The 144,179-nt window shown below is 42.4% G+C and overlaps 1 long non-coding RNA gene and 1 other non-coding gene across 4 annotated transcripts; one reads left to right on the forward strand and one right to left on the reverse strand.

The window, feature by feature from the left end:
- Window positions 1-28,725: 28,725 nt before the first annotated feature.
- Window positions 28,726-112,861, forward strand: LOC139437796 (uncharacterized). Of its 3 annotated transcripts, XR_011647692.1 has the most exons (7): window positions 28,726-28,871; window positions 33,042-33,108; window positions 33,713-33,804; window positions 72,916-73,022; window positions 83,735-83,799; window positions 105,667-108,653; window positions 110,053-112,861. It is a non-coding gene; the product is annotated as an uncharacterized lncRNA (long non-coding RNA). The 3 variants fall into 3 exon arrangements; XR_011647694.1 differs by lacking the exon at window positions 83,735-83,799; XR_011647693.1 differs by lacking the exon at window positions 72,916-73,022.
- On the reverse strand, window positions 94,932-94,994 carry LOC111759018 (U7 small nuclear RNA). Its single transcript, XR_002793118.2, has one exon. It is a non-coding gene; the product is annotated as a U7 small nuclear RNA (small nuclear RNA).
- Window positions 112,862-144,179: the final 31,318 nt, after the last annotated feature.

The raw sequence follows: 144,179 nt of genomic DNA on the forward strand, positions 1-144,179 counted from the left end.
TTCATCCATGTTATCCAATGTGTTTGTACTCTATTCCTTCTTATAGCTGAGTAGTATTCCATTATATGCATATACCACATTTTGTTTATCCATTCTTCTGTTGATGGGCATTTGGATTGATTTCAAATTTTGGCAATAGTAAATAATGCTGCTATGGACATTGGTGTGCATATATCACTTTGTGTCCTTGTTTTCAGTTCTTCTTGGTACATATCCAGCAGTCAAATTCCTGGGTCATATGGCAAATCTATAGCTACTTTTTTGAGAAAATGCCAAACTGTCTTTCAGTATGGCTGCATCCTTCTGCATTTCTACCAGCAAAGGATAAGTGTGGCCATACCGCCACATCATCTGCAACACTTGTAGTAGTCAGTTTTTAAAATAGCCCCCAGTGTTATGGGAGTAAGATGATATCTCATTGTAGTTTGGATTTGCATTTCCCTAATAACTAATGATTTCAATTATCTTTTCATGTGATTTTTAGCCATTTGTCTTTCTTCTTTGGGGAAGCATCTGTTCAAATCTCTTGCCCATTTTTTTAAATGAACTGTTTTTCTTTTTATATTTGAAATATAGGATTTCTTTATATTTGCAGGATATCCACCTCCTATCAGATATATGTTTACCAAATATTTTCTCCCATTGGGTAGCCTATCCTTTCACTTTCTTGAAAAACTCCTTCAGGCGCAAAAGGCTTTAATTTTGAGAAGAAACCATTTATCTTCTTTTGCTGCTCGTGCTTTGGTTTGAACTCCATGAAGTCATTTCATATTAAAAGGTCTATAGATGCTTCCCTACATTGGTTCCCAAGGTCTTTATGGTCTTGGCTCCTATTTTTAGGTATTTGATCTATATTGAGTTGTTTTTTGTGTAAGGTGTGAGACAGTAATCCTCTCATTCTTTTGCATGTGGATATCCATGCATGGGGTTTGGCAGGTACATGTTTGAAACTACAATGTTGGGAATGCTCTTTTGGCAATATGGCAAATGAGGGTTACTGATTTAAGGTGTTGAATGTGTGAGACATTTGGGGAAGGGTGTGCTTTGGGCAAGCTTCCAGGGAGTGTGTGAGTGGTCCTCTTGCCATAGTGTGTTATATCTGTGGTTGGAGACCCAAATAATAGCAGCAGGTAATGGAATCCCATCTAGGGGAGGCCCACCATGTTCTCAAAGAGAAGGATCATCTCTCAAAAGCATGGGTGGTCCCTAATAAGTAAGGACAGACCAGTGTGTCAAGCCCTCAATATTGTTGCAAGTAACTCTGAATCCTGCAAAGAGTGAAGCCTGATGGTTATCAGGAGTTCTGAGGGGAAGGGAAGGGAAGGGAGATATAGAACAGATGAAACAGGGGGCATTTTGGGGCTGATGGAAGTTCTACATGATCTTGCTATGATGGATGCAGACCAGGTTAAATTACATAAAAATTTATAAAAATGTATGGTCCATCAGTGTGGCATATTCTATTCCTCTCTCCTCCTCCCCTCAAGGCCAACAGGGACAACAAAGCTTCACTGCATTGTTGCTGTGGGAGGAGTTGGGGGAGTGGGATATATGGGAATCTATTAAAAATTTTAATGTAACATTTTGCGTGATCTATGTATCTTTTTTAAAAGACAATAAAAACTTTGCTAAAAAAAAGTGTCAGGTCCAAAATGTAAACCAAAATGTAAATCACTGACTTCGGTTAGTAGCTATGTTTCAGTATTTGTACAGCAGTTGTAACAAACGTGTCATCCACATATAAAATATTATTAAGTGGGGAAGGAGGAAAAACAGGGAGGATGTTCGGCATAGGGGAATCTCCTGTATTTGGTACATGATTTTCTGTAACCTAAAACTTCTTTGAAGACAAAATAAAAAAAGTAAGACACTGGGGGAACAAAGAGAAGAAAATGTCACTGTACATATAGGACAACAGATGTTACGGTGATGAAAGACAAATTTCAAACATTTTAAAAATGTTTTTTCATTATTTTTATCACATTTTAAAATTTTTATTTAAAATTTTAAAAATAGTATTTCTTATTTTTGAAACTATCATTTCATTCTCATATCAATTAGATTTTACTCTTTTATTGCTTTTTGAAGAAGTTTTGGATTGCAGAAGAGTTATAACTGTGGCAGGGGAGGATCATTGGCTAGGGATATCAGCGATGGGGGATACATGGGGGGAAGCTCACCTGGATATACATATAAAGCATATAAATGTGTTCAAATGTTCATGGGGGCATTGTCATGGTGCATGAAGATTCATGAATAACTGGAGGAATGTCCATTTCCCTTCCCGGGGATCTCTGTTACATTCTCTAATGGAACAGCTAGAATCCCTTGAGTACAGGGGCAATGACTAATGAAGAAGGATGGTCCATTGATTGGCTTTTGATATTGATTACTGTATGTATGAAATTTTCCTCTTGAAATGGAAACTTAGCCTAGTATTATAGGTTGCCTAAGAATTGCTTCTTGGAAGCCCTTTTGTTGCTATTATGTGGCTCCTCTCTAAACTGAACTCAGCATATAAATATATCACCTTCCTCCCAGCATAGTAAATGACTCCTGTGAGTGAGCCTCCCTGGCATTGAGGGATTACTACCAAGCAACAACCAGCATCCAAATGGGAAAAGACCTTGACCAAAAAGTGGGAAAGGTAAAGACAAATGAGTTTATATGGCTAAGAGGCTTCAAGCTGAGTTGGGAGGTCATTCCAGAGGTTGTGCTAATGCATGCCTCAGCAGGATCTCATTGACTGGAACGTAGATATTACCACAAATAACTGGGCTCTTCTGGGTGCTGGAGATATCTCGACACTAAAAACAGTGTAGATAGCTCAGGAGCTTTGTGCCTTGTAAGTGTGCCCTATTTTGGGGTTTGTACTCCCCAGTGTGACACAGATGGACTCAGTTGTGTTTTCCCTACACATGGCTTTTCTGTCCTTCTATATAGTACTATAGAGTTAGTACTAGAGTTGTTAGGTATATGCCCAAGAGACTTAAATCTTTGGTCTGTCCATGTGCCAGCTTGGCTCTGAATCTCAACAGAGTTGAAACACCTACACTCTAGTCCATTGTTCTTACCCAGGAGAGCCAGCAAGTAGATGATGATGGACACCACCATACCAAGGAACTGAGAGAGTCTAAAATTGCAAACAAGTGAGCCCCATTCATAGGCCCTATGGGATCACAGCTCTGTCTCAATTAGAGGTGGATTAGGCATCACCATTCCAAAATCTTCAGGATTGTAGAATGTACTATGGACTAAAGTAGACATAGTGTTATTCTACTATAGACTTATTGGGATTCAACAGTAGAAGAAATTATATTACTGATGTGCAGGCCATGTCCACTAAAGGTTCTGAGGTCAGGGAAAGGGAAAAAGAGGTGACTACAGGGACATTTTGGGGACTTGGGAATTGTCCTGAATGACATTGCAATGACAGATATAAGCTATTTATATATCTTGCCATAACCTACAGAACTGGGTGGGAGAATATGTAAGGTACAATGTAAATTTTAATCCATGCTTAGTGGCAATGCTCCAAAATGTGTTCATCAATTACAATGAATGTACTACACTAATGAAGGATATTGTTAATGGAGGAAAGTGTGGACAGTGTGGGGAGTGGGGCATATGGAAATCCCCCATATTTTTAAAGTAATACTTATGTAATCTAAATATCTTCTAAAAATAAGTAGACTTAAAACAGAAATTAATAAAGGGAACAGCTAGTCAAAAATAGGAAATAAGAATGGTGAGGCAAAAGCTGATACAATAAAATGGAAGATAGTTCTTTGTTTAAAAAATGGGGTATCGGGTATATGGGGATCTCTTATGTTTTTTAATGTCACTTTTTTGTGATCTATATATCTTCAAAAAATACACTTAAAATAAATAAAATAAAATTTAAAAATCTGAATACAGTCGACTAATAAAAATGTAAATAAATGAGGACTGCTTATTGTTTGAAGAATTCACCAGAACCCCAAAATTGGAAGACAGTGAAGTCAGCTATGTTCTCAGAAAGGTTCCAAAATATAGCAGCAGTTTGCTCATTTCCCAAAGTCCTGCCTTGTTCAGTTTCTTCTTCTCAAGATGGATATAACCTCTATTTTTCAATACTCTTTTAAAACAGTCAATAAACCACAAAAGGACTATATTCAGGGAGTCACACCCTGATTACACAGACAAAACAATCAGTGCTTCATTCTCTGGTATACATCTTCATTAGATATATATACCAGATAATTTCAAATTATAACCCTCAGATAATGTTGAATGTGTAAAACTATTGTGAAGAGAAACTATGAAGATTCCTTCATTTTTCTTTTTACTGCATTCAAAATTTCTTTTTACTGCATTGTATGTAGTATGAAATATTCCAGGTCCTGGAGATTCTTTAGGGATCCTAACAACTGGTTCTCTATAGATAGAAGGCTGGAACTTTCTGAAATAAATGTGGAACTAAAAACAAATGGAAGATAAATATGAACATTTCAGCAAGTTTAACGATGTGATGAAAGTACAACAGGTTACTGGGATGAAGAATGAAATATGGGATTGGTAGGGTAGAAGCTATATAGTACTCTCTAGAGTGGGATAAAATGTTAATAATTATCTCTATAATTGTTTTGATATGGGGGAATTATATAATAATTATAATAAATATCACAGGCCAGGACATAATTTTATTTCATTTGCCATTGAATTGCTCAAATATTTGAGAGAAATTCAAGGGTTTACTTTATTTTGACATATTTATTTTATTTTTCTCTGAATATGTTATCATGTAGCATGAAAAAAATAGCCTGAGAAAATACAAGTTCATTTAAAATTTTTTGTAAATCACATGACTAAGGAAAGGAGCCAGATATTTACTTGTTCAAACTATTTCATTGTTAATATGTGTGATGGTTAGGCTAGTATGTCAACTCAGCCAAGTAATTACCCCCAGTTATTTGGTCAAGCAAGCACTGGGCTAATTGTAATAAAAGGGTATTTATGGACTTTAGTCACCACTGACTTTGTTGCAGTGGTAAATCATAGATAACTGAATACAATTACATCAGTCAGGGAGATTGCCATCAACAATGAGTGATGCTTTATCCAATCAGTTGAATACCCTAAAAGGGGAAGTGATTCCAGCATTCAGAGAGAATTTCCCAACTCATCTTTGGACAGCCAACATTTCCCAGAAAATCATCATGGACCTTCATTGGACTTTCAATGGAGCCCCTGGTTGCAGCCTGCCTGCAGAACCTGGATTTGTGCATCCCCATGGCCACATGGGAAACTCTGATAAAATCTCTTACTATTGACAGATATCTCTTATTGATTCTGTTTCCCTAAAGAGCCCTGATTAATACACTATTTCATTATTAATATGCCTTGAGGGAAGTAGGTCAAATAGATTTTGTAATAAACTTTAAATTTTAGAACAGTTTTAGATATACAGACTGTTTTGAAGATATTACACAGTTCCCATATATCACACATGCAATTTTACCTGTTAGCATCTTACATTAGAGTGGTACATTCATTATGATTAATGAACTAATATTGATATATTGTAATTTAATAAAATTTATTTTTAAAGAAAAAATAAAAATTAATACACTCAGCTGACACTCTACTCAATGAAGAAACCGTGAACGCTTTCCCACTAAGATCAGGAACAAGATAAGGATGACCACAGTCACCACTGTTATTCAATATTGTGCAAGAAGTTCTAGCAAGAGCTATTAGGTAAGGAAAAAAACCACTAGAATAGGAAAGGGAAAAAGAAAACTTTCACTATTTGAGGATGACATTATTGAAAACATGGAAAGCCCTGAAAAATCTACAACAAAACTTCTAGAGATTAAAAAAAAACAAGTTCAGTAAAGGGGCAGGTTATAAGATGAACACAGAAATCAGTAGCATTTCTGTATATTATTAATAATCTCAGGATGAGACAGCAAATAGATGGCTCAAATTTTCTGTCCTGCAAGTTCCACTAATTTTCTATGCATGCTTTGAAATTCTTTGTGCTCATCTAATATCTTCTTTTTTTATTTTTTATTTCTTTAAAAGATATTTAGATTACATAAATGTTACATAAAAAAAAATAGGGGATTCCCATATGACCTGCTCCCACACTGCCCACCCTTGCTCTCATTAACAACAACTTTCATTAGTGTGGTACCTTCATTGCAATTGATGAACACATTTTAATTATTGCCACTAAGCATTAATTATAGTTTACATTGTAATTTACACTCTCACACAATTCTGTAGGTTGAGGCAGGATATATAATGGCCTGTTTCTGTCATTGCAGTGTCATTCAGGACAATTCCCAAACCCCAGAAAAAGTTCCTGTGTTACACTTGTTTTCCATCTCCTTGTCCTCAAAACCTCCAGTGACCACTGCCTTCACATCAATAATATAATTTCTGCCATTGCTAGAATCTTAATAACTTTATAGTAGAATACCAGTAAGTCTTCTCTAGTCCATAGTCCATTCCCCAATCCTGAAGATTTGGGGATGATGATGCCCACTCCAACTCTAATTGAGATGGGGCTTCAGTTCCACATGGCTGATGGTTTGGACTCTCATGGTTGCAGTTGTAGGTTCTCTTCATTCCTTGGTATGGTGGTTTTCCATTATTACCTCCTTGTTAATTGTCAAGGGAGAGTCCAATGAACAGGAGAGTAGGTACTGTAAATCCTTTGAGGTTCAGGGCCCAGCGGGATGGCATTTGGAAAGTCAAAACACTAAAGTCTCCTTGATATACACCTACCAACACCAGCACTGACTATAGGTTCAAATAGAAAGGACTGAAGAGACGTGTAGGGCAACAACAACTCTTTCCAATTCTGTCACACAGGGGAGCACAAACCCTAAAGTAGGGCCCACTGTCAAGGCACCGAACTCACAAGCTGTCTACCCCAACCATATGCCTGGGTGTCTCCAGAGCCCCTAGGAGTCCCACTATTAGGGGTAGTGTGTAATTTGGAAATGAGATCTTGCTGGAACTTGTACAAGTGTAACCTCTGGAATGACCTCCCAACTCACCTTGGAGTTTTTTAGCAATATAAACTCATCTGTCTCTACTTTTTCCTCCTTTTAGTCAATGTCTTTTTCTAGTTGCACTTCTAATTGGTGCTTAGTAGTAATTCCTCAGTGCCAGGAAGACTCAACTTTAGGAGTCATGTCCCATGCTGAGGGGAAATTATTGCATTGATATGCTGAGTTTGGCTTAGAGAGAAGCCACATTTGAGCAGCAAGGAGGCCCTGGGGGTAATACTTAGGCATCCTACAATACAATGCTAAATTTAAATTTCAAGAGTAAAGGTTCATAAGACTATCATCTATATCAAGAGCCCATCAATGGACCATCCTCCTTCACTAACCCTTGCATCTGAACTTGAGGCTTCTTGCTGTTTCATCAGAATGTGGCAAAACTCTCCAGGATGGAATTTCAATACTCTTTTAGTTATTGTGTGAATATCCATCCACTGTGACTAACCTCCATTAACATTTTAACACATTTATATGCCTAATATATATGCCCATAAGAGCCTTCTCCCATTTATTCCCTTTAAGTGGCACCCCACATAACTATTCCTCCCCTGCCACCATTTAACCCTTCTGAGATCCAAAACTTCTTCAAAAATGAAGCCAATAAAACAACCAAATAAAAATTAGAAAATGGAATAATAATGATGGTTTAAAATAGGAAATAAAATATTTAAAAATTTAAAACATAAAAGTAAAACAATTCTGGGATAATAAAAAAATGAAGAATTATAAAATGTTTTGACACTTTGTCTTTCATAACTGTGAAATCTGCTGCCCTGTATGTAGAGTGACATTTTCTTCCATTTGTTCCTCCAATGTATTAATTTTTTCATTTTGTCTTCAAAGAAGTTTTAGGTCACAGCAATGTCATAAACAGAATATAGGGGACTCCCATATATCAAACAACCTTCCCCTTTTCTCTGTTGCCTATTTTATATGTATATGGTACATTTTTTACAACTGATGTACAAATGCTGAAGCATATCTAGTGACAATAAGTGGTTTACATCGTGGTTTATATTTTGGACTGTACACTTTTATAAGCTTTGATGAAACTTAATGTGACCTGTAGCCATCATTGCAAGATCATGTAGAACACTTTCATTGCCCTCAAAATGCTGCATGTTCCATCTATTTTATTGCTCCCTTCCCTTCCCCTCTGCACCCATAGCAACCAACAGGCTTCACTCTTTGCAGGACTAGATTCATAGTTACTTGCAACAACACTGAGGGCTTGACACACTGGTCTGTCCTCCCTTATTGGGCACCACTCATGCTCTCAAGAGACTCCCACCCCTCTGTTTGAGAATAAAGCAGACCTCCCTGGGTGGGACTCCAGCAACATCCTGCTCATTATGTCCATCTCCACCCACTAATATAACATGCTATATCAAGATGAACATTTGCACACTCCTTAGAAGTCTGTTCCTAGTGCGCTTTCTCCCAAATGCACCCCCCCACATCCAATACCCTAAGCCAGTCATCCTACCATGCCCTATTGCCAAAAGAGCATTCTCAACATTGTAGTTTCAATCACATACCCACCAATCCAGGTGTTCAACTGCTTCTTCCCCAATCCTAACCCCAGTTCAATGGACAGTTCAACTCCCCATCCACAAACTACCTCCTGAAGTATCTGAACTGCCTAACCCAATAGCATTACTGCACCACTGTCATATCTGCCCACTGCATAATTACACAATTCCACCTTATCATAGATTTTACCCATGTGGGCACTGGCCACAGCCGTCTTCTCCCTTTCTATTTCATAAAAATGAATCTTCCAGACTCTAGCTCTATGAGTCTACTCAATTTTCTCAATTCATATCAGTGAGGCCATGAAATCTTTGTCTTCAGTGCCTGGCTTGCCTCATTCAACATAAGATCTTCAGGATTCATCCAAGTTATCCTGTGTTCAAATGTAATGAATGTGTCACACTAATGAAAGAGGTTGTTGATGTGGGAGGCATGGGGGACTGGGGGGTAGAATATGTTGAACTTCTTATATTTTTGTTTAAAGATCTATTTATTTATTTATTTCTCTCCCTTCCCCCTGCCCCGCACCAGTTGTCTGTTCTCTGTGTCTATTTGCTGTGTCTTCTTTGTCCACTTCTGTTGTTGTCAGCAGCACAGGAATCTGTGTTTCTTTTTGTTGTGTCAGCTCTCCATGTGGGTGGTGCCATTCTTAGGCAGGCTGCACTTTCTTTTACACTGGGCAGCTCTCCTTACAAGGCACACTCCTTGCCCATGGGGCTCCCATATGCAGGGACACCCCTGCATGGCACGGCACTCCTTGCGTGCATCAGCACTGCGCATGGGCCAGCTCCACACAGGTCAAGGAGGCCCAGGGTTTGAACCATGGACCTCCCATGTGGTAGACAGATGCCCTAACCACTGGGCAGTCTGCTTCCCTATATTTTTTAATGTGACATTTTTTGTGATCTATGTATCTTTAAAAAAAGTCGAGTTAAGAAAAAAAATTTAAAAAATTAAAAGTACTGTATGTATATGCACAATTTGTATGCATATACCACAATTTGTTTATCCATTCTTCTGTTGAAGAGCATTTGGGCTGATTACAACTTTTGGCAATAGTAAATAATGCCACTATGAACATTGGTGTGCATGTGTCTGTTCATGGCCTTGCTTTCAATTCTTCTGGGTATAAACCCAGCAGTGGAATTACTGGATCATACTGCAGTTCTATAGTTAGTTTTCTGAGGAACAACCATTCTGACCTCCACAAAGTTTGCACCATTCTACATTCCCACCAGCTGTGCATGAGAGTTACCATTCCTCCATATCCTCTCTAACAGTTGTAGTCCTCTGCTTTTTTAATAGCTATGAGTCTAATGGGAATAAGATGTTATAACATTATAGGATGTTTTCTTTCCCTTTATACATCTTTAATTCCTTCCTCCAAGACATTCCTTCCTTGTACTCTGTCAGGCATCTACTGATATTATTTAATTTATGTTCAATAATTTATGCAAATTTAATTATAGAATATGTACTATTATTTAGTTTCTATCATCTGGCACAGGGGCAGGCTTCTAGGGAAAGTGTGAGTGTTCATCTTGTAATAGTGTGTTATATCATTGGGTGTAGACCTAGACAATGAGAGGGAAGGTGTACCCCATTGTGGGGAGGCTTAATGTTCTCAACCATAGGGAATTGTGTATCTCCAGGGAATTGGTGGCTCCCAATGAGGGAGGACAGTTTAATGTATCAAAGCCTTAGCATTGTTTCAATTATTTGTGAATCTGGGCCTTCAAGCAGTGAAGCTTGGTTGTCACTGTGGACCCTGAGGGGAGGGGAAGAGAGGAATAAAATAGATGGAAGCAGGGGTAACTGGAGGGCAATGGAATTGTTCCACAAGTTTGTGCAATGATAGATATAAGGCATGTTAAATTTCACCAAAAATGTATAAATGTGTATAGGTTAAAATGTAAACCATAATGCAAAACATAATGTAACTAAAAATTTAGAAATTGTGCAGTCTAAAATATAAATCACAATGTAAATCAAAATGGAACAATTGGGAAGTGGCTGTGGCTCAATCAGTTGGGCTCCCATCTGCAATATGGGAGGCCCTGGCTTTACATCCCAGGGACTCCTTGTGAAGGCAGGCTCTCTCACAAGCACTGCAGAGTGCTGCCAGCCCACAAGGGCTGCAGAGGGCCAACTCAGCAAGATGACACAACAAAAAGGGAGACAAGGAAAAATCACAGGAGAGCGTGCAGTGAATGGACACAGAGAGCAGAAAACAAGCAAGCTGCAAGGGGGGGATAAATAAAAATGAAATACTAACACAGAAGAACACACAGTAAATGGACACAGAGAGCAGACAGAAAGCAAAAAGCTACAGGTAGGGGGAAATGGAACCATGTTTGGTACCTGTGTTTTAATAGTATATCAAACTGCAGCAAATATAACATGAACATGTGAAAAGATCATTGCTGCTGAAGGAGGAAAAGGGTTTGATGGTGGATATATGGGAGCCCCCTATATTGAGTAGGTGAGTTTACTGTAATCTAAAACTTTTTTGAAGACAAAATTATTTTTTTAAAAAAAGGATATAGATGCTGAGGAAGAAATGAAAGAAATTACCTTTCCACTGTACATATAGGACAACACCTATTACAGTGATGAAAGGCAAAACATCAAAAACAAAGTCTTATGATAGTTTTCATTTTTAATACTCCAATTTACTTTTTACTTTATTTTAGTTTTTCTAAATTAGTATGTATTCTATTTCTAATCTTTAAAGCTATCATTACTGTTTCATTTTCCTACTAATTGAATTTGGCAATGTATTAGGCTTCATTTTTTAAGAAGTTTTGGATCACAGAGGGGTTCAACTATGGCAGGGAAGGAACACTGGTGTGGGGTGTTAGTGATGGGGGACACATGACTGGGAAGGAGTTCTCCATGACATGTATATGGGGTATATAAAAATGTCTGAATATTCTTTGGGTGTGTTCATAGGAGTTACACTTACAAATGACAACTGAGTGAGTGCTAAATTCCTAGCCAGAGGAGCTCTATCACATTCACCAAAGGGACAGCAACAATCTCACAAGTGCAAGGACAAAAACCAATGAAGAAGGGTGATCTAATGATGAGCCTTTTATAGCAATGACTATGCTTATGATCCTGAGCCTGAAATTTCAACAAGGCCTAGAGCTGCAGGGTGCCTAAGAGTTACCTCCTGAGAGCCTCCATGTTGCTCAAATGTGGCCACTTTCTAAGCCAAACTGAGAATATAAATGCACTACCTTCCCCCCAGCATGGGACATGACTCCTGGATATAAGCCTCCCTGGTGCTGAGGGATTACTACCAATCACTACTGGTGATGCAACTAGAAAAAGACCTTGAATAAAAGGGGGAATAATGGTAAAGACAAATGATTTTACATGGCTAAAAGTCTTTTAAAAAGAGTTGGAAGGTCTTCAGAGGGGTCGCACTTATGCATGCCTAAGAAAGATCCAAGAGACAGCCGAAGTAGATACTACCCCAGTTCCTGGTGCTCCTGAGGGTTATGGGGACCAACAGGTTCTGTGGTCATGACAGATGGTTCTGGATTTCACTGCCTTTTCAATGGGCCCTGCCTTGTAATTTGTATTCCTGAATGTGATGGAGCTGGACTCAGATGTGAAGTTTCTACATGTGATACTTCTATCATTTTTTCTGAACCTGTGGTTGACACTGGGGTTGGTGTATACTCAGGAGACTTGAATCTCTGTACTGGCCATGTGTGTGCTGAGCTCTGAGCCTCAGCAGAGTTGCAATTCCTACTCTCTGGTTCATTGGACTTACCCAAGTTAGCTAACAGGGAGGTGAAAATGGTCAATCACCACCCTAGGGAACTGAACTACAACTGCAAGCAAGAGAATCACATCCATCAACCATGTAGGATCTAAGCCCCCTCCCAATTTAGAGGTGGATTGGACATCACCATCCCAGTGTCCACAGGATGGAGGAATAAAATATGGATTAGAGTGGACTTACTGGTATTCTGCTATAGAACTATTATGACTCTAGTAATGAAAGAAACTGCATCACTGATGTACACACAGTAGCCATGGTAGTTGCTGAGGGCAGGGAGAGTGAAGAAGAGATGTGATGTAGGGGCATTTTTTGGGACTTGGAGTTGTCCTAAATGATATTGCAAGGTCAGATGCTGGATATTATATATCCTGCCATAACCCACTGAATGTCCTGGGGGAGAGTGTAAACTACAATGTAAAGTATAATCCATGCATTGCAGCAGTGCTCCAAAATGTATTCACCACATACAATGAACGAGCCACAATAATGAAAGAGGTTTTTGATGTGGGATGAATAGGGTGGGGTGTGGGGTATATGAGAACCTGTTATATTTTTTAATGTAATATTTTTTGTGATCTATGTATCTTTTAAAAATAGGCAATTACATTAAAAAAATTTTTAAAGAATAATGAAGCTTTTCAAATACATATATTTAAAAAAGTGTTCTGTTTAACAAAATAAAATAATATTGTCATTTAAAAATGCTATTTCATCTTTAAAATTTCTAAATTCTGTGTCCATTTTATAATGTACATAATATATTAGTACCACAGTATGAAAATATAGTCATGCATGAATTTTGGGTGATTGCTTCAAAAATTTTCCCTAACTGGTTTGTATAATCCAAATGGTCTGTGACAACAGCCTAGAGCTGTGTTGTCCAATATGGTGACCACTAGCTACATGAACCTATTGGGCATTTGTGTGGTTTGTGTTACTGAGGAACCCCATGTTTTATTTTATGTACTTTTAGTTAATTTAAATTTTACAAATTAAACAATGTGAAATATATATGAATATTTTTGTTAAGGAAGACATGTATGGTTTCAGTAAGACTACATTTCACTGTAGGTTTTGAAATTTTAGTACAGAAATTGAGATGTCCTGTAGGTTTAAAGTACACATCATATTTCACAGTATAAAAAATACAAAATGTCACATCAATAATTCTACATTGAGTCCATGGTGGAATGATAATATTTTGGATATTTTGGATTGAATAAAATACATTGTTAAAATGAAAGAGATTCCTAGAGGCTTTGCTGTACTGGGGAGTTCCCAAGCCCTGAGCAGGCTGTTTTAGGGGGCTTGCAGGGTGGGAGGTGTCTGGAAGTCGATTTGGTGAGACAGTGATGGAGGAGATTCTTGCGAGAGGTGGAATTTTGGGTTTCTGACTCAGAGGTCAGAGGTTCTGGGTGAAGCCCCTCCCCCTAGGGCTGGTTGCTGGGCCACAGTGATCCCTGGGATCTTTGTTGTGTGGGGAGCTCCCAAACCCTGAGTGGGCTGTTTTGGGGGCTTACAGGGCAGGAGGTGTCTGGATGTCAATTTGGTGAGACAGGGATAGAAGAGATTCTTGCAAGAGGTGGAACTTTTGGTTTCTGATGTGGAGGTCAGAAGGCCTAGGAGGAACCCTTCCACCTAGGGCTGGCAGCCCATCCACAGCAGTCCCTGAACTCATTGTAGTGCAGCAGCGCCCCTAGCAGGCTGTTTTGGGGGATTGGAGGGCAGGAGGTGTCTGGATGTCGATTTGGTGAGACAGTGACAGAAAAGATTCTTGTGAGAGGTGGAATTTTGGGTTTCTGAAATGGAGGTCAGAGTTTGTGGGTGGGACAGCTCACCCTAGGGGTGGCACCCAGTTGTGGGGATCCCTAAAGGCTGTGTTGTGCTGTGGTGCTCCCAGGCCCCCTGTTAACTGGATGCGTGGTTTCCCAGGTCTGTGTCCCCTAAAGCCTGGTGGTCCATGCTCCAGAGACTCACACACCTTGAGTCTGCAATATCACAGACTTCCCATCCCTGAAACTGCCATGCACTCAGGTCCATCTGAGGTCCTTGATTATCCTAGCCCTCAGCGTTTGTGAGGGTTTTGTTTTCTGTTTTTTGTTTTTTGTTTTTTGTCTTGGTTCCTAATATTGTATTATCTCCTGGTCTTTTCTCCCATTTTATCCCCCAAGATCATTTTTTGTTTATTTAGTTTTTTTCTCCTTTCCTTTTCTTACTTGTTTCCCTCCCTTTTCTTTGCCCATCCCCTTTTCTTTCTTCTCATTTTTTTCCTTTTCTCTCTTTTTCTTCTTATTTATTTTATTTTCTTTATATAATAAGTGCTACAGGGAGCGCTTCACATTTGCTGTGTTTCCTCATCATCCATTTCCTCTTTTCTGTGGGAATTGATTTTGGCCACCTACGCTATCCCCTTTCCCCCACATCTTGCTATCCTGCATCATCTACTGTCTCTCTTACATTCCACCTCCCTTTCTTTGGCCCGCAAATTGTCTGACTCTTTAATTTCTAATACCTTTGTTCTGTTTTCTGTCTTTTATCCACTCTTGATATTATTGTCTTTCTTTTCTCTTTCCCTCTCTCATGGAAATACTGGCTTTTTAATTCATACTATATTCCTCCCCATATTCAGTTGACTTTCTCATTATAAGTACTCTACTTACTGCTAAAACTCTAAACAACTTACATGAGTCTAATATCCATTCTCCCAGATCTCACATTGTTCTTCTGTTAACATATATTACCAAAACTACTTTACACATTTGCTTTTCTTATGCATTTTGCTTTCCCTGGCCCTAATATTTTCCTTCAAAGTGAACTTAGCCAGCAACAAGAAAATAGAGGAAGAAGAACAAAATGACAAAGAGAAGACATAACACTTATGCAAGAACAACAACTAATTAATCCCCAAGACTAGACAAAGAAGCTAAGGAACTGATTGAACACATCAAAATAAAATGATGACCAGACAGCAACAAAAACTAAAAACCAAACCAATAATCAGGACAACATGGCTGAATCCAATGAACAAACTAAAATCCATGAAGGGGAGCAGAACATCGGACAAGTAATTAAAGATCTCAAAACATATATTAGAGACCAACTTAATGAAGTAAAGGAAGAGATTAACAATATGAAGAAAACACTTGGAGAAGAAATTGCAGACATATGCAAAAAGGTAACAGATATGATGGTGATGAACATCACAGTTCAAGAAATCAAAAATACACTCTTAGCAAATAGCAGCAGATTAGAAGAGGCAGAGGAGAGAATTAGTGAAATGGAAGACAGTACATCTGAAATCAAACAGATAGTAGAACTGATCAATAAAAGATAGAAAAAATCCAGCTAGTACTTAGGGACCTGAATGACAATGCAAAATGCACAAACATACGTATTATAGGCATCTCAGAAGGAGAAGAGAAGGGAAAGGGGGCAGAAAGGGTGTTGGAGGAAATAATGGCTGAAAACTTCCCAAATCTACAAAAGAGATGGATGTACATGTCCAGGAAGCACAATGCACCCCAAACACCATAAATCCCAACAGGCCCACCACAACATATACTTGTCAATTTATCCAATGCTTAAGACAAAGAGAAAATTCTAAAAGTAGCAAGAGAAAAGAAAACCATCACATACAAGGGAGACTCCATAAGATTAAGTGCTGATTTCTCATCTGAAACCATGGAGGCAAGAAGGCAGTGGTATGATACAGTCAAGGTACTAAAAGAAAAAAATTTCCAACAAAAATACTCTACCCAGCTAAACTAGCATTCAAAAATGCCGGAGAGTTCAAAATATTCACAGATAAAAAGAAATTGAAAGAGTATGCCAACAAGAACCCTGCCCTTCAAGAAATACTAAAGGAAGTTCTACAGGAAGAAAGGAAAAAACAGGAGAGGCAGAGTTGGAGGAGAGTGTAAGAGCAATAAAAAAAGACAAAAAGAGAAGGAAAAAACAAACAAAATATGACAAACACAATTCCAAACAAAATATGGCTAACATAAATAATTCCTTGAAAGTAGTAACACTGAATGTCAATGGATTAAACTCACCTATCAAAAGATTCAGACTGGGAGATTAGATAAGGAAATATGACCCATCTATATGCTGTCTACAAGAAACACATCTTAGACACAGGGATTCATGGAGGTTGAAAGTGAATGGTTGGAAAACAATCTTACAAGCAAACAGTAATCAAAAGGCAGGAGTAGCTATATTAATATCAGACAAAATAGACTTTAAATGTGAAACATTTGTGAGAGACAAAGAAGGATACTAGATATTAGTGAAAGGGACAATCTCTCAAGAAGAATGAACAATCATAAATATTTATGTTCCTAACAAGGGCACCTCCAAATATGTGAGGCAAACACTAGAAAAACTAAGTGAAAGAATAAATGCCTCTACAATTATAGGGGGAGGCTTTAATACACCACTATCAACTTTGGACAGAAAATCTCAAAAGAGAATCAACAAAGAAACAAAAACTTTGAACAGTGTATTAAAGGAGCTGGATCTAATAGACATATACAGATCATTACACCCAAATACAGCAAAATATACATTTTTCTCAAGTGCACATGGGTCATTATCCAAGATAGGCCATACACTAGGCCACAAAGAAAGGCTCAATGAATTCAGAAATATCAAAATCATACAAAATAATATCTCTAAACACAGTGGAGTGAAACTGGAAATCTGTAAAGGCCATAGGGCCAGATTTCACACCAATATGGAAATTAAACAACACACTCTAAGATAAACAGTGGATCAAAGAAGAAATCTTAAAATAAATTAATAACTGCCTTGAAACTAATGAAAATGATAACACAACATACCAAAACTTGTGGGATGCAGCAAAAGCAGTACTGAGAAGGAAATTTAGAGCCATAAATTCATATATCAAAAAAGAAGAAAGAGCAAAAATTGAAGAACTAACTGCACATTTGGAGGAATTAGTAAAGAAACAACAAAGTAACCCCACAGGAAGAAGAAAGAAAGAATAAAGATAAGAGTAGAACTAAATGAAATAGAAAATAAGAAAGCACTTGATAAGATAAACAAAACCAAGAGCTAGTTCTTTGAGAAGATCAATAAAATTGACAAACCCTTAGCAAGACTAACAAAGAAAAAAAGAGAGAAGATGCAAATAAGCAAAATAAGTAATAAGAAAGAAGATATCACCACTGACCTCACAGAAATAAAGACTATCATAAGAGGGTACTTGGAAAAACTATATTCCAAAAATAAAGTCAATTCAGAGGAAATGGACAAATTCCTAGAAACTCATAAGTAGCCTATATTGATGAAAGAAGAAATTGATGATCTCAACAAACCAATCACAAGTAAAGAGATTGAATCAGTCTTTAAAAACCTCCCGGTTAAGAAGATCCCTGGACCAGATGGCTTCACAGGTGAATTCTACAAACCATCCAAGAAAGAACTAATGCTAATCCTGCTGAAACTCTTCCAAAAAATTGAAAGAGAAGGAACATTAACTAATGCATTCTATGATGCCAACATTACCCTAATACCGAAACCAAACCAAGAAACCACAAGAAAGGAAAATTATAGACCAATTTCTCTAATGAACCTAGATACAAATATCCTCAACAAAATATTTGCTAACCATATTCAAAAACACAGTAAATGATTTATACTGCATGACCAAGTGCGATTCATTCCAGGTATGCAAAGATGGTTCAACATAAGAAAATCAATCAGTGCAATACACCATATAAACAGATTGAAAGATAAAAATCACATGAGTGTATATATAGATACAGAAAAAGCATTTGACAAAATACAGCACCCTTTCCTGATAAAAAACACTGCAAAAGATTGGAATACAAGGAAATTTTCTGAACATGATAAAGAGTATATATGAAAAACCCACAGCCAACAGCATTTACAATGGTGAAATCCTAAAATCTTTCCCTCTGAGATCAGGAACAAGACAAGGATGCCCACTATCACCTCTTCTATTTAACATTGTCTTAGAAGTACTTGCTCGAGCACTGAGGCAAGAACCAGAAATAAAAGGCATTCAAATTGGAAAGGAAGAAGTCAAAATTTCATTATTTGCAGATGACATGATCCTATACATAGAAAACCCTGAGAAGTATTCAACAAAGCTTCTAGAAATCATAAATGAATTTAGTAAGTCGCAGGTTATAAGATCAATGTGCAAAATTCAGTACCATTTCTGTGCACCAATAATGAGCAAGCTCAGGAGGAAACTAAGAAACAAATACCATTTACAATAGTAAATGAAAAAATCAAATGCCTAGGAATAAATTTAACTAAAGATGTAAAAAACTAATACACAGAGAACTACACAAGTTTGTTTAAGGAAATCAAAGAAGACCTAAATAAATGGAAGAATATTCCCTGTTCATGGATAGGAAGACTAAATATTATTAAGATGTCTATCCTACCAAAACTGACCTACACATTCAATGCAATTCCAATAAATATGAACATAGCATTCTTTAAGGAACTAGAAAAACTTGCTATGAAATTTATTTGGAAAGGAATGACGTCTTGAATAGCCAAAGACATATTGAAAAAGAAAAACGAAATTGGAGGAATCACACTACCTGACTTCAGAACATACTACAAAGCTACAGTAGTGAAAACAGCATGGTACTGGCACAAGGAGAGACAGACCATTGGAACCGAATTGAGAGTTCAGATATAGATCCTGATATATATAGTCATTTAATATTCGATAAAGTCATGAGACCCTCTCAACTGGGAAGGAATGGCCTATTCAACAAATGGTACCTGGAGAACTGGATATCCATATGTAAAAGAATGAAAGAGGATTACCATCTCACACTTTATACAAAGATCAACTCAAGATAGATCAAAGACCTAAATATAAGCGCCAAGACCATAAAGACCTTGGAAAGCAGTGTAGGGAAACATCTACAAGACCTTGTAATAGGAAATGGCTTCATGAACATCACACCAAAAGCACGAGCAGCAAAAGAACAAATAGATAAATGGGACTTCCTCAAAATTAAAGCCTTCTGCACCTCAAAGGAGTTTGTCAAGAAAGTAAAAAGGGAACCCACACAATGGGAGAAAATATTTGGCAACCATATATCTGATAAGAGACTTATAACTTGCATATATAAAGAACTCCTATATCTTGAAAATGAAAAGATAAACAACTCATTTAAGAAATGGGAAAGAGATTTAAACAGGCACTTCTCCAAAGAAGAAATTCAAATGGCCAGAAAGCACATGAAAAAATGCTCCAAATCTCTAGCTATTAGGGAAATGTGAATCAAAACTACAATGAGACACCATCTTACTCCCATAAGATTGGAAGCTATGAAAAAAAGAAGACTACAAATGCTGGAGAGGATGTGGAGGAATGGGAATAATCATCCAGTGCTGGTGGGAATGCAGAGGGATCTGGCCTTTGTGGAGGACAGTTTGGTAGCTTCTCAAAAAACTAGCTATAGATTTGCCATATGACCCAGAAATGCCACAGCTGGGTGTTTACCCAGTAGAACTGAATGCAAGGACACAAACCGATATATGCACACCAATGTTGTGAGCAGCATTGTTCACTATTGCCAAAATTTGGAATCGACCCAAATGCCCATCAACAGATGAATGGATAAATAAAATGTGGTATATACATACAATGGAATACTACTCAATTTTAAGAACAAATACACTACAAATACACAAGATAACATGGATGAATCTCGAGAATCTTATGGTGAGTGAAGCAACCCAGGCATTGAAGGACAAATACTACATGACCTCAATGATATGAATTAAGTAAACCAAGCTGCCTCAGAGAGCTAGAGACTGGATGATAGGCTTAAAGAAAATTGGGGGGTAGAGCAAGGATGTAAGCTGTCACCTACATGGGTGAAAACTATGATAAGCTGGAGGTAAGTATTTGTACAAGGAAGGGATAAAATGGGGGAATAGGGTTACCTTTGGATGGGGCTTGAGGAGGACTAGGGATGGGAGGATGGGTAATTTTGGGGAGAGTGGGGGAACGTACAAACTTAGGAGATTGTCAGGTATTTGGTTGAGAGTATAATGCTGAGAAAACTTTCAAAAATATTATAAGAAAGGTTACCTGTTTAAGATGCTTAAAGGGGATAATCTGACACAGGACAGGCTTCTAGGGAGTATGTGAGTGCTCATTTTTCCATAGTGGGTTATATCATTGGATAGAGACCCATATAATGAGAGTGAAGGTATACCCACATCCTGGGGAGGGCTCATGTTCTCAAATACAGGGAATTGTATCTCTAGAGAGAAAGGGTGACTCCCAATGCATTAGGGCAGTTGAGCATGTCAAGCCCTCAACACCATTGCAAGTATTTCTGAACACGGCCCTTCAAGCAATGAAGATTGGCTGTCAGTGTGGGCTCTGAGGTGAGGGGGAAAGGGGTATTGAATAGATGGAATCTATGTAACTTTGTGGGCAATAGAAGTGTTCCACAAGAGTACACAAGGATGGATATAAGACATGTAAAATTACACCAAAAAGATATAGGGGCTGATAGGCTAAAATGTAAATCATAATATAAAACTTAAGATAACTTAAAATTTAGAAAATTGTATAATCCAAAATATAAACCACAATGTAAACACAAATGTTACCTTGTTTGAAAGCTATTGTCTCAATATCTGTACATTAGCTTCAGTAAATATAGTATGAATAGGTCAAAAGATTATTGCTGTGGAAGGGAAAAGGGTTTTTTGTTGGATATGTGGGAGTACTGTATAATGTATATACTAATTACTGTGATATAAAACTTTTTTGAAGACAAGCTTAATATTTAGGGGAAAAAAAAGAACAGACATAGACACTGAGGAAAAGACAGAAGTAGTTGCCTTGCCAATTTGCATACAAGACAACACTTATTGCAGTGATGGAAGGCAAAACATCAAAAACAAAGCTTTTGCATTTTTTAATGTTTTGATATTTATTTTTACCTTAGTTTTTCTAAATTAATATGTATTCTCTATCTAACCTTTAAACTCATCACTATATTCCATTTTACTATTAATGGAAACTGGCAATATATTGGGCTTCATTTTTGAAGACGTTCTGGATCACAGAGAGGTTCGACAATGGCAGGGGAGGAATACTGGTGTGGGATGTTATTGACAGGGGACACATGGTTGGCAGGGAGTTCTCCAGGGCATATATCCAGGGTACATAAAAATGTTTGGATATTTTCATAGTGGGTACAATTAAAAACAACAACTGAGGGAGCGCTATGCTCCTAGCCATTGGAGCTCTATCACATTCCCTAGAGGAACAGCAGCAATTCCCTAAGTGCAACATCAAAGACCAAAAAAGAAGAAAGGTCTAACAATGAGCCCTTGAACTAATGACTATGCCTGTAAGCCTGTGCACCTGAAATAAGAACAAGGCCTAGACCTGCAGGGTGCCTAGGAGTTACCTCCTGAGAACCTGTGTTGCTCAGATGTGGCCAGTCTCAAAGCCAAATTCAGCATGTAAATGCATTGCCTTCCCCCTGGCATGGGACATGACTCCCAGGGATAAGCCTACCTGACACCGAGGGATTACTTCCAAGTACCAGCTGATGATGGAACTGGAAAATGACCTTGAATAAAAGGGTCAACTCAGACCAGCAGAATATCTCAGTCTACATATAATACAAGGAGTTAAAAATGCTTTTTGACCTGAATAAAAGGGGGCAATGAAAAGGACAAGTGAGTTTATATGGCTATGAGTCTCCAAGAAGAGGAAGAAGATTATCAGACAGGTCGTCTTGTTGCACACCTCAGCGGAATCCCACAGACAGATGAAGTAGATACAACCTCAGGTTTTGGTTCTTCTGAGGGCCACAGAGACCCACAGTTTCTATGATCATGGCAGATGGAGTTCAGTGCCATGTCAATTGGTCCTACTTTGGAGTTTGTGTTTCTGTGTGATGGAGCTGGACTCAGATGTGTGATCTTTGTCCACAAGCCTCTCCTGTTACTTTTACCAGATCTGTAGTTGGCCCTGGGGTTTAGTGTATACCTAGGGGTCCTGATTCTCTGGACTGACCATGTGATAGCCAGGTCCTGGGACTCAACAGACTTGCAACTCCTACACTCTGGTTTATTGAACTTACCCCACTCAGCTAACAGGGAGGTGAAGAAGGTCAACCACCACACCAGGGAGCCAAGAGTACCTACAATTGAAAGCAGGAGAATTGCATCCAGCATCCATGTGGAATCTACGCCCCTTTTGATATAGATGTGGAGTGGACACAACCATTCTACAAGGATGGAGGAATATAGATTAGAGTGGACTTACTGATATTCTATTCATGAACTATTGTGATTAGTAATCGAAGAAAATGTGGCATTGGTGTGGAGAAAGTGACCATGGTGGCTGCTGGGGGTAGGGAGTGGGAGGAAGAAATGTGATGTGGAGGCTATTAAGGAAATGCAAATCAGAACCACAATCTGATACCATTTCACACCCACTAAAATGACAACTATTAGAAAAAATGGACAGTTACAAGGTTTGGAGAGGATATGGATAAACAGGAACATTCACTCATTTTTGGTAGTAATAAAAAGTAGTGGCAGTTGCTGTGGACGGCTGACAGTTGCTCAGAAAGTTAAGTATGGAATTACCATATGAACCAGTAATCCCACCAGGATGGAACCAGATTCTGAAAACAGTTCCCACTCTAAGCCTTAGGCTTCTTTGCATTTGCTCCACAGCTTTGAAGAACTGTCCACGGTGCTGCCCTTCTCTGGTTGAAGTTCCTTTAGATTCACATGCTGAGAGTCTGAGTCACCATTTTAACTTTTTTTTGTTAGAAAAATAAAATATTTTATTTAAACCTCCTTACTTCAACACTGATGCTCTAACTTTCTTTCAGAAGATGAAATTTTCTGATCTATAACTTTTTCCTTTTCCCTGACAAATTTTGAAGGTTTCTTTTAGGACATGGCTGTTAGCAATAGGCTTCTACATTTTTTTTTTTAACTAGAAAAGTATTTATTCTTAAGATTTAATGCATAATTTCTTTAAATACAAAGAATTTGAATATATAGTGTTGAAATTTTTAAACATATTATATTACAAGTAACCCTTTTCTTACTTGCATGACTTTTCAGGATTTTTTTCTATCATTGTTTTTATATAGGTAATCTTTTTATTTATTTAACTTTCTTTCAATTCTTTCAAAACTAATACAGGTTGAACATAATTTGCCTAGATAATTTTTTAAAAAGATTTATTTATTTATTTATTTCTCTTCTCTTCCCTCCCACCCCAGTTTTCTGTTCTCTGTGTCTATTTGCTGCGTCTTTGTTGTCCGCTTCTGTTGTTGTCAGCGGCACGGGAATCTGTGTTTCTTTTCATTGCATCATCTTCTTGTGTCAGTTCTCCATGTGTGTGGCACCATTCCTGGGCAGGCTGCACTTTCTTTCATGCTGGGCGGCTCTCCTTATGGGGCGCACTCCTTGAGTGTGGGGCTCCCCTATGCGGGGAACACCCCTGCATGGCACGGCACTCCTTGCGCGCATCAGCACTGCACATGGGCTAGCTCCACACAGGTCAAGGAGGCCTGGGGTTTGAACCATGGACCTCCCATGTGGTAGACGGACGCCCTAACCACTGGGCCAAGTCTGCTGCCCCCTAGGTAATTTTTTAAAATATATTTTTTACTTCCTTTTAAGAGATACATAGATCACACGAAATGTTACATTAAAAATATAGGAGGTTCCCAAATGTCCCACTCCCCATGTCTCCCACTTTTCCCACATCAAGAACTTCTTTCATTAGTGTGGTACATGCATTGCATTTGACAAATACATTTTAAATGTTAGACAGCATGGGCTGTTATTTACAGTGTAGTTTACACTCTCTTCCTGTACATTCAGTGGGTTATGGCAGGATATATAATGTCCTGCATCTGTCCCTGCAATATCATTGAGGACATCTCCAAGTTCTGAAAATGCCTCCATATCACACTTCCTTTTCCCTCTCCCTGCCTTCAGCAACTACAGAGGCCACTGTGTCCACATCTATGATATAATTACTTTCATTGCTAGAGTCACAGTAATTCTATAGTAGAATACCAGTTAAACACACTCTAGTCCATATTTTATTCCTCTTATTGTGAGGACCCTGGGATGGCAGTGCCTACACCTTCACTTAATTGAGTAGGGACGTCTTTCCCACATGGCTGGTGGATGTGACTCTCAGACCCACAGATGTAGACTCTCTCAGTTCCTTTGTGTGGTGGTTATCCTTTCTCACCTCACTATCATCTGACCTGGGTAAGCCCAATGAACTGCAGTGTAGGTGCTGCAACACCACTGAGGCTCAGGGCCCAGCTGGTACATGGATGGCCCAGAGATCCAAGTCTTCTGGGCATAGAGGAATCCCAGCCCCAACCACAGGTTCAATAAAGGGACAGAAGTGGCATGTGATGAAAGTCATTTCTGAGTTAAACTCCATCACACATAGGAGGACTAATTCCAAGTTAAGGCTCACCATTAAGGCACTGAACTCTGGAGCTATCTGCCATGACCATAGGACCAGGGTGTCTCCATAGCCCTCAGGAGCACCGCTACCTGGGGTTGTCTTGTATCATCTTTGGCAGTCTATGAGATCCTGTTGAGATGTGCATAAGCACAACCCCTCTTATGACCCCCTGATTCATTTTGAAGTCTCTTAGCCACATAAACTCATTTGTCTCTACCATTTCCCCCTTTTATTCTAGGTCTTTTTCCAGTTTCATCACCAGCAGTGCTTGGTTGTGATCCCTCGGTGCCAGGGAGCCTCATCCTCGGGAGTTATGTCCTATGCTGGGGGGAAGGTAATGAAATTATATGCTCTTTGGTCAGAGAGTGGCCATATTGGAGCATCATGGAGGCATTCCAGAGGTAACTCTTAGGCACCCTGCAACAATAGGCCAAGTTGAAATTTCAAGCACAACAGGCTCATAAGCATAGTCATCAGTATCAAGGTCCCATCACTGGACCATCCTTCTACACTGGTCTTAGCCCTTGCACTTGGGGGATTCTTGGTGTTCCATTGGGGAATGTGGCAGAGCTCCCCAGATGAGAACCCAGCCTTCCGACCCTTGTTGTGTGAGACTTTACCCACTATAGCTATACCCCATGTACCCTATATGCATGCCAAGGTGAACTCCCTCCCATACATCTCCCATCAATGACACCCTACACCAATGTTCCTCCTCTCCCATAGTTGCATCCTCTGTGATCCAAAACTTCTTTAAAAATGAAGCCTAATATATTGACAAATTCAATTACAAGAAAAATGAAATAGTAATGATTAGTTTGAACATTAGAAAGAAAATACGTATTAATTTAAAAAACTAAGAAAAGTTAAAAAATTGGGGTATTAAAAAGTTAAAAATACTACAAAAACTTTTTTTGATGTTTTGCCTTTCATCACTATAATAGATAGGTGCTGTCCTGTATGTACAGTGGCAAGGCCATCTCTTCCATTTCTTCCTCAGTGTCTTACCACATTTTTATATTTTTTGTCATTATGTCTTCAAAGAAGTTTTAGGTCACAGTAAAGTCACATACAGAATACAAGGGACTCCCATATACTCAACGTCCTCCCCAATTTCCCCCTTCCCCACCAATGATCTTTTTACATGTGGATGTTACATTTACCACAACTGATGTGTAAATATTGAAACATAGCTACTAACCAAGGTCAGTAGTTTACATTATGATTTACGTTTTGGACCATACACTTTTTATAAGTTTTTAGTGAAATTTAACATGATCTGTATCCATCATTGCAGGATTATGCAGAACACTTCCATTGTCCCTCAATTGCCCCTCTTCCATCTATTCTATTCATCTCTGCCCCTCCCCTTGGGGCCCATAGTGAAAACCAAGCTTCACTGCTTGAAGGACAAGATTCATAGATACTTGCAACAATGCTAAGAATGCTTTGACATACTGGACTGTCCTCCCCCTTTAGGAGCCACCCATGCTCTTGAGAGGCACCGTCCCCTCTGTTTGAGAACATTAGGCATCCCCAAGATGGGGGTACAACACCTTCCCAGGCATTGTATGGCTCTGATATAACACACTATGACAAGATGAGCACTCACACGCTCCCTAGAAGCCAGCTCCAGGTGCATCCTGTGCCAGATGCTCTCCATCCAACCCCCTGAACCAGTAACCCTTCCTTGTTGTGTTGCCAAAAGGGTTTTCTCAACATTGTAGTTTCAACCACATACCTGCCAATTCCCTGTGTTCACCTGGTCGCTCCCCCAACATTTTCCCCTTCCTCCTTCTGATCCATCTGCCCCAACATAGATCCTGTCAAGCTTGCACTGTCCAACCCAGTAGTATCCCTACACCCCTGTCATATCCCTTCACTGCACCACTCAATTCCACTTTATCATAGATTTTGTCTGTATAGATATTTGCTCACAACCTTCTTCTCCCTTTATATTTTCTGTAAGCCTTTCTTCCAGACTTTAGCTCTCTGAGTTGGCTCGATTTGTTTAATTCATATCAGAGAGGTCATGTAATATTTATCCTTTAATACCTGGCTTGCTTCACTCAACATAAGGTTCTCGAGATTCATCCATGTTATCCCATGTGTTAATACTGCATTCCTTCTTACAACTGTACTCATTCCATCGTAAGCATTCCATTGTACGTGTATACCACATTTTGTTTATCCATTCATTTGTTGAAGGGCATTTGGGTTGATTCCAACTCTTGGCAATAGTGAATAATGCCACTACGAACATTGGTGTGCATGTATCGGTCATGTCCTTGTTTTCAGTTCTTCTGGGTATATACCCGGCAGTGAACTGCTGGGTCATGTGGCAGATCTGTAGTTAGTTTTTTGAGGAATGGCCAATCTGTCTTCCACAATGCCTGACCATTCTACATTCCCACCAGCAGTGGATGAGGGTTCCCATTCCTCCACATCCTCTCCACCACTTGTGGTTCTTTGTTTTTTAATAGCTGCCAGTCTATTGGGTGTAAGATGGTATCTCATTGTAGTTTTGATTTTCATTTCTCTAATAGTGACGTTGAGTGTCTTTTCATGTACTATTTAGCCATTTGTACTTCTTTGGAGAAGTGTCTGTTCAAATCTCTTGCCCATTTTTTAAATGAGTTGTTTGTCTCTTTGTTTTTCAGGTAAAGGATTTCTTTACATATGCTGGATATTAGGCTCCTATCAGATATATGGTTACCAAATGTTTTCTTTCATTGGGTAGGCTGTCTTTTCACTTTCTTCACAGACTCCTTTGAGGTGCAAAAGGTTTTAATTCTGTGGAGGTCCCTTTCAACTATTTTTTATTTTTCTTCTCCTATTTTGAATGTGAAGCTCATGAAGCCATTTCCTATCACAGTGTCCTGTATATGCTTCCTTACCTTATCTTCCAAGGTCTTTATGGCCTTGGCTTTTATATTTAGATCTTTGATCCATCTTGAGTTGATTTTTGAGTAAAGTTTGAATTGGTGTTCCTCTCTCATTCTTTTGCATATGGATGTCCAGTTTTCCAACCTCCATTTGTTGAAGTGGCCATTCTCTCTCAGTTGAGAGGGCTTGGTGGCCTTGTCGAACATCAGGGACTGTATATGTGAGGATCTGTATCAGAACTCTCAATTCAGGTCCATTGGTCAGTATGCCTTTGCGACAACACATGCAGTTTTGACCACTGTAACTTTGTAGTATGTTTTAAAGTCAGGTAGCATGATTCCTCTGATTTTATTTTCCTTTTTCAATATGTCTTTGTTCAGGGCCCCTTGCTCGTCCAAATAAATTTCATAGGTACTTTTTTCAATTCACTAAAAAATGCTGTGTTGATTTTCATTGGGATTGCATCAAATCTGTAGATTAGTTTGGGTAGGATGGACATCTTAATGATATTTATTCTTCCTATCCATAAGCAGGGACTATTCTTCCATTTATTTACATCTTCTTTGATTTCCTTAAACAGTGTTGTATAGTTTTCTGTGCATGTCATTTACATCATTAGTTAAATTCATTCCTAGCTATGAGATTTTTTAAGTTACTAGTATAAATGATATATTTTTTTATTGATTTCCTCCTCAGATTGATGGTTATTGGTATGTATAACTGTTCGATTTTTGCACAGGTGGCGTCCTGCAAGCAAGTCGGACAGTATGTGATTGGGTGCCTGGCGCTGTCCGTCAAGGGTAGGGCCACGCCCTCTTAGGGGCGTGGAGACCCGGAGCGGGGCGGGACCTCATTGGCCCAGGCGCAGGCGCAGAAGCTCCGGCCCTCAAGTCCCACCCAGTTTACGGCGTGGCGGCTCCTTTAAGAGCCCGTGGTGTTTAGGGAACGCTCTAGGACCTGCTGGCGTGTCCTGGGGGTGCAGCCCGGGACCCCGAGAGCAGGAGGGACATGTCGTCGGCCGGTGTAGGGGGCTCCGGGGAGCGCTCGGCTCCGCACCCCGGGACCCCGTCCGTGTCCCCGGCCCGCGGTAGCAGTAAGTTTGGGGACCCGACTTGGCGTCGGGGCGGGGCGCAGCTTCCGGGGGCGGGGCGGGGGGCGCAGGGTACAGTCCGGGGTCCCGGCCCAGCCCGGCTGGCCTGCGGCGCGGGCCCGTGTCAGAATAAGGGTCCCGCGGCCCACGGGAAGGGCGGCCCACCCTCCCCCACGCTCCTTCCTGCTCCCCACCATGGTCCCTCCTTCCCACCTAGCTCCTTTAAGCCCCCCACGGCCCCTCCTGCCGCCCCCCCCCCACGGTCCTCCTGTCTTCTCCAGGACCCTTCCTCCCCCCTCATTGTCCCTCCCACCCCCCGAAAGTCCCTCCCCCACGGTTCCTCCAACCCCATGGCCCCTCCTTCACACAGTCCCTCCCTCTCCCTCCACAGTCCCACCCCTGCAAGATCCCTGCCCCCGCACTTCCCGCCTTGCTCCCTCGCCCCCACTGTTTCGCCAGCCCCAGCATGATCCCTCTCCCAGTTCTAACGTACCTCCCCGCATATGGTCCCTCTTAGGCCCCCATGGTCCCCTCTGCTCCCCAAAGTTCCTCCTCTCTGCCTACTGTCCCTCACCCACATGATCACCCCCGCCCACTGTCCCCACCAGTGGTTCTCCTATCCACAGGCCGTCCTGCTCCCCTCTCCATCCCTGCCCTCCAAAGTCCCTCCTCGCCCCCTACATTCCCCCTCATGATCCCACACCCCCACAATCTTTTCTGCCCCCCCATGGCCCCTCCTGCCCCCCCTACTGCCCCTCCTGCTCCCCAAGATTCCTGCCCCCTCAAGGTTCCTTCTATCCTCCAGGGTCCCTCCTCACCCCACATCCCTCCCCCCATGGACCCTCTTCACCCCCAAGGTTCCTCTTATTCCCTCCAAGGCTCCCCTGTTCCTGGATGGTCCCTCCTGCTCTGCCATTCTTCCTCCACCCCCACAGTTCTTCCCACCTCCCCAGGATCCCTCCTCACCTTGAGATCCCTTGTGCGCCCCCAAAGTCCCTCTTCCACCCCCACAGTCCCTCACTCCCCACTGTCCCTTCTTCCCCCCACAGTCTCTCCTGCCCTCTCAGCCCCTCCACCCACAGTCCTCCTCCCCATGGTCCCTGCTGTCCCCCCACAGTTCCTCCTCCCTGCCCTGGTCCCTCCTGCCACCCATGCTCATTCCACCCTCAAGGTCACTCCTACTTCCCAAAGGTCCCTCCCCACTAAGGTCTCCTCACCCTCAAGGACTCTCCTGCCCCTACAAAGTCCGTCCTGACCGTCCTTGGTCCCTCCTCCCCACCATGGTCCCTTCCCCCCACTGTCCCCCTCTGCCTCCTCGCAGACCCTCCTGCCCCCCCCCATGGTCCCTCCTGCTTCCCCACAGCCCCTCCTCCTCTTCATAGTTCTTCCTCTCCCCTACAGTCCCTCCTCCCTCGAAGGTTCCTCCTGTTCTCTCCAACATCCCCTTTGTCCGCCACAGTCCCTTCTATTCCCTTTAAGGTCCTTCCTGTTCTGCTATGCTTCTTGTACCCCCACAGTTCCTCCTGCCTTCCCAGGGTCTCTCCTTCCCTCAAAGTCCCTCCTCCACCCCCATAGTCCCTCCTAGGGTTTCCACTCTCCCCCCACAGTACCTTCTCCCCACCAGGGTTCCTCCTCTTCCCTCCAAGGACCCTCCTGTTCCCCCTATGATACCTCCTGCTCTGCCATTCTCCCTCCACTCCCACAGTTCCTCCTGCCTCCCCAGGGTTCTGCCCCCCATGGTCCCTCCTTGCCCCCCCATGCTCCCTCTTCCACCCACCCCACAGTCCCTCCTGTCCCCCCCATCCCGACCTTCCCCCCCATGGTCCCTCTTCACCCCTGTGGTCCCTCATCCCCCCCCCAGGTCCCTCATATGCTCACCATGGTCCTTCATTCCCCCAGTTTCTCCTGTCCTCCATGATCGCTTCCTGTTCACTCCTGCCTCCCCACAGTCCCTTCCCCCCCATAGTTCCTCATCCCCCTCATGGTCCCTCCTGCCTTTCCAAAGTCCCTCCTCCTCTCCCAGGGTCCCTCCCCACCATGACCCCCCTGCCCATGGTCTCCTCCCCAAAGTTCATCCTCTGTGGTCCCTCCTTTCCATGATCCTCCATCCCCATGTTCCCTCCTGCCCCCTACAGTCCCTCCTGGACTCCCACAGTTCCTCCTCCACCCAAAGGTCCCCCCCCCCACTGTCCCTCCTGTCATCCCACAGTCCCTCCTCACTCCCATGGTCCCTCCTGTCCCCCCTTGCCTCCTCCTGTTCCCCATGTCCCCTCCTGCCCACCACCATCCTTCCTACCCCCCCATGCTCTCTCTACTCTCACTTTCACTCCTGCCTCCCCATGGTCCCTCCCTGCCAGAGATTCTTCTCACCCCCATGGTCCCTCCTGCTCCCCCAAAGTACCTCCTCCACCCCTATGGACCCTCTCCCATATGGTCCCTTCTCCATCCCATAGTCCCTGCCCCCCATGGTCCCTCTTGCACCCCTATATGGTCTTTCCTCCCCCCACAGTCCGTCCTGCCCCCCCCATTCCTTCCTGCCTCCTCTCTTTCTGCCCCCACAGCCCTTCCAACCCATGACCCCTCCTCCACCATTGCAGTCCCTCCACCCCCTCCATGGTCCCTTCTCCCCCTCCACAGTCCCCCCTCCCTCCTTGCATTCTCCTCTCCATCCCCCCTTCCCCCATTCCCCACCATGGTCCACCCCTTTGCCCCACTCTCTGCCTCCTGATCCTCTGAGGTCCCTGCGGTGCTTCCCCTTTCCGCACCCCCTTCCCAGGCCGTGCACTTCAAATTTGCCTCTGGAGCCAGGTGGAGGCTGCTTGGCTTTCTCCTCCCACCTGGAAAAGTCAGGCTCAGGGACTGGCCTGCAGCAGTGGCTCTTAAAGGGGTCACTGCTGAGGGGAATTGATCACTCCCAGGGAACGGGCTCCTGGGAAGGCCCAGGAGAGCATGACTGACACCCGGTGTGTGCCTGCAGGGAGCACAGTGAATGGGGACCCCTCCCGGGAGTGGCCTACAGGTGCAGATTTGTGTCCAGCCTGGGCATTTTACAGGGATCACAACAGTTGCAACTAAAAGTGTGTATCAGACCCCAGAAGTCTGCAGGTGTGGGCTCTTCCTCTTCTTAGGTGTTTGCATTCTTTGGGTCAAAGCCCTGGCGAGTCCCTTGAGTCTTTTGTTTTCTGTCTTCCTCTCCTGTTTTACTGCATTCTGCTTTCTGGGAGTACACAGGTCATGTGAGCTCTGGGTTCTAGAGACCCACTCCCATCCTGTCCCCTCCTGGCTGTGGCTGCACTGGAGGCCCAGGACAGCTTCAGCCTTGGCTTCCCTCAGAGCTCCCCATGGTCCCAGGGACACTCTTTTCCTTTTGGTAGTGGTTACATACCATATGATCTCTCCGAAGTGTATAATCAGGGCTTATCGTATAATCACAACATTGTGCATTCATCACAACAAAAATTTGAAGACATCTTCAGTACTCTAAAGAGAAAAAACCCACGCCCCTTAGCTATCCTTCCCCAGCCGTGCATAACCACTGATCCAACTTCATCTTTATAAACTGATTTACATTTTATATAAATTAAATCATACAGTATGTAGTACTTTGTGTCAGGTTTCTTTTACTTAACATAAGTGACATTATGATATTAATATTTTGTAGCATTAACATACATTTGTTTAATTTCAAAGAAAAGAGTCATATGCAGTTTTATCCATACTCATTTCACACATGACTTTTTATTTTAAATAATTTTTATTGGCTTTTTTAAAGATTAATAGATCACACAAAACGTTACATTCAGAAACATAAGAGGTTCCCATATATTGCACTCCACCCCCGTACCCCTGCTCCTCCCACATTCTCATCCCCTTTCATCAGTAAGAAACATTCATTGCATTTGGTGAATAACCCAATGAATGCCCCACATCACACCTCTTCCTCCCTCTCCCTGCCCTCAGCAACTCCCGTGGCCATCGTCTCTCTGTCAATGATATATTTTCTTCCACTTCTAGAGTCACAACAGTTACATAGAAGGACACCAGCAAGTCCTCTCCAATTCTTAATTTATTCCTCCATTCTGTGGACCCTGGGATGGCAATGTCCACTCCACATCTAAATTGAGAGGGGGTTAGATCCCACATGACTGATGGATGCTATTCTTCTGTTTGCAGTTTTAGATACTCTTGGTTCCCTGGTGTGGTTGTTGACCATTCTCAACTTCCCCGTCAGCTGACCTGGGTAAGTGCAAGGAACCGGAGAGTAGGTGTTGCAACTCTGATGAGGCTCAGGGCCCAGCTGGTACGTGGACAGTGCAGAGGTTCAAGTCTCCGAAGCATACACCAACCCCAGCACCAACCACAGGTTCAGTCAAAGTGACAGAGGAGGCATGTGTAGAGAGGCCACATCTGAGTCCAACTCCATCACACTCGGGAGCACAAATTCCAAAGTAAGGCCTTCTGTCAAGACACTGAACTCCAGAGCCAGCTGTCATAACCATAGAACCTATGTGTCTCCGTAGCCCTCAGGAGCACCAGGACCTAGGGTTGTATCTACTTTGGCTATCTCTGAGATTCTGCTGAGACATGAGTAAGTGCGAACCCTCTGATGAACTCCCGACTCATTTGAAGTCTCTTAGCCATGTGAACTCATTTGTCTTTACCATTTCTCCCTTTTATTCAAGGTTTTTTCCTAGTTTAGTCAGCAGCTGGTAGTGATAGTAATACCTCGGCGCCAGGGAGGGTCAGGGTGCCTAAAATTAGATAAAGGTGCAGATCCATTTGTGGATGTACCACGTTTTGTTATCCATGCAGCAGCTAATAGACATTCGTATTTTTTTTTCCAGTTTTGACTGCTATGCACTTGCCCTAGGAATCGACAGACAAAATTTCATTTGTCTTGGATAAATTTCTTGGAGTGGAATTAGCAAGAATTATGGTAAGCTTATAGTTTTAAGAAATTGACAAAATTTTTCCCAAAGTGGCAGCACTATTTTGCATTCTCACCAGAAATGTACAAGGGCTCCAGTTTTTCCACATCTTCCCTAACAGTTTGTATTATGTCTCTTGATTTTAACCATTCTAGTATGTGTAGCAGATTTTAACCTGTATTTTCCTAGCGATGAAAAGAATCAAATGCTGCTTCTTTGGTAAATGTTTATTCACATATTTTCCCATTTTTAAGTGCCGCTTGCCTTTTTTTGTTTTTTTTTTTTCAAAAGCATACAATTTATCCACAGTGGTCGATCAGTGGTATTCAGCACAATCACATAGTTGTGCATTGATCACCTCATTCATCATTAGAACATTTTCATTATTTCAGTAATAATAATAAGAAATTAAAAACAAGTAAGAATTCATCACCTCTCGATCTCTCCATGCTTCCCCTGCCATCAACAGATCCCATTTCTGGCTTATTTTACACAAATACTTTTTTTTCTCTATAAATTAATATATTTTTGTATTTTATGTAAATGGAATCATACATTATCTTACACAATACATTTAGATCATAGTAATGCAGGCTTCCTGCATTTGTCCAGTTGTGTCTCGCTTGCTTCACTGACCATACTGTTCTCCAGGTTAATCCATGTTGTCACATGGTTTATGACTTCATTTCTTCTTACCACTGCATAATATTGTCTCATTTGTTTATCCATTTTTTGTTTCTCCATTCATTAGCTGATAGACACCTGGGTTGTTTCCAGCTTTTGGCAATTGTGAATAATGCCACTATGAATGTAGGTGTGCAGATGTCTATTCATGTCACTGCTCTCAGTTCTTCTGGGGTATATACCCAGTAGTAGTGTTGCAGGGTCATGTGGCAAATCTATATTCAATTTCTTTTTTTTTTAAATTAAAATTATTTTCTATTGTCACAAAAAATGTTACATTAAAAATTATAAGAGTTTCCCACATACCCCACACCCCACCCACCCACTCCTCCCACATCAACAACCTCTTTCATCCTTATAGCACATTCATTGCATTTTGTGAATACTTTTTGGGACACTGCTGCACCTCATGGATTATAGATTACATTGTAGTTTACACTCTCCCCAGTACATTCACAGAGTTATGGCAGGATCTGTAATGTCCTACATCTGTCCCTCCCATATCATTTAGGACAACTCCAAGTCCCCAAAATGCTCCCACATCATATCTCTTCTTCCCTTTACCTGCCTTCAGCAACTTCTGTGGCCACTGTCTCCACATCAATGGTAAAATTTCTTCCATTGCTAGAGTCACTGTATTTCTATAGTAGAATACAGGTGAGTTCACTCTAATCCATATTTTATTGCTCCATCCTATGGACCCTGGGTTGGTGATGTCCACTCCACCTCTATATCGAGAGGAGGCTTAGATCCCATATGAGTGATGGATGTGATTCTCCTGCTTGGAGTTGTAGGCACTCTCAGTTCCCTAGTGTGGTGGTTGACCATCTTTACTTCCCTGTTATTCCGCTTCTTTAGGAACTGAAAAACAGTCCTCTACAGTGGCTGTACCATTCTGTGTTCTTATCAACAGTGAATAAGTGTTCCTCTCTCTTCACATCCTCTCCAACACTTGTAGTTCTCTGACTTTTTACTAGTGGCCATTGTGATAGCTCTGAAATTCTATCTCGTTGTTTCCATATGCATTTCCCTAATCATTAATGAGGTCGAATATTTTTTCATGTGTTTTTTTCCATTTGTATTTCTTCTTCGGACAAATGTCTATTCATGTCTTTGCCCATTTTTTAATTGGGTAATTTGTCTTTTTATTGTTGAATTGTAGCATATCTCTGCATATTCTGAATATTGAACCCTTATGAAACATGTAGATTTCTAAATATTTTCTCCCATTGAGTCAGCTGGCTTTTTACCCTTTTCACAAAGTCCTGGGAGGTGCAAAAGTTTCAAATTTTCAGGAGGTCCCATTTATGTAATTTTTCTTTTGTTGTTTGTACTTTGGGTGTGAGGTCCAAGAAACTACCATGTACCACAAAGTCTTTAGATGTTTCCCTGCTTTTTCTTCTAGTAGTTTTATGGTATTTGCTTTTATATTTAGGTCTTTGATCCATTTTGAGTTTTTATTTTATTTTTTTTTAAGATTTATTTTATTTATTTCTCTCCCCTTCTCCCACCAGTTGTCTGTTCTCTGTGTCCATTTGCTGCATGTTCTTTTTGTCCGCCTCTGTTGTTGTCAGTGGCATGGGAATCTGTGTTTCTTTTTGTTGCCTCATCTTGCTGCATCAGCTCTCTGTGTGCGTGGTGCCATTCCTGGGCAGGCTGCACTTTCTTTCGTGCTGGGTGGCTCTCCTTATGGGATGCACTCCTTGCGCATGGGGCTCCCCTATGCGGGGGACATCCCTGAATGGCATGGCACTCCTTACGCGCAGCATGTGTGAGGGCCAACTCCATATGGGTCAAGGAGGCCCGCGGTTTGAACCATGGACCTCCCATGTGGTAGACGGATGCCCTATCCATTGGGCCAAGTCCGCTTCCCAAGTTTGTTCTTGTACAGAGAGTGAGATAGGGGTCCTCTTTAATTCTTTTGGTTCTAGATAACCAGTTCTCCCAGCAGCATTTGCTGAAGAGTCTGTTTTTCTCCCAGTAACACAGACTTGGTAAGCTTGTCAAAAAACTAGCTGACCATAGAGATAGATGAGGGTTTATTTCTCTAATGAATTCAATTCCACTGATCATTGTGTCTCTTTATGGTATTTTCATGCTGATTTGTCCACTGTAGCTTTGTAATATGTTTCACATCAGGCAGTGAAATTCCTCCTATGTCACTCTTCTTTTTTAGAATACTTTTGTATATTCACATGCCCTTTCCCTTTGAAATGGTTTGGTAATTGTCTTTTCTATTTCTGTAAAGTAGACTCTTGGAATTTTGATTCGTATTACCGTGAATCTATAAATCAGTTTTGGTAGGATTCACACCTTCGTGACATTTAGTTTTCCAGTCCATGTACATGGAATGTCTTTCCAATTGTTTCGGTCTTTTAAAATTTCTTTTAGCATAGTTTTGTAATTTTCTCCATGATAGTCAAGTACTTCTTTTGTTAAATTGACTCCTAGAAATTTGTCTTATTGGAAATGGAATTTCCCCTGATTTCCTTCTCAAATTGTGCAATACTAATGTATAAAAACAAAAACATTACTCATTTCTCTGTGTCAGTCTTGCTGCCTGTCACTGTGCTGAACTCATTTATTAGTTCCAGTAGCTTTGGATGTAGACCTTTCAAAATTTTCTAAATATAAGATCTTGTCATCCTCTTTTCTTATTTGGATGCCTTTAATTTTTTTTCTCCTTTTATTGTTCTACATAGCAGTTCTGTTACAATGTTGAATAACAGTGGTGCTAATGGGCATTCTTGTCTTGTTCCCAGTCTTAGAGGGAAAGCTTTCCCCACTGGTTATGATATTAGATGTGGGTTTTTCATGTGTGCATTTCATCATTTTAAGGAACTTTCCTTCTATTCATCTCTTTTGAAATATTTTTATAAGAAAGGATGCTGGGTTTTCTCAAATGCTTTTTCTAGCTGAATTGAGATGTGGGTTTTTCTCCTTCAGTTCGTTCATGTGGTGTATTACATTAATTGATTTTCTTATGTTGAACCAGCCTTGCCTACCAGGAATAAATCGCACTTGGTTGTGATGTATAAGTCCTTTGATATGCTGCTGGATTCGATTTATAAATATTTTGTTGAGAATTTTTGCATCAATATTCGTTAGAGAGAATGGTCTGTAATTTTCTTTTCCTTACAGTGTCTTTATTTGGTTCTGGTATTATGTTGATGTTAGTTTCATAAACATTGTTGGGTTATTTTCCCACCTCTTCAACTTTGTGGAAGAGTTTAAACAGTATTGGTGTTAGTTCTTTTTGAAATATTTGGTAGAATTTATCTGTGAAGCCACATGGTCCTGGAGTTTCTTTGTTGGGAGATTTTGAAGATAGATTCAGTGACTTTAAATGTGATTGGTTCAAGTTCTTTTATTTCCTGTAGTATGATGTTGGTTGTGCATTTCTAGGAAGTTGCCCATTTCATCTAGGTTGTCTAATTTGTTGGCATACACTTTCGCAGAATATCCTCTTATGATCCTTTTTAGTACTGTGGCGTCGGTCATAACTTCTCCCCTTTCATTCCCAATTGTATTTTGTTGCTGCCTCCCTTCACCCCTCCTCCTAGCCTTTGTTATCTCCCTTTTCCAGCCGTTGCTATCCTTCCCGCCAGTCCTGTCCACTTAGCTAACTCATAATCTGCCCCCTTTCTTAATCACCGCCTACTTCATAGCTGCCTGCACAGTTCCGCCTATCCACTACCGCCCCGTAGTTTACCCGCCCCAATTCCTACCCCTCCCTTGACCCGACCTTATATAATCAAGTGTATTTCCACAATAAATTGGACTAGCTCATTCTCACAGGCTGTCTCCGTGGTTTTTACCGCGCGTCCCCCACGCCTGGAGAACCTAGGCCTATGCGTTGGCCTAAGGGCTCACCACCGAGCCGTGGAAGCCCGCCCGGTCCTCGTAGGTTGCTAACTTAGAGTAGCAGCCCACAGCAGGGGTTGCTAACTTGGAATAGCAGCTCACAGCTGGGGGCCCGCCCGGGATCCTTTCCTTCCACCACCCTCCGGCCCCTCTCTGCTGCTGCTGCTGCTGTCTACTGGCGAACATTTCAGCTCTCCAGGTAGGGACCCCATCACCATCTTTTCTTCTCCCACTATGGGCACCTCTCTCTCCTCACACCATACCCCTCAGGTTCGGCTTTTAGCCGCCCTGCTTGATACCAATGGAGTCCGCGTTTCCCTAAAACAGCTCCAAAAATATTGGGACCTGCTACTCCCTCTTAATCCATGGCTCGCCACCTGCCAGCTCTGGAGCCCAGACACATACTCTCGACTCATAGATCGAGTCACCTCCGCTATAGAGCATGAAAAGCGGTCTTTTCCGCACGGCCTGCTGCCTGCTCTAGTAGCCATACGCGCCTGCCTCCTTGGTGCACCGTCAGAAGCCATCCGAGACAAATCAGTTAAGCAACCCAATGACTATGAGCCCGATGATCCTGGCGACCCAAATTCTCTGTCTGACCAGCTCGCCGCCGCTCTCGAGCGCGAACCTCCCCGCCCGCGCTCCCCACGGCCCGCAGAAGCCGCTTCAGTAGCTCCTCAAAATAGCGGACTTTCTCCTTCTTCCACCTCTGCCCAAAATGGTGCACTTCCGGCTTCTTCTTCACCTATGTCTGAGCCCGCCGGCGGGAACAAAGACGCTTCCTCTCACCTTTACCCGCCCCTCCCTGTCTCGTCATCTTCCGGCCCTGCCCCGGACATAATGTCGCCGCCATCTTGGCCGGCCCCCGGAAATGACGTGACTTCGCCGCCATCTTGGCCGGCCCCCGGAAATGACGTGACTTCGCCGCCATCTTGGCCGGCCCCCGGAAATGACGTGACTTCGTCGCCATTTTGGCCAGTGCCCAAAAATGACGTAACTACATCGCCATCTTGGCAGGCGCCTAAAAGTGACGTCGCCGCTCCGCCATCTTGTCCAGCGCCCAAAAATATCCCGCCGCCAGTTTGTTGCCGCCTTGATGCTGCTAAGCCGTCATTCTCTCATCTGTTTCCCACTACCGTTCATCCCTCGCCACCACCGTATGGCAGCAGCTCCCCACCTGCTTCTAGCGAAGCACATTCTCCCGCCCCCCAGCTATACCCGCTCAACCCGCTGCCCACACAGCAACGCCCTCAAACTTGGCTTCCCTTCACAGCAGAAGAAGTTAAAACTCTTCGCAAAGCCGTTAAAGAAGATGGCATTGATAGCCCATATGCTCAACTACTAATAGAAGAGTTAGGGGTTCAGCTTGTTCTTCCTTATGATTGGATTTCTCTAGCCCGTTCCATCCTTCAGCCAGGCCAGTTCCTTGAATGGCGCGCTCACTATCAAGTAGCTGTTGATCAACAAGTAGTGGAAAATGTTCGAGCGGGTGTCCAAGATCCAGCTGATGCCTACACAGGAGTTAACAACTATGCTGACCCTCGTTCCTATGTAAACATGGACCCAGGGTTTTGGCACCGAGTGAAAGTTCTCGTTCAGCGGTCATTCTCTTTAATTTCCACCAAACAATCCACCAAGTTCGCGCAAATGCTTCAAGACTCGCAAGAAACCTTTCCGGCATTTGTCGCCCGCGTTATCGAAGCATGCCAACGTAAAATTACTAACGAAGATGCTCAGTTTGCGTTAGCAAAAGAACTCATTCTCGATGGGTGCCTCACACCCTTCCGAGCTGTCATCCTTCCTATCCGCGACAAGCCAATGCACGAATGGGTCCTAGCTTGTCGAGACATTGACCCACAGACTAAAGCACTTACTGCTGCCTTCGCTTCCGCCATGGCTGTCTCATCTGCCTCCACTTCTGCCTGCTTCCGATGCGGTCAGCCCGGTCATTTTGTTCACGAGTGCCCTCAACCGGCAGCTTCCCGCCCTGCCGTAGCACTGCACAGACCAAGAGGCCCCCCCACACCATGCCCGCGCTGTGGCAAGGGGTATCACTGGGCCCGCGATTGCCGCTCATCGCAACGTATCTCCCAGCCTTTAAACTTCCAGCGGGGCAGGCCTCAGCCCCTCCCCCAAGAGGCCCTCCAGAGAGCTCCAAAACCTTAATGTGGACAATGCCTATCAAACGTCACCAAAAACCTTCCTTAGAGCTTAAAATAAACGGACAATGGCTTGAAGGGCTCTTAGACTCTGGTGCTGAAATCTCTTGTATTCCCTTTGAAATTGCCGCCTTCAATCATTGGCCCCTCGAAACCGGCCCTCAAGTCATCGGCGCCACGGGAGCTGCTACCTCCTGGAAAACCTCCCAACCTCTGCATTGGAGTGACCGAGAAGGTCACGAAGGCCAGATTCGTCCACTCGTCCTTTCTTCAGTCCAAACCATCCTGTGGGGAAGAGATGTACTCAGCCAGCTAAAAGCTCGAATCACCACAGAAGCCTTCTTAGCTGCGCCGCCCCCCCCCTTATAGGGGCCACTGCTCCCATCTCAAGACCTGACCCTATCCCTCTGGAATGGGACACAGAGGAGCCCATCTGGGTCGAGCAGTGGCCCTTGCCAACTCATAAACTGCAAGCTCTCTCTGCCCTCATCGAAGAACAGCTACAAGCAGGGCATATTGAGCTGTCTACCAGTCCCTATAATTCGCCAGTCTTCATCATCAATAAAAAGAACACGAGCAAGTTCCGCCTCCTTCATGACCTTCGAGAAATTAACAAACATATTAAGCCAATGGGATCACCTCAGCCTGGTTGCCCGCATCCCACTGCAGTCCCTCAGCATTTTCATGCAGCCACCATCGATATCAAAGACTGCTTTTTCTCTATCCCTCTTCACCCGCAAGACTGTCCACGATTTGCGTTTACAGTCCCACGCACCAACAATCAGGGCACAGTGCTTCGATTCCAATGGCGAGTACTACCACAAGGCATGCGGAACAGTCCAACTATATGTCAGCTCTATGTCAATCATGCCATTGAGCCGCTACGCTCTAAGTTCCATCCAGAGCACACATACATCATCCACTATATGGATGACCTTCTTTTAGCAGCAAGTTCTAAAACACTTCTCAATGATCTACTCTCTGCAGTTACGACAAACCTCTCAAGTCTTGGATTAATAGTGCAACCTGACAAAGTCAACCCCCAGCCACCTTTCCAGTTCTTAGGCTTTCATTTTCATCAATATATTCGGCCCACCAGCCCGCAAATCCATGTTTCTGATCACATGACGCTGACTGAGCTCCAACGGCTTTGCGGACAAATCAATTGGCTTCGATCAGCACTCCCCATCACAACAGCGCAAATGCAACCCCTTTTCGAGCTCCTGCAGACTAAGTGCAGTCCATCCGCTGCAGTCGTTCGCCCCATCACCATCACCCCAGCTGCCAAAGAAGCCATCCAACAAGTAAATGCTGCACTCCATCAATGCCGCCTAGAGCGATTCTCTCCCGATCTCCCAATCCTTGCCTTAGTTTTGCCAACACCAGTCACCCCAACGGGTCTCCTATGGCAAGATGGTCCTCTTCTTTTTCTACACACGTCAAAAAGTAAACTCCCAAAAATCTGCCCATTTACAAGGGCTTGGATCACATTAGCCACTGACTTAGTACTTCTCTCCATACAAACGTACGGCGTCCCGCCACACACCATCGTTTGGCCCTTTGATGCAAAAGAAGTTACCTCTCTCATCATGAATAATGCCCAAATGCAAAGCCTAATAGAATTCTTTCGTGGCTCTTTTGACAATCACTATCCGCATCATCCACTACTACAAGGGGTATCTCAATTAGCATTTTCCAACCCGTTCCATCCGCTGCCCGCAAGAAAGCCAATTCCTTTTGCCATCACTGCTTTCACCGATGCTTCAAAAAAGGCATTCGCTGCTGTCATATATACGCCAAGAGAACCTAAGCCACGACAATTGGTGTTTGCTAATGACTTTTCTGTCCAAACAGGTGAACTTTTAGCTGTCGCCACAGTCCTCAATCTCTACCCGGACCAGCCTCTTAACATCTTCACAGACAGCTTATACACTTTACAAGTGTGTCGCAGCCTCCCGCTTGCTACTTTCCTACCCAGTGACTTAACTGTTGACCAAGCACTCGCTTTTGTACAGCGACTGCTTGAAGAAAGGCAACAACCCTGGTTCATTGCTCATATCAGAAGTCACTCTAGCCTGCCAGGACCGCTAGCTCAAGGAAATGCCCTTGCCGACGCTTTAGCATCCGGCCGCCATGTATGCCCAGTTGCCATTCAAGAAAACCTCACTGACAAAACAAGACTGGGAGACTTTGTCAACCAAGCTAAGCTCCTACACTCTCAATTCCACTTCTCAGCGCGATCCATTCAAAAGCTCTTCCCAGACCTCCCCATTGAAACATGTAAACATCTTGTGCGCTCCTGCCAAACATGTGCACCTTTGCTGCCTCTTGGACCCTTGCAGCCTCGCGGAGCTAATCCCCGCGGCCTACGGCCTAACTCCCACTGGCAACTTGACATCACACACGTTAGCGCCTTTGGACGCCTTAAGTATCTTCATGTTGCAGTTGATACTTTCTCGCACCTGTGCTACGCCGTGCCCCTCACAGGAGAGAGCGCTAAACATTGCATCAAAGCACTCCGACAAGCCATTCTATTCATGGGAATTCCCTGGGATCTCAAAACCGACAATGGACCAGCCTATCGCAGTGCCACCTTTGCCAGCTTCGTACAAATGTACCACATCACACACCATTTTGGCATCCCCTACAATCCACAAGGGCAAGGAATTGTTGAGCGTACTCACCAACAGCTCAAGCTACTCATTCAAAAAGAAAGAGCTTCCTCCCCCCATAAAGCCCCTGCCGACATCATCACTGCCTGCCTTATTCATCACAATCTCCTGACCTTCGATGACAAGGGACTTTCCCCAACCCACAAACATTGGGGACCCATGTGGCAACCCTCGCAAGTCCCTCTTGTTCACTGGAAAGACCCTGCCACAAATCTTTCGCAGGACCCGGCTCCCTTGCTAGCACAGGGGAGAGGTTTTGCTTGTATCTTCCCAGACTCTGAGCCGCAACCACTCTGGGTTCCTGGGCGCTATATCAGGCCTGCCACCGACCCCAAGGCTCCCCTTAATGATAAGTACCCTATGCCCTCCGTGAGAGACAACATTGACAGCGGAGGCCCAGATGTCGCCCCATTCGCTCAAATTCGGCACCAACCAGCCCCTCCCTGAAATGCTTATATTTAAATAAGTGCTCTCTCCGAGTTTCTTTCTGCTGATTGCCCCTCCTCTATGAGGGCTCTCTTCTCCTTCTTTTGTCATTACAGATCTCTCAAAAGACCCAACTCTGCATACTCCACAAGAAAAGCCTTTGCTACCTCCGCAACCCGCGGTTGAAAAGTGCCTGACCTTCACCAAAACGTGCTTTATAGTTCATCAGAAAAGAACTCTCAGTGCAGATGCTCCTCAAGCTCCCCTCGCACCCACTCTTACTCTGCTTCTTTCTTGTAATTTTCATTTTCTTAACAATCTTCTCAGCTGTTTGCCTCGCAGCTACAGCCCCAACAGATTGGAACCTCCGTCAACGCCTCCTCCTTGTTGTCGCCTTTCTACTTTTAATTGGCATTTTCACCTCTCTCGTCATCCTTCTCCCATGACCACTATACGCCCCCAGGTAAATTCACCCGAGTCTACCTCTCCGACACCGTCGTCCATGGGAACCACACCAGCTCTTTCTCGCCGCGAACGTCGACAACGTTTCTTTGCCCGCCGCCTAAGCCGTCTTTCCCTTGAAGATGATGAGCCCATCGAACGCCAAGTTCTCCAACTCCTCCGATGAGCCCGCTCTGTTCATACCCCCGCCTCTTGTTCCCCTACCCTCCCCTACCTCATCCATCTCCTCATTCTCATGTTGTCTCTAGCCTCCTCTGCCCAAAGCTCCTCCTCCCATCAGCCATTCAACTGGACCCTGCAGACATTTCCAGAAAAACGTGTTCTCGCTTATAATGTTACTAGTGTCGCTCCCTCCTTTTTCACGCACGTCTGCCCTCTTGCTGGAATTTCCTTCCGTCCCGAATGCCAAGTGAGTAACATCAAAAAAGCAAAAGTAGGCTTCCACCATTCCTCATCCTGTCGAGGCGGGAATACAGCATGCCTGCTTTCTCGAAACAATCGTCTCCTTGGCCCTCAATTTAACCCTGTGTCTGGTTTTTACATCTGTCCTGCTAGTGCTCGAGGTTGTCATGACCCATCACACTTCTACTGTCCCTCTTGGGGATGTGTGACCATGGCCCATGGATGGTCCGGCGCCCCCAACAGAGACCCGTATCTCTCTCTCCAAGTAGCCAACAATTCCCATTGGGACTTCATTTCGCTGACAGTAAAAAACCCAAACGACGATACATGGCTGGCCGCTCGCCCCTATGGACTCCGGTTGTATATGAGCAACTATGATCGTGGCGCTTTGTTTGAAATCCAAAAGCGTGTTGTCTCCGCCCCACCCTCTGCTATTGGTCCCAACCACATCCTTAACCCTCCTCCCTCACCCACTGTTCACCTTCTTCCGTCCTCATCTACTCCCCTCAAAATCTCTTCCACCTCGGCCGCCGTCGTCCCTTCTACAAGCCCCACTTCCCCCCCCCCCCCACTTCAGGTATACAACCACATCCTCTCATCCCCTCTAGTCCCTACTTCAAACTCCTAAATGCCTCCTATTCCTCTCTCAACGCCTCCCACCCCAACCTCACTCGCTCTTGCTGGTTGTGTCTTTCCCCCAGCCTCCCCCTCTATGATCCACTTGCTATCCCTTCACCACTCTTTACTTCCTCCACCGACGATTCCCCCTCTTCCTGCAATTGGAATCAATCTACTCATGTCCCACTCACTTTTACGCACATCTCTTCCAAAGGTTTATGCATTCACCCCCGTTCTTCCCACACTCCTAGCCTTACTGCCTGTGCCAACTATGCCTCCCCAAACATCTCTGCCAAATACTTAGTTCCTCTAAACACCACCCAATGGCTCTGCTCTTCCACCGGACTTACCCCATGCTTATCTGTTGCCACACTTAACAAGACCAAAGAAACGTGTGCTCTCATCCTCCTCACGCCTCGAGTCGTCTATCACACTCCTCTACATTTCTTTGAAGCCTTTGATCACACTCAAGAAGCTATTTACCTCCACAAACGCAAACCTATTACTGCTGTACTCACTGTCACTTCCCTCCTAGCTACAGCTGGAGCTGCCACTGGTGTTGCAGCCCTAGCCACACAAGCCTCCGCCCTCCAAAACCTCAGACAAGCAGTAGACTCTGATATCATCTACCTCCGAGATGCAGTCAAATATCTTAGAGACTCCCTCAATTCCCTTTCAGAAGTTGTCCTGCAAAACCGCCGAGGCCTTGACCTCCTCCTCCTCAAAGAAGGTGGCCTATGTGCAGCTCTGGGAGAAGAATGCTGCGTCTATGCCAACTATACCGGTTTAGTAGACTCCAGCTTAAAAGAACTTGAAAAAGGTCTCAACCAATGCCGACTTGAACGAGCCCAAACTGCTGGTTCCTGGGGCTTCCTGCAGCCCCTCCTCCCCTATCTCCTCCCGTTACTAACCCCAGTTCTGCTCATCATCCTAGGTCTCACCGTTGGTCCTTGGGCCAGTCGACGAATCATCCGCCTTGCCAAAGATCATGCTGACAGTGTATTTTCCTCATTTGTTCAAATCCATTACCAACGTCTTGCTACCTCTGATTCCATTCCTCAATCTCGACCATGTCCTCACCCCCCTTCCCACTGTACATCCCGCCTGTGAAGCTGCTTGCTGTGAAGCTCTCTGACTTTAGCCGTCGGTACGGGTTCGCTTCCCTCGGCGTAAAGGGCTTGGGTGCACCCTCCGCCCCCCTTTATTGCTATACGTCTGAGAATTCTTCGCAGTTAAGCTAGCCACAGCGCTATCCACCCCAAAAAAGCGTGCGCAACATCATGTTAGATATTTCGTCTAGCACCGGCACGCACCAACCCTAAGGGCTATGCATACATTCTGGCCAAATGATATGTCATTTGCCCATCGCCAGTCGATCCTACCCCCTTTTTTCTCTCACCCTCCACAGCCCATCCCTTTACTCTCTCACGCCTTTTTTTTTTATAAAACAAAAGGAGCAATTGTTGCTGCCTCCCTTCACCCCTCCTCCTAGCCTTTGTTGTCTCCCTTTTCCAGCCGTTGCTATCCTTCCCGCCAGTCCCGTCCACTTAGCCAACTCATAATCTGCCCCCTTTTCTTAATCACCGCCTACTTCATAGCTGCCTGCACAGTTCCGCCTATCCACTACCGCCCCGTAGTTTACCCGCCCCAATTCCTACCCCTCCCTTGACCCGACCTTATATAATCAAGTGTATTTCCGCAATAAATTGGACTAGCTCATTCTCACAGGCTGTCTCCGTGGTTTTTACCGCGCGTCCCCCACGCCTGGAGAACCTAGGCCTACGCGCTGGCCTAGGGGCTCACCGCCGAGCCGTGGAAGCCCGCCCGGTCCTCGTAGGTTGCTAACTTAGAGTAGCAGCCCACAGCAGGGGTTGCTAACTTGGAATAGCAACTCACAGCAGTATTTGTTTGTTTCCTTTTTTTTTTCTTTGTTAATCTTGTTAGGGATTTGTGAATTTTACTGATCTCAAAGAACCAGTTTTTTATTTTGATTTTCTCTAGTTTTTTCTTTCTTCTCAATTTAATTTATTTCTCCACTAATTTTAATTATTTTTTCTGCTTGCTTTGAGGATTGGTTTGCTGTTCTTCTTCTAGTTTCTCTTGTTGTTCAGTTAATTCTTTGAGTTTAGCTCTTTCTTCTTTTTTACTATAGGCTTTTTGGTCTATAAATTTCCTTCTCAAGACTGCCTTTGCTGTATACCATTAGTTTTGAAAAGTTGTGATCTTGTTTTCATTTTTCTGAATACATTTACTGATTTCACTTCAAATTTCTTCTTTGACCCACTGGTTATTTAGGAGTGTGTTGTTTAACCTCCACACACATTTGCGAATTCACCTTTATTCTGACTGTTACTGATTTTCAGTTTCATTCCCTTATGAGCATCTGAGAATGTGCTTTGTATAATTTCAATCGTTTTATATTTATTGAGAGCTGTGTTGTGCCCTAACATGTAGTCTATCCTGGGGAAGGATCCATGGGCATGTACAAAGAATGTATAACCCACTGAGTTTGAATGCTGCATTTTCTGTATGTCTGTTAAGTCTAACTCATCATATTGTTTAAGTTCTCTATTTCCTTGTTGATCTTCTGTCTAATTCTATCTAATGATGTGAGAGGTGTGTTGAAGTCTCCAGTGATTATAGTAGAGGTGCCTATTTCTCCCTTCACTTTTCCCAGAGTTTGTTTCCTATATTTTGGGGCACCTTGGTTAGGTGCATAGATACTTAATGCTGTTATATCTTCCTGTTTGGTTGTCCCTTTTATTAAAATTCAATGTCCTTCTGTATCTCTTATAACTTTTTTGCATTATAGTCTGTTTTGTCCAATATTAGTATAGCTACCCCTGCTCTTTTTTGGTTACTATTTGCATGGAGTATCTTTTTTGAACCTTTCACTTTCAGGCAGTTTGTATCCCTGGGTCTAAGGTGTGTCTCTGATAAGGAGCTTATAGATGGCTATGCTTTTTCTTTAATACATCCTGTCAGCGTACATCTTTTGATTAGTGAGTTTAATCCATTCACATTCAATGATATTACTATAAATGCATTGCTTATTTCCACCATTTTCTTCTTTGGTTATCTTATGCCACATCAGATTTTGGTCTGTCTTTTTACTTTCTTGGTTATCCTTTCTACTATTCTTTCTTCTATTCTCTCTCCCAAGCCTCTCTCTCCTGTCATTTTCTTTGAGGTTCTAGGCTTCCTCTAATATATCCTTCAAGATGGATTCTTTATTATGAGCTGTCTTAGTTTCTCCTTGCTGGTGAATATTTTATACCCACCTTCATATGTGAAGGGCAGTTTTGCTGGATGCAGGATTCTTGGCTGGCAGTTTTTCTCTTTCAGTATCCCAGTTGTATCATACTGCTGTCTCCTTGCCTCCATGGTTTCTCATGAGGCAGCTGTACTAAGTCTTACTGGGTGTTCCTTGTAAGTGATGGTACCCTTCTCCCTTACTGCTGTCAGAATTTTCTCTTTATCTCTGACATTTGACCTTCTGAGTAGTATGTGTCTTGGAATAGGTCTACTTGCATTTATTCTGATTGGGATATGGTGGGCTTCTTAGAAATGTAGGTTCATTTCTTTCATGAGAGTTGGTAAATTTTCAGCTATTGTTTCCTCAAATACTCTTTATTCCCCTTTTTCCCTTCTCTTCTCCTGGAACTCTTATAACATGAATGTTGTTGCTTTTTGCATTGTCACTCAACTCCTTGAAGCCCTTGCTCATTTTTTTGCATTCTTTTCTCCCTTCAGTTTTAGCTGTTCTGTCTTTGGTATCACTTATTCTTTCTTCTCTCATTTCAGATTTGCTATTTTATGCCTTTAATGAGTTTTTTTACCTCACTTATTGTGTCTTTCATTCCCATTAGCTCTGTTACTTTTTAATGTCAGAATTGACATTTTTCTTTGTGCTTGTTCAGTATCTTCTTGATGTCATTCATTTCTTTAGCCATATATTTTTTTCATGTCATTAATTTCATTTCAGAATTTGCACACATTTTGTTAATTAGTTCTCTCAAGTTCTGTGTGTCTTTTGGTGCTTTGACGTATTCCTTTTCCTGGGCCATGTTTTCTATTTTCTTAGTCTGGCTTGTAAATTTTTGCTCACGTTAGGCATCTGATTAGGATGCAGGTTACTCAGATGCTCAATTTCTTTCCCTTTTCATGGGATTTGGTGGCTGGAGTCTGTGTGTTACCACTGCTCTTTGATTCTTGTTTCAACCTGGATCATTAGGCTTGTCCCTGTTAGTTGCTCAAAACTGGGCTCTGGACCCAGTGTCTTAATCAGCCACAGAAGTGCTGAGGCAAAATAGCAGAAATCTGCTGGCCTTTGTAAAGAGTATTTATTTGGTTTAGAAGCTTATTTACCAGGTGATAAAGTATAAATTACTTCCCTCATCAATGTCTTTTACCATGTATTAGAGGCAGGTGGCTGCTGATGTCTGCAAAGGTTCAGGCTTCTTAGGTTCCTCTCCTGTTGTGGTTCATTTCCAGGATCAGCTCCTCTGTTTTCACCACAAGGTCATCTCTAGGCTGTGAGGCTCTCTAAGCTCTGCCTCTCTTCACAAGGTCAGCCATAGAATATCAGGCAAACAGCTCTGTCCTCTCCTCATGGCTTCTTCTGTGTCTAAGCAGCTGTCTCTATTCCTCTGGTGGTGTTTTCCTGCTCTCCCAGTGCCTCAAAGATCTTTTCCCAGTCCATTTGAACCTGTCCTCCAGCTACTTTTCTGGAGAATGAGAGAGTGCCTTGTTTTTCTACTCTGCCATCTTCTTGGAAGTCCTTGCTGGTGTCTTCTTTACATCGCCAATGAATTCAGCCTCAATGAATCTGAATAAACTGACTCTGCATTAACCAAATATACTACAGGAATTTCTACTTGATTAAATGCAAGGTTTTTTTGGTGGAATCAATTCAGTTGCAGGCAATGCATTCTATTACATCTACTCACTCATCTTTGTGGTAAAAATAATAATTATAGATATGAAAATATTGATATCTTACCATTTAAAAATGATCACTTAGTAACAGTGTATTTTTCCATCAGTCTTCCTTTTCTCCACCAGGTGTGTTTATTCACTGACTTACTGACTCTCCATCTTCAGCCTTTAACAGTGCGACAGTCAGATGTTGACATTTTTAAAGCCCTCTTGTGTCAGGGATCTGTTCATAGGATTCTCCTTTTCAGTTCTTCCTTCCACAAAACAGCAGCTTGTGTCTGTAGGTACAACATGTAGCAAGATCTGTACTCAATGTGAAAAGGAATGTGAGAAAGAAACATTTCTGTCTTAGACAAAAACAGGTGGCCTTACCTCAGCATTAGAGGCAGTCTCCTCATCTCGCTGTCACTAGGAGGCCCCTCCATCAGGTCTTTGATGGGAGCTTGAGGGAAACAGTAGCTGTCAGTGCACTGATTGCAGTTCATACATTACCTGGGGAACTTTAACTAGGACAAGGGCCTATAGTGATCAGGGCTGTTTGATTATAAAGCATACATGTGATGTTACTCAGACTTCCTCTATGTGAGAAAGACTAGTGAAAACAGGAAAATTATTAGAAGTAGAGTCCTTGGCTTTGTAGCTAAAGGCAATCTAAATTAATGTGAAATAGTTCATGTAATAATGGTTCTAAATTACACACTGACTCACACAGAGCCCATACCCTTCTGCCCATTTTGAAGCCCAACTAAATTTCCTGTATCTCCTTGACATTAAGTTCATTATGGATTTGCCTGTCGCATGTATTTTATAAGGTTTTGTTAAATTTTATAAGTTGACATGTCTGTAAAGAAAATTCACATTTTAGCCATTTTTATTGGTACAATTAACTCATTAGCATCAATTATGTTAACAATCTTTAACATCACCTTTAATCTCCAAAATTTCTTCATTACCTGAAACGGACACTCTTATCTATAGGTATTACTCTCATTGCCCTTTCCCCTTAATTCCTATTAATAATCCTTAATCTCCTTTCTTCTCTGTTTTCTTTTCCTAGATGTTGTTACATATGCAGAATCATACACTCTTTGTCTTTTGTATCATCTAATTTGACTCAGTATAATCATATTGAATCATCCATGTAGTAGGACATCTCAGAACTTCTATTACTTTCTATGGCTGAATTCCCTTATATGGATATAGCACTTTTTCTTTTGGTGTTCATTCATCTGTTGGTGGACACTTGCATAGTTTTGACCATTGGCTATTGTGAATAATGCTGCTGTAAACATTGGTTTGCAAGTATCTTAGTCGATTTTTCAATACATAGTTATTTTATATATCTATGTGTATATATGTCTGTATATAGATTTGTTAGATTGCTGGTCATATGGTTACTCTATATTTCATTTTTTGAGGGACTGCTTCACTGTTTTCCACAATATGAGACAATATACCTTGGTCAGAGCCTGCAGAGCTTTTCTTTCTTTTTTTTTTTTTAAAGATTTATTTATTTAATTATCCCCCCCTCCCCCAGTTGTCTGTTCTCTGTGTCTGTTTGCTGCGTCTTGTTTCTTTGTCCGCTTCTGTTGTCATCAGCAGCACGGGAAGTGTGGACGGCGCCATTCCTGGGCAGGCTGCACCTTCTTTCATGCTGGGCGGCTCTCCTTACAGGGTGCACTCCTTGCGCGTGGGGCTCCCCTACGCGGGGGACACCCCTGCGTGGTGCGGCACTCCTTGTGCACATCAGCACTGCGCATGGGCCAGCTCCACACGGGTCAAGGAGGCCTGGGGTTTGAACCGCGGACCTCCCATGTGGTAGACGGACGCCCTAACCACTGGGCAAAGTCCGTTTCCCTGCAGAGCTTTTCAACAGATATTGAGCCTTCATAGGGATGTATTGAAATCGGCACTGTAATTGTACAAACTAAACAACTAATGCAGTATGCTGAGCAAGGAGGGGAAAGATGGGAGGGGAAGATGTAGGAACTTTAGAACTATCTAAAGTATTCATTTTCATGTGAATCTAAAACTTCTCTGAATAAAGTGTTAATTTTTTCAAAATATGGACGCATTATTTCAGGGGTATTAGCCAAAGTGGTGCTGATGCAAAATATCAGGTATCTGTTGCTTTTATAAAGGGTATTTATTTGGGGTAGAAGCATATAGTCAGAAGGCCCTAAAGTATCCCTCTCAAGGTACTATAAGAGGTACTTTGTTACCCAAAGTCATTTGCCACATGTTGAAACAAGATGGTGGGCATGTCTACAAGGGTCCAGTCTTCCTTCTTCCCTTAAGGCTCCATCATCCCAGCTTCCTCACTTCCCAGCTGTAGGTTGGCATGAGGCTGAGCTCTCAGGGCTTCTCAGCTGCTCTCTTCTCTTTAGCTCCAAACTATCAGGCTTATCTCTATTCTTCTCTGCATCTTTTTCTATCTTCTCCCTGAACGAACATCTGCCTAATCTTGATTTAATAAAGTAAAAGTGAAACCTTCTAATTTAATATAATCAGAGGGGTATCATGCCCACTAGAACAGACCAGTTTACAACCATGATCAATATCTCATTTTGGAATTCATAAATAATATCAGGCTGCCACGAGAGGAGTGTATTTCATCTAATGTTCAGAAATAGACTAATGTCCACACTTTGGGTTGAAACACTGTCCACTATTAGATGTGAACCAGTCTTGAGTTGTAAATGCATCCTTATTTCTGTGATTGTGGCACTTCTGATTTAATTAGTAAATTAAAATGTTCACATGTAAAAGAAGAATATGACTTAGGCATTTTATGGATTTTCCCTCCATATGGGACTGAATAAACTGCAGTCATTATTCTTGAATCGACATGATTGCATTTCCATATTACCAACTGTAGGGCAGTTCCTCGGTGATATCTTCCCATGCTCCCTCTTCTTGGGCAGATAGTGATTTTCATGCTACTGATGGACTGGTGTCATGGGTAGTAGCTTTTTGACTAAGAAACAATTTTTCACTCTTTATCCTTAAGACAAAGACCTGGGAAAATCATTCACAATTGAAAGAGCTGTTGGTGACTTACAGTCAAAGACAGGAACATTATTAATACTTTATTTACAGTTTAAATTTTTGATCCCCTTATTCATAAGTTGCCTAGTGGACACATGTGAATTAAAGTTGGGTTTCAAGAAAATCTTGTCATTTTATGTTTACATAAAACACCTATCAGATTGAAATCAAGGCATGTGGAAGTTGCAATAAGTGGTTTGACTATTTAGCTTACCTTACAATGTTGGGCTGTATTTGGAAACTCTAGGCTTGGGAAATTTCAACAGTATGCACAGATGCTAGATCTCCCTTGTTCAGTATCTAATATTCCCATTTCACAGTTTAAGGGTAGTCTCATTGTATCAACACTGAGGTTACTTGATGGGGTACATGTTAGGCCTCTTCGACATGAGATTGGAAACATTTGTCTCCATGCCTGGGATCGTCCATCTCAGTTGTGTGTGTAATAAACAAACCCACTACATATGACTGTGATAATGACTGAATGAGTTCTATATGTAAACTTGGCAGTGGTAAGATTATATTCTTGACATAGTTGACAGTGGCAATTGTCCTGTGTGAATAAGACCTATGTTTAGGATAAATACATAGTAGCACACATACACACACAAACATGCACAATCCCATGACATAGATTTACACCTTGACAAAGCGCAACTCCAATTTATGGTAAGCTAGACCCCCCAAAGGGAACCCAGCTGATTCCAGGAACTGTAGTAACGTGATCAAAGATCTTTTCCTGAAAATCAGTTTCTCTCGCCACATCCATAATCCTCACTCCCACATGGGAAATGTTATCAATGCACTATCCTCGCTAAAGCCAACAAGGAAACCCCATCACAGTCATTTAGATTTCCTTCCTCAGCCAGAGAGATTCCTCAGCCAAGAGATTCCTCTTGTACTTGAGGCCACCCATTGTGAAGGAAAAAAAATCACTGTGAGTATTGTATCATGGTGGGTATTGTTCGCATGGATTTTTTGCTCTCTTTGTTGCTCCAGAAAACCAGATGGAAAACAGTGGTTGTGTCATAGAGCACAAAAGCAAGATTAGAAGAAGCCTGAGTATTGAGGAATTTTATTTCAAGTCCATTCCGGTTGACAATTACAACATTTCTAATTGAAAGAGGAAAATTGTTACCAATTAAAAGTCCTTCTGCCATACACTTTCCAATCTGGTACTACCAACATTGAATGCCCTTAGAACCAGAAATCAGCTAATAAGAGATTCCACTCACACACACATATGCACATACTACACACACAAGAGGATGGTACCTAAATTCTATGATCTACATGATGTTTTCAAATCTTGACTGAAAACACAAAAACAAGAAAGCAACGTAAGTATTTCAAGCAAAGAAAGGAAATCTTACCTAAGGATTGCGTGGGTTTTCCTCTTTTGCCTGGCATTAGGAAGCTTCTCCAGTGTGTCCCTAGGAGGGACTGAGAGGACACAACTGTCAGTACATTGGTGGTTGTGCTCATGAATTACTCAGGGAAACTTTCTTGTTGAGGAAAGGGCCTCTGTTTATCACTGTTATTTAACAAGTATGAATTGAGCATTTTATCTTCAAAGAAGCTTTAGGTTACCAGAGAAGTCATGTACAGAATAGACTATTCCCATATACCCAACATTCTCCCCCTCTCCCCCTTTCCCCTCTTAATAACATTTTATGGTACATTTTTTACAACTGATGTACAAATATTGAAACATTCTTACTAAACATTGTCATTGATTTACATTTTTATGGTTTACATTTTAGACCATACACTTACATAAATTTGATGAATTTTAAACATGCCTGTATCCATCATTGCAAGATCATATAGAGAAAATTAATAAAAGAACAAAAAAATAAAAAGAAGAAAAAAGATCATGTAGAATACTTCCATTGCCTGCAAAATGCCCCATGTTCCAGCTACTCTGTTCCTCCTTCCCCCACCCCTAGGGACCCATGGCAACCCCAAGCTTCACTCCTTACAGAGCAAGATTCATAGTTACTTGCACCAACATTGAGAGCTTGACATACTCGCCTGTCCTTCACTGCCTATGCTCTCAAGAGACACCCACCCCTCTATTTGAGAACATAGTACTCCTCAGGATGGGAGTCCAACATTTTCCCGCTCATTAGGTCCCACCCACTGATACAACACACTATGACAAGGTGAACACTCATACACTCCCTAGAAGCCTGCCCCAGGTGTGCATTCTCCCGAATGCTCCCCAGAACCAACACCCTAAACCAGTAACACTCTCCTACCTTATTGCCAAAAGAACATTCTGAACTTTGTAGTTTCAAGAAGGTACCTTCAAATATCCAGATGGTGCTTGGTCCCACCCCTAATACTCCCCATTCCATGGATAGTCCAACCATCCCTCCTCACACAGACCAACCCTGTAGTATCACTTACCACTGTCATGCCCATCCACCGCACAACTACATACTTCCACCTTATCAAGGATTTTGCCCATATGGGCATTTGCTCACAACCTTCCTCTCCCTGTCTCTTGTAAACCTATCTTCCAGCTTCTAGCTCTGTGAGTCTGTTCAATTTTAGTTCACTGAACTAAAATTTATTTAGTTCACTTATTACACTGAGGTAATGTAATATTTGCCCTTCAGTGCCTGGCTTGCTTCACGCAACATAAGGTCTTCAAAATTCATCCATGTTATCCCATGTGTTCTTACTGCATTCCTTCTTACAGCTGAGTAATATTCTATCGTATGTGTATACCACAGTTTGTTTATCCATTCATCAGTTGATGGACGTTTGGGTTGTTTCCAACTTTTGGCAATAGTGAATGATGCCACTCTCAACATTGGTGTGCATATATCTGTTTGTGTCATTGCTGTCAGTTCTTATGTGTATATACCTAGCGGTGAGATTTTTGGATCATATGGTCATTCTACAGTTAGGTTCCCATGGCTGCACCATTCTACATACCCACCAGCAGTGGATAATTGTTTCCATTCCTCCATGTCCTCTCCAACATTTGTAATCCACTGTTTTTCTAATCACTGCCAGTGTAATGGGTGTAAGATGATATCTCATTATAGTTTTGATTTGCATGTCCCAAATAGCTAGTGATGTTGAACACCTTTTCTTGTGCTTTTTAGCCATTTGTATTTCTTCTTTGGAGAAGTGTCTATTCAAATCACTTGCCCATTTTTAAAATGAGTTGTTTATCTTTTTATTTTCAAGGTGTAGGATTCCTTTATATATGCTTGATACTAGGCCCCTATTGGATATATGGTTACCAAATATTTTCTCACATTGTGTAGGCTGCCTTTTCACTTTCTTGACAAACTCCTCTGAGGTAGAAAAGTTTTTAATTTTGAGAAGGTCCCATCTATATAGTTTTTCTTTTGCTTCTCGTGCTTTAGATGTAAAGTTCATGAAACCATTTCCTAATACAAGATCCTGTATCAGCTTCCTTACGTTATCTTCCAAGATCATTATAATCTTGGCTCTTCTATTTAGATCTTTGACTCATCTTGAGTAAATTTTTGTATAAGGTATGATATGGTGTTCCTCTCTCATTATTTTGGATATGGTTATCCAGTTCTACAAGTACCATTTGTTGAAGAGGGTGTTTTCTCCCAGTTGAATTCGCTTGGTGGCCTTCTTGAATACCAGTTGACTGTGTATGCAAGGATCCACATTAGAACTCTCAACTTGGGTCTGCTGATCAGTATGTCTGTCCTTGTGCCAATACCATACAGTTTTGAGTGTCCTTTAGTCAGGTAGTGTGATTCCTCTGATTTCATTTTTCTTTTTCAATACATCTTTGACTATTCAGGACCTCTTGTCCTTCCAAATAAATTTCATAATTAGTTTTTCCAATTCAGTAAAAAATGGTGTGGTAATTTTTAATGGGATTGCAATAAATCGGTAAATCACTTTGTATAGAATGGACATCTTAATGATGTTTAGTATTCCTATCTATGAATAGTGAATATTCTTCCTTTTATTTAAGTCTTCTTTGATTTCCTTTAACAGTGTTGTGTAGTTTTCTGTGCATAAGTCATTTACATCTTGGTCTGTTTAGTTCATCTTCTTTCATCAATGTAGGCTGCCTGTGTGTTTCTAGGAATTTGTCCATTTCCTCTAAATTATCTTTTTTGTTGGCATAAAATTTTTCAAAGTATCCTCTTATAATACACTTTATTTCTGTGCGGTCAGTGGTGATATGCCCTTCTTCATTTCTTATGTTATGTATTTGCATCTTTTTTTTTCCCTAAGATTTTGTCAATTTTATTAATCTTCTCAGAGAACCAGCTTTTGGTTTTATTTTTTCTAGTTCTTTTTTATTTTCAATTTCATTTAGTTCTGCACTAATCTTTGTTATTTCCTTCTTTCTCCTTCCTGTCAAGTTAGTTTGTTGTTCTTTTCCAGTTCCTCTGGGTGTGCATTTAGATCTTTGATTTTAGCACTCTCTTCTTTTTTAATATAGACATTTAAGGCTGTGAATTTCCTTCTCAGTACAGCTTTTGCTGTATCCCATAGGGTATGATACGTTGTGTTGTCATTTTCATTTGTTTCAAGGTAGTTTCTGATTTCTTTTGGAATTTCCTCCTTTACCTACTGATTGTCTAAGAGTGTGTTGTTTAATTTCCATATCTTTGTGCCTAATCTGTTTCTGTGCCCCTTACTGATTTCCAGTTTCATTCCGTTGTGGTCAGATAAATTATTTTGTATAATTTCAGTCTTTCTGAATTCATTGACAGTTGTTCTGTGGCCTACCATGTGGTCTATCCTAGAGAGTGGTCCATGAGCACTTGGAAAGAATGTACGTTCCAGTGTATTTGGGTGTAATGTTCTGTATATGTTTATCAGGTTCAGATCCTCTAATGTATTATTCAAGGTCTTTGTTTATTTATTGATTCTCTGTTGAGATGTTCTGTCTAATGGTGATAATGGTGTATTAAAGTCCCCCACAATAATTGTACAGTCATCTCTTTCTCCACTTTGTTTTTCCAGTGTTCACCTTGTGTATTTCAAGGCCCCTGGTTAAGTGCATAAATGTTTATGATTTTTCTTTCTCCTTGAGAAATTTCTCCCTTTATTAATATATCATGTCCTTTTTTTGTCCCTTAAATAGTTTTGAATTTAAAGTATATTTTATGTGATATTAGTATGGCTACTCTTCGCCCCTTTCTGATTGTTTGCTTGTAAAATTGTTTTCTAACTATTCACTTTGAGTCTCCTTGTGTCCCTGGGTCTAAGGTGAGATTCTTGTAGGCAGCATATAGATGGGTCATATTTCCTTATCCATTCTGCCAATCTGTATCTCTTGATTGGAGAATTTAAGCCTTTAACATCCACTGTTCTTACTGCCAAGGAATTACTTATATTAGCCAAATTTTCTACAGGTTTATATATGCCATATGATTTTAGGAATCAAGTTTTTTGTTGTTGTTGTTGTTGTTTTTGGAGGCATCGATGATTTAACCCAGGACCTCATACATGGGAAGCAGGCACTCAACCACTGACCTGCATCTACTCGCCTATACCATATGTTTTAATTTCTCTTTTTATCTTTTCAGTTATTCTTATGTTCTCCTCCATGTCTTTCTCTCCTGTTTTTTTCCTTTCATCCTGCAGAACTCTCTTTACTATTTCTTCATGGGCAGGTTTACTATGGATGAACTCTCTTAATTTGTGTATATTTGTTAATATATTGAATTCTTTCTCATTTTTGAATACCAGCTTTGCTGGATAGAGATCTTGGCTGGAAGTTTTTTTCTTTTAGCACCTTAACCATGTCATTCTACTTCCTTCTTGCCTCCATGGCTTCAGATGAGAAATCAGCACCTAATCTTATTGAGCTTCACTTGTTTGTGATGGATCTCTTTTCTCTTGCTGCTTTTAGTATTCTCTCTTTGTCTTGAATATTGGACAGTTTGACAAGTACATGTTTTGTGGTAGCCCTGCTAGGATTTATACTGTTTGGGTGTGCTGCACTTCCTGGACATGTGCATCCATATCCCTCAATAGAGTTGGGAGATTTTCAGCCATTATTTCCTCCAACCCTCCTTCTGTCCCCTCTCCCTTCTCTTCTCCTTCTGAGATGCCTGTAATGCATAAGTTCGCGGATTTCGTGTTGTCACTCAAATCCTTAAGTCCCTCCTGGAGTTTTTATATCTTTTTATGTATCTGTTCTACTATCTGATTTCAGATCCACAACAGGGATTCTTTTCTCTGCCTTTTCAAATCTGCTATTATGTGCTAGTGGTGTATTTTTGATTTCCGGCATTGTGCCATTTATCACCCTTATATCTGGTATCTTTTTAGGTGTGTTTACAATTTCTTTAGTATGTTCCCTCAGTGTTTTCTTGATATGCTTAATCTCTTCCTTCACTTCATTAAGTCGATTCATGGTATTTCTTTGATTATCCATGTTCTCTATCTCCTCCTATCTTTTAGTTTGTCATTAGACCAGGCCATGTCTTGTTTCTTAGTATGGCTTGCAGTTTTTTGTTGGTGTCTAGGCGTCTTTTTATTTTGATGTGTTAATTCAGTTGGTTAACTTCTCTTTCTAGGGTTATATTTTGTTCTTTTTGTCTTGTAAGGTTTCCTTTTGACTCTTTGTTCCTTTTATTCTATTTCCTTTATGTTGTCTATGTTCCCTTGAAAAAACATAAGACCAGAGAAAAACAAAGATATAATAATAGAGAAAGAAAAATAGTAGTAGTACTGCTACTAATAAAAGGTAGAAGGGGTGCTGTAAAAGACCCAGCAAAATAATTTATATGAGAAAAGATCATAAATAGTAAAGAAAAATAAGATGTAAAAAGAGGAATAGAAAAAGTGAAATGAGAAACAAAATAGAGAAAAATATATAGAATGTATTAAAAGCCTGGAACGATAAAAAGAGAGGAAAAGAAAATAGAATAGAAGAAAAAAGAAAGTAAAAAAATAAGGAAAGGAAACAGAAAAAAGAGAGAAATAAAAATTAAAAAATATTGAAACCCAAACAAAAAGAGTTGTGATGAATGAAAACAACAGAAAACAAGAGATAGAGAAAGGAAGGAAAGAAAAGAAATAACGTAGGTAGAAAATATCAGTAAAAGTAAAAAAAGGAGGAGGGATGACAAAGAAAGGGGTGTCACAACAAACAAGAAAGAAAGCAGCAGCAACAGCAACAAAACAGTGGAGAAAACACAGCCTTCCCTTTGAGCCCCTAAGGAGCTTCTCGAGCTGCTGCTGTTCATCATTCACCCTGTAGCCTGCCCTCTGAGGGTGATGTACTGGGTTTTTACAATTACAATTTAAAAAGTTAAAATTAAAGAAGTTTTGTTTTGTTTTGTTTTAAAGAAATAACAGAACCAAGAAAGCCTGAAACAAAAAGAATATTATTTTCCTTGTCATAAAGTACAAGCTGGATGATACCTGACAACCAGGTGGCTCATGCTCTTGATTGACCTGGGAATCAAACCAGGGGCCTCCTATAGTCAAATCAGGAATTCTTCAACTGAGCTAAATTGTCTTCTTAGGTTAATGGCTCTTTAGATAGCTAGCTGCCACCTTTCCCCAAGGTGTTTTTAGACTTCTGTAGCTTGCTAGAGTCCTACTGATGAGGTGCCTGTGCTCAAACCCTCTCTGGTATAATTGCTTTCTCTCCCCAGGTGGGCGGCCAGTCAGGTCAGGGTCCTTCTGAGATTCACAGGGGCCACAGCTAGACAAAGTCACCACTAAAAAACCACCTGGCTGTGCCAGACCCCTTTCCTCCCAGGGAACTCCTCCTCCCAGACCCTTGGCAGCAGCAAGCCAGGGGCCATGCTGTTACTTGCTGTGATTGTGGGGTATATGTGCTGTTTCCAACCACTGGGGTAAGCAACTCAGTTTTCTTTATCTAGTACCTTTCTAGATGACTCAGGGTACCTTCCTGTTCTCTATATATCCAAAGCAGCTCCTTTAGACAGGTCCCTGCCCTCTCCTCTTTTTTTCTTAGAGGGTGTGTCTCTACCTACCTACTCAACCATCATTTTCCCAGAAATCCTCTAGGTTATTTTTTGATACTTGGTCCCTTTTATTCAATATCCTTGCAGTTGTCTCTGTTCCCTTGTTAAAAAAAAAAAAAAAAAGGATCAGAGAAAAGAGAAGAATAATGGTAATAATAATACAAAAAAGTTAGACGAGGAAGTGTACAAGAGCTAGGAAACTAAATGATATGAGTAAAAAATTCATTAAAAATACAAGGGAATAAGAATAAAAAGTGTTGGAATAGAAAAACCTTTAAACAAGAAACAACATAGAGAACCAACAAGATGGTTGTGGAGTAAGGAGTTCCTAGAGGCAGCTCATGCTACAGGCAGTTAGCAAACACCCAGAGCTCTCTGAAGCTAGCTGGAGCACCTGTTTGGAGGCTCCAGGAGGCCAGAAGAGCATCCTGCAACATCCTTGGGGGAGTGGAAGGAGGAGACTGCCCATCTGCAGAGAAGACTCCTAAGCAGAGCTCTCCATGCCCTGGAGGCCAGTGCCCATCCTCCATTGGAAGCACAAGCCAACTTGGGAGCTGTTCTGTGGCTGGAATTGAAAGCTCCACTTTCCAAGAACAAGGGAGGAAGAGATGGTTGGGCACAAATTTCATCTACTGATGAGTAAATTCAGTGGGCTACAGTATGATCTGGAGAACAGCTAAAGTTTGAGCCTGTCCAAATCAAAGAGGCTGGGAGCTGCCATCATAACTCTGCGCCTGGCACAAGAGGAAACAGGGCAGATTGAAAATCCCAGTGCTGGTGGGGACTGGCTTCTTTCCATCCAGATCATATTGCAGCTCTAACCTAGGCCCCAGTGCCACCTAGAGCAGGGAGGAAGCTGTGGGGACTGCACCAGCCTTTCCAGGAAATTACTGGCCAAGCTACGGAGGCCGGTGATTATCCTACTCTAGTGGCACAAGCCACCCCAGGAGCTGCTCTGTGGCTGGAATTGGAAACTCCATTTCCCAGAAACAGGAGAGGAGGAGACAGTTGGCTGCCAATTTTGGCTACTGATTGGTAGTCTTGGATGGCTAAGGGGATAACCCTAGGAACAGCTGAGGTGTGAAGCAGCCCAAGTTGGAAAGAGACTGGTAGCTGCCACTTTTATTCCACCGCAGTCGAGGGGAAGCTGAACTGACTGAAACTCTGTGTCAGCAGTAATCAGTTTCTATCACACAGATCAGCCTGCAGCCTTAGCCTAGGCTTCAGCCCTGCCTCTGGCAGGGAGGAGGCTGAGGAACCCTGCACCAGCATATACAGGTAACTGCAGGTAACTTTGGCTGGCATAGACTAAAAATCAGAAGTCTACCAGGGCAACTGCAGTCATCTTGGATCTGCACTACATAAATTGCTGCCCACACCTGCTGCTCCATCCCCACCCCAGGTGGGGGAGAAAAGGATGTGAAGCTTCATCAGTCTCTCTGGGCAGCACAGTTTAGGCCTGAACTTGGATTATTCCACATAGCTGTGACTCTGTCCCTACCCTTGGCAAAGGAGAAAGTTGGAAGAAGCTTCATTGGTCCCTGGTGCAATGAGAGCAGCTTGAGCCTCCACAGCTTACAGCACCATCTAAATGCTTGGCTCCTACTGCACATACAGCAAGGGAGAAAGAACAGGAAGCCCTAAACTAAAGAGAAAAATTGCACCCAGAAAAATACTCTAGTAAGCCAGACGTGAAGACACCAACAAAAAATTACAATCCACACCAAGAAACAGGAAGCTATGGCCCAATTAAAGGAACAAGATAAGCCTCCAGGTGACATAAAGAGTTAAGACAACTAATTATGAATGTTTAAACCAATCTCCTTAGTAAGTTCAATGAGATGGCTAAAGAGATTAAGAATATTAAGACACTGGATGATCACAAAGAATTTGAAAGCATACATAGAAAAATAGCAGATCTTTTGGGAATGAAAGGTACAATAAATGAAATTTAAAAAACATTGGAATCATATAATAGCAGATTTGAGGAGGCAGAAGAAATGGCCTCTGAAAGTGAACATACAAAAGAACAGATGAAGAAAAGAATGGAAAAAATTGAACAAGGTCTCAGGGAACTAAATGACAGCAAAAGTCATGCAAACATACATGTCATGGGTGTACCAGAAGGAGAAGAGAAGGGAAAAGGGGCAGAAGCAATATCTGAAGAAATAATGGTAGAAAATTTCCCAACCCTATTGAAGGACATAGATATCCCTGTCCAAGAAGGACAATGTACTCCCATCTGAAAAAATCTGAATAGACCAATTCCAAGACACATACTCATCAGAGTGTCAAAGGCCAAAGACAAAGAATTCTGAGAACAGCCAGAGAAAAGCAGTGCATAACATATAAGGTTTATCCAATAAGATTAAATGCTGATTTCTCACCGGAAACCATGAAGGCAAGAAGACAGTGCTCTGATTTATTTAAGATACTACAAGAGAAAAACTTCTAGCCAAGAATCTTATATCCAGTAAGACTGTCTTTCAAAAATGAGGGCAAAATTAGAATATTCACAGATAAACAGAAACTGAGAGAATTTCTAAGCAAGAGGCCAGATTTTCAGGAAATACTCAAGGGTGTGTTAGAGCCTGAAAAGAAAAGACAGAAAAGAGGGGCCTGGAAGAGAGTCTAGAAATGAAGATTATATTAATAAAAGTAACTGAAAGAGTGGTGAAAATAAAATAGATAAAACTCAAATAGTCAGAAATAAACTTAACCAATGATGTAAAGCACTTGTATTCAGAAAACTGCAACTCAATGTTAAAACAAATTTTAAAAGCCTTAAATAACTGGAAGAACATTCCATGCTCATGGATCGGAAGACTGAATATTAAGATGTCAATTCTACTCAAATTGATATGCAGATTTAATGAAATCCTGATAAAAATTCTACCTGCATTAAAGAAAAAATTGAAAACATGATCATTAAATTTATTTGGAAGGGTTAGGAGTCCGGAATAGCCAGAAACATCATAAAAAGAAAAAGTAAACCCTCATCTCCAGATTTTAAATCATAATACTTACCTATAGTGGTAAAAAACAGCATGTTACTGGCCTAAAACAGACACAGTAGAGCAACGGAACCAAATTTAGGGTTCAGAAACAGTCCCTCACACGTATGGTCAAGTGATTTTTGACTAGACTGTGAAACTCACACTGCTCGTGCAGAACAATCAATTCAACAAAAGATGCTGAAGAATTGGCTATCCATAGCTCAAAGAAGGAAAGAGGACCCCTAACTCACACTTTATCCAAAAATTAACTCAAAATGGATGAAAAAACTAAAAAACAAGAACCATAAAACTTCTCGATGAAATTATTGGAAAATATCTTGAAGACCTGGTGGTAGGTGGTGGATTCTTAAAGGAGATAAGAGAAGGACTGAGTGCACTACTGATGTTTAATGTATGTAGAAGTTTTAATTAGCTTTACTGTAAAAATGTGGAAATTTTTAGGATGGATGGTAACACACAGTGAGTAACAGCTAGTTTATAAATGGGAATGTGACTGAAATGGTAGTGTAGTTATGTAAATGCCAATTCACAGAATGCTAGAGAATAATCTAGGAACTGAATAGCACAGTAAACCAAGAGGTGGATGGGAATTGTGGTTGATGGAACAGATGCAAGAGTGTCCTTTGTTAGCTAGAACAAATGTATATCACTACTGCAGTGTGTTGAGAATGTGGAGAAGCATGGAAAAATATAGCTGGAGTGACCTGTGGACTGTGGTTTGTAGTAATATTCTTGCATCTATGCAAAAGATGTACTGTGTTGATACTGAGGCAGTATGGAAAATGTGAGCCAAATGTACACTATGGACATGGTAACAATCAGATGATATTATTTTATCTGTAGCAAATCACACACCACATTGTGGTATGTTGATGGGGTGTTTGGGAATTCTGCACATGTGCATGATTGTTTTATAAGTTTACAACTTCTGTCAAGAAATATATTTAAAAAACAATAGGGTGGGTTGGGGTAAAACACCAAATGTAAGATAAGGACTATGATTAGTAGTAAGGTTTTGACAATATTCTTTCATAATTTGTAACAAACATCTCATGACAATGCAAGGTGTTGGTGGAGAGTTGATGGGTGAGACCCCTGTGTGATATTATGCATGTTTGCTTTAAGTTCACAACTTTTACTATACACTTAATTGTTTACGTATGTTCATATATAAATGATACGAAGATGATAATCGGATTGGTTAGGGGAAAATAATAGTAATATTTTGACAATGCTCTTTAATCATTAGTTCAAAAGGTTTAAAAACAGTGCAAGTTATTGGTGGTAGGGTAAGATGTTATATATGTATGTTTTGTAAGTTCACAACTATTATACACTTATTTATGTATGTTTATGTATGAGTGATATATTTCAATAAATTTTTAAAAAAAGAAACAAACAACAAATTAAAAGTCTGGACAGATGCGTAGGAAAAAATAAAGGAACAAAATAGAAAAGAAGTAGAGTGAGTTAAAAGGCTGAAGAGATGAGAAGAGAATAGAAGGAAAATAAAGAGAGAAAGAAAAAGAAAAAAATGAAGGCCAAACAAGAAGTCGTGGAATGGAAGAAAAGCTACAGAAGTCAGAAGATGGAAAAATGAAGGAAAGAAGAGAAATAAAGTAACTTGGAAAAATAAGTAAAAGAAAAAAATTCAAACAAAGGGAAAAGAATAAACAAGAAACAGCACAGTAACAAACAATCTAGGGAGAGCAGCCTTCACTCTTAGGCCCCTGGAGGCCTTCTCAGGCTGCTGGTGCTCATCAGTCACCTGGCAACCTGCCCTCTGCAGGTGATGTATCCAGTTTTAGTGAGTAAAATAAAGGAAAAAGGAAAAAAATATATCCAGTATACCACAGAAGAAAACAATAGAAACTCAGTCAGTAAGTTCCCTATCTTAAGGTGCTGGCTGTGTGCCTTATCTCTCCCTGGATCCCTTAGGAGGTACCAGGGCTCAAACTAGGGATCTTCAAGCAAAGCAGGAATTCCCCTACTGAGCTACAGCAGGTCTATAGGCTAAATAGGCCCCTGAAAGCTTATCTGGCTCTTCCTGCCCCCATTTCCCTTAGGCAGTTGGACTTCTAAAACAGTTCTCAGGGGTCAGGCTAGTAGTTAGGAGCCTGTCTCCACCCCTCCTTGACCAAGTTCCTCTCTCCCAGTGCAGCTGGGTGTGGCAGCCTGCCTGATCAGAGTCCCTCTCCCCTCGCCCCAGGGCCACCTCAGTGTGGCTGGTATCTACCCCAAGATTGAAAGGGGGCTCAGGTGCCCAAACCCACAGAAAGGAAACCACTCCCCACACTTAGCCAAACCCCCCTTCCTCTAGGGAATTTTTCCCTCCCACTCAGCTGGCCTTTGTGAGCCAGGGGTTCCACAGAGGTTATTTGCCTTGAGGGTAGGATTTACCCAGGCTTTTCTAGCCACAGGGATCATCTACTTGGTTTTAGGTTGGGCTCTTTATCTCTCTGTGCAAGTGCCTGCTGAATGATGCCTGCAGGCCTGCAGCCTCCTGCTGTGTGGATTCCAAGACAGCTCACTCAGATGAGGCCCCTGCCCCCTCGCTGCCATTTTTTGCAGAAGAACTGAGCAGTGCCCATCTACATCAGTGCCATTTTCCTAGACTAGTATCTAAATTACCAATTTTTAATCTGCTCAATGAGTAAAAGGAAAACATGAGAATGATGTCTCACGAAATAGAGACTATCAGTAAAGAGCTAGAAAGTATAAAATCAACAGGAATAGAAATTCTGGGTTGAAAAGTACAATCAGTGATATGAGAACTTCTCTGGAGGTGATCAACAACAGTTGTCTCCCTGAGTAAAGACCCGAACAACTCTCTCAGCAGCCTGGAGAGTGAACCTTGCTATTTAAGTCTTTCCTCACCTAGATCGTGTCCATTCCAAAAGATGTAGCAGTGAGACTGTGAGAGGTTTGCAATAATTAACAAGCTGTATCTCAGTTTCCCCTGATATGCACTGGGAAAAGGCAAACCCCCTCTCCTGTGTCTGAGGGCATGGCAGGCACTTTCCCACAGGTTAAACAAGAAACCTCATAGGGTCAGGAATAGAGGGAAATGGAGATCTTTACTACCTGTACCTGCATATCAGAGGAAAACTGAGATGGAAACCTTCGCTATTTACATATCCTTTAATCCCTACACATGAAAAGAAACATTTCCTGCAGCATCCCAAGAAGCCATAAACTCCCTCAACCCCATCCCAGTAATTCACTCAGACCCTCAACTCCCTCCCACTAACTCATTTCCCTGCTTAGGAAAGTTCAGTATAAATTCAAGTCCCCACCCTCCTTCCAGGAGTTGGCTGAAGTCTCTCTTCAGACCCGGACCATGCTGGTGGGGGGACTGAAGCCTGTTCTTCAGACCCCCTCCATTGGGAGAGCTTCTCAATAAATACATATTCTGCCTGTGGTCTGTTAGTCTCCGTGTCCTAGCCGGTTTTTCTCCAACAGAGAATTTCTAGTTTTCTTATGAATTTTACTGGTCACTAGTGATGTTGATTGAAGTGTCATACCCTTGCTTATGTTTAACTCACTGCAGATCCTATGATTTAGGGTATACAAGGGAGGGAAGATGGTCAACTATTTGTTTTTTCAGAAACCTCTACTTCCTTCTGAGAACCCAAGGCTGCACCCAGCCTGAATGAAAATTCCCCAAAAGAGAAAAATGGCACTGCTGTCAGAGATATTCCACATCCTTGCCTCTGAGTCCCCAGGAGACTTCCAGAAAATAGTGACCCTCTATTAACAGGGAGAATTACAACCCAAATTTCTGTGAACCCCAATATCCCTGAGGATCCCAGAAATTCCTACCTAAGCCTCATCTCAGTGAAAGCCCTTCTATTATAAATTAATCTTTCCCAGTCTCACAAAGGAGAAAGGTGATTGTTTTGTCAATTCAAGTCCCTTACTGATGCCATTTAAATTTGAGAATTGGTTTTTCCATTTTTGTAAAAAAAATGGCTGCTGGGAGTTTTGTTTTTTTTTAAGACTGATTTATTCCCCTGGCATTGTTTGCTCATCTATCTTTTTTTAGGAACCAAACCTGGGCCTACCACATAGTAGGCAGGTGCCTAATCACTTGAGCCACCTCTGCACCCTGCTGTGATTTTTATAACTATTTTGAGTCTGTAGTTCCTTGTGGGTAGTACTGATAGTAGAACAATGCAGTCTTATCATCCTTGAATAATGGATGTCTTGCTATATGTTTAGGTCTTCTTCAGTTTCATCAAGAGTGTTTGCTAGTGTTTCAGTGTTTCTGTCCTTTTATTACATTCATTCTTAGGTATTTTATTTGTTAGCCTGCTTATTGAATGGACTTTGAAAAAAAGTCCATTTCAGATTTTTTTTTTGCTGTACTATATAAACAAAATGACTTTTTTTGTGTGTATCTCATACAATCCAAGTTTGCTTAAAGTCTATATTGCATTAGTTATGTTGAATCTTTTGAAATTATGTATTTAAAAGCTTATGTCGGCAGTGTGTAAGGAAAGCTTTGCTTCTTCCATTCCAATTTGAATGACTTTATTTCTTTTTCTTACCCATTTGCTTGGCAAGAACTTCAGGTCCAGTGTTAAAAAGCAGTGATGAAAGTGAGCTAACTTACCTTGTTTGTGACCTGATGGGAGAGTTTTTCAGTATTTCACTATTGAGTATGATGTTAGCTGTGGGTTTTTTAGATGCAGCTGTGAACACAGTAGAATGACTTCCACAAATGAATTAGTCAGCAGCAGAAAGTCCCCACATTGTTGGCATCCTGCAAGTGCATTTCTGAAATCCTGGAATGTGAGTTAATTGTAGGATACCTCCATTTTTATGGTTTTGAAGAACTTAATTCTTACTAATATCCATATGTTCAAGTTTTAGTAATAAGATAATGGTAGACAATACCTGAAATATTTTGATGTGTTCTTAAATTTTAAAAATTCAGTGAAACCAATTAAATGAATTTTTCTTTTAGAGGTTATTTATAAAATAGTACTTTTAATGGAGCAAGGGCACATATTAAGCACAATCCTTGGGGATCATGGGAACTATAAAGATTACTTTGGGGGGTGCTGGTATGTGTGCCTGATGATACGTATTATGCCATATGGTGGTAATATTGTAGTCCAAATATAAATGACTCTGAACCTCTGTGATTGTGAATCAAAAGCAATAGAAATTTTAAAGAATTTGCTGAATATGAACTATGATTACTAACACCAAATCTGTATAAAAATAGATTGATATAAAACATAGAAAGTTGATAACTCTTTAGTCATTATAAAATAAGAGAAACTAAAATCTAATGATTGTAGGGATACAATAAATATAAATATAAAAAATTAAGGTAATTCACAAATACAGCATAAGTTATTCAAATAACATAGATAATTGATTTTTAAAATATATAGACATTTATGGATAACTGGTTTTGAGAATATATAGACATTTATAGGGAATGATTAGATTTTGGCAATGTGGTAATTTTTCTCTTCAGTAGAGGAGTACAGGAATATTTGGTAGCCAGATGGAAGAAGAAAATAGGGAACAAAAGGTTCAATAGAAGTAATGAGAGTGAAGACCCGGTTTTAAGAGTGGTAGAAGTACAGAATCCAGAAATGTCAGCAAGAAAGATTTCTTACTTGAAAACATTTCATGAAAAATGTAGAGAGAGAAACAGATCAATATTGTTGGGAAAGCTGTTTTCAATTTCATTTCTGTCTATATACTTTTTTAAACTATATGAATACTAACAAAAAAATCCACATTATTTTATTTTCAAGTACCAAGGTAATAATAGGGAGAAAAGGAGTGAGGGCAGAGAAATTCACAACAAATGGTGATCTACATTATGTGCTGAAATGTACTTTCTGAAAATTAGATAAAAGGCATTAAGAAAATACCCAATATATGACAAGATATAAATTTTATAAAAAATGCAGAAAATGAATGAGAAGAAATAAGAAAATAAAATTCAAAAAATACTTCAACCTGAAATGTAATCTCTAAGAAATAGGGTGACAAGATAATGCTTAAGTAGAAAGAGAAGGTGAAATGCCAAAAGAGCTGATAACACATTAAGTGGAGAATGTTAAGGAGTTGGGAAAAAAAACTAAAAATGTGAGGAATGGTACAGATGGTCCAGTGTCTGCACCCTGGAGTGCCTGAACCAGGAGGTGGGCGGGGCCAACCCAGTCCCTAGGCCCTGGCTGGGCCCTGTGGTGGGGTGGGCCTGCATGTGGGTGGGCCTGAAAGCTGTCCCCCTTCCCAGGATGCTCAGCTCTAGGCTGCAGGCCTTGGCGGTTGGTGGGTGGCCCTGGAAGCTGCCCTGCCTCCTCCCATGATGCTCAGCTCCAGGCTGCAGGCCTTGGCAGTTGGTGGGTGGCCCTGGAAGCTGCCCTGCCTCCTCCCATGATGCTCAGCTCCAGGCTGCAGGCCTTGGCAGTTGGTGGGTGGCCCTGGAAGCTGCCCTGCCTCCTCCCATGATGCTCAGCTCCAGGCTGCAGGCCTTGGCAGTTGGTGGTGGCCCTGGAAGCTGCCCTGCCTCCTCCCATGATGCTCAGCTCCAGGCTGCAGGCCTTGGCAGTTGGTGGGTGGCCCTGGAAGCCACCCCCCCTCCCATGATGCTCAGCTCCAGGCTGCAGACCTTGGCAGTTGGTGGGTGGCCCTGGAAGCTGCCCTGCCTCCTCCCATGATGCTCAACTGCAGGCTGCAGGCCTTGGCAGTTGGCGTCCAGGCTTCGGCAGCCAGGCCTTTGGTGATGGCTGTGGCTCCTCAGGTGCCAGGCCACCTTGAGCTCTGCAGCCTGGGGATGTTTGTGGTAGGTGTTAGTCCTGTGCACTGGGGAGGGAACTGACCCTTCTTTATTAACATAGTGTGTTCCCATTTGTCCAGGGCAGTCCTGTTTTATGTCTGTTGTCCTACCTTTTCATGCCCCACCCCCTCACTAAGAGTATCCTGATGTGACTTTATATCATATGGTCACACTATTAGGTCTGTTATGGAAATTTCTTTAAGAAAGGTTGACTTAATGACCGAATAACTTAAAAATTTAAGTTAAAAAAAAATCGTGTAAAAAATAGGCTGTAAAATCAGACACAGGCACTTATTTTTGTGCCCGGTGGGCCTGTCCAGCAAGGAGGTGAGAGAAATTGGTAGGTGGGTGTCTGGGAGGGGGAAGAGCTGAGGGAGTAGGGGCTAGATGAGAGGCAGGCTTACCTCTCATTGTGTAGCTTTATCAACAGTTGATTTTTCTTAAAATGGGTGTGTGTTTTTCCCACAAAATATACAATAATAATAAAGATTCTGAAGGGGTCAAGACAGGCATTTGAATATGTCCTGTTACATGAATTTTCCTTCCAGGAGTCCCCTAAACAGTGACAAAGTTTTGGTTTTATATTCATGAGAAATATTGGTATGTGTTTTCCATTCCTTTAATATCTTTATCTGGTTTTGCCATTAGGCTAATGTTGTCCTCATAGAGTGAGTTAGGAAATGTCACCTCTGCTTTGTTTTCTGAAAGAGATTGTGGAGAATTGGTTTCATTTTTCCTTAAATGTTTGGTAGAATTTGCCAGTGTCTGAACCTGGTCCTTTCTTTTTTGGAATGTTATTAATTATTGATTCAAATTTTTAATGGCTCTAGGACTATTCTGATTATATATCTGTTCTTGTGTGAGTTTTGATAGTTTGCATCTCTCAAGGAATTTTGAGCCATTACATCTAAGTTATAAACTTATTGGACGTAGGGATGTTCATAGTCTTGTTTGAGTTATCCTTTTAACATCTCTCAAACCAGTAATAGTGATCCCTCTTCCATTCCTGGTATTGGTAATTTGTATCTTCTTTATTTTATGTTTGGTTAGCCTAGAGGTTTATCTGTTTGATTAAATCTTTTAAAAAGAAAAAACTGATGTTTTAGTTTCGGCATAAGTTTTCATTTCTATGTGATTAATGTGCAGAAGTGCACTTGCTGGGCTGTATGATAAGTATATATTTAGTTTTATAAGAAACTGCTAACCAGTTTGGCTTTTTTTTACCCCCTCCCCCACTTTGTGGCATTTTGCTTGCTGTCTGCTCTCTGTGTCCATTCGCTGTACGTTCTTCTGTGTCTGTATTTATTTTTATTTTATTTCCCTCCCCCCCCTTGTGGCTTGCTTCTTGTCTATTCTGTGTCCATTCACTGCATGCACTTCTGTGTTTTTGCTTGTCTCCCTTTTATTTTGTTGTGTCACCTTGCTGAGTTGGCACTCAGCTGCGCTTGCGGGCTCGGTGGCACTCCGCAATGCCTGGACTGGAGGCTCTCCACAGCATGTGGGCAAGCCTGCCTTCACAAGGAGGCCCCGGGATGCAAACCCAGGGCCTCCCATATGGTAGATGGGAGCCCAACTGACTGAGCCACAGCCGCTTCCAGGCTAACTAGTTTCAGAGTGACTGTACCATTTTACATTCCCTTAAGCAATGTATGAGAGATTCAGTTTCTCTGTAATTTCACCAGCATTTGGTGTTGTCACTTTTTATTTTAGTTGCTTTAATAGTGTGTAGTTATGTGTGATAATGGTGTAGGTTACATGTCTCTAATAGCTAATTATATCAAGCATCTCTTCATGTACTTATTTCCCATCCATATATCTACTGTGGTGAAAAGTTTATTCATAAGTATTGCCCATTTTCTAACAGAATTGTTTTCTCATTGTTGAATTTTGAGAAATTTGAAATTCTTTTAATTTATTCTAGATATCTATATTGTTTTTTGTGTGTATATGGTACTAGGGCAAGGGATTGAACCCAGGACCTTGTAAGTGGGAAGCTAGTACTCTACCACTAAGCCATGTTTTTTCCTTTGTTTGCTTGTTTTTGTTTATTTTAGCAGGTATTTGGAACTGAACCCAGAACCTCCCTTGTGAGAAACAGGCACTCAACTGCTTCAGCCACATCCAGTCCCAATATTCTAGATACCTGTTCCAGATATTCTAGGTATCTGTTCTTTCTTTGTCATAGTTAAATTTCCAAATATTATTCTGTTGGTAGTTTGCCTTTATAGTTCTTTTGCGGATCAGTGGTTTAAAGTTTGGTGAAGACCAATGTATCAGTTTTTTTTTTTACGGTCTCAGTCAGTGTACTGTCCCTTTGGAATCTTTCCATGTGTTCAATTATGAACTAGTTCTGATGATGCCCCAGTCTTTCTCTTGCCTAGCATGACTCCATTGATACTTCTGCTTCAGTGTCATAATTTGAAGCAAAAAAATTTTTTTCTCTATTTTTAAAGGAGCTTTAGATGACATTGATGTTCCATCAAAATATGGGGAATTCCCATATATCCTACTCCTTCCCTTTAACACCCTTTTCCCATGAATATCTTTCATTAGTGTGGTCCATTTGTTTCACGTGATGACCACATATTGAAGCATTGCTACTAAGTATGGTCTGTAGTTTACATTATGTTTTACACTTTGCACAGCACATTTTTATAAGTTTTGAAAAAATGTATGAGTTGTATCTGTTATTGCAGTATCATGCCAAATTATTCCAGTGTTTCAAAAATGCCCCATGTTAACTCCTCTTCTTCCCTCTCCCTCCCCTCAGAACCTCTTGTGTCCACTGTCTATCAATGTTACAAGTTCTTCCATTATTAGAATAATAACAGTCTAATTTAGTCCATAGTTGCATTCCTCCTGTTTGTTCATTCCTCTATCATTTGGATTTTGGGATTTTGTCATTTTCTTACCCCACATCAATCCAGCATCAACACTTCAAATATGTGCAAAACCTGACCACCTGGTTTCCCTAACTGTTGCTGTTCTGTCTCATCCACCATATCGCTCACCTGGACTACTGTGATAGCTGCATAACTGATCTGCCTTTGACCTGCTTGCCACTGTGGTCGATTTTTATCTAGCAACCTGAATGATCCTGTTCAAACCTAAGGCAGGTCTCAGTCCCTTGTCACTCTTTAGTGAAATCCCCATGCATTCCCAACTTACAGTAAAATGCAGAGTTATTATACTGTACTACAAGGACCTCCACAATGTGTGCCTGAGTCTTTAAAGCAGTTTTATTGAGATACAGTCACATGCCATAAATCTATCCAAAGTGTGCCAACAGTGACTTAAGTATAATCACAGAGTTGTGCATTCATCACCACAATCAAGTTTAGAACAATTTCATCATTCCAAGAAGAAAAACCCCATACCCTTAGCAGTCACCTCTCAATCCCTCTACCATACCCAGCCCTACATAACCTGTAATCTAATTCCATCTCTATAAATTTATCTTTACATTTTGTATTAATGAAATCATAGAATATGTGGTATTGTGTGCCTAGATTCTTTCACTTAGCATAATGCTTTCTTAATTATTGTAATTTTTTAAAATTAGGGAAGTTTTATGTTTACAGAAAATTCATGTAAAAACTGTGTTCCCATGTATCCTTCTTGTTGACTCTGCATTAGTGTGCTACCTTGGTTATGATTGATGAAAGAATATTAAGATATTACTGGTAAGTATAGTCCATTTACATTAGGTATATTTTTCCATATACTTTCCTATTATTAACAACATGTAGTAGTGTCATAGGTTATAATTCATGAAATAACAACCTCATATTTGTACTATTAACTGCAGTGCATCATCCACAACAGTGTTCACGTAGTTAAACAATCCCATGTTTGGGGTTCTAACTTTCCTTCTAGTAACGTATATAACCTAAAACTACTTTCCTCAACCACATTCACAAACATGCTCCATAGTAAGGTCCTTCCATCACCAATATCCATTCCCAAAGATTTACAGTCAACCTAAATAGAAATTATGCACAATTTAAGCATCAGCTTTCCATTCTCTACCACTGTTCTATCCCTTGGTAACTTATATTCTAGATTGTAAATCTATGAGTTTGATTATTATAATTAGTTTATGCCAGTGAGATCATATAATATTTGTCCTTTTGTGTTTGGCTTATTTCACTGAACATAATGTCTTCATGATTCATCCATGTTGTCACATGCATCAGAGTTTCATTGTTTCTTACAGTTGAATCATGTTCCATTGTATATATTTACCACATTTTGTTTATCCATTCATCTGCTGGTGGTTATTTGACTTCTGCCTTTTGTCTGTTGTGCTCTGAAGATTGGCATACAAATACCTGTCTGAATCTCTGCTTTCATTTCTTTTGGATATATGTCCAGAAGTGGGATTGCCAGGTCATATGGTAATTCTAAGTTTAACTTTTTGAGAAACTGCAAAACTGTTTTCCACAGCCAATGCATTATTTTACATTCCAACCAACAGTGTATAAGGTTTCCTGTTTATCTGCATCGATACCAGCACTTGCTAGTTTACAGTTTAAAAAATAATTTCCATTTGAATGGTGTGGAGTGATAACCCATCATGCTTTTGATGTGCCTTTCCCTAATGGCTAATGGACTTGAGCATGTTTTCATATGATTATTTCCCATTTGTGTATCTTTTTTAAAGAAATGTCTATCTAAATACTGTACCCTTTTTAATGGGTTTGTTTGCTATGCCCACCTACCTTGGAGGTTACCCAGTGACTCATGCTCTGTCTTCCTTCTCTACTTGTCACTGACTGTTTCCTTGATGTGGAAATAGCCTCCCACACCTTGGCTGCTTCCTTCTCCTCCTTTGATCCCAAGCTCCAGTCTCGTCTCTTCTGACTTAGGTAAAAAAATTTTTTTGTCTAGTGTTACCAGGTCTGGGCGTTGAACCTGGGACCTTGTATGTGGGAAGCTGGCCCCGAACCACTGAGCCACATAGGCTCCTTTGAGTTGGTTTATTCATTTGTATGCTTTTTTGCTTTTAGGAGGCACCAGGAACTAAACCTGGGACATCCCATGTGGGCAGCAGGTGCTCAACTGCTTGAACCACATCCACTCCAACATTTTTCTTACCTGCTCTGTTACCCTAACACTGACCCTTTAAGTTGTATTTGCTGATTCTTTATCTCTTGCTGGATTGTCAATCACTTCCATAAAGTTTCATTCATCCCTCCCTGCCCTGGGCCTAACACAGGGGCACATATACAGTCATCACTCACTCACCATTTAATAGAGTGTAAAGAGTGGAGGACAGTGCCTGGTGCTCAGCTGTTTCCACCATGTATACAGTGATTCTCCTGGCAGGGCAGGCACTTTCAGACTCACATTTGTGGCACTTGGATGTAGTTGAGACTTGTCATTGACTTTGAGGTCAGGCCAACTTGGGTGGAATTTTGACTTCTGAAGTCATATTCACAGTGGTTTAGCCTGAAGACAGACTGCTTCCCTATACTTAGATCCTGACATGCACTTGGTGGTCATTTCAGGGAAAGTATTTGAGGTCTTTTTGCCTATTCCTCATCTGTAAAATGGTGATAAGAAAACATCCTTAATTTTTAGACTTTGTTTTATAATTAAAATCTAATTTTAACTTGTCTGCCTCCCCAAATAGCCTCCTTCCATCCCTATTCCTCTGAAAGGAGAGTGATGGACTCAGTGGATCCTATGCTTATTTTAAGATAAAATCTCTAGGAATATGTCATATCTTAGACATATGCATTTCAGTGTTTACAGAGCAGAGGTGACTTTTCATCCCTTGTTCACTCTGGTCCTGTGGCCTGGATGCCAAGCTCACACTCTCTAGGTGATCTGTGATTTGTCTAAACTTAATTAAAAGTAAAAATAACCACCAGCTTCAAAACCCTTAATATATCCCATGTGTTTTATTGTGTGTAGTAGTGATGACTCAGCGTATTCCACAGTCCGAGTCCCCTGCCCTGGGCCCACTGTCTTGGGCCTCCACCTATCTCTCCCCCTCTCCAGGGCCCTCTTCACCCCAGGTTCCCCACCTACCAATCCATTTACCCAGACCACTTTTACCCTGGGCACCCCATCTTTCCTTTCCCTGGATCCACTATAGCATGAGCTCCCATCCCTTAAAGTCTAAACACATTTTTAATGTTTATATAGGTCAGGTTTCTACTCAGATTTCCTCTGTTGTGCTACTTTCCCCACCCCCTTAGCTGAGATATCAGAAACTTGAAAGAGTTAATCCTTCCTTCATCTGTCTCCAATTCTACAAGTCAATGGCTTCTCTATACTTGATTTACAGAGGATAGAAAAATTATGTGAAAGAACCAGGTTTCATTTATAAAAGATCTGGAAGACTGACAAGGAAAATGGGAAAGGCAGGAGGTACCCATGGGCAGCAGTGGGTTCTGCCAGCTCCACATCTGGAGGGGGCGGGCCGAGGGCTCCTCTCCTGTCCGAGTAATCTGACTGCTGGGATCCTACCAGATGACAGCACAAACCCCCAACTTGAGAAGCAAAACTGCAGGAAACACAGAGGAAATGGAAACCTTTGTCTCTGGGGCTCCAGCTGGCTCTAGGAGTGAAGAGAAAAGGGTCTATTTATGTAACATTTTTAAACTGAACAACACCAGATCCAGCCTGCAGAAAAGTGGACAAGGCTGCTTCTTGAGGTTCTGCTGCCTCAGGCCAACATTTGCCTCTTAGACCCTGAGATGGTGGAAGCCCACCCGGAGAGGAGTGGATGGGCTGAGGGCCCACCAGTTCTGTCTCCTGCAAAGCCCTGACTCATTATGAGAGAACCCTGAAGGCCAAGCTGCTCTTGGTGGGTTTGGTGGGAATAAAGGTTGGGATGGACGTTCATGTAAACGCAACAGGGCTCTGAGAGGTTCTGGACCCTCCACGGGAGGTAAGGGGGCCCTGCCAGGGCAGGCCCCTGGGTATTGGGCAGCATGTAGGGGCATCAGTGCCTCCAAACACAGGGATACTCTTAGGGGTGCTGGTCCCTATGTTGGCCACAGGGTGCTCTGGCTCCAGGTTCCCACGGCTTCAGGTTCTCACGGCTTTAGGCCTCAGCTTACCTCACAGTGATTCGTGGTGTGGGGGGGGGGCCCACTCCTTTCTGCTCTTACACTGAGTGCTTCAATTTTGGAGCTCCTATCTGTGACCTTCACTTGGTTCCCAAAACTCTTCTGTGCTCCTAAAGCCCCCAACCTGGAGACGACTGGGGTGGTGCTGCCTAATGTTGAGCATCGCTGCTTCATGTTGGGCTTGAATTGGTCACACAGCAACAGGGCATGGTGGTGGCTGCAAAGCCAGAGGCACTGACTGTGTCAGAGGAGAGAACAGTGGGGGTGGACCCAAAGACCAGCTGGAGCCTGGCATGGCTGCCCAAGGTGGAACTTGGGTGTATCATTCCCCCAAAGTGCCACACAGTTGTGTGGTGCTGCCCGGGGTTGGCTAGCCATGAGGAGAGGTTGAATTGGGAGCTGTGAGGTTTGCAAACTGGAAAGAATGGTTAGAGCTGATGGCTCCATGAGGCTGCCCACCAGGAACTCCAAATAGAGATGGTGGGTGGCTCTAGGGGTAAAGGGGAGTTTACATTTCAGGGTAGGGCTGCAGAACCCAAGTGTGTGCAGGCTGAGGCAGTGATGCCACTGGGTATGTCTGAAGTGTCTGGTCAGATGGGAAGGTAGTCACACTGCAGTCAGCAGGAGGCCCACAGAGCAGTGGGGTGAAGGGATGTGGTATTCCTCAGAGTCCCCCCCATGTTTGGAAGGTGGGAAGCCAAGGCTGCAGGTGTGCTGGTTGAGGGGCTAGAAGTGGCTGCAGAAGCAACCTCTGTAAGGCCCATGGAGTGATGGTCCCCAGGCCCAGTGGTGGAAGGGGTGTCCATGAGAAGGAGTGAGGAGAGTTCACACACACCAGGATCACTGACCTCATTCTGAATATGAAGGGATACCTGGGGAGGGAGGAGGTGCTGGGAGCTGTGGGGAAGGCAGAACCGGCATCAGCTGCAGCTGTCACAGAGACTCAGGGATGCAGAGGGACTCCTCTCTCCCCATTCAGGGGTCTCCCCGAAATGGGTTTTACCATGAAGGAGGAGGACCCTCAGTAGCAGCTGCAGGAGCAGGCTTTGGGCTTCTTTCACAGTTCCCACCTCCTGTGGGGCCGGGTGCGGTCACCCCTCAGGCTGAAGTGTGGTTTGCTGGCCTGGCGGGGGAGCAGCTGCGGCAGGCCAAGCCGCTGCCCCCATAATAGGGTGGCTGGTCGGACTCACCGCCACCCCTGAAGGAAGCTCGGCATGGGCGCAGAGTGCCCTCGGGTCTCCCCTTCTTGGCAGCCATGCTTCCGCGGCTTCCCCTCCTCCTGGATGGCGCCACACGATGCCTGTGGGGCGGCACCCTTCTTCTTCTTTCTCCCTGCGCAGGTGCAGGGTGGAAAAATCCAGTCTGCCCTTTTCCCTCCCCCCCCCCCCCCGACAGCAGCAACAGCCAGGCGTGGGCAGGAAACTCAAGTCTGCCCTCCACCCCAGCAACAGCAGCCACCAGTCCCTAAACCCTGCCCCTTCCCCCAGCAACAGCAGCCACCAATCACTAAACCCTGCCACTTCCCCCAGCAACAGCAACAGCCAATCCCTAACCACCACCCCTCCCCCATCCAGTACCGCCCACTGACCTTTCTCCGGCAATCAATCAGAACAGGGCGTGGCTTCGACCAATCAGCTTTCCCCAGCCCCTATAAAACTGTTGCCTCTCCCTCAATAAAGTGGACTTGCGTGTTTACCTTGTCTCCGCGGTAGTTCTTCTGCCGTGCGCCCTCCAGTCCTGAGAGCCCCCGACAAGGGCCTGGCCTCCCTTGTCCCCAGTTCGTCGCCTGCTTCTCCGGGCGACCCCTTCGTCGCCGGCTTCCCCGGGCGACCCTGTCAGCCGAACCGCGCAACCTCTGTGAGACCGATCCCTCGTCTGCTGCCGGACCGACCCCTCGTCCCAAGTGGGACCGACCCCTCGTCCCAAGCGGGACCGACCCCTTGTCCCAAGTGGGACCGACCCCTCGTCCGCAGCCAGACCCCACCTCTACCGACCGAGCAAACCGTCGCAGCCGGGATCCAGGGCAGAAGAGGGCCTAGCACACAGCCCAGCCTGGTTGGTATCTGACGATGGGGTGGCAGCAGGGCTCAGCAAGGTGAAAGAGGCTGAGGGGAGAGGGTGTGCCAGCATGTCAGGTGGGGCTGGGACAGTGAGGAAAGGATGGGTCTGCTGAGCAGCATTTCTTCTGAGGCAAAGGACCCACCTAGGTGGCCACTGCAGTGGATCCCAGGCTGAGCCCTGGGCCTGGGGAGTCCTTCCCATATCCTTAGCTGTGAATTATTGTGGGAAGCTGCAGGGGCAGTTGGTGGAGGAGCAGTCCAGGAGCAGGCCAGGGAAAGTACAGGAAGGTTGTGAGGTGCTGCATGCAGGGATGCTTCAGTCTTTCCACCCGGGGAACTGTTGAATCATCCAGAGCACTGCTTCCTTTTCCTGGGTCTAGATCCTCAGCAGTGACTCAGTACCCTAGCTGGGGTGTGCTTGCGCACACACGCATGATGGCAGCCTCAGGTGGGCCCCTCACCTGTGTGACAGCAGAGGAATATTATGTTAAATGTTAATGGTGCCTGGAACTGTCAGATGTGGGTGAGCCATCCCTTAACTTTTTTCTGCTCTGTGGTGACTGGAGGCCTGATTGATCTGGATCTTTCTTGGGGTTTTCATGGAGGCTGAGGAGATAGGAAGATGCCCATCCTCACTCACATTCTTTGTGTACCTGTGGAGCAGCTGGGAGACAGACAGGGCTGGACCTCTCTCCTTCTCAGGGGCAGTAAACCTGGAATGGAGTCTGAGCTCCTGACAGCATTTTCTATGGTGCATGGTTCAGAGAGATCCCGGAGTTCTGGGTGGAGCTGCTTTCTGTGCTTTGTTAGGGAGTTTTCTCTTAAGGCCTGGGTCTGGACAGGAGGGAGGCCAGGCCTCCCCTGACCCTCAGAGGCCTGAATGCAGATTCTGTATTCCCAAGCCATCAGAGCCCTTCTTTCATTGTCCTGATAGGTCTTTGGCCCTTGGGAGGAGCAAAGCTTGCCCAGCGACTATAGCCCTAGGATTAGGAATGCCTGAGAATTCAAGTAGGGGGCCATGAAATGGAAAGTCATAGGTAGGTTCTTCCAAGAAACCGGGACACCAGTGACAACCCCAACCAAAAACTCTTGAAGTTGTTTCTAGTTCAGGGACATCACTTGTTTTCGCATTGGTTAGAATTCCTCTTGGGCACTAGAATTAGGACATTGTCAGTATAGGTATTTATGTTCTCTTTTTTTTTTTTATAAACTTTAACCTTTGAGTACTTACTGTCTGATTTAGAAATAAAGTTCTGTGACTGTACAAAAAAAAAACCCTAGAAAACAAAACCAATGGCATGCTCTAGCCAAGAGAAATGAATATTTTTGTTCACATAAAAACCCTCTGTGCCACTCTTTTAGCTGCTTAATCGTATCTCCTAGATAAAGGCTGATCTGGTTCTCCAGTTTTTTACTTTGTTTGGAATTGTTTTCAGTGGGTGCTCTGGGTATAAGTTCTCACATACTAATCAGTTAATGCTTTAACAATTCAAGTAAAACATAGATGCCTCACAGTTATATAGGGTATTTAAACCCTACTCTTGGTTATAATTGTCATATGCATTTCCTGTACCTGCAGTATGGCCATCTACCCCCAAAATCATCCGATTTCTGCTCATTATTCATTTGTATATTGAATTTGTGTTCCTGAGTGTGATGGCATTGGATTCAGATGTGAACTTTCTACATAAGCCTCTTCTGTCACTTTTACTGAACCTGTGGTTAGTGCTGGGGTTGGTGTAGACCCTGGAGACTTCAATCTCTGGACTGGCCATGTTCCACTCAGGCCCTGAGCAGAGTTGCAGCTCCTACTCTCCAGTTTGTTGGACTTGCACAGGTTGTTGGACTTGCACAGGTTGGCTGACAGGACGGTGAAGATGGTCAAGCAACACACAAGGGAACCAAGAGTGCCTACAACTCCAAACAAGAGAATCGCATCCATCAACCATGTGGAATCTAAGCCCCCTCTCAATACAGTGGTGGAGTGGACATCACCAACCCAGGGTCCAACAAGAGGGAGGATTAAATATGGATTAGAGTGGACTTATTGGTATTCTACTATAGAACTATTGTGACTAGTAATGGAAGAAACCATAGCATTGATCTGGAGAAAGTGGCCACGGTACTTGATGAGAACAGGGAGAGGAAAGAAGTGATGTGATGTGGGGGCATTTTGGGGACTTGGAGTTATCCTAAATGATATTGCTGGGACAGATGCTGGACATTATATACCCTGCATAACTCACTGAATGTACTGAGGAAGAGTGTAAACTTCAATGTGAACTATAATCCATGCAGTACAGCAGTGCTCCAAAATGTATTCACCCAATGCAATGAATGTGCCCCAATGATGAAAGAGGTTATTGATGTGGGAGGAGTTGGGAGGGTGGGTTGTGGGGTGTGTGGGAACCTCTTATATTTTTTAATGTAACATTTCTTGTCATCTATGTATCTTTAAGAAAAACTATTTAATAAAAAAAATTAACAATTGTGAAATAGGTTGTCATATATACCCAGATACTCACCATCTCTGGTCATGAAGTTCAAAGTTTTCCTCTTACAATTATTTCTCTTCTATCTGAAGATGTTGCTTTCACATCTTTACAGAGCAACTTGTCAAGTGATGAATTTAGATTTCTCTGTCCTCTTCATCTGTCTTCTTTTTTGTCTTCAATCCTTGAACAGATTTTGCTGTATGTAGTATTCTGGGTTGGTATTTTTTTATTTCAGCACTTTAAAGATCCTGTTTTACCCTCTTCTGGCCTCTTACTGGATCTGAGGAAAAATGACAGGCCTTCAAATTGTTATTCTCCTATAATGTGTCATTTTTCTTAGGTTCCTTTCAGAATTTTTCATCTTTGATTATCAGCTGTTTTTTTTTAATGATGTGTCAGGGTGTGATTTTCTTAGCTTCTCGGATCTGTGTGCCACAAGGTTGGGTAGTGTTCAGTCTGTTTTAGCCCATATTTATTGTGAACCATTCTTTCTTCTCCCATCAGCATTTAGCTTGAATGTTAACTGTCCTACAGCTTTCTGACGTTCTGTTAACTTTATTTATTTTAAGATTAATGTTGTATTTCTCCCTCTCCCTTTCCCCTCCCCCCAGTTGTCTGCTCTCTGTGTCCATTCACTGTGTTCTTCTGTGACTGCTTCTATCCTTATCAGTGGCACCAGGAATCTGTGTTTTGTTGTTTTCTCTTTTTTTTGTCTTTCTTTTTTTAATGTTATATTAAAAAATATGAGGTCCCCTTATACCCCCCACCCCCTCACTCCACTCCTCCTCCCATAACAACCTCTTCCATCATCATGAGACATTCACTGCACTTGGTGAACACATCTCTGAGTACCGCTGCACCTCATGGTGAACGGTCCACACCATAGCCCACACTCTCTCACAGTCCACCCAGTGAGCCATGGGAGGACATACAGTGTCCGGTAACTGTCTCCGCAGCACCACCCAGGACAACTCCAAGTCCCGAAAATGCCCCCACATCACATCTCTTCCTCCCACTCCCTACCCCCAGCAGCCACCATTGCTACTTTCTCCACACCAATGCCACATTTTCTTCGATTACTAATCACAATAGTTTATGTATAGAATATCATTAAGACCATGCTAATCCATACTCTATTCCTCCATTATGTGTACCTTGGAATGGTTGTGTCCACATCTGTATCAAGAGGGGGCATAGATTCCACATGGTTGCTGAATGCAATTCTCCTGCTTTCAGTTGTAGGCACTCTTGGCTCCCTGGTGTGGTGGATGACCTTCTTCACCTCCCTGTTAGCTGAGTGGGTAAGTCCAATAAACCAGAGTGTAGCAGTTGCAAGTCTGTTGAGGCTTAGGACCTGGCTATCACATGGTCTGTCCAGAGATTCAGGTCCCCTGGGTATACACTAAACCCCAGTGCCAACTACAGGTCTGGTAAAAGTAACAGGAGAGGCTTGTGGACAAAGATCACATCTGAGTCCAGCTCCATCACACAGAAACACAAACTCCAAAGTAGGGCCAACTGACATGGCACTGAACTCCATCTGCCATGACCATAGAACCTGTGGATCTCTGTAGCCCTCAGAAGAACCAGTACCTGGGGTTGTATCTACTTTGTGGGACTCCGCTGAGGTGTGCATAAGGGCGACTCCTCTGATAACCTCCCAGCTTATGGAGACTCAGCCATATAAACACATTTGTCCTTTCCATTTCCCCCTTTTATTCAGGTCAAAAAGCATTTTTAACTCCTGGTATTATATGTAGACTGAGATATTCTGCTGGTCTGAGTTGACCCTTTTATTCAAGGTCATTTTCTAGTTACATCATCAGCTGGTACTTGATAGTAATCCCTTGGCACCAGGGAGGCTCATCCCCAGGAGTCATGGCCCACGCTGGGGGGAAGGCAATGCATTTACATGCTGAGTTTGGCTTCGGGACTGGCCACATTTGAGCAACATGGAGGTTCTCAAGAGGTAACTCTTAGGTACCCTGCAGCTCTAGGCCTTGTTCTTATTTCAGGTGCACAGGCTGACAAACATAGTCATTAGTATCAAGGGCTCATTGTTGGACCTTCCTTCTTTTTTGGTCTTTGCTGTTGCACTTGGGGGATTGTTGCTGTTCCTTTAGGGAATGTGATAGAGCTCCCCTGGCTAAGAACATAGCACTCCCTCACTTGTTTTTAATTATAACCACTATGAAAATATCCAAATATTTTTATGTACCGTGGATATGTACCTCAGAGAACTCCCTGCCAACCATGTGTCCCCTGTCAATAACATCCCACACCAGTATTCCTCCCCTGCCATGTTGAAACTCTCTGTGATCCAAAACTTATTCAAAAATGAAGTCCAATATATTGCCAGGTTCCATTAATAGTAAAATGGAATATTGTGATGGGTTTAAAGGTTAGATATAGAATACATATTAATTTAGAAAAATTAAGGTAAAAATTAATTGGGGTATCAAAAAATTTAAAAATGCAAAAGCTTTGTTTTTGATGTTTTGCCTTCCATCACTGCAATAAGTGTTGCCCTGTATGCAAATTGACAAGGCAACTTCTTCCGTCTTTTCCTCAGTGTCTATGTCCATTCTTTTTTTTTCCTAATTATTAAGCTTGTTTTCACAAAAGTTTTAGATCACAGTAATTTGTATATACAATATACGGTACTCCCACATATCCAACATAAAACCCTTTTCTCTTCCACAGCAATAATCTTTTTACATATTTATAATATATTTACTGAAACTGATGTACAGTAATTGAGACAATAGCTTTCAAACAAGGTAACATTTGTGTTTACATTGTGGTTTATATTTTAGACTATACAATTTTCTAAAATTTTAGTTATCTTATGTTTTACCTTATGATTTACATTTTAGCCTATCGGCCCCTATACATTTTTGGTGTCATTTAACATGTCTTTGGGTGTGAAGTTCATGAAGCCATTTCCTAATACAAGATCCTGTAGATGGTTTCCAACATTGCTTTCCAAAGTCTTTATGGGCTTAGCTCTTATTTTTAGGTCTTTGATCCATCTCGAGTTGATTTTTGTATAAGGTGTGAGTTGGTAATCCTCTTTCATTCTTTTACAAATGGATATCCAGTTCCCCAGGCACCTTTTTTTTTTTTTTCCTTTTGTTTGTTTGTTTGTTTCTCTCCTTTTCCCACCCTCCACCCCAGTTGTCTGTTCTCTGTGTCTATTTGCTGCGTCTTTTTCGTCTGCTTCTGTTGTCACCTACAGGGGAATCTGTGTTTCTCATTGTTGAGTCATCTTGTGTGTCAGCTCTCTGTGTGTGTGGTGCCATTCGTGGGGAGGCTGCACTTTCTTTCGTGCTGGGTGGCTCTCCTTACGGAGCACACTCCTTGCGCGTGGGTTCCCCTACACAGGGGGCACCCCTGCGTGGCACGGCACTCCTTGTGCACATCAGCACTGCACATGGGCCAGCATGGGCCACCTCCACATGGTCAAGGAAGCCCGGGGTTTGAACCGTGGACCTCCCTTGGGTTAGATGGACACCCTAACCACGAGGCCAAGTCTGCCACTGAGGCACCACTTGTTGAGGAGGCCATTCTCTCCCAGTTGAGAGGGTTTGGTGGCCTTATCGAATATTGTTTGACTGTATATAGGAGGATTTATATCAGAACTCTCAATTTGGTTCCATTTGTCAGTGTATCTATCCTTGTGCCAGTGCCATACTGTTTTCACTACTGTAGCTTCATAGTATGTTTTGAAGTCAGTAGTATGTTTCCTCCACTTTCATTTTTCTTTTTCAGTATGTCTTTGGCTATTCGGGGCCTCTTTCCTTTACAAATAAATTTCATAGCTAGTTTTTCTAGTTCATTAAAGAATGCTGTGTTGATTTTTATTGTGATTGTGTTGAATGTGTAGATCAGTTTTGGTAGGAGAGACATCTTAATAATATTTAGTCTTCCTATCCATGAACAGGGAATATTCTTCCATTTATTTAGGTCTTCTTTGATTTCCTTGAACAATGTTGTGTAGTTCTCTGTGTGTACGTATTTTACATCTTCAGTAAATTTATTCCTAGGTATTTGATTTTTTATTTACTATTGTAAATGCTATTTGTTTCTTGATTTCCTCCTGAGCTTGCTCATTATTGGTGTACAGAAATGCTACTGATTTTTGTGCTTTGATCGTATAACCTGCAACTTTACTAAACTCATTTATGAGTTCTGGAAGCTTTGTTGTAGACCTCTCAGCGTTTTCTATGTATAGAATCATGTCATCTGCAAATAATGAAATTTTGACCTCTTCCTTTCCAATTTGAATGCCTTTTATATCTAGTTCTTGCCTCAGTGCTCGAGCAGGTACTTCTAAGACAATGTTAAATAGAAGAGGTGAGAGTGGGCATCCTTGTCTTGTTCCTGATCTTAGAGGGAAAGATTTTAGGATTTCACCATTGTAAATGATGTTGGCTGTAGGTTTTTCATATATGCTCTTTATCATGTTCAGAGAATTTCCTTGTATTCCGATCTTTTGCAGTTTTTTTTTTTTTTAATGAGGAAAGGGTGTGTATTTTGTCAAATGCTTTTTATGCATCTATAGATATAATCACGTGATTTTTTTCCTTCACTCTGTTTATATGGTGTATTACATTGATTGATTTTCTTATGTTGAACCATCCTTGCATACCCGGAATGAATCCCACTGGGTTATGGTGAATAATTCGCTTAATGTGTTGTTGAATACAGCTAGCACGTATTTTGTTGAGGATTTTTATGTCTAGGTTCATTAGAGAAATTGGTCTATATTGTTCCTTTCTTGTGATGTCTTTGGCTTTGGTACTAGGGTAATGTTGGCATCATAGAATGAGGTTGGTAATGTTCCTTCTGTTTGGTTTTTTTGGAAGAGTTTCAGCAGGATTGGTGTTAGTTCTTTCTGGAATGTTTTGTAGAATTCACCTGTGAAGCCGTCTTGCCCGGGGCTCTTCTTAATTGGTAGGTTTTTAATGACTGATTCTATCTCTTTACTTGTGATTGGTTTGTTGAGATCATCAATTTCTTCTTTCATCAATATAGGCTGCTTATGTGTTTCTAGGAATTTGTCCATTTCCTCTGAATTGTCATTTTTTTTTTGGAATATAGTTTTTCAAAGTATGCTCTTATGTTAGTCTTTATTTCTGTGGGGTCAGTGGTGATATCTCCTTTCTCATTTCTTATTTTGTATATTTGCATCTTCTCTCTTTTTTTCTTCGTTAGTCTACCTAAGGGTTTGTCAATTTTATTGATCTTCTCAAAGAACCAGCTTTTGGTTTTATTTATCTTTTCAAGTGCTTTCTTATTTTCTATTTCATTTAGTTCTGCTCTTATCTTTTTTCTTTCTTCTTCCTGTTGGATTACTTTTTTTTTTTTTTTTTTTTTTTTTACTAATTCCTCCAAATGTGCAGTTAGTTCTTCAATTTTGGCTCTTCTTTTTGGATGTATGAATTTATGGCTATAAATTTCCCGCTCAGTACTGCTTTTGCTGCATCCCGTATGTTTTGGTATGTTGTGTTATCATTTTCATTAGTTTCAAGGTAGTTATTAATTTCTTTTGAGATTTCCTCTTTGACTGTTTTTCTAACAGTCTACTGTTTAATTTCCATATCTTGGTGTAAAAACTGGGCCCTTGGCCCTTGTAGATTTCCAGCTTTGCGCCACTGTGGTCAGAGAAATTATTTTGTATGATTTTGATCTTTCTGAATTCCTTGAGCCTTTCTTTGTGCCCTAACATATGGTTTATCTTGGAAAATGATCCATGTGCACTTGAGAGAAATGTATATCCTGCTGTATTCATGTGTAGTGATTTGTATATGTCTATTAGGTCTAGCTCCTCTAATATACTGTTCAAAGTTTTTGTTTCTTTATTGATTCTCTTCTGAGATGTTCTGTCCAAAGTTGATAGTGGTGTATTAAAGTCCCCCACTATAATTTTAGAGGCATCTATTCTTTTACTTAGTTTTTCCAGTGTTTGCCTCATGTATTTAGAGGTGCCCTTGTTAGGAACATAAATATTTATGATTGTTCGATCTTCTTGACAGATTGTCCCTTTCACTAATATGTAGTATCCATCTTAGTCTCTCACAATTGTTTCACATTTAAAGTCTATTTTGTCTGATATTAATATAGCTACTCCTGCCTTTTTTTGGTTATTGTTTGCTCATAAGATTGTTTTCCAGTCATTAACTTTCAACCTCCATGAATTCCTTGGTCTAAGATGTGTTTCTTCTGGACAGCATATAGATGGGTCATATTTCTTTATCCAGTCTTCCAGTCTGATCTCTTGACAGGTGAATTTAATCCATTGACATTCAGTGTTATTACTTTTAAGAAATTATTTATGTTAGCCATATTTTCTTTGGACTTGTGTTTTTCAGTTTTGTTTGTTTGCTTTTCTTCTCTTTTTGTCTTTTTTGTTGCTCTTACACTGTCTTCCAACTCTGCCTCTCCTGTTTTTATCTTTCTTCCTGCAGAACTCCTTTAGTATTTCTTGAAGGGTAGGGTTCTTGTTGGCATACTCTTTTAATTTCTGTTTATCTGTGAATATTTTGAACTCTCCATCATTTTTAAATGCTAGTTTAGGTGGGTAGAGTATTCGTACTCAGAAATGTTTTTCTTTTGGTACCTTGAGTCTATCATACCACTGCCTTCTTGCCTCCATGGTTTCAGATGAGAAATCAGCAGTTAATATTATGGAGCCTCCCTTGTATGTAGTGGCTTTCTTTTCTCTTGCTGCTTTTAGAATTTTCTCTTTGTCTTGAACATTGGGTAATTTGACAAGTATACATCCTGGGGTAGGCCTGTTGGGATTTATGGTGTTTGCAGTGTGTTGTGCTTCCTGGACATGTCCATCCATCTCCCTCAGTAGATTTTGTGAGTTTTCAGCCATTATTTCCTCCAACACCCCTTCTGTGCCCTTTCCCTTCTCTTCTCCTTCTGGGATGCCTATGATATGTATGTTTGTGTGTTTTGCATTTTCATTCAGGTCCCTAAGTCACAGCTGGTTTTTTTCTATATTTTTATCGATCAGTTCTACTATCTGTTTGATTTCACATGTACTGTCTTCCATGTCACTAATTCTCTCCTCTGCCTCTTGTAATCTGCTGCTATTTGCTGAGAGCGTATTTTTGATTTCTTGAACTGTGGTGTTCATCATCATCATATCTGTTATCTCTTTGTGTATGACTGAAATTTCTTCTCTATTCTCTCCAAGTGTTTTCTTCATGTTGTTAATCTTTCCTTTACTTCATTAAGCTGGTCTCTAATATATGTTTTGATTGCTTTAATTACTTCTCTGATGTTCTGCTCTCTTACTCATTTTTAGTTTGTTCATTGTATTTGGCCATGTTTTCCTGATTATTGGTTTGGTTTGTAGTTTTTTGTTGCTGTCTGGTCATCATTTTATCTTGTTGGGTTTAATCAGTTCCTTAGCTTCTTTGTCTAGTCATGGGGATTAATTAGTGTTGTTCGTGCAGAAGTGTTACATCTTATCTTTGTCACTTTGTTCTTCTTACTCTATTTTCTTGTTGCTGGCTAAGTTTAGGGCCAGAGGAAGCAAAATAAGTAAGAAAAGAAAATGTATGAAGTAGTATTGGTAATAATTGTTAACAGTGCAACAATGTGAGATCTAGGAGAGTAGATATTAGACTTATTTAAGTTGTGTAAAGTTATAGCAGTAAGTAGAGTACCTATAATGAGACAGTCAACTGAATATTGGGAGGAATATAGTAAGTTAAAAGGCCAGTGTTTTCATGAGAGAAAGGAAAGAGAAAAGAAAGTCAATAATATCAATAGTGAATAAAAGACAGAAAACAGAACAAAGTTATTAGAAATAAAAAGTCAGACAATTTGGGGGCCAAAGAAAGGGAGGTAGAATGTAAGAGAAACAGTAGATGATGGAGGTTAGAAAGATGTAAAGGAAAGGGGAGAGTGTAGGTGTCCAAAATCAATACACACAGAAAAGAAGAAATGGATGATGAGGAAACAGCAAATGTGAAGTGCTCCCTTCAGCACCTATTATATAAAGAAGATAAAATAAAAAAAGAAGAAAAAGAGAGAAAAAGGGGAAAAAAAAGAGAAGAGAAGGAGGAAACAAAGAAAAGAAGGGGGGAACAAGCTAGAAAAAGAGAGAAAAACAAAATAAATGAAAAAGGACCTTGGGTAATAAAACGGGAGAAAAGAGCAGGAGACAATGCAACAGTAGCAACCATGACAAAAAAAAAAAAAGAAAGAACCAAAGTTTCAAGCTAAGAATCCTCTTTGCAGTTAAATAAAACGCTTAGGGATCTGGCCTTCCTCCTTTCTCCCTTCCTCACTTCTCTCTCTCCCAGGGCAGCAGGGAAGCTGCCTGAGAGGTCCCATAGGAGATTCAAGTGAGTCCTAGTTGAACCAACTCAACACAGAAGAGTATGACTCTCTATTTCCAGCATGAGAGCACCTACACCTCACCAGAAACCCCAAATATGCTATTGGAAGCTTGGATAACACATCCTACAGTCCCTTCCCCTTAGGTGTGCTAGGGGAGGTCTAATTGATTTTCTGATTCCACCTTCTCCCAGATGGAAGTTTCCTATCCCAGGATGTTTAGATAAATTGGGCTTTCTCCTCAGATTCCCCTCTCCTTTCTTCCCAGACTCTCCCCAAGTCAGCTGGCATGCTCCTCCAAGCTCAAAGAAAAAAAAACTTGGAAGGCTAGGGTAATCACTGACCTCAGATGTATCTCATGGTGCGGTGGATTCAGGAATGGGAAGTCTGTGATATTGCAGACTCAAGGTATGTGAGTCTCTGGAGTGTGGGCTACCAGGGTTTAGGGGATACAGACCTGGGAACCATGCTTCTGGTAAACATGGAGTTTGGGAACACTACAACACAACAAAGTTTTCAGGGATTGCCATGGCTGGGCTGCCAGCCCTAGGGGGAGGGGTCCTGCACACAACTTCTGACCTCCGTGTCAAAAACCCCAAATTCCACCTCTCACAAGAATCTCTTCTGTCACTGTCTCACCAAATCGACCTCCAGACACCTCCTGTCCTGCAAGCCCCTGAAACAGCCTTCTCAGGGTCTGGGGACACCACAGCAGAACCAAGTTTTCAGGGATTGCCACAGCCGGACCGCCAGTCCTAGGGGGAAGATTCCACCTACAACTTCTGACCTCCGTGTCTGAAACCCAAAATTCCACCTCTTGCAAGAATCTCTTCTGTCACTGTCTCACCAAATCGACATCAAGACACCTCCTGCCCTCCAAGCCCCTGAAACAGCCTGCTCAGAGTTTGAGAACACCTCAGCACAGCAAAGTTTTCAGGGATCACTGCAGCTGGGCCACCAGCCCTAGGGGGAAGGGTCCTGCCCACAACTTCTGACCTCTGTGTCAGAAACCCAAAATTCTACCTCTTGCAAGAATCTCTTCTGTCGCTGTCTCACCAAATCGGCTTCCAGACACCTCCTGCCCTGTACCTGAAACTGCTCAGTCCAGCAGGACTCCATCCCTAATCAGCCACTTCTTTGCAGGAGAGATTATGAGGTGCACTCACTCAGATGCCATCTTGCCCCGTCTCCTCCTGCTAACTTTAGTTTAGCCTTTTCCCCCAGTCTGTGTTTTTCATTAGATCATGTTACTGGTCTACATTCCATGTCCCTGATTCTTTCCTTCATTACCTCCATTCTCTTATTCCACCCAGGGGACTTCTGAATTGCGGGTGTTTTTTTTTTTTTCTTTCCATTTTCTTCATTTATTGAAGTCTGTCACTCTTACATAAAATTATGTAAACAAAAAATGTAAAGTAATAGTTGTGAACTTACAAAACATACATGACATACAGGACTCTCATACCTCATCCTCCACAAATGCCTTACATTGTTGTCAAACATTTTTAACTAATGATTAAAGAGCATCCTCAAAATATTACTAGTAACCAAAGTATCTTACATTTGGAGTATTTTTCCCCAAATCCACCCTATTATTTTTATATGACTTATATGTGAACATGCATAAACAGTGCATATTAAAAGTTGTGAACTTAATGAAGCAAACATGCCTAACATCATACAAGGGTCCCATATATCAACCACTACCAACAGTGTCCATTGTGCGACATTTGTAACAAATTCCGAAAGAATGTCATAAAAATCTTATTCCTGACGACAGTCCCTATCTTACATTTGGTGTATTTTTCCTCCATCCTACCCTATTATTATTTTTTAAATATATTTTTATGACAGAAGTTGTAAACTTACAAAACAATCATGCACATGTACAGAATTCCCATACAACACCCTTCTTCAACACACCACTGTGTGGTGGCACATTTGTTAAAAATTGTGAAAGAATGTCATCTAATTATTCCAGGTTCATAGCTTACACTTCGCACACTTTTTCCATACTCCCACATTATCAACACAGTACCTCTTTGGCATAGATGCATGAATATTACACTAATTTTGTAAACCAGAGTCCATACATCATTCCAGTTGTATTTTTCCCATGCTTCTCCACATTCACCCCACCCTGCAAATAGTGATATATATCTACTCTAGATCACAAAGGACACTCTCACATCTGTACCATCAACTGCTATTGTCATCCACCTGTGGGTTTACTGTGTTATTCAGTTACAATTTATTCTCTAGCTTTCTGTCAATTAGAATTTACATCCTTAGACTATACTTTTCAGCCACATTCCCATTTATACACCAGCTGTTAATCACTATAATGTTACCATCATCTATGTATGTTTCCACAGTTTTACAGTAAGGTTAATTAAAGCTTCTGCTTACTTTAAACATAAGTAGTTCATGTCAGTCCTGCTCTTATCTCCTTTCAGAATCCATTACCTAAACCAGGTCTTGAAGATACTTTCCTACATTTTCTTCTAGAAGCTTTATGGTTCTTGCTTTTATCTTTAGGTTTTTGTTCCATTTTGAGTTAATTTTTGTATAAGGTGTGTGAGAGGGTCATTTTTCTTTCTTCTGGCTAAGGATATCCAGTTCTCCCAGCACCATTTATTGAATGGACTGTTCTGCCTGAGCTGGGTGGATTTGACAGGCTTGAGAAAAATCTCTTGAACCTAGATGTGGACTGTTTGTGAAACCATCAGTTCATTTCCATTGGTGTATCTGTCTTTATGCCAATACCATACTGTTTTCAACAGTATACTTTGGTAATATGATTTAAAGTCCAGAAGTGAGAGTCCTCCAACTTCACTTTCCTTTTTTAAGGTGTTTCTGGTATTCATGACCCCTTACCCTTCCTAATAAATTTGATAATCATGCTTTCCACTTACTTTTTAAATGCTGGTGCAATTTTTATCAGAATTGCACTCAATCTGTATATCAATTTGAGTAGAAATAACATCTTAATCATATTTAGTCTTCCAACACGTGAGCATGGCATGTTCTTCCCATTATTTAGGTCTTTTTAAATTTCTTTCAACAATGATTTGTAGTTTTCGGAATACAAGTAAGTGCTTTATAATGTTTGTCAATTTGATTCCTAAATATTGGTGTTTGATCTGTCATATTTTCACCACTCTTTGACACTTTTGTTTACCTTTTCTGATACACTTTTCATTTCTAGACTCTCTTACAAGCCTCTCTCTCCTGTTTTTTCTTTTCAGGTTGTAACATACCCTTTAATATTTCTTGCAAAGCTGGTCTCCTGGTTATAAACTCTCTCAATTTCTGTTTATCTGTGAATTCTAAACTCCCCCTCAATTTTAAAAGACAGTCTTGCTGGATATAAGATTCTTGGCTCAAAAATTTTCCCTTGCAGCTTCTTAAATATGTCATACCAATGTTGTATTTTTTTTTTTTAAAGAACACCCAGTTTATTAATGGGAACTTAACTCTGTTCTTACAGGGAATGTGGGATGCAGATGTGGCTCGTGTGATAGAGCCTCTGCCTACCATATGGGAAGACCCAGGTTCAGTCCCTGTGGTCTGCTGGTGAACAGGAAGAAGAGAAAGTGTGCCTGCATGGTAAACCAGTGCCCAAGTGGTGAGCCCATTGCCTGCATGCTGTGCCATGTGCACATGTGGGTGCCCACTTGGCAAGCTGAGTGTCCATGTGGTGTGCTGAGTACCTGCCCAGCAAGCCAGTGCCCATGTGGTGACCAAATACCCACATGGCGAGGCAGTGCCCGTGCAAGTGAGTCACGCCCCAAGATCATGAAGCAATAATAGACAAGGAGATAGTCAAGGTGAAGCACTGAAGAGACCAGGTGGCACAATTGACAGGGAATCTCTCTTCACATCAGAGTTCCTCAGGATGAAATCCTGGTAATTCTAGACAGGAAAGATGAGAAGAGAAGACAAGAAAGAGGAATAGAGACAGATTATCACAAAGATAAAAAAGAAATAGAGACAGATTATCACATAGACAGCAGTAACAGCAGGGTGGGGGAGGGGAAGAAAAACTAGTATAAAAAAAATATGGGGAATGTGAGGTCCTTCCAGCAAGATCCAGAAGACCTACTAGACAAATTCTCAAAGAGCTGTAACACTCACGACTGTCTTCTTGCCTCCATGAGAACTTTGCACTTAATCTTATTGGGTATCTCTTATATGTTATGCATTGCTTTTCTCTTGCTGCTCTCAGAATTCTGTCTTTGGCATTTGACATTTTGATTACTATGTCTTGGAGTTAAGTCTGTTTAGATTTATTCAAATGGGACTGTGTTTTGCTTCTTGGACATGGATATCCATGTCCTTCAATTGGGTTTCAAATTTTTCTAAGATTATTTCTTCAGATATTCCTTCTGCCCTTTTTCCCTTCTCTTCTCCTTCTTGGGCACCCTTTACACATATGTTTGCATGTTATCATTTAGTTCTCTGACACCTTGTTCAATTTTTTCACTCTTTTTTCCATCTGTTCTTTTTTATGTTTGCTTTCAGAGGCTATTTCTTCAAGCCCACCAATCCTTTCTTTATCCTCCTCAAATCTGCTGTTATATAACTCCAGTGTATTTTTAATTTCATTTATTGCACCTTTCATTCCCATAGGATCTCCTATTTTTCTGTGTATGCTTTCACATTCTTCTTTGTACTTGTCCAGTGTTATCTTAATATACTTAATCTTTTCAGCCAGCTCATTGTATTTCTTAAGGAGATTTGTTGGAACACCTATGATTAGTTGTCTCAACTCCTTTATGTCATCTGGAGGCTTACCTTGTTCCTTTACCTGGGCCATATCTTCCTGTTTCTTGGGATGGATTGCAGTTTTTGTTGGTGTCTTGGCATTTGGCTTACTATGTGTATTTATTCTGGGCATGTTTCTCTCTTTAGTTTAGGGCTTTCTTGCCTTTTCTCTCTTGCAGGTTGTATAGTAGGAGCCAAGGATATAGTTGGTGTTGAACGCTGTAGAGACTCAAGCTGCCCTTGCTTTGCCAGGGACTGATAAATCTCCTCCCCTCTTTATCCTTTACATGTTAGGATAGTGCCACAGCTGTGTGGAATGATCCACATTGTGCAGGCCTAGGCTGTGGTCTCCCAGGGAGACTGACGTAGCTTAAAGTCCCTTTCCCCTCGCCTAGGCAGGGATGGAACTGCAGATGTGAGCAACAAGCTATGGTGTGCATGTGCAAAATGACCACAGTTGCCCCAGTAGACTTCCCACTCTTCAGTCTGCCAGCTAAATGTACCTGCACTTACCCTGAGAGGCTGGTGCAGGGCCCACAAACTTCCTCCCCGCTAGAGGTGGGGCTGATGCCTAGGCTATGGCTGCAGTCTGATCTGGGTGAAAGAAGCCAGTCCTTATAATCACTATCATTTTCAGCCAGTCCAGATTCCCCTCATGTTAGGGACAGAGTCATAATGGTGTCCACTGGCCTCTTTCTGACGTGAACAGGTTCACACTTTAGCTGTTCTTAGGGTTATATTTTACCCAGCCAGATTTACTAGTCATTAGGTGAAATTGGTGGACAACCATCTCTTCCTTCTCTGCTTTTTGGGAAATAGAGCTTCCAAATCCAGAATAGTTCCAGAGGCAGCCAGAGAAGGATGATGACAGGCCTCTGAGGCATGTATTTTCCCAGAGAGGCTGTAAAGGGTCCCCCAGCTTCCTCCCTGCTGGAGGTGGGGCTGGGGCTTAGCCTAAAGCTGCAATCTGATATGGATGGAAAGAAGTCTGTCGCTACCAGCACTGTGAATTTCCTTGTTCCAGGGGCAGAGTTGAAATAGTGGCTGCTAGCCTCTCTCTGACTTGGACAGATTCAAATTTTAGTCATTCTAAAGAATATTTACTAATCATTATCTGAAGCTGGTGCCCAGTCTTCTCTTCCTCCCCCATTTTTGGGAAGTGGAGCTTCTGATTCCAGCTGAGGAATAGCTCTTGAGGTGTCTTATGCTGACCGTGGAGGATGGCCACTGCTCTCCAGGGCGTGGAATGCTCTACTTAGGAATCGTCTCTGAAAATGGGTAGTCTCCTCCTTCCCTTCTCTCAAGGATGTTGCAGGATGCTCTTCTGGTCTCCTGGATCCCCAGACAGGTGCTTTAGGTAGCTGTGTATGTTTACCAACTGGTTGTAGCATGAGCTGACTCTAGGAGCTCCTTACTCTGCTACCATCTTGCCTGGTCGTCCTTGAATTTTAGATGTTTTATATCTAGATCTAAAGTTTCCTTTTGCATCTTTTTGTTGTTTGTTTCTTTGTTATGAACTATCTTTTCTTTCATTCCAAGAGTATCTACCTTTCTCATTGTGCAGAGACTTCATAAGTGCTTTGTCTGATCAGTCCTTTTCTGGGTCATTTGGAACTGTATCTGCTGATTGTTTATTGCCCTGGAGAAGAGATCAGGTTTTTCTAGTTCTTTATTTGTAATGTTTTATTATATTGGATGATATCCTGCTGGCATGTGCTTGTTATATAGTTGTAGACTTCCAAAAGATTGATTTTGCTAGTTGGGGCCTCTTGCCATTCCCTATGAATTTGAGGATCAACTTTTTCAATTTCTACCAAAAAAATGCTGTAGAGATTTTGAGAAGTATTACATTTAATCTGTGGATCACTTTAGGTAATACTGATATTGTAACGATATTAAATCTGAAAGGTGAATGTAATATCTTGCCATTTAATTAGGTCTTCTTTTGTTTCTTTCAGTAGAGTTTTGTAGTTTTCAGTGTACAGGTTATTCATCTCTTTGGTTACATTTATTCTCAGGTATTTTTTCCTTTTAGATATAGTGAATGGAATTTTTTAAAATATATTTTTTGTTCTTTTAGGAGATACATAGACTATATAAAATTTTACACAAAAATATAAGGGGTATCCAAATGCCCTTCTCCCCATACCTCCCACCCTTCCTCACATTTAACAGCTTCTTTCATTAGTGTGATAAATTCACTGCAATTGATGAACACATTTGAAGCATTGCCACTATGCATGGTTTATAGTTAGCATTTAGTTTAGACTCTCTCCCACTCAATTCTGTAGGTTATGGAAGGATATATAATGTCCTGTATCTGTTATTGCAGTGTCATTCAGGACAATTCCATGCCCCCAAAAAGACCCCATATAATTCCTCCTTTTCCCTCTCCCTGCCTTCTGCTCCTCTAGTTGCCACTATTTCCACATGAATGATATAATTTCTTCCATTGCTTGAATACCAATATGTCTATAGTAGAATACCAGTAAGTCCCCTCTATTCCATATTTTATTCCCCAATCCTGAAGATTCTGGGATGGTAATGATGACCACTCGACTTCTAATTGAGAGAAGGCTTCAATCCTATATGACCAGTGATCTGGAGAGTAGGTGTTGTAATTAATGGAATTGTTTTTGTTTTATTTTTTTTAATTTACTAATGTATATCACTTATACATAAACATACATAAATAATAAGTGTATATTAATAGTAATGAACTTACAGAAGAAACATATAACATCATACAGGACTCTTACACTTCACCCTACCAATATCTTGAATTCTTGTTAAACATTTTCAAGTAATGATTAAAGGGCCTCCTCAAAATATTTCTACTGATGACATTATTTTTCCCCAAACCCACCCTATTGTTATCTTTATGTCATTTATATATGAACATATGTAAACAATAAGTGTATAGTAAAAGTTGTTAACATACAAAGCAAACATGGGTAACATCATACCGGGGTCCCATATATCGACCCTCCATCAATACCTTGCATATTGTTGTGAGATATTTGTTATAGATTATGAAAGAATATTTTCAAAATCTTACTATTTATTATAGTCCTTTTCTTACATTTGGTAGGTTTTTCCCCAAACCCACGCTATTATTATTTTTTAAATAGACAGAAGTTGTAAATTTACAAAACAGTTGTGCACTTGTGCAGAATTCCCAAACAAAACCCCTCTATCAACACACCACACTGTGGTGGAATATTGGTTGCAGATTATATGAAAATATCATCCAATTGTTACCACATCTATAATGTACATCTGGCACATATTTTCCATACTGCCCCATTACCTACACAGTACATCTTTGGCATAAATGCAAGAATATTACATTATTACTGCTAACCACAGTCTATCTGCCACTCCAGTTGTGCTTTTCCTGTGTTTGTCCTCAGTCCCACTATATTGTATATGATCAAATAGGGATGTACCTTTGCTGTAGCCAAGAAAGGATACTCTTGCATCTGTACCATCAAACACAATTCTCATCCACCTCTAGGTTTTCAGTGCTATTCAGTTCCTGTTATTTTCTAGCTTTCTGTCAATTGGCATTTACAACCCTAGACTACCATTTTCATCCCCATTTATGAACTGGCTGTTACTCACTATGTGTTACTATCCACTCTGTACATTTCCACGGTTTTACAGGAAAGCTAATTAAAACTTCTACATAGATTAAATATCAGTAGGCCATCACAGTCCTCCTTTTGTCTCCATTAAGAATCCACTACTTACCACCAGGTCTTGAAGATATTTTCCTTCATTTTCTTCTAGAAGCTTTATGGTTTTTGCTTTTATATTTATGTTTTTTGAACCATATTTAGTAAATTTTTTGGATCAGGTATGAGATAGGGGTCCTCTTTCCTTCTTTTGGCTATTGATATTCAGTTCTCTCCACACCATCTGTTGAGTGGGCTGTTCTGCCAGAACTGAATGGGTTTGACAGGTTAGTAAAAAATTGCTTGACCATACATGTGAAGGTATATTTCTGAAGTATCAGTTTGGTTCCATTGGCCTATGTGTCTCTCTTTCGGGCAGTACCATGTTGTTTTTACCATAGCTAGGTAATATGATTTAAAGTCTGGAAATGAGAGTCCTCCAACTTCACTTTTCCTTTTTAAAATGCTTCTGGCTCTTCAGGACCTCTTAACCTTCTAAATAAATTTGATCATCATGTTTTCAATTTATTTAAAAAATACTGGTGGAATTTTTATCAAGATTACATCAAGTCTGTATATCAATTTGAGTAGCATTGACATCTTAATTTTATTTCATCTTCCAATCTGTGAACATGGAGTGTTCTTCCAATTACTGAGGACTTTTTTGTTTCCTTTAAACACTGATTTGTAGTTTTCTGAATACAAGTGCTTTACATCATTGGTTAAGTTTATTCCCTGAATATTTGTGTGTTATCTGTTATATTTTATTTTCACCACTCTTTTACAGTTTTAGTTACTAGTATTGATAAAATCTTCATTTCTAGACTCTCTTCCAGGCTTCTCTTTCCTGCCTTTACTTTTCAGGCTCTAGCACAACCTTTAGTATTTCCTAAAAATCCAGTCTCTTGGTTAGAAATTCTCTGTTTCTTTTTATCTGTGAATATTCTCAACTAGCCCTAAGTTTTGAAAGACAGTCTTCCCAGCTATAAGATTCTTAGCTGAAAGTTATCCTCTTTTAGTACCTTAAATACATCATACCACTGTCTTCTTACTTCCATGGTTTCTGGTGAGAAATCAGCACTTAATCTTATTGGGTTATTCCTTATAAGGTATGCATTACTTTTCTTTTGCTGTTCTCAGAATTCTTTCTTTGATTTGGCATTTGACATTCTGATTAGTATGTGTCTTGGAGGTGGTCCATTCAGATTTTTTCAGATGGAAGTATATTGTGCTTCTTGGACATGGATATCCATGTCCTTCAATAGGGTTTGGAAATTTTCTACCATTATTTCTTGACCTACTCCTTCTGTCTCTTTTTCCCTTCTCTTCTCCTTCTGGGACAGCCATGACACAAATGTTTGCATGTCTCTTGCTGTCATTTATTTTCTTGAGACCTTGTTTGATTTTTCCCATTCTTCATCTGTTCTTCACTTTCAGAATACATTTCTTCAAGCTTACCAGTCCTTTCTTCTTCCTCCTCAAATGTGCTGTTATATGACTCCAAAGTATTTTTAATTTCATTTATTACGCTACTCATTTCCATAAGGTCTACTATTTTTCTGTGTATGCTTTAAATTCTTGTGATCGTCCAGTGTCCTCTTAAGATCCTTAATCCCTTTAAATTCATTTAGTAACTCATCTGTGATTAGTTGTCTCAATTCCTTTATGTCATCTGTAGGCATATCTTGTTCCTTTAACTGGGCCATAGCTTCCTGTTTCTTGGTGTAGACTGTAATTTTTTGTTGGTGTTTTTACATTGGGCTTACTAGAGTATTTATTTTGGGTGCAGTTTTTCACTTTAAATTAGGGCTTCCTGCCCTTTCTCCCTTGCTGCTTGTGTGGTTGGAGCCAAGTATATAGTTAGTTATGTAAGCTGTGGTAGCTCAAGCTTCCCTCATTGCCCCAAGGACCAATGAAGCTTCTCCCAACTTTCTCCTTTGCCAGGGGTAGGACAAAGTCACACATGCCTAGAATAATCCAGTTCTTGCAGGCAGCCTATGTTGTAGTTTCCCAGAAAACCTAATGAAGCTTCATGTCCCTTTCTCCCCTGCTTGGGGTGGGCATGGAGCTGCAGGTGTGTGTAGCAATCTATGCATTATGGGCCCAGGGTGACTGCAGTTGCCCGAGTAGATATCCAATTATTCAGTCTGTACCAGCAAAATGTACCTGCAGTTACCTGGATAGGCTGAGCCAGTTGCCACCCTGAGAGAGGTGGGACTGAAACCTAGCCTAGGGCTGCAGGCCAATCTGTGTGAAAGAAACTAGTTCCTACCTTCACTGTGATTTTGGGTCAGGCTGCCTTCCCCCCAAGGTGGGGGCAGACTCAAAATGTTGGATGCTGGCCTCTTTCTGACTTGGACAGGTCCAAACTTTAGGTGTTCTTAGGGTTAAACTTTAGCCAGCTGAATTTACTCATCAGTAGCTGAAATTGGTGGTCAGCTGTCTCTTTATCCCTGTTTTTGGGAAATGGAGCTTCCAATCTCAGCTACAGAATAGCTCCTGGGGCAGCTTGTGCTGCCAAAGTAAGATGATTACCAGCTATAGTGATTACCCTGGCTAGCTTCCAGGAGAATTTTGAATAGAAGTGGTAAAAGTGTGCATCCTTGTCTTGTTCCTGACCTCAGGTTTCAGACTTCCATTGCAAGCTTTCATGCTTTCTCACATTGACTATGATGTTAGCTGTGAGTTTTTTATATTTATCATGTTGTAGATGTAACCTTTTATTCCTATTTTTCTGAGCGGTTTTATTATGATATCATGGTAGATTTCATCAGAAGCCTTCTCTGTGGCATTCAAGTGATCAGATGGATTTTTTCTTATGTGGAACCACTGCTGCATTCCTGGGATAAGTCACCCTTGGTCATGAGTTATAATCCTTTAATATGTGTAGTTTGATTTGCTTCTCCAGTGTTTTGTTGAGATTTTTTTGCTTCTGTATTCATATGGGAAGTTGAGAAAAATCATAGTTTCTTTTGTGGTTCTTTTGAGACTGTATCTGCTGATTGGTTTTTTTTCCCCTGGAGAATAGATGAGATTTTTCTAGTTCTTTATATGTTATGGTATATAATTTGGGATGATATTCTGGTTGCTTGTTCTTATATAGTTAGAGACTTCTGAAAGATTGTTTTGGCTGGTTGGGGCCTCTTGGTATTCCATATGAATTTGAGGATAGACTTTTCCCATTTCTACAAAAAAAATGCTGCAGAGATTTTAGTAGGTGTTGCATTTAATCTGTAGATCATTTTAGGTCGTAATGATATTGTAACAATATTAAATGTGAAACATGGACACATGATATCTTGCCATTAGGTCTTCTTTAATTTCTTTCTGTAGTGTTTTGCAGTTTTCATTGTATACATAGTTCATTATTTTGATTTAAATTTATTCTCAGGTATTTTATTCTTTCAGATGCTATAGTGAATGAAACTTTTTTAAAATATATTTTTTATGTTTTTCAAAGACACTTAGGTTTCACAAAATGCCACAGAAAAAATATAAGGAATTCCCAAATGCCCCATTCCCCACACCTCACACCCTTCCCCACATTAAAAACTTCTTTTATTAGTGTGGTACATTTTGTCAGCGGCACCCAGAATCTGTGTCTTTTTTGTCATGTCATCTTGCTCCATCAGCTGTCCATGTGTGTGGTGCCATTCCTGAAAAGGCTGCACCTTTTTTTTTTTCATGCTGGATGGCTCTTCTTGTGGTGCACACTCCTTGTGCATGGGGCTCTCCTAAGCAGTGGACAGTCCGGCATGGCACGGCACCGCTTGCACACATCAGCACTGCTCATGGGTCAGCTCATCACATGGGTCAGGAGGCCCTGGGTTTGAACCTTGGACCTCCCATGCAGTAGGTGGATGCCCTATCCATTGGGCCAAATCCGCTCCTCAGTGTGATACATTCAATGCAATTGATGAAATTTTTTAAATGTATTTTTTATTTTTTTCAAAAATACTTAGGTTTCACAAAATGCTGCAGAAAAAATATAAGGAATTCCCAAATGCTCCATTCCCCACATCTCACACCCTTCCCCACATTAACAACTTCTTTCATTAGTGTGTTACATTCATTGCAATTGATAAGCACTTTTGGAGCATTGCCAGTAAGTATGGATTATAGTTTAGATTGTAATTTACACTGAATTCTGTAGGTTATGGCAGGATATATAATGGCCTGTATTTGTCATTGCAGTGCCATTCAGGACAATTCCATGTCCCAAAAATGTCCCCATATTATACCTCTTTTTTCCTTTCCCTGCCTTTAGCACCTCCAGTAGCCACTGTCTCTACATTAATGATGTAATTTTTTCCATTGCTAGAGTACCAATAAGTCTGTAGCAGAATAACAGGAAGTCCTCTCCGGTCCATATTTTATTGCCCAGGTTCTGGGATGGTGATACCTATTACACCTCTAATTGTGAGATGGCTTCAATTCCATATGGCTGATGGATGGCACTCTGATGCTTGCAGTTGTAGACTCTCTCATCTCCTTTGTATGGTAGTTTTCCATCCTCTCCTCCCTGTTAGTTTACCAGGGTGAGGCCAATGAACTGGAGAGTAGATGTTGCAACTAATAGAATTAGTTTTTAGTGCTCATTTCAGACAGTTCTTTCCTGGTATGGAAAAAGAAAACTGATTTTTTAAGGGTTTATCTTGTACCCTGCAACTTTACTAAATTTTTAAATTTTCTGTGGTAGTGTTCTTGCAACTACTTGAGGACTTTCAATATGGAGGAACATACCATCAGAGAATAGTGTTAGTTTTACTTTTTCAATTCTGATTTAAAGGTCTCTCTTTTTTTTGCCTAATTACCCTAGCTAGAACTTTCAGTATAATTTTGAATAGAAGTGGTAAAAGAATGCATCCTTGTCTTGTTCCTGACCTCAGGTTTCAGTCTTCCATTGCAAGCTTTCATGCTTTCTCACATTGACTATGATGTTAGCTGTGAGTTTTTTATATTCATCATGTTGTAGATGTAACCTTTTATTCCTATTTTTCTGAGTGGTTTTATTATGATATCATGGTAGATTTCATCAGAAGCCTTCTCTGTGGCATTCAAGTGATCAGGTGGATTTTTTCTTATGTGGAACCACTGCTGCATTCCTAGGATAAGTCATCCTTGGTCATAAGTTATAATCCTTTAATACGTGTAGTTTGATTTGCTTTTCCAGTGTTTTGTTGAGTTTTTTTGCTTCTGTATTCATATGGGAAGTTGTTCTATTGTTTTCTTTTGATGTTGCTCTCTGGTTTGGGTATCACAATAATACTAGCTTCGTAAAACGAGTTAGGAAGAATCCCGACCTCTTCGTTTTTTTGGAAGAATTTGTGAAGGATTCATGTTAATTCTTGTTTGAATGTTTGGTACAATTCTCTCTAAAGCCATCTGGTCTTGGGCCTTTCCTTGTTGGGAGGTTCTTGATTATTCAATCTTTTTGCTTTTATAGGTCTGTTAAGAACTTTTATTTCTTCTTGAATCAGTGCAGGTTATTTTTATGTTTCTAGGAATTTGTCATGTCCTCTAAGTTATCTAGTTAGTTGACATATGAATGTTCATAGTATTCTCTTTTTTTTTTAATCCCACCACCACCACCCCAGTTGTCTGCTCTCTGTGTCCATTTGCTGCGTGTTCTTTTTGTCCACTTCTGTTGTTGTCAGTGACAGGGGAATCTGTGTTTCTTTTTTCTTTTTGCGTCATCTTGCTGCATCAACTCTCCGTGTGTGCGTCGCCATTCCTGGGCAGGCTGCACTTTCGTGCTGGGTGGCTCTCCTTACGGGGTGTACTCCTTGTGCGTGGGGCTCCCCTATGCGGGCACTCCTTGCATGCATCAGACTACACGTGGGCCCGCTCCACACGGGTCAAGGTGGCCCGGGGTTTGAACCGCAGACCTCCCATGTGCTTAATGGATGCCCTAACCACTGGGTCAAGTCTGCTTCCCATAGTATTCTCTTATAACCCTTTTGATTTCTGTTAGGTCAGTGGTAATGTTCCCATTTTCGTTCCTTAGTTATTTGCATCTTTTCTCACTCATTTCTCTTTGTCTGGATAAAGGTTTGTCAATTTTATTAATCTTTTCAAAGAACCAAATTTTGGTTTCATTGATCCTCTCAATTGTTTTTCTTTTCTTTATCTCACTTATCTCCACTCTAATCTTTATTATTTCCTTTCTCCTACTTATGTTAAGTTTGGCTTATTTTTCTTTCTTCAAGATATGAAGTTAGGTTATTGCTTTGATATTATTGTTTCCTAATGTAGGAATTTATAGCTATATGTTTCCCAATGAGCAGTGCCTTACTCCTTCCCATAAATTAATTGCATGTTTTTTTTTATTCTTCTCTAAGAACTTTCTGATTACTCTTGTAGGTGGACTTCAGAAAATTATCCCGTTGGCCTCAAGGTTTGATGATGCATTGGAAGCACTCAGGAGAAAGGGAACTCTTTGCCCAGGTGGAAGGAAACGAGCTTCTCTTCTGGCTCCTCTGGCCAGATGGCAGTGAGGACAACCTGCTCAGAGAAGATCTCCTCAACCCCAGAAGGATTCCTGTTAAATGCTTTTAGAGTGGTGGCCAGATATAGGGTGGACTGTAGAAATAGCCATGAAATAGGCAGTTACCACAAAGATGTTACAAAAGCCCTAGGGGGCTCCAGCTCTATAGGTGCTGCTTTGCCCTTTGGTGTGTTTGGAAAAGAAGGCACCACCGCCCATGGAGCTGGCCATAGAGTTGACACTGCAACTTGAAGAGGAAAAGGTTTCCCCACCCTGACATCCTTTCCAGGTGTCTTTTAAAAGGCAGAAAATAGCCTCAATCCTATCATATGACAAAAACCTAAACCTACCACATCAAAACCAGGAAACTTTCATAGGTAGTGGTTCAACTGATGCCTCATCTGAAGTTTCTCTTACTCTTGGGCAACCCCAGCCCTGGAAATCCTGCCTGAGGTAAACACCTGTGCTGTCTGCTCAGGCTCACAAGCATCCACTCCCATACATCCTGACTTTCTGACTTGGCCTCCCTGGAATCCTGAGCCTCAGGTTTGGCACGAGCAGGACAGGATGGCCATTTAAATGTCATTTTCATGTGCAGGAAGGTCATTGGGCCCTGGAGGATCAAAGGGTCCTGGTGCTGGGGAAAGCTCCCATGGGGATGGTCCATGATGTTTTGCAGTAAATTGTCAAAGGCACTATGAGAGGAGTGGAGACCACAGATCAGAGTGGCCTTCCCTGGCCACCCACATTCCCTTCTGAAGGTAACCATGTGTGTGTTTCTGGAGGGCTTCTGTGTATGGTTTTGCCCATCCACATATCCTGCGCCCACTCCACAAACACTGTCACACTGGGCAGTGGCAGACTGTCCCACAGCTGGGGACTCAGGACTCTTGTCAATCATAGAGGGCTTATGTCCAACATTTGAATGAATCTTGCCTACATCAGAGACCCTTTACTCATATCTGTCATTCTTCCCTGCCCCCAACACAGAAGATGTAGAGCTTTACTCAATGTTCTGCATCAAAAACCAGGCGCTCTTAAATGCTTGGTGAATGGGGAACTCCTGCCCCATTTTCCATGTCCTAACTGTACCTCAGCCCGAGGCCAATGTAGGAAGACCTGCCTTATTCAAGCAGGCCTCTGAGTGTCTCATCCTTTTCCTACCGTTTGTTTCTTAGCATGGGCACTGCCTTGTCCCACCTTGCCTACAGCTCAGCTCCCTCAACAGAACATCCAGGCAGAGTGATTAGCAGTTTGCTCAACACATCTACTTCCCTAGGACCATGGATCCCATTTGTAGGATGGTTCAGGTGGGGACAAATCAAACCAAGAAGGGAAATATCAGATCTCTGTGACACATGACTAGAACCTCCACTCCTCAACCTCTACACCCGCTGTACATTTCCAATGCAACTGTGGAGTTTGGAGCCCTTTGTTCTGACCTGTGGACCACTCATTTTTAATTGGTGCAGTTTTTGCATCTCCTTGAGAGACCAGGAGGACTTTCCCATACCTAGAGAGAGCCATGACTGCATAACACCAACTTTCTGTTTACACACATGCGCAAGAGATCGAATGTAGGTGTCTGACTCCCTAGTGGAATGCAAGCTCAAGAAGCAGGGAATTTTTCTGCTTCATTCCTCCAATGAAGCTAGATTTTTCAATGTCCCTACACATATAGGTAGCCAGAATATATTTGTCAGTTGAGCTCCATGATGACATTTGCCCGTGTCACTGTGGGTCTGGGGTGACCCTCTGAAAACCCAGAGAACCCTGCTATCATAGGAATTCAGATGGGACCTCCAGGATGGATTCTGCATCATTCTTTGTAAATGGGAAAGAGGCCTGTCCCTTCCAAGAGGGTGTTCAAGGCTGTGAAACATGATCCCCACCAGGAGGAGGAAAACAATCTGATAAGCCCCTGAGCCTCTATCAGCCCATCAGACCTGGGTCAAAGTATCATAGCTAATGTGCTTAGGTTCTGAATATGAACCTGCAGTGTGTGTCCACTCACTTGCACCACCCGAGGAATGAGGAGGGATGCGACAAGAGAATCGACAGACCAAATGAACAACAAATGTGGAGTGAGTCATGGATGTAGGAGGCGCATGGTTCTCACGTGGTGAGGAGCTGGTCCACAACAATTGAGTTGGCCTCGAGATTTGATGATGGATTGGAAGCACACAGGAGAAAGGAAACTCCTTGCCCAGGTGGAAGGACACGAGCTTTTCTTCTGGCTCCTCTGGCCAGGTGGCAGTGAGGACAACCTGCTCACAGATCTCCTCCTTGACCCCAGAAGGATCACTGTCAAATGCTTTTAGAGCTCTGGCCGGATGTAGGATGGACCCTAGAAATAGCCACGACATAGGCAGTTACCACAAAGATGGTGAAAAAGTTCTGTAGGTGCTGCTTTGCCCTTTGGTGTGTCTGGAGAAGGAGACACCACTGCCCCTGGAACTGGCCATAGAGTTGACACTGCAACTTGAAGAGAAGGGTTCCTCACCCTGACATCCTTTCCAGGTTTCTTTTAGAAGGCAGAAAATAGCCACAATCCTTTCAGATGGAAAACCCAAAGCCACCACAACTAAACCAGGAAACTTCTGTAGGCAGTGGTCCATCTTATTTCCCTTCTGAGTTTCCTCTTATTCCTTGAGAACCCCAGCCCAGGCAGATCTTGTCTGGGCTCTCCACCCATACTGTCTGCTGAGGCCTATAGGCACCCACTTGCAGATATCCTCACCTTCTGCAGAGAGTAGACTCTATTGATTGCAGAAACTGAAATAGATAACGAGCATGATGGGACATCCCTTGAAATATCAAGCCACTCATATTCATATCTATGGAGTCAAACCAGTCCTTGCAGGTAAGAATGCCCTGGACCTGAGAAATTCCCCACTGGCATGGTCCACCCTTGTTTGGAATAGATAGCCGATGTCACTGTGAATGGAGTATAGACAACAGATCAGACAGGATTTCCTTTAATCCCATTTTCCCTCTCAAAAATATCCATGTGTGTGTTTCAGAGGTCTCCTCTGCATAACCCTGCCCATTCCCAGACCCTGCATCTACTCCCAAAATACTGTTATACATGGCTAAGGCTGTTTATCCCCTAGCTGCAGACTGCTGGCTATTGTCCAACCTAGTAGGCTCATGTCCAATATTTGAACAAATCTTAGGTATGTCAGAGGCCCTTCACACATTTGTCTTCCCTGCTCTCTGTACTGAGGAATCTGGGTTCCAGAGGGCAGGGAAGGCAGTGACTACTTCCCTCTTTGCACTGTGCTTCAAAAAGAGGGGCACTTAATACCTAGTCAGTGGGGCCCTCTACCCCACATTCCCATGGTCTAAGTATATCTCAGCCTGTGGCGCAGTCACCAAGAGCTGGCATATTTTTTGAGTGCCTATGAGTATAATTCATCCAGGTCTTATTTTCCTCTTAGTGGCAGGAGCACAGCCTAACCCCACTTTTCCTATAGCTGAGAACCCACGACAGAACACCCGTGCAAACTCTTTATTATTTTGCTCAACACATCTCCCTGGGACCATAGATTCTGTTCAGAGGATGGGGCAGTTTATGACAAATCAAACCGAGATGTAAATCATGAAATTTTTGGGACATAGGGATCTGTCTTGAGCTTCCCGGAGACTACCCCCACCTAAACTTTCTGACTCGACTGTGGACTTTAAAGCCCTTGTAGTTTATGTATATTCTACACACATTTTCCTTAGGTCCATGAGTCTTCCTTGTACTTGAGTGACCTGGAGGACTTTCTCATCCCTAGAGAAAGACATTAAGGTTTCACACCTAACCTTCATGTTCTGCCTATGCTTGTGAGGTCTAGTGTATTTGACTCCCTGTGGAATGAACCCCAAGCGGCAGGGATTTTTACTCCTTCATTCTACTAAATTGTGCAATTTCCCTACACACATAGTCACTATTTATTGATTGAGCCCAATCATCACATTCCCAGATGTCAGATTTGGCAGCTGCTATTTCTCCAGCCCCCTAAATGCATTTTGACTAGACCTTGGATGAAGAACTCTGGGACAGAAGTGTCAGTCTTTAAAAAAGGGAAATAGGTTTGTGCTATAGCCCGTTGTAGTTGAGGACTGAGTCAGAGCCTGTTCCCTAGGTGAGTGGAAAATCATTCTGTCCATCCCAGGCCCTATAACAGCCCATCATGCACAGACTAACTTGGTCAACACTTCCTATATCTCCTCCCATTCAGTCCTCTCAGTAACTATTATCTGTTTTCCTGCAGCCCTGTACTCATCCAAGGAGCCACCTGAGGATCAGAGAAATGAATTGACCTCCAATGTCCAATGGCAATGTCTGGCAGACTCGAGGCCAAGTAAGGGGCATTGTACTCACCTGGGGATCATTTTTATCAGTATTTGCTTGGTGGGGAAGAACACTTTCATGTTCCCCAGGACGTTGGATCAGTCCATACTCCCTCCCCAATTGGGCAGGCATCAGGTGCTGCTCCATCTTCTTGCTGGATCTAAAACTTGTCTGCACTGACCTGGGACCTTTCATCTCAGCCATGTCATTTTCACACTGGCAGATGGAATGTTGGGACAAAAAAGGACATGTAGTCACAGCTGCAAAATGTCCAAAAAGATGGTTATGCCTGGATTTCAAATTGGAAATCACTGACCTCAAGTGACTGTGGCAAGAAGTGGATCATGGGTGCCACTTAGTGACAGGGCAAAGGGAGACCAATCCTGGGTTCAAGTAATTGACTTCAATGACCTCAAATATCTTCATTCCTCTTTTTCAAATGAAAGAGTTTTGAGGATGTGAGACTAAAGCAATACTAAATTCTGTAAGGGCTGAATTCCTGGAGATTCCAGGATGGGAGGAAGACTCTGGATTGCCCAAGGAAATGAGCTGATGTGACAGGGAAGAGAAATTCCAAATGGTCTTGAAAGTATTCAAGTGCAGACCGCCTTCCAATGAGGCAATTGTAAATATGATTCTGCCTTGCTGTCACCAGATGGACAAGTTTTGAGACTATTCACACCCAACGTCAGCTGACTGCAGGGAACCACCAACCATCACTGTCTGCTTTTGGATGCCTGAATTGTTTCAAGGAATTTGGCCCCAGCCATTCAAACTCTAAATGTGTATAATGTTTGAACAAGCCAACCCAATTCTAGTAACCCAATGTGGGTGATCTGGAACTATTAGACTAGTCAAAGTCACATGACATTCCTTGAAGCCCAGTTGAAATGGCAAAAGGAAGGAGTCCCATCTAGGTCCAAGGGCATTAAGGCTGAACTTCTGAGGTTCCTAGCCTCTCTTTGGGACATGATGCAGCCCTACCACCTGACCTAGAAGAGTCACAGTATTGAGCTTCATTGGATGGCAAGTTACACAGAAATATGTATTTTAGTGTAATCTCACCCTTTTTTAGGTAAAAACAACCTAGGAAATGAGAGGATGCTTAAGGATGGAGAGCCAATGTAGCTGAATGCAGGCAGGAAATATGGGGATGGAGAGAACCTAGGAACAAGTAGATTAAACAACCAAGGCAGGATCCAAAACAAAGACTGTTGTGGTTTAATGTGAAGTTGAATCATCATAAAGGGCTCTTTTCTGATATCCAACCAACATTGCACCTGGTCACAAATGGGGCTGAGTTTGGGGTGGTGAGCATTCCCAGATTCCTTATGGTGTGGTCCGGAGTTCCAACAGGGAATTCCTGGCAGGGAGCCTGCAGATTCTTCCAGGGTAGGGTCTAGGTCCTGAAGTCCCCTGTCTTGACCTGGGTGTGGAGAACCCCTCAGCTCCCATTTCACTTCTTGTCTCTTCCAGCTTCTGCTGGTGGCTGTGTGCACCAGCACCCTGCTCAGGTGTAGATGACACTGTCATCCTGCTCAGAGCTGGTCTCATGGGTGGATCTCTGCAATGATAGGGTCATTAACAGGGTCACAAGGTGTCAGGACCCTGACTGGTTATCACCAAGAGGACCAACCACACATGAAGTTCTACTTCCAGATGAGGCAAAAACCCTATCTGTATAGACCTCCTCCCAGGAGAGGACAACTCTGCAGATCTGGATCAATGTCTGGGCAGAGGGGCACCAACCCTAGGCTTCTCCTCCTGTCCCTGCCAGCCATGAACTGGACAAGAACATGATAAGCCCAGCAGGTGTCCACCCCCAATCACCTTTCTGCCCAGCCTGGTATCCTCTATACACCCATCCTGGGAACGGGAGGTGCTGAGGCTGCTCATAAGGAGAACAGTGTCAGCCTGGCCTGCATCCCCTGCCCTGGTTCGGTGGGTTACCTTTGATTTCCTCCTGGCAAGTGGCCAGATTCTTCGAGGTTGAGGGTTGAGCCAACGCCTGCAGTGTTGGATCAGGCTCTCGCTGTGGGGTTTCCTGTGGCCAAGACTGCAGGCAGGCAGCAATGAGAACATCTCTTGAGCATCTAGGACTGAGTGAGCTGTTAGGTTAGTATCTAGAAATGTGGGCACTTGGTTCTGGGGGTTCCAAGTTCTCTTGGGTTCTGTCTCCAGGGAAGTGAGGTAACTTCCTGCTTTCCCTCCTCTGTACTCTCTCCCTGGATAACAGTTTCCCAATGTCCCCTCTGGGCTGCTGACTCTTTACCCCCCTGACCCATTGAATTTCCCATGTGTACAGATTTTCACCAATACAGTCCTCTTTCCTGCCTTGCTGAAGTCTGGGGGCATCAAGAACCATCTAAGGAGATTGAACTTGGTACACAACTGTCCTACTCCTGCCTGTTCTGTGATCCTAGGCATGTCTTTCTGTTTCTCAAGGCTTCCCTGTTGGAAACCAAGGCACAGTGGTCTCACCAGGAGATACGTGCTATTTCCATGGCTGTGCTTGCAATGTAAGGAATGGGGTAATTAAGAGTTCCAGGCAAACGGGTTGAAGTTGTTAAAGGTTGAAAGAAAAGATGAGCACAAACCTTTTGTAGTAAGTAGAACACTTAGACTTTGTACCTTAAGATAAGATTTTTTGAGTTCCTTAGTAATGCTAATAGTTAACTGCAGGTTGCTGCTTGTTGTCTCCTTGTAAACAATAAAGTCATCTGATTGAGTCTCTACTCGCAGACCCCCTGATCCCAGCTCTCTCTCTCTTTCTTTCTCCTTCTTTCACTCTCCTTTTTCTCTTTCTTTGATTCCTGATACCCTTCGGATCCAAATCTCCAACACTTCCCAAGTCTCCCCTGCTGCACAATGGATCAGATCTACCTGATCCTTCTGAGGAAAGGAATCAGGTAGCTCAGAGAAAATTCCTAGAAAACTTGAGGGCTGGTCTCACATGTAGCCAATGTACATATGAAGGGAAGGAAGAATTTACAAGGTGGAGTGGAAAGCAGCAGGGAACACAAGCAAAACAGGACTGAGTTGTTGCAGTGTGATCTTGAGAAAGTCATGACCACCTTGGCTTCATGTCACAGTCCATGCCAGGACGGGCTTTAAATTCTGTAAAAAGCAGTCTTAGTCACCTTCAGGTGTCAAACCCTCCAAAGACTTCCCATTCCTTTCAGTTTCAGATCCAAGGCTCCTGCAAGGTCTGACCTGTCCCTGGACCCGTAGATGGTCCTGTGTTCTGCTGCGTCTAGCACAAGTCATCAGTTCCTCAATCCTCCAAGCCTGTGTTTGTTCAATAAGACACCTAAGGTTTAGAACACATTTTCCAGCACCCCAGAATACCATGGTTATCAATAACCAAGGCCAAATAATCCTCCTGGGCTGTGGCACACTTAGGGTCACCCATTCCAAGCACCCCAATTTATAGAGGAAATTGAGGCCTTCGCTCCAGTAGCCTCCCTCCATACTGGGAGTCCATCTTAATTCCAGTTGCTCAGACAGTGGCAGGAGGACCTTAGCTCTGTCCTCTCCTGCTTACTCTGGGGTTGTCCCTGCCCAGGCAGAACCCTGGGAACCTTTGAGATCCCATGGCCCATCAGGCTGGCATCTCCCCTTCCAGGCTTGGGGCTATGGATACATGGACAGGAGAAAGATGCCCTGTCCCATGGTAGAGCTCACTCCAACCCCTCTGTCTCCTTGCCACCTCCCTCCAGGCCTACTCTGATTCCCAGGACATTGTCCCTACCCATTTGATCAGTGTGTGTGTGTTCAGGCAGTGCTTGTGAAGCCATTTGGGGATCCTGAGAAGAAAACAGCTTCATATGGGGAGAAGCAGGCAGGGGTCCCCATGATTTAGGGGCTGTCCTTTTCAAAGTTTCTATGCAAGAGAATTGGGTCCACACCTCAGATACCAGAAGTATCCAGGTCCTCTGGATTGTGCCCACACTGTGCTCCTGGGCTTGACCTTTCTCTGGGTCTCTGTTCCTTAATTGAAAAGTGAGGAGTTGAAAATGGATCTGGGTAAGAAGGTGCTCAGTGAGGACAAGGCCATCCTTCCCCAACCTGGGAGGAGGTAGGTGAGAACACACTTGGGGCAGTCAGGGTACTGAGCTCCAAAAGCCAGGATGTAAAGGACAGCACACAGGGTGAATGGGCTCATGCCCACAGCAGGGCACACACACGGGTTCTTTCCCAGACAGAGGAAGGTACTTGCAATGAGCCCTACCTCTCTGGGCATGTGCAAGGAGCCAGTAGCTGCCTGCCCAACCCCCAGGTCCTGCTCTGTGTCAACTCCCCCAGGGGACCCGAGAACACCCCAAATCCAGCTAGTGTGATCTGCCTGACCCTGGACCTGGTCTGAGTGGCGATCGGTGTCCAAGGATGCACTGCCTGTGAGATCCACCAGTGGGCATGGATTTGCAAACCTGCAGTAGCCAGTGACACCAAGAGGAGGGCAGGGCAGGACCCCTCCCTCCACCACCTTCCCCCAACCCAGATGGTGCAGCAGGGGTGGGAGTTAGCCCTGGAAGGAGGCCAACCCTTGTGCTGCCCAGAGTGGAATCTCCTCAGTGCCTATTGGCAGGGATCCCCTCTCAGCCCAGGTCTGTTCCCTATTTTATAGAGAAGCCCCAGGCTCCAGCACTCAAGGCCCCCAGCTCTCAGGAACTGAGCCCATCCTGCAGGTGGGACTAGGAATCACTGCTCTGTGCCATCACAGGTGCCTGTGCTAACACTCAGGAGCTTTTCCAGGGCTGGAGACTCCCTGGCCAAGTGGCTCCTCAGTCCAGGCCCTTCAGGCATGTATTTGCCTGGCCTTATTCCCTACATACCTTCATGTGGTTGGGTCACTCAATACATAGCCTTCAAGGAAACCAAGGCTCTGAGAAGTCACCACATTTTGGAGGTAGATCTGAAGTGCCCAGGGTGAAGGAGACTCTGATGAGGGTGTGTGCTGGATGGGAACCTTGCTCAGGGCCATCTACCTAATCACACAGGGCTCTGATACCCAGGGGAGAAGATAGGGGACTTGAGTGCGTGGATGGACAGGGGAACCCAGTGTAGCAGGCTGGCCTGCCACAGCCACATCTAGCAAAAGCTGGGATGAGGGCCTGCCTCAGGGCCCTTCTGGGCACTTGGGGGCTTCAGTGGCTGTTTGCCTCCACCCAGGGGTGAGCGTGCTGGCTGGAGGCCCAGAGCAGACTCCTGGTCAGAGCTGTCATTCAGGACAAAGTGGTTATTGAAAAGGTCATATCTGGGGACCAGCAGGACACTGCCCCCAGCCCCACTCCCCTGCAGTTTCTTATACCTGCCACCTTTGTCCACAGTGCTATAGAGAAAGGGAATCTGAATTTCCATCATTTTTCAATGGATTTTTTTTTTCTTAACATAAATCACCTTTCCATCTTTAAGGATCCAATCATACTACAATACTGCAATCTATTCTACTCATATAATTTTAATATTAGAAATGCCTTTTATTGGGTTTCCATTTTTAAAGCTGAGTTATAGACAATACAGAGAAAGCAAACAAAATTGCAAAAGAGAATGGTAAAGGCTACAAGCCTGGATTTTTCTATCAGCTGAAAAGCTGGGAGAAGGAAGGGGTGGGGGCAAAGCTAATCTGTGAACTAGTCTCTTTAGCTTTCAGGCTAGGGAAGCAGTTGATCCTGTGTAAGTTCATGAATCTAATGATGGTTAATTTCACATCAACTTGAATAGGGAATGTGATGGTTTGATGAAAAGTCATGTTCTTAAAGAAGCTGAAGTATTTCTGTGTGTGTAAACCTATTTTAAATACGACTTTTTGATTAGGTCAAATCAGTTAAGTCCTGACCCAGACATTAATCTTCTTACTGGACTCCTTTATAAATAGGGTGAATATGGACAGAGATACGAAGGGAGAGAAAGGCAAGGAAGCCAATAGCTGTAAGCAACACCACCCAGAAGAAGGCCTTTTCATGTACAGGGGAGTCCAGGATGATGCAGCCAATCTTTGGGGAGATTGTATCATCTGATGATACCTTGATTTAAACATTTTCATGGCCTCTTCACTAAACTTGTAAGCTAATACATCCCTATTGTCAATCCAGTTCTGGTATATTGCTTTCAGCCGCCAAGCCAACCAGAACAGTAATGGTGTCCATTGGTTTGATCAAACAAGCACTGGTCTGATTGTTACTATGAGGATACTTCATGGTTTGAACTCATTAGTCAGTTGATTGCATCTGGGCCTGGTTATGCCTACAATCAAAACAGGAACTTGCCTTCAGCTTTGAGGGATATCTTATTCCATCAGTTGAAGACATTAAGGGAAGAATTGATGGTTGCAGCAGTCCAAAAGAGACAGGCAAATTCTCCAGGAGAATTCTTTATCAACTTCATTGGGTTTTCAACTTCCTGCCTGCCACGTGGAACTTGGACTTGCCAATATCCACAGTTACATGAACCAATTCCTCTTTAAAAAATTCTCTCAATATTTATATATTTTTATCTTGTCAGTTTTGGCTAAAGCAGACTTTGGTCCTGAGAATAGTTCTGAGAAGCAGAATCTTTAAGGTTTCTGAGTTGAATATGGCAGTTTGGAATTGGTTCTCTAATATTATTTAAGTTTGCTAACAGTTGCTGGGAGCAATATACTAGAAATGGGTTGGCTTTTGCCATGAGGATTGATTAGGTTAAAAGCTTGTAGTTCTGAGGCCACGAAAGTGTCCAATCAAGGCATCAGCAGGAGACCCTTTCTCCCTGAGCTGCAGCTGTGGGCAGTCATGCACATGGTGTGTCTGCTTGCTGCTCCCCTCTCCTCCAGGCTCATTGCTTCAGCTTCTGTCTACACCAGCTTCCTCTCAGATTGTGTTCCCCAGGCTTCAGGCTCCTGGGGAGGTCACCCTCAGCTTCTGGGTTCCTCTCTATCAAGGTTTCTTTGGTATCTGTGGCTTTTTATAAAGGACAACAGTAAAGGGATTCAGACCCAACCAGCCCCACACAAGCTAATCAAAGACCCTTGTAACAGTTTTGATATGTTTTATGAATTCCAAAAATAGATTTGCATTATGTTTATAAACTGATCTGTTCTTCTGGGCTAGTGATACCCTTATTGTATTAACTTCAGAAGTTTCAGTTTTACTTGAGTAAATTATGACTAGGGCTTTGATTGGGCCACATCATATAGAAAACAAAACAGAGGAGACAGTTGGAGTTTTTGAACCTGGAGACCAGGAAGTAAATACACAGTGAAGCAGATGCATGAGGAAACTGACCAGGATCCATTAGACATGGTAGAGTCCCTGGGAACACAGACAAGCCTTTTGCTTGATAATCTAGAACTGTCCTTGTGGACAACACGGCAACTGAGCCTAGAGAGAAACCACCCTGGGATACATACAAGACCTATCCCAGTCTACAGGTGATATTGGAAGAAGCTGGGACCACAGTGCCTTAAGGGGAAGAAGAAGCCTGAACACTTGCAGATGTCAGCAGTCATCTTGCTCCAACAAGGTAGCAGTAGACTTCAGTGAGGGAAGTAACCTATGCTTTATGGCCTTTGTGACTATAAGCTCCTATCCCAAATACATACCCTTTATAAAAGCCAATGGATTTCTGGTATTTTGCATCAGCACCTCTTTGGCTGACTAATACAGCTCTTAAATGTAGAAATTTAATCCAGGCATCTCACCTACAATAAGTTTATATACATAAGAATGGATTAGCCCTAAGGACATGATTTTCTGAGTTCCACAAAATATCAAATGGTCACTCACCACCCTCTGGATCTCAGAAATACATATGAGGGAAGCAGACTTGGCACAATGGATAGGGCATCTGCCGACCACATGGGAGGTCTGTAGTTCAAATGCCGGGCCTCCTTGACCCGTGTGGAGCTCGCCCATGTGCACTGCTGATGCGCACAAGGAGTGCCATGCCACACAGAGGTGTCCCCTGCATAGGGGAGCCTCATGCACAAGGAGTGTGCCTTGTAAGGAGAGCCACCCAGCATGAGAGAAAGTGCAGCCTGCCCAGGAATGGCGCTGCACACAGGGAGAGCTGATGCAGCAAGATGACACAACAAAAAGAAACACAGATTCCAGGTGCTGCTGATAAGGATAGAAGCAGTCACAGAAGAACACAGTGAATGGGGGGGGGAGGGGAGAGAAATAAATAAAAAATAAATCCTTAACCAAATATATATATATATATATATATATATATATATATATATATATATGCAAACTACATTCATTCCACCACAATATTTCAAAAGCCTTAACTCATTTTAGTAGCAATTTTAAGTACAAAATCTCATCAAAATCAGTTATAGGCATAAAATGTGTCCTGGGCAAAAATTCTCTTCTGATATGGAACTGTGAAACTTAAAAAATAAGTTAACTGCCTCCATTATATAAATGAAGGATTTTCATTAAATAAAAATTCCCATTACCATAGGGAGAAATTGGAAAGGAAACAGGGGTCACAGGACCCAAATAGTTCCGAAATACTGCAGGGGATATTCCATTAGGTTTCAAAGTCTGAGAGTCACCTCTAGAGCTATGATTTCTCCTCCTCAGGGCCTGATGGTGTAGCAGTCCCACCCATCCTTTCCAAGGCCTTGCCCAGTGGCCATGTTCTCAGCTCCACCCCCATCAAGCATCTGAGGGCATCAGAACTCTATAACCCACTCTCTGAGAACACTTGGATGACAGTCTCCACCCTCTCTAAAGCCTGGGAGGGAACACGCTACCAACAGTGGGGCACGATGCCCCTCTCTCCAAGCTCCGGTATACTCGCCCTTTCTGCACACAGAGTGAGTTCACACTCTGAGCTCAATAAGATGTCTTTACTGAGAACAAAACTTCCATAGCACTGCCATTGCGATCATTTTCCTTCAATGTCTCCCTTTTCTATCTCATTTAATTCAGATGGGCAATGCCTCCATTTCATACAGACTTCACAGAAAACGTACTGGTTCCACATTGTATCAGTCAGCCAAAGGGGTGCTGATGCAAAATACCAGAAATCTCTTGGCTTTTTTAAAGGTATTTATTTGGGGTAGGAGCTCATACTTACAAGGCCATAAATCACAAGTTACTTCCCTCACCAATGTCTGTTGCCACATTTTGGAGCAAGATGATTGCTGACATCTATAAGGGTTCTGCCTTCCTCTTCCCCTTAAGGCTCCATGGTCCCAGCTACTTCTAATCTCAGCTGTAGGCTGTCTTTTTCCCAGGGCTGGTTTCTCTCTGGGCTCACCTGCTCTGTTCTCCATAAGGCCAGCTGTAAACTGTCAAACAAATAGGCCTTCTCTCTTCCCAGGGCCTCTGCTTCCCTAACGGAGCTTGTTCTCTTTCCTCATGTATCTGTTTCTCTATGTATTTACTTCCCAGGCTCCAGGTTCAAAAATTCCAACTGTCTCCTCTGCCTTGTTGTTTCCTCTGTGATGTGGCCCAATCAAAGCCCTAGTCATAATTTGCTCAAGTAAAAGTGACACCTCTGAATTCAATACAATCTAAGGGTATCACTAGCCCAGAGGAACAGACCAGTTTACAGACATAATCAGTGTTTCATTTTGGAATTCATCCATAACATCAAATTGCAACACACACATAGGAATCAAGGTGAAGCAGGCTAGTTCAGGGAATGAAAAGATGAACCTGGGGCCTGGCAGAAAAGCACAACTGTGAGGCAAATGCCCTGGAACCCTCCCTGAGGGAAGGACCTTGTGAGAACTCCCCATTTGGAACAGGATTTTGTCTGGGAGCAAAGGAAAGCCCCAGATATTTTTAAGGTGACTGTCATCTGAATTGATGGGTGGCATAAGTAATCAAAACAGCAAACAGCTCGGAATACTCCCCTGAACAAAGGGGGAGGTAAGTAATGGCTTAAAAAGCCAGTGCAGAGACTAAATCAGCCTTCCTCCTCCCCCCTTTTTCTCCTTTCTCACTCTGCCTGGACCAGCATGCAAGTCCACCTGGGGACTTATAATCTGCAGTGGGGAGTTGTAATGTGTAAACCAGCCCTTTTTATCCTTTTTAGCCCCTTTTCCCTCTCTCTGCCTGGACCAGCCCACAAGTATACCTGGGACCCCATAATCTATTATTTTCTTTCTCTTCTCTCTTTTTCTTAATAAACTACTGGCCTAACTAAACTGGCATTTTCTTAAATTCTCTTTTGTAACATAGCCAAGAACCTAGAGAAAATCTGGCAACAAAGGATCCATGCTGTCTGTTGGAGATTTGGACTGGAAGGGTATCAGGAATGAAAGAAAGAAAAAGGAGAGGGAAAGAAGGAGAAAGAAAGAAAGAGAAAGAGAGCTGGGATCAGGAGGTCTGTGAGTAGAGATTCATCTGACAACTTTATTGTTTACAAGGGGCTCTCTATATACCCCAGTCTACATGAAAACAAGCAGCAACATGCAGTTAACTATTAGCATTACTAAGGAACTCAAAAAATCTTAATCTCAAGATACAAAGTCTAAGTTCTACTTATTACAAAAGGTATGTGCTCATCTTTTCTTTCAGCCTTTAACAGCTTCATCCCATTTGCAGGGAACTCTTAATTACCACATTCATTACATTGCAAGCATAGCCATGGAAACAGCATGTCTCTCCTTGTGAGACCACTGTGCCTCAACATTTCCAATATTTCCCCCTTTTGTTTCAGTTGAGGTGACTGTGCCTGTCTTAGGTTGCCCTTCTTTTGAGAGCCTTACCTGTCATTGACTACCGGCCAAGCTCTTCAACTAGGGGAAGTTATTGAAGTGCTTTTGCTAGCACCAGGTTATTTGCATGTCCCATGGCTGTTACACTTTGCAATTTTCTTCAAAATCACTGTCTGACACAGGTGAGAATCATGAGCAACAGAACAAATATGATTAACCCTTTTCCTAAAGCTGACAGGAAAGGCTGTGATTTCCACCAAGTACCTGGGTTAAATTTTGTAATATGTGAACTCATATCTGAGAAAATATCCTTATCATTGGCTACATGAATTTGATTTTGAGACATTTATAATATTTTCCTTTGTAATTCAATTATTTCCAGAGAGATTTTTATGGCCTAACAAATGATTCTTAATTTTTTCCATTGTATATCAGATGAATTATAGGCAAGAGGAGTAATACAAAAGTTGCTTTCATTACTATCACATTTCAATCCCCTTAACAAGTTTAAATTATACAATTGATCTCCAATATGCAAAACAGCTGATTCTAAATCATTAACCTGATTATTTAACTGTTCATCAATGTGCGCTTGGCTATGCCACAAATCACTAGCATTTTAATGCCAATCATGCATGTATTGTTGAGTCTGTACTTTCATGTAAAGCTACCATAGCAGTAGCAGCAGCTGTAATGATTCTAATCAGTCCCAAAATGCTTATAATAAGCAGTCCAATAAAATGTCTAGTCCATTTCAAGAATTCTTGTGCCATATGTAGCAATAACTGACTTTCAGGAGATGACTGCCAGACCACATCATTCTCACAAGTATCCAGATGCCTTTTCCTTCTGGCCATCGCTATTTTTTCTCCATTCTGCAACACACTTTCTGATAGATGTGTATACAAGGCACCGTTTTCATAAAACAATGAGTCATTCTTAATAGTTATCTTACCAGTTATGAAAACAAATGGATCTCTAACAGGCTTTAAGATGATATGTTTGATTAAGGGTCAAATACCCTTTTGTCTTATTTCTATTTCCCAACCATTCATAAGTAGGAGCAATTCCAAGAAATACTTTCCACAGATTCTTTTGTAGGTTATGACTATGAGTGTCATTAGCCCAGGGGGCCAGTATCCATTTTACTTTGTAATGTTAACAGTTCCTGCCACAATAGCATAAAGAGAGGGCACACAGGCCCAAAGTCCATAGGCAGACACAAGCTGCAAGTTCACAGTTCCAGAATTTGTAAAGTTAATGTGATGTGTGGCAGCAATTGCCACAGGTCTCAGTGAAGTATTTTAATCTCTGGCCATATTTCCACATTTCCCCCTTTTGTTTTTGTAAAGTAATGAATACAGTTCAGGTAGTTTTTTATTGTATTACTCCCCAGAGGGTTTGGATCATGCATCTGAGGGCCCATTCCTCTGAAGAGCAGAAAGGATCTGAAAGGATCTGATGTCACAGACATTGAAGTGCACACAATGGACACTCATGGGTGAAATCCATGAGCTGTTGGTAACAGGCAGCTGGAACTGCTGGGCCAGGCACCACAAGGTCTGGTACTCACTATGTTCACCTTTCTGGTGGAGCCACTCTGCTTTGGATGTCTCATTTGACCTTTTCTGTGGTTCCTGATACTGATTTGGAAGACTCACTTCTTCAGGCCCCACGTTGGGTGCCAGCTGTCACCTAGTGAGACTTTCTTCCCACAGATCCTCCTGGATAACTGCCCTTCCCATCCTGACATACACTAAAGTGACTGACTGCTTCCCTGGTCAGTGAAATGTTCACATGGGGTCTATTCTCTGAGGACTCATTTTCCAGAAGCTCAGAATTTTCCAAACTAAAAATTTCAGGTTACTTTGTCCCCAAGACTTCAGTTCTTAGCTTATCCCTTTCTTCCCACAGTTTGCTATAAACAGGAAGGACAAGTCAGGCCATATTCCCACATTTAGTTTGGAAATTTCCTCAGCTAAATATTCAAGTTGATCACTTTCAAATTATGCCTTCCTTCTAACACCTGGAGTCAATTTTGCCAAGTTCTCTGGCACTTTATAGCAGGGGTTATTAACAGGGGATCTGTAAGTCTGAATTGAAATTTTAAAAAAATTCTTGTGGGGATGTGTTGGTATGGGTGTGATACATTTATTAAATAATACACAATGTAGTGAGGGGCCCATGGCTTAGTGAGGGGCCCATGGCTTATGCCTGGCTGGCAAAGGGGTTTGTGGAACAAAAAAAGGTTAAGAATCCCTGCTTTAAAGCAACGATCACCTTGTTTCCAACTTGCAATTATGTATTCATTATTTCGAAGTCCTCTTCAGAAGCATCCTTTGCATCCATATATCTACTAACAATCCCTTCAAAGCAAAGAGGCTTTTCCTATTAAAGTCTTACAAGTCTTCCAAAATCAACCATTTAATAATTTATAAACCTGTTCACACCCCCTTGGTGTTTGCATAGCAGCATGCACCCCACTCTCCTGGTATCAGCTTCTCTTATAATTTGCTGAAAGCTCCTTGGAGCAATGTACCAGAAATGGGCTAGCATTTACAATGGGGATTCATTAGGATAAAAGCTTAGAGTTCTGAGTTTGTGAATGCATCCAAACCAAGGCATCATCAGGGGATCATTTCTCCCTGAGCTGCAGCTACAGGCCATCAGGCACATGGGGGTGCCTACCTGTCTATCCTTTCTCCTCTGGGCCTTGTTACTTTCAATGTCTATCAAAAGTGGTGTCCTTTCAGTTTTTGTATTCTCTTGATTTCACTTTCTGGCTTCCAGAGTCTTCTTGCTGAACCTGGGTTCCTTTCTATATCTGCAGCTTATTTATTATTATTATTATCTGTCTTTTTATTCCACCATTTACAAAGGACCTGGTAATAGGATTAAGACTAAAGCAGAATCATGCAATCTAATTAAAGGCCCTTAACTGACAATTTAATCAAAAATTCCATCCTATTATAGGTTTGTATGTACATGATGATTTTTTGAAGTCCAGAAAAGTTTCAAGCTGCTGCAAATATGAGTAAATTAAATAGCATTAAAGACTGTTCAATGATCAATTGAGTATGGACACTCCATGCATGAAATAGCAATAGAAATATGCAAAATATAACCAATGAACAGTGCTACTTTGCTGAGACCAGCGCAGCAATAGGTTGGCTCAAAAGGATGGTAATGTAGAACTTAAAACATAAAAGGACAGAAAGAAAAACATGAGAGAGGAAATAAAGATGGGGCCAGGAGACTCAGCTTCTGGAACTGAGTGCCTTGACCCTAGTTTCCATATCATATTTATTAGAAATTACAAAGCAGCTGCTTTCCATGTTTACTTTCAAGTCTGTTTGTTTTTAGAACTGCAACATTTACAATACTAGGGAACAAGCCATACAAATTTCAAATGCCTCCTCATGCAAAGAATTGTGCTGAAAAGACAGTGTTCTGTCTAATCAAGACCCAGTGTTCCTAAGCCCACACTTCTTATCTGCATTATGGAAACATTCTAACTTCAAGCCAGGTTCCCACGTTCAAATTCAAGCTATTTTCCCTCAAATCAATTCAGTCTGACCTCTGCAGTGAGGTGGGTTCCTGGACCCAGGAGACAATGGGGGTGATCATCAATCTCAGCCTCTCCATTTCCATTTCTCTGGCCCATTTTCCCTCCCTCTCTGGATCCCTCTCCCAGATCACATGACAACTGTGGGTTGCACACCCTAAGGGTCCTAGAAATGGGGGTAGGGAAGGACCCTGGGCCTCTCCCTGATTGCAGAATTTCCTCAGCCTTTTAAGCCTTTTGCTCCTGATGCCTAGAATACCATGGAACCAAGACAGTGGCCAGAACGGTCATGGTTACCTTCCGTGGTGGTGCCATAATTATGTACTCATCCAGGGAATTCACAGATGTTGCCATGGCCCCACCCAGAACCCCTGAAATTTGTCAGCAGGCCTGCAGCATGTGATCTTCATGGCTCCCTTTAGTGGCCTTTAGAAGGCTCCTCAGAGAATACATTTCTGAGAAGGCTTATGTTCCCAGGGGTGTTTTCCTTCCTCAGAGGAGCATGGGGCACACCAGCCTCCCAGAGCTTGCCTGGAGACCACTGGGTGTCACTCTTCCTCCCTGAGGGTGAAGTCCACCTGCCTTCTCCTCCAGGCTCTCCACCACTGCACCACTAGGAGTTTCTCAGGGACCTCCCTCAGGCCTACTGTTTTCTTTTCCTAGGTATGTATTTATACGTACCAGTCACTTCCCCGTGTGGTCAGTAGCAGAGCTGCCAACCAGGTGGTCCCCTCCATGGCCCCTGGTTAAATGAGGGGACCCAGGTGGAGAGAGGAAATGATGGGCAGGAGAGGCGGGGCAAAGACCTGACCTTCAAGCATGCTGGCCAGAAGGAAAGGGGCAGCTAGCTCTGCTCCCATCTGCTATCCCCTCTGTGGTGGGCTGAGCAGTGGCTCCCCCCAACCATGGGCTGCAGGCTGCCCAGCAGCCAGCACTCAGGCCTTTGCGAGTCACCCAGACTGGAGCAGGCCCCTAGCTCTGGCATGTGTTACAGCTTTTAGTGGCTCATTTGTACATAGACTTGTCACAGCTGCTCTCTCATCTTCAATAGAATATAGGCTGTCTGAAGACAGAAATGAGCCCAATTTGTTCACTGCTGTAAGCTCAGTGGCTACCTCGCTGCTGCACAGGAAGTGATTGTAGAGTGAATTAAAGAACAGGCTTGGGGAATATTTGTTGTCATGCCCACTGCCTCCCTTGTCTTCTTTCCCATCCCCCCTTGGCTCTGTTATTATTCCATCGCAGGATGCCCACCCTCACATCCCAGCAGTGGGAAACAGTTTCAGTGTCATTCTAACAGATCTATTTTTTCGTGTGATCATTCAAGTGAATTAGGAAACATTTTTCCTACAATATTATTATTATTATCATTGTAGCTCTTTTAACCATGGTTACAATAGATTTAATGACTAACAGGAATATTGACATTAAATAGCTTTTTCTCCCAATCACCACTTTTAACTTGTCAGATTTTCCCTTTCTCTCCTTTCCAGTCACTCCTGCTAGGCCCACTCAGAACTGCCATCTTATATCTGTCACTGCTCCCAGCCTGCTCCTTCACTCTTCCTCCAAGTTCAGACCCCAGAACAGAAAGACAGGGGTCATGTGTGCTTTTGGGGGAACTCTTGCAAATCTCCTTGCAGGGTACTGGGGCCAGAGAGAAGAAGGAGGCACCTCATCTGCACTTCCTGCTCAAGGCTGCCATCTGCCATGTCAGCAGCTATTCTGACATTTGTTTTCATCAATGCAATAGCTTTTCTATTATTTCAATTTTTTTTTGGTTACAGTTACTCCAGAAAGTATTTAAGATTTTACCAATAACAAAGATTTGACTAAGTAACCAAGTTTATTTTCTTTGCTTTGCTTTAATATTACCCTCATTAGAATACTTATTTATGGTTCCAATAGAACAGACACAGTCAACAATGTCAAAGCAGATGGAATTATCTGTATTTTATCCAGGACTCCAGCGCTGTTCATTCTACTGGCCACATTTACAGTGTTGCCCCAGATACCATATTGTGGTTTCTGAGCTCCAGTTACACCAGCTATTACAGTTTCATGGTTAATACCTGTGACATATCAGAATTGAGTTAACTAAATTCAACTTATAGCAACTATTTTAACAGAAAAATTTAAGAGACTACTTGAATTATCATTCTTAAACATCAGTCAAACTCATGGAGCTCAAAGGCAAAGAAAAATAATCCCTATAACTTCTTCACCTCAGGCTGTGGAAAATGAGGCTGAGGCCATTAAAAGCTTCTGCTGGGCCTGAGGAGCAGCTTCTCATGATTAAAGAGAATTACACTCCTGCAGTGCTTTCTGGCCCAGAAGCCTCAAGAACTGCACAGAAAGCCCCTCTGCTTCCCTCAGCCTCATTAGGGTGGACAGCCTCCTGCTGGCCTCATGCTGGCCATGAGCAGCTGGCCCAGGTGGTGATTTGGTGTCATGGATACCCAGGGATAGGTCAAAAATGCCAATCCATAAGTGACTCAACTGCAGAATTAACCCCAAATGTTCCACAGGATGTTTCCCTCTGTGCAGGGCCAAAAGTCAAGTACCTGTAGAACCCTGATGCTGACTGCCCCTGAGAATGCCAAGGATGAGAAAACACCCATAACCCAAGCTTCTTGGCTATCTCCATATTATTTCCATTCTGCTCTAATGTCCAAAGCCCTTCCCGTGCTCTGACCTTGAGCTCCACCTGGCCTTGAGCTCCACCTGGACTTGCCCTGGGATTTGAGCCCCTTCTGGGGGCTGGCAGGACAGAAGTTCTGGCACCAGAGTCCCCCACCTTCCATGCCCTTTTCTTGCCCACTCTGCTCACAGCAGGCCCTCGGGTCACCTGGCAGGAAGATGGAGGCCTCTCTTGCTTTGTCCACAGGCTGCTCTTGACGTCGAGACTTCTCCCTTGTGAAGGAGTCCCTGGCTTTTGTCCTGGTTCTCATATTCCCAGCTGCTAACCCATGAAGATGCCAGTCTTGAGTCTCTCACAGTCCCCACATCTGAGGAGGCTGGCTCACTGCTGCCACCACTGCCTGGCCCCTCATCACTGTCACCTGGCGATGCCAGGCACATTCCACCCAGCAGAGCCCATCACGAGCTCAGGCTGAGCCTGCACAAGGCTCCAGGCAGGCCAGTGCCTCCCTCCAGGGGATTCCACACATCCAACCCCAGAAATCCCACCACCATTTGACCCAGCAGTAGGGGTTTCCTCATGGTGCAATGCCAGGAAACAAAGAGTCTTGTCACACTGGCAGGGGGTGTGTAAGGGGCTCTTGTCTCCATAACACCCAAAGTCGATCTGTGAAGTAAGGAAATTCACATCTGACTTAGCCACGGCCATGCTAAAGTGAATACAGGGATGCAAACATGGCTCAGATAACTGAGCTCCCGCCTACCACATGGGAGGTCTGTGGTTCAGTTCCCAGTGTCTCCTAAAGAAGACAGTAAGCTGGCATGATGGGCAGGCACAGCAAGCTGACACAACAAGATGGTGCAACAAGAGACACAAGGAAAACATAATAAGAGACACAACAAAGCAGGGTATGAAGGTGGATCAAGCAATTAGGTGCCTCCCTCCCACATTGGAGGTCCCAGGTTCAGTTCCCAGTGCCTCCTAAAGACACAGCACACAGGAAGAGCAAACAATGAGGGGAGAAATAAAACAAATCTTTTAAAAAAATGATACAGAATTTTTAAAAAATAATAAACTGAATGTAAACTCCTTTAGCTCTTCTGGCTTTAGGTCACTGATTCCTGTGAGTCCACTTGCAAGAGTTGACTTGGCTTCTTCTCAGGGTACTTTCTCCCACCTATAGTCAAACCTATTAACATTTATCATTTATTGTTTCATGAACCAGCATTCATGACACTTTGTAAACACCATCAGCAGTCCCACTTTTTTAAAAAATGTACTTTCATTTGCTAGGTTTTTTCACCTTAAATTTGAATCATTACATGCTTGAAATCATAGCACAGACCTAGACTTAACTCAGCTTCTCTTGGGAGGATGGCAGAACATCATTCTGTTGTCCCATCCACAACACATGGCTCATGATAGCCCACAAGCCTACTTAACCCTGGAGATTACTTGCATTTGAGGTTGTTTCCAGTTTTTCTCTATCACAACACTGAACTTAAGGACACCTTTGTCTTCAAAAAGAATTTCCTCTTGCATATTATTTCTGCTTCCTCTAATTTCTCCAAAGTGGAATTAGCCAGTGTGAACAGACTCTTCATCCTAGTAGTGAAGTGGCTTCTCAAAAGAGTTGTGTTAATGTCTAGTCTAAACACCTCTTTGTTTGCCCATGTGGCCTGCAGGTTATCAAGGAAATGAACCTCATTTTGCAGATCTTGGGCTACACATGCAGTGCTGGGGAATAATCAACATGAAAGGAAAGGGGGAACTGAGCACCTATTTTATGAACACAGAGATGTCACGGTCACTTTCCCAGAGCAATGTGGCATGCTGAAAGACACCTTTGTGCCCAGAGGACCAGATGTTCAGGAAGGTTCCATGCCCTTTCTGACTACCTCATTGACCCCTCATATCCTGTGTGCATGCTCTGTCCTGTCCCATGGAGCCTTATAGACTTGTTCCTGTGACCCAGTGGCATGTCATTTGGTGTCTGATGTGTGCCAAGATCGTTTTACCAATGGCACTGTGCTTACTCTCAAGCGAAAGGGAAAGGAACGTGATTTGTGGGAGATAAGGATTCAAGGCACTAACAAAGATTGATAGAGGTGAAACAAACAAAAAATTCTTATGGCAATAAAACTAGGGGGTGTATATTATCTTCTGATGCATGTTACTTTCTGGAAAATATGATAGCTCGCCAACTGCATCTGCTAGCCAGATATTAAATAACAGTATTGGTGAATAAGTTGATTCTGTCTCCCTACATGGAGTTTAACTGTATTTGTGCACATCTCATCTGTGGCTGTCCATGGGCTCCAGTTGGGATCTGTGGCTCTTGTCACCTCATTCTGTTGTCTCATGCCAGTGGCACATTGCCATCCATTACCAGAATTAGTCCTCGCAAACTAGGACCAGTTTTGTACCAATCATGTCTGATGTTTTGATGCCATTGTCTTTTGTTAGGTTAATTCATTAAAAGTTTTTGGTTTTTTAGTGCCTGTATCTTTTTTTAGTCCTTTCTTCCTTCTCCTGTGGTTTACTCCAGAATTCAGGTTTGGTTTTCTTTTGTTTTGCCCTTCTCTCCTTTTTACATCCATTTTAGTTTCCTAGCTGCTGAAACAAATACCACACAGTGGATTGACTTGTGGTTTTGAAGCTAGGAGAACTCAAAAACCAAGGCATCAGCAAGGTGATGCTTTCTCCCAGAAGATTGTGGTATTTTGGGACTGACTGCTGGCACTCCTTGGTCCTTGCCTGTCACATCACATGGCAATGCACATGGCAGAGGCTTCTTTCTCTTGAAGTTCTTTTGACTTTCAGCTTCTGGCTGCTCCCTGACACTTCTTTTCCTTTGTCCAATCTCCTTTCCTTATAAGGACTTCAGCCACGTTGGGTTAAAGCCCAACCTCCTTCAGCGTGGACACCTTAATGAACATCATCTGCAAAGGTCCTATTGACAAATGGGTTCACTCCCATAGGACCAGGGGTTGGGACCTGAACCTGCCTTTTGTGAGGACATGATGCAATCCCTAACAACCTCACATTGGCAGTTGTTTCCAAAGAAAGCTCTCCAGAAGCCAATATTGAGGTATCCCTGGGTAACTCAGATCAGGACAAAGTTTTTATTCAGATAATTGAGAATGCAGCACCCCAGAAAGAAAGAAAACAGGCTCCATGTATCTATTGGCCTAACATTAATTACAGCATCTCTGGAGAATATTTTCAGGAAAAAGTATTTTAATTCTGTGGCCATTTGAAGATTTTGTGGACTCCAGAAAATCCTGTCCTTAGGGCTAATCCATTCCCATGTGTTTAAACCTATTGTAGATGAGGACTTTTGATTAAATTACTTCAGTTAAGGGCCTTTGATTAGATTGCATAGCCCAGGGAAGGTCTTGATCCTCTTACTGGAGTCTTTTTTTTAAAAATAAAACAGAGGACTGAAATGCCACAGACACAGAAAAAGCTGCAGAAACAGGAAATGCCCAGAAGCTGAGAGGGAAGGCTCCAGGAACCAGAAGCTGAGGGAAAACACTCTGAACAGAATCTGAAAGCAACAAGGCCCAGAGGTGAGGGGAGAGAGGAATAGTCTCCACCATTGTACCTGATCACCCATAGGGCCAACTCAGGGAGAAAGCATCCCCTGATGAAGCCTTGAATGGACAGTTTCACAGCCTATCATTGTAAGCTTTTAAGCTAATAAATCCCCATTGTAAAAGCCAACCCATTTCTGATATATTGCCTTGGTAGCCTTTAGCAACCTAACACAAATGGTCAAAAGATTCTCTACCAGCAAAAGCACCCATTTTAGTGTCCTAGACTGCTCAAGCAAATACTATGATATGGGTTACCTTAAACAATAGGAATTTAAAAGAAGGTCCAAATCAAGGTCATGCTTTCTTCCCTAAGACTGTGGTGTTCTGGGCTGGCTGCTGGCAATCCTTGGTCCTTATTTATTTCATGGCAAGACACATGGCAGCATCTCCTGGTCTCTCCCTTCTCTTCCAGGTTTCACTGATGTTGAGCTTCTGCTCCATTTGTGGTTTTCTTTGTCTGAATTTCATTCTTTAGTGAATACATTTTGGGGCACTGCTGCACTGCATGGATTATAGTTTACATTGTAGTTTACACTCTCCCCCAGTACATTCAGTGGGTTTTGGGAGGATATATAATGTCCAGCATCTGTCCCAGCAATATCATTTAGGACAACACCAAGTTCCAAATATGCCCCTACATCTCTCTTCTTCCATTTCCCTGCCCTCAGCAACTACCATGGCCACTTTCTCCAGATCAATGATACAGTTTCTTCCATTACTAGTGATAATAGTTCCATAGTAATGTGTGGGAGTGCTGTATATTATATATATACATTGCTGTGGTCTAGGACTCCTGTGAAGAAAAGCTGAATAATTAGGGGGGGGGGAAAGAAAAAGATAGGATGTGGAATTTTTTCAAGTCAACATTCTTTATCTAAGTTCTTTATCTAACTTTATCCAAGTTCTTTATCTATCCTTTAAGCTCATCGCTATATGCCATTCCCTAGTAAGGGACCATGAAATTATATTGGGCTTCAAATTTCGGGGAGTTCTGGATCACAGAGTGTTTCAACAATGGCAATGGAGGGATACTGGTATGGGGTACCAATGACAGGTGATATATGGCTGACAGGGAGCTGTACAGAACATATGTCCAGGGTGCATGGTAATGTTTGGATATACTCATAGTGGCAACAATTAAAAACCACAGTAGGGGGGGTACTGGGTTCCTGGCCAATGGTGCTCTGTCGTGGTCCCTAGGGGAGCAGCGACAGTCTCCCAGGTACAGTGGCGGGGACCGGGAGGGAGTGAGGGTTCAACAGTGAGCCCCTGATGCTAATGACTATGCTTGTGAGCTGATAAACCCAAAATAAGAACAAGGCCTAGAACAACTTTGTGCCTGGGAATTTCCTCCTGTCAGCCTTCATGTTACTCAAATGTGGCCAGTCTCGAAGCCAAACTCAGCATGTAAATGCAATGCCTTCCCCCCAGCGTGGGACATGACACCGGGGATGAGCCTCCCTGGCAACGAGGGACCACTATCAACTACCAACTGATGATGCAACTGGAAAATGACCTTATACAGAAGGTTCAATGCGGATCAGCAGAATATCCATGTCTACATAAAATACCATGACTTTAAAATGCTGTTTGACCTAAAGTAAGGGGGAAATGGAAAGGAGAAATGAGTTTATATGGCTACGAGTTTCTAAAAAAGAGTCTGGAGGCTGGCAGAAGGTTTGCCCTCATGCACAACTGAGCAGAGTCAGAGAGACAGATAAAGCAGATACAACCCCCAGATATTGGTTCCTTTGAGGGCTAAAGAGACCCACGGGAGTTATGGTCATGGCCGATGGGGTTACCTACCAGGGCAGATGGTCCCTCTTTGGAAATGGTGTTTATGAGTGATGAATCTGGACTCAGATGGGATCTCCCTTCATAAGACTTTCATGCCAATGTGCTGGAGGTGCAGTTAATGTTGAGGTTTAAGATATATTTAGGGGATTTGAATCTCTGGACTGACAATGTGGTAGCCAGATCCTGAGCCTCAACAGACTCCAGCACCTACAATCTGATTTATTGGACTTACCACACTCAGTTAAGATGGAGTTGAAGAAGGACAACCACCACACCATGGAGCCTAGAGTGATTGCAACTGAAAATGGGAGGATTGCATCCAGCATCCATGTGGAATCTGAGCCTCCTCTTGACATAGAGGTGCAATGGACACAACCAATCCAATGTCCACATAGAAGAGGTGGCATTGGATTGGGAAAAGTGGACATGGTGGACGATGGGTATGGGGAAAGGCAGGAAGAGATGAGAGGTGGAGGCATCTTTGGGACATGGAGCTGCCCTGGATGGTGCTTCAGAGGTAATCACCGGACATTGTAAATCCTCACAGGGCCCACTGGATGGAATGGAGGAGAGTATGGGCCATGATGTGAACCATTGTCTATGAGGTGCAGAGGTGCCCAAAGATGTACTTACCAAATCCAATGGATGTGTCATGATGATGGGAACGAGTGTTGTTGGGGGGGGGGGAGAGGGGGGGTGGGGGGATGGGGTTGAATGGGACCTCACATATATATTTTTAATGTAATATTATTACAAAGTCAATAAAAAATAAAAAAAATTAAAAAAAAAAAGTTCCATAGTAGAATACCAGTAAGTTCACCCTAATCTATATTTTATTCCTCCATCCTCTGAACCCTGGGTTGGTGATGTCCACTCCAATTCTACATAGAGGGGGGCTTAGATCCCACATGACTAATGGATGTGATTCTCCCTCTTGGTGTTGTAGGCACTCTTGGTTCCCTGGTGTGGTGATTGACCATCTTCATCTCCCTGTTAGCTGATCTGTGCAAGTTAAACTGGAGAGTAGGAGCTACAACCCTGCTGAGACTCAGGGCCCAGCTGGCACATGGCCAGTCCAGAGATTGAAATCTCCTGGGGATACACCAACCCCAGCACCAACTAGTAAAAGTGACAGATGAGGCATGTGTAGAAAGTTCACATCTGAGTCCAACTCCATCACAGTCAGGAACACAAATTCCAAAGTAGGGCCCACTGACCAGGCACTAAACTCCAGAGCCAACCACCATGATCATAGAACCAGTGTATCTCTGTAGCTCTCAGGAGCACCATTAGCTGGGGTTGTATCTACCTTGGCTGTCTCTGGGATCTTGCTGAAGCATGCATAAGCACAACCCTCTGATGACTTTCCAAGTCTTTTTTGAAGACTTAGCCATATATACTCATTTGTCTTTACCATTTCCGCCTTTTATTCAAGGTCTTTTTCTAGTTGCATCATCAGTTAGTGATTGGTAGTAATCCCTTGGTGCCGGGGAGGCTTATCCCTGGGAGTCACAGTGGGGGGAAGGTAACGTGTGTACATGCTGAGTTTGGCTTATAGAGTGGCCACATTTGAGCAACATGGAGGCTCTCAGGAGGTAACTCTTAGGCACCCTGCAGCTCTAGGCCTACTTCAAATTTCAGGCACACAGGCTCATAAGCATAGTCATCAGTATCAGGAGCTCATCATTGGAGCCTTCTTCTTCACTGGTCTTTGCCCTTGCACTTGAGGGATTGTTGCTGTTCTATTGGGGAATGTGACAGAGCTCCCCCAGTTAGGAGCTCAGCACTCCCTCAGTTGTCATTTGTAACTGTAACTACTATAAAAAATACCCAACATATATTTGAACATTTTTAGGTAACCTATATACATGCCCTGGAGAGCTCCCTCTCAACCATTTGTCCCCCATCAATGACACTCCACACCAGCATTCCTCCCTGCCATAGTTGCACCCCTCTGTGGTCCAAAATGTCTTCAAAAATGAAGCCTAATATATTGCCAAATTCAATTAATAGGAAAATGAAATAGCAATGATAGATTTAAAGATTAGAAATAGAATACTTACTAATTTAGAAAAACTAAAAGTAAAAATTAATTGGGGTATTAAAAAATGAAAAAGATCATAAAACTTTGTTTTTCACATTTTGTCTTTAATCACTGTTATAGGTATTGCCCTGTATGTACAGTGGGAAGGTAGTTTCTTTCCTTTATTTCTCAGGGTCTACATCCTTTTTTTTCTATTTTTTTCTCTCTCTATTTTTTAAATGTTACATTCAAAAACTGTAAGAGGTCCCCACACACTCCTTGTCCCCCTCACCCCACTCCTCCTACATCAACAACTTCTTTCATCATAGTGGGACATTCATTGCATTTGGTGAATACATTTTGGAGCACTGCTGCACCACATGGATAATGGTTTACTTGTAGAAAGTTTTAGATCACAGTAAAGTCACATATACAAATAAGAGACTCCCATATATCCAACATCAAACCTTTTTCCCCTTTCCCCAGCAATGATGTTTTTACATGTTCATGTTATATTTACTGCAGCTGATATACAGATATTGAAACATAGCTGTCAAACATGGTCCCATTTTGGTTTACATTATGGTTTATATTTTAGACTGTACAATTGTCTAAACATTATGGTTTACATTTTAGCCTATAGACTTTTATACATTTTTGGTGTAATTTAACATGTCCTATATCCATAATTGCACAATCTTGTGAAACATTTCCATTGCCCCCCAGTCACCCTGCTTCCATCCATTCTTTTCCTCTCTCCCTCTTCCCTCATGTCCCACAGTTACAATCAATCTTCATTGCTTGAAGGACCAGATTCACAGATACTTGCAACAATGCTGAGGGCTTGACATACTAGAATGTTCTTTCCCATTGGGATCCACCGATTCTCTCAAGAGACACAATTTCCTCTGTTTCAGAACATCAGGTCTCCCCAAAGCTCTTTGTGCTTCAGGCAACTGAAAACACTTCTGTGAGCTAAAAATGCAAATCAGAAGCCTTAGAGTTCATTTCCATCAGGCCAGTGAACAGTGATATCCATAGGTGAGTAAAAATAACCCATCCTCAAGGTTCTCCTAAACCCTTAAGTTTTGTAGGCAGTCTTCTTTTATTAAAAGCACTTTAGAGGAAGCAGATGTGGCTCAAGCAGTTGGGCACCCACCTACCACTTGGGAGGTCCTGGGTTTGGTTCCCAGGGCCTCCCAAAGAAGACAAACAAGACAGTGACCTGACATGAAGGGCTAGCATGGCAAGCTGATGCAACAAGATAACACAATGAGACAACAAGGAAGCACTACAAGAGACACAATGTGTATTGAGACAGATGTGGCACAAGTGGTTGGACACCTTCCTCCCATATGGGAGGTCCCATGTTCCATTCCCAGTGCCTCCTAAAAAAAAAAAAAAGAAGAGAAGCAGACACAGAGAGCACAGAGAGCAGACAGTGAGTACAATGAAAGGGTGAGAAATAAATAAATAATAAAATCTAAAAAACACACTTTAAGTTCACACCCTTTAAAATTCCGGTATTTCAAAGCATCTGTTTAGAAATGACTAGGCTTTGTCTTGAATCCCCTATGTTATTCTTTTTCCAAACTCAATGTGCAATTCTTAAAGGCAATAACCACTCCACTTCCCTTTCTCTAGATATGTCTAACAATAGAAAAGGCATCATTGACTAATGGTGGAAATTTGATAAAGCAAAACAAAATATTGTAATCTAAGCATATGTTTCTGTTTGGTGTGACTTTAATGGACTTATTTATTACCTTTAAGTTGAAAACATCTCATCTAAAAAAATACATTTAATTTCCTTAGCTGCCTAACAAATGCAAGATCTTTTGAAATCTTGCCCAGTTCAAACCCTGCTTATTAAAAGTGAGCACTAAAAGGTTAATGGCCTAATTTAAAGTAAATGAAAATAACTTAATTTTGAAGTTAATTTATTGCTGTCACTTTCAGATGAAGGCATCTCCTACAGATGCTTTGCTTTTCTTGATAATCAAGACTGGAGAAAGAGTAATTTATAAAAATGTCTATAACCCAAACTTTATATATTTTCTTATTGTATTACCAATATGATGTAATGGATCCAAAGGCATTCTGAATAAAATATTGTGAATTGTTTGAAAAAATGAAAGGCACCTATAGTGAAAAAGCTGGTTTCAAATGAATAAAGAAATATTTAGAAGTCACTCACCCTTGAAATGACCAGTAATTCAATGTCACAGGTCCTTTGAGAATGACCTGGGGTTCAAAACAATAAAACCAATGACGGAGGAACAGGGTGGAAATCAATTAAATCACCTCCCCATCAACTGCTAAGCTGGAGAATTTAATCACAATAGATGAGGGATTATCTCTTCCAAGGGATCGCTCCACTAAAATATAGATGGTATCTCAACACTTGAACAATTTTTCAAATTCTCTCCAAAGTAAACATTTCCAAATGAGGTTAAAAGTGACTGCTTCGAAAACCACCCAAAGTTGATGGTCATTGCCACATTTGCTGAGTGTGGTGGTGAGCTGGAGGGCCACCTGTATTACGACCAACTCCAGGAGGTCACTGAGCCCTCCACAGACTCAGTGACCGGAGCTGAGTCATGTCTCCCAAGGCATGTTCAAGTCCTGGTCCCCAGTTCTGTGGGCGGGAGTTATTTGGAAGGATCTCAAAGATCTAATTAAGATAAGACCAGACTGAGGCAGAAGGGCCTTCTTTCTAGAGGACTGGAGACCTCACAAGGAGAGGATTGGACAGATGGACCCCTGTGCAGAAGTGGAGACCACAGGAGACAGACAGCCATTTGATGAGCAGAGGCTGAGGCACCAGCAAGACACCCTGCTGCAGGATGGCATGGCTGTGCTCCCTTGATTTGATGTCTAGCCTCCAAACCCTGAGACAATGAATTCCTGCTGCTTGTGGTATGTGTCATGGCAGACCAGCCAGACACAGACACAGACTAGGTTAGGATCCCCTGCTGTAAAGGTGGGGGAATTTAGACTCCAATAGATGACATGACTTGCACTAGACCTTGGAGCTAGAAAGCAAAGGAGCCAGAATTTCACCCAACCCTGGTGAATGCCAAGGTCCATGCTTTCCCCATGACCTCAGCTGCTTTTCACTTGTGAAGTGACAGCAGAAAATGCTGGACACCAGGACCATCCATCCTTCCTAGGGATCTTTGTCCTCAAGTGAACAAAATTCCATTATTTGCAGTTCAGACCATTGGGGAGAAAGTGCATTGTGGTATCTGGAGTTCAATTGTGCCAAAATGTAACTTTCCTTATATTTCCTCTTGAGGAAAGTAAAAGGCAAGGGTTGTTTTGTGTACACTAGAGATAATATCAGGCAGTAGTGGCTTCCATGACTATTATGAAAATAACTCCACTCCCTCCCAAAATACAAATGTGGAGCCCGTGAACAAAAACACCCAGTCACTTAAGGTGGGAGGAAAGGTTTGATGTCATGGAGGTGCCCGCAGGGAATGAGGTACCAGCATCACTTAAGCTGAAATAGTCTCATGTAAAAACCAGCCTGCCCAGTGCCCCCACGTCTTAAAGGTTCCGCCAGGCCCTGACGGAGGCCCCTTAGGGAAGCTGCTCGATGTTCATCGTCCCCACCGTAAGGCTGGACGGAAGCATCACTGCAGTTTCCAGGTGTCAGCACAACGGGGACTTAAGGCCCCAGGCTCCCCCCTCTCTGTGAAAGGGGCCCCTGGGCCCTTGGAGCCTGGGGCAACCTCAGGCTGGAGAAATGTGCCCAAAGCCGGGGGCCTTGATGCTGGGAATGTCATTTCTTCCTGTAGAAGTCAGCCCTCACGTATTTGGCGCAGCCATGGTCGCGGTTCAGTGGCTCGACAGGCTGGTGGATGCGCTTCCCGTAGGTGGAAGATGTCAGCACCCCAACAGGCCGTTCGTGCTCCTGTGGGAGATCATGGAGACGCTCCTGTCAGCAGGGGTCTGCCGCAGCAGGTGCCTGAATCCCACCAAGGGGTGCCAGGTGGGCACGCACCCACACCCTGCCATGGTGCACCAGGTGGGTGCCTGCACACCTGCACGCTGCCACATTGCTGTAGATGGGTGCCTGCATGCCTGCACCCTGCCTAGGTGCACCAGGTGGGTGCCTACACACCTGCACCCTGCCTAGGTGCACCAAGGTACACCTGCATCCCCTCCTCCCTGGTCCCTTACAGGCTACTCCAAAGCCTGACGGCACCTCTACCATGTGAGCCTCTGTGCCCTCTGCTCAGACCTGCCAGTGTCCTCAAGTTCCTCCAGGCTCTATGGCCTGGGCCCTGCTTCCCTCTGACCACACCTTCATGACCTCCATCCCTCTTCCTTCTCTCCCAGCTGCCTCCTGCCTGCCTTTCTTCCTGTACTGGCCCTCTTTCTTGCCCCAAACACACAGGGCTCCTTCCAGCTTCCAGACCTTCATCCTCTCTGTTTCCTCCCCCTGGAAACTTGGCCCCTTCTCCCTTCAGTCTCCTTCCCATCATGTCTTAGTTCAAGAGTCACTCTTCCCAGAATGCCCCAGCTCAGCCAAAGCAGACCCCCTGCCCTCACCACCTCCCACTCCCCCTCACCCATTTAACATTTCACCCTACACTGCTTTATTTTCTGCATACCACTGACCACTGCCTGCAATTAGGTTCACTGTGCATTTGCCTTTTATTTTTGTCTCATGGGAATGTAAGCCCTCAGAGGGCAGGGACTTTTGTCTTGTGGCCTTTATGCTCAGTAAGCTTATAGCAGATGATCAAAAGGTATCTGCTGACTACATGGATATAAGTAATGCCAGGCATGCTTTTCTCATGAGAGAAAAATTCAGAATGAATGAATATGAACAAAAATGATACACCTCATAGTACCTCCAGCACTTTCTTTCACATCAAAATAAAAATTATTGTGAAAAATGACACGGTGGCATTATTAAACAGCAGCAGCAACAGGCAAAAATCCAATGATTCCCACCAGAAGCTTGTGTATTATAATTTCTGTCAAATGTATTTAAAAAAAGCTGTCTACTCAGCAACTGGCCTACATTAAAAGCACTGTCCTCAGATCAGACTTTGTGAGGCTAATGCTGCAGTGTGGAAATGCGGCAGGAGGGCCTAGTGCAACAGGCAGTTAGGCCTGTTGAGACCTAATGCCAGGAAGAAATTTCCTGGGAAAGAGTAGTAAAAATCATCCTCAATAAATGGAGGTGCTCCCATTAGGTGGGTTGGGAAAGCATGGAAAGTTGTTCAGGCTACTTCAAGTTTAATAATTAGCTTTTCCCCTTTCTAGTGACGATGAAGCAGTGTGATACGTTCTGATAAAGAATACACTTTTTTTGCAATGTTAAATGTGGTCTGTGCTGCATCTTATTACATAATCCTACACTCTTACAAAAGAGTGGTCAACTTTATATTAGGTATTATTTTACAGAAGTCTCCTCTGTTCCTGAAGGAGTCAGTGATGGAGAGCAGCTTTCCCAGAGTCTTGCCCTTCTTCTAATGATAGACCTTTGCCTGTAAAGAGGTGCTAGAACCTTCACAGATGAACTTAGGTGGAGTGGCTGAAACCTTAGCAAAGGGTCCTTATCATGGAATTCTAATGTCAGGGCAGCCAACTGATTACTCACCACATGGTCTTACCCCTCCCTCAGCCCCAGTTTAGTAAAATACACCCTCCACTCCCCCACCCCCCCCCCCCAGTCCACAGCAACTCAAGCAGAAAAATCTAGAAGTTGTCCTGGGTTCCTCTTGCCCGCAACTCACACCAGGTCCATCAGCACACCAGCCAGCCAACTTCTCCCATGGGGTTCTAGCCCCACCAGCTCTGCCTGGACTGCTCTTCCTGTTTAGACTCAAGGCTGCCCCATGGACTACTCTGCACCTACAACCAGATTTTTTCTTCTTTATTTTCTTTTAAAAGTTACATTAAAAATATATGAGGTACCCATATACCCCCCAACCCACCCACCCCAACAACCTCTTCCATCATTGGGTGGACTGGGGGAGAATGAGAACAATGATTTTTAAAATGAATCAGCTCTAGCACTTCCCGGCTGGAACACCCTCAGAGTTGCCCAGAACAAAGCTCCTTCCTTCAGCCACTGAGTCCCCCTTGTGGCCAGGTAAGCCTTGACCTCCAGCTCACCTCTCCACTGCCCCCATATGCCAGGTGCTGTTGCACCTTGGTGCTTCCACACAATCCCTTCCATCTGACCAGAGCACCCCTGAGCTACCCTTCATGCAGCCAGCTCCCTCACCCTTGAGTCCTCAGGGCCCATGCCACCTCCTCTGAGAAGCCTGCCTGCCTGTGCTCCTTCCCAGGTGACCTGCTGCAGTCCTTGGCCATCTCTCCCCATGAGCACTGCTGTCCTGATGCCACCCAATGTGGCTAACTACATGAAAACCCCTTTCTCAGAAAACTGAGGGGAGGCCAAGCAGGGATTTGTTCCATGTGCGGTGGTGACGGTGGCTGGGTAACTCGCCTGGGAGGAGGAGTCCTGCTTGTGCAGGGTCATCCCTGGGAGTCCAGGGTCCTGAGAAGAACCGAGACAGCCAGAATTCAGAGATAAGCAAAGACTTCTTTTACCCGTGGAAAAGAATCTCTTACTTTGCTCTCATTTATTGCTTGTTTACATAGGACCAAACAACTGAATCATAACAATTAACACACAAGGAACATGATAAAAGAGAGAAGCTATAAGAATAGCTTAGTCATAGCTTCTGGGTACAGTATGACTCAGGAGAGCTGCCAGGTTCCCTGAGTTATGAAAAGCAAACTGAACACAATATTACATTACTTACACACATCCATATGTTCATCTGGTAATAGCTGGTGGATTTCCCATCTTAACATTACCTCCTCGTTAATGTGAAGTCTGAGGCTTTTTGCATGTTCTCTATCATCTCGGTGCAATTTCTGATTATAATCTAGATTCTTCTTAAAAGCGCAGTCATAGAGGGAAACAATACCTGTCTGGGAATAAAAAGAGAAAGAAAGTCAAGCATTTATTTGAAGCTGAGTCATCAAAGCCTGATGAAACACAGATGCTAACCTGTCCCTGATGGAGCGCAGGGGCATTGAGTTTCCAGGCTGCAGCAAGTATTTGGGGGTTGGGGGGTCTCCCCTTAGAATGGAACTGGCTGTGGCCCAGAGCAGGGAACTGAGGTCCAGACCAGCAAGGGCAGGTGCCCTCGAAGCCAAGGGGCCTGGAATGGGGCACAGCCCTCTTTTCTCCGCTCATTTTAGCTTCCTCAATTTTTTTCCTTTTCCATTTCTTCTTCACTCCTATCTTTTTCTTATTTGTGCTCTGCCCGCTGCTTTTGTTTTAGGCCTGCCTAGCATCCATTCATTTATTCATTCAATCATTCACTCATTCATTCTGCAAATATTTACTGAGTACTCTCTGTGTGCTATGCCAAGTATGGTGCAGGGCCCATAACTTGCCCCGTCTAATATTTCACCAAGCTAACAAATAAGATCACAAACCCCTGAATGCAACAGCTGACTCTGTTCAGGGACAGCTCCCCAGCTCTCTGTCTCTGACTCCATCACTTGTGCACAAAGTTAAAGTAATAAACAGTGTGCTCTGTCTCAAGGAGCATGGGCTGTGTGCTGGTTTTCTCCTTCATGTCTTCTACTGTATTTCTTAAATTTTCTTTAGTAAGCTTGTACTGCTTTTGCAAAATTAACCATTCCTGAATCCTAGGAATGTGTAACAGAAAAGGAGTTACTTGTTATGTTGTCAGCCAAGAGTCAGCTGTGTATAGGCAAATCCCTCTGTAGAGACAAAAGTAGTTTATCATGAGCTATCATACTTGGTAATTCATATATATATGCATATATAACTCATATATCCATATGTATATATACATGTGTGTATGATAAATGTAAAATATTTGTACACTCACCTACATCTGTTGTTTAGAAAACAATGCTGTTAAAAGAGGTATCATCTTTTAATACCTCCATTTTTTTCATCCCAGCTTGTTCTTAAAGGGAAAGTACATCTGCCTCATTATCTAATAAAAGAAGAAGAAATGCACATGCTAGCTGTTCTTTAATCCTCCCCTGGTTAGCTGTGGCTCACTCTGGCTGCCTTAGATCCTCCCCACAGTGAACTGAGACACTTGGTCTTGCTTGATTTGGGGAGTATCAGGTCTCTAACCTAATGCCAGGTTGCCTAAGCTTGTTTTTGCATTACTTTTTCTTCTGGATAGTAACACTAGGAAGCATTTCTACCAACAACAAGGCACAAGGTAGAAGGCAGCTGTTAAGAGAATGCATCACAGATGCAGAGTATGTTGGAAAATCCAGTAACCCCCATCCTCACTGACTCCAGGAACTCAGACTGGGTGAAAGCAGCTTCAGATGAGCCTCTACAAACCCTTCACACACCTTTCATCCTATGCAAGACACGTGGTCCTTCTGGGGGAGATGTGAAGATAAGTCAGCCTGGCTGTCATCCACAGCCACCCTGCTAAGGGCAACAAGACAGTCCTTAGTGTTATTTTAAAGTTCTTGAGAATTCCAGGGTGGCCATGCTAAAGGAACTTGTCACACAGCTGCTGAAATCCTGGTGTGCCTGTGCTCTGAGTCACTTTACAGGAAGGGGAGGACAGAAAACCTACCAGCACAGGCCCAGGGCTTCTGGCCAGAATGAGCCCACTGTACCCGAGCTTCCTCCCATCACTGCCTTCAAGCTTGTCCACTTCTGGTGTGGGCACAGGGTGCCAAGGCCCAACATGGCCTTTGCTTCTGCTGAAAGCATCACCTCCAGTATGGCCCATACACTCCTAGGTTAACAAGAAGCCCAAACCACGGCCAGTGATAAAGTTTTCAGTGTTTGGTACTGTGAAAATTGGATAACTCTTTGGGGAAAAAACAAACTTGTATCTTCTCATTTCATAGTAGACAAAAGAAAATTCTGGATGGATTTTTGAAAGTAAGTGAAAAAATAACTCTAAGAACCTTCTAATCATCAAAGCAATGGGGAAAAATCACACAAAAAATATCAATCGTTTTGACTATATGTATTAGTCAACCAAAGGGGTACTGATGCAAAGTACCAGAAATCTGTTGGCATTTATAAAGGGGATTTATTTGGGGTAGAAGCTTACAGTCACAAGGTCATGAAGTGTAAGCTACTTCCCTCGCCAAAGTCTGTTGCTGCATGTTGGAGCAAGATGGCTGCCGGTCTCTGCGAGGGTTCAGCCTTCCTCTTCAGGCTCTGTGGTTCCAGCTTCTGGTCTCAGCTTTAGGCTGGTATAAGGGCTGTCTCTCTCCATGGGCCTTGTTTCTTTCTGGGCTCAGCTGCTTTGTTTTCTCCACAAGGTCAGCTGTAGACCATCAGGCTCTCTCTCTTCCTGGGGCGTCTGCCATGTCCATGGAGCCATCTCTAGTCATCTGTGTTCTTCTCCTGTGTGTTTACTTCAAAGGGCTCCAACTCAAAACTCCAACTGCTTCCTTTGCCATGTCTTTTTCTTGGTGAGCCCCTGCCCACCAAAGGAGTGAAGACTCAACATCCACTGACCTGGCCCATTCAAAACCCCCATCATAATTTAATAAAGTAAAAGTGAAATCTCTGAAGTTAACACAATCTAATATGCCCAGAGGAACAGACCAGTTTGCAAACATGATCCAATATCTATTTTTGGAATTCATACACAATATCAAACTGCTGCACTACATAAAATTAAAGATATTTGAATAAAATAAAATAAAACTTTAAAAAAATGTAATACACCATGGAGAGCTCTCATTATCTTTAACATA

The sequence above is a fragment of the Dasypus novemcinctus genome, chromosome 28, assembly GCF_030445035.2.
Source record: "Dasypus novemcinctus isolate mDasNov1 chromosome 28, mDasNov1.1.hap2, whole genome shotgun sequence".
Taxonomy (NCBI): Eukaryota; Metazoa; Chordata; class Mammalia; order Cingulata; family Dasypodidae; genus Dasypus; species Dasypus novemcinctus.